This window comes from Erinaceus europaeus, chromosome 1 (genome assembly GCF_950295315.1).
Source record: "Erinaceus europaeus chromosome 1, mEriEur2.1, whole genome shotgun sequence".
Classification (NCBI taxonomy): domain Eukaryota; kingdom Metazoa; phylum Chordata; class Mammalia; order Eulipotyphla; family Erinaceidae; genus Erinaceus; species Erinaceus europaeus.
The window spans coordinates 88,647,629-88,791,807 of record NC_080162.1 but is presented as its reverse complement, the minus strand read 5'-3'; the positions used below and the strand labels follow the sequence as shown (position 1 = coordinate 88,791,807).

The 144,179-nt window shown below is 44.5% G+C and overlaps 2 protein-coding genes and 1 long non-coding RNA gene across 5 annotated transcripts; 1 reads left to right on the top strand and 2 right to left on the bottom strand.

Annotated features, from left to right (window-relative positions):
* Positions 1-42,670: 42,670 nt before the first annotated feature.
* HNF4A (hepatocyte nuclear factor 4 alpha) lies at positions 42,671-108,271 on the bottom strand. 3 transcript variants are annotated; one of them, XM_060190507.1, is made up of 10 exons: positions 108,198-108,271; positions 66,221-66,395; positions 65,004-65,098; positions 58,909-59,015; positions 58,123-58,278; positions 53,566-53,653; positions 51,811-51,966; positions 50,243-50,509; positions 47,144-47,296; positions 42,671-45,872 (listed from the first exon to the last, which is right to left on the bottom strand). In XM_060190507.1, the coding sequence occupies exons 1-10, from the start codon at positions 108,244-108,246 to the stop codon at positions 45,730-45,732; spliced, it is 1,389 nt and encodes a 462-aa protein (XP_060046490.1). In that variant the 5' UTR covers positions 108,247-108,271; the 3' UTR covers positions 42,671-45,729. The 3 variants fall into 3 exon arrangements, with proteins under 3 accessions (XP_060046490.1, XP_016047079.1, XP_007530941.1); XM_016191593.2 differs by lacking the exon at positions 108,198-108,271 and adding an exon at positions 70,698-70,896; XM_007530879.3 differs by lacking the exon at positions 108,198-108,271 and adding an exon at positions 70,698-70,892 and having other exon boundaries at positions 50,273-50,509.
* LOC132538150 (uncharacterized) lies at positions 77,038-95,391 on the top strand. Its single transcript, XR_009549598.1, has 3 exons — positions 77,038-77,217; positions 79,001-79,114; positions 90,541-95,391. It is a non-coding gene; the product is annotated as an uncharacterized LOC132538150 (long non-coding RNA).
* A 12,290-nt stretch (positions 108,272-120,561) lies between the features above and the next one.
* Positions 120,562-131,882, bottom strand: R3HDML (R3H domain containing like). The gene is made up of 6 exons (XM_007530881.2): positions 131,803-131,882; positions 130,733-131,037; positions 126,053-126,171; positions 122,707-122,839; positions 121,652-121,767; positions 120,562-120,787 (listed from the first exon to the last, which is right to left on the bottom strand). Exons 2-6 carry the CDS (start codon positions 130,985-130,987, stop codon positions 120,655-120,657), a joined length of 756 nt encoding a protein of 251 aa, XP_007530943.1. The 5' UTR covers positions 130,988-131,037; positions 131,803-131,882; the 3' UTR covers positions 120,562-120,654.
* Positions 131,883-144,179: the final 12,297 nt, after the last annotated feature.

Sequence of the window (144,179 nt, the reverse complement as noted above, 5' to 3'; positions counted from 1 at the left end):
CCAGAGGGATAAAGAATAGGAAAGCTATCAGGGGGAGGGGATGGGATACAGAGTTCTGGTGGTGGGAATTGTGTGAAGTTGTACCCCTCTTATCCTATGGTTTTTGTCAGTGTTTCCTTTTTATAAATAAATTTTTTTTAAAAAAATGAAAAGAAAAAGCAGGACAGGTAAAAATCTGGTACCAGATTTGAATTCTAGCTCCATTGCTTTCTTGTGAGTAGTCAGTAGCTCTATCTTCCCAAGTCCCAGCTTTGTGACCTCAGGCAAGCTATTCACTGTCTATGGGTCCTGGTTTCTACCCCTGTGGGCAGGTATCCAAGGGTCCTTTGGGGGTCTGTGGAACATTGTCAGTGCAGACACAGGAGATAATAAACAACCAGCTAAATGGCACCAGCACATCTTCAAAGCAGTGAGGGGCTCCTCTCTCACATGTGAGCTGCTCATCCCTTAAAGCCTTCTCTTCGGACAAGAAACCAGAGACACGGGAAATGCTGAGAATTTCTTGGTGAGAGGCTGTAAAAATCCAGTCACATAGAGGGTTCTGAACCCCAATTCCATCAGGACCCTGAGATAGAAGAGGAAAAAAATCAAATGTACTTGAAACTACTAATAGGTATAAGTGTGACTTAGAAAGGAAGAGAAGTCAGGACCATAGGAAAAATGGGTAAATGTATACGTATGGTTATAGAAATAACAGTCAACCCATATCTATGACCTTGGGAGAACCACTGCAGTTTCCAATGGAGGGAGTGGGGACACAGAACTCTGGTGGTGGGAATGGTGTAGAATTATACCCCTGTTACCTTATAATTTTATAAATCAATATTAAATCACTATTAAAAAATCCAGTCACAAGGCTACAGCAGGGGAGGTTCATGTGTAGGACAATCACTAGATACAGGTAGCGGATATTCTGTGCTAGTGTGGCCCTGGGTGCTCAGTGTACTCTGGACTTGTGTGCTCCTCACAGCCTTGGGTGGCAAGAACTGTCACAAGGAGTGTGCAGGTGCAGGGAGGGATTGGGATACACGAACATTAGCAGGTAGCATGCATTGCGAGGAGCCACATGACCTGGCCACCTGGGTCTGGGCTCCTGACCACTTACCTTTACTATTACTGAGGAGGGTGGTTGGTCTCCAGGTAGTACAAAAAATAAAATTTGTTTCTTTAACTTCCTTCTTTGTGCTTCTCTGACTTATTATTATTATCTTATTGCCACCAGTGGTTATCAGTAGGGTTTGGTGCCAGCACTACAAATCCACCACTCCCAGAAGACATTTTTTCCTCTTTTTTTTTTTTCACTCTATTTTATTTGATAGGACAAAGAGAAATTTGATTAAGCAGGGAAGCCAGGCGATGGCGCACCAGGTTAAGCACATATTATAGGTAGCTCAAGGATCCCAGTTCAAGCCCCCAGATCCCCACCTGTAAGGGGGTCTGCTTCACAAATGGTGAAGCAAGTCTGGAGGTCTATCTATCTATCTATCTATCTATCTATCTATCTATCTATCTATCTATCTCCCCCTCCTCTCTCAATTTCTCTCTGTCCTATACAATAAAAATGAGAAACAGCTGCCAGGAGCAGTTGATTTGTAGTGCTGGCACCGAGTCCCAGTGATAACCCAACAACAACCACCACAACAACAATAATAAAATAATTTGATGGAACAGTGGAGAGAGAAGGAGAAAGAGAGACACCTGGAGACCGCTTCACTGCTCGTGAAGTGCCCCTACCGCCTGTATGTAGGGAGTGGGAACTTGAACCCTGAAGATTTTGTTCATGGTAGTGCGTTCACTTGACAAAGTACACCACCACCTGACCCCCCTTTCTTGCTTTTTTTTTTTTTGAGGTTTGTGATTTTGTTTTATGTGTAAATGTTTATTTTTATGTGAACCATACTAGGGCTCTCCACTGGGTGTTTGGCCATCAACTATTAACTATGAGCATTTGTTGGGGGGGGGGGGGAGACTAGAGTCCTAGAAGGAAGTCATTGTGCCAAAGAGGCAAGGCTCTCCCTGTCTTTTTGGTGGGGAGGAGACTGAGTTCCTGAGTTCTTTGGAGATGGGGGCCTAGGGTCCAATCCTCACATGCCCCCACCCCAGGCCACACTGTGTCTTCGGCAGAGTCCTGGTATTCAGTTTCCCTTCCATCAAGGTCCCTGGTACACAGTAGATGTTTAGTAAATGTCAGTGACAGAAGAAGAAGTCACTGTCCTCTGGATCCTGCTCTATTCCTTCCATCAAAATCTTCCTTATTTCCACTGGGGCACTGAGAAGTAATGAATTAACCAAGTCCCCATAAAGTGCTAACAGTTGAAAGCTCTTTTTTAAATATAATTTTTATTTATAAAAAGGAAACACTGACAAAACCATAGGATAAGAGGGGTACAACTCCATACAATTCCCACCACCAGAACTCCGTATCCCATCCCCTCCCCCTGATAGCTTTCCTATTCTTTACCCCTCTGGAAGTATGGACCCAGGGTCATTATGGGATGCAGAAAGTGGAAGGTCTGGCTTCTGTAATTGCTTCCCCATTGAACATGGGCATTGGCAGGTCAATACATACTCCTAGCCTGTTTCTCTCTTTCCCTGGTGGAACAGGGTTCTGAGGAATCGGGGCTCCAGGACACACTGGTGGGGTCATCTGCCCAGGGAAGTCCAGTTGGCATCATGTTAGCATCTGGAACCTAGTGGCTGAAAAAAGAATTAACAGATAGAGCCAAACAAATTGTTGAGTAATCATGAACCTAAAGGCTGGAAAAGTTCATATGAAGAGTTGGGGGTCTCTGTTTTAGAGATAGCTAGTAGGCCTATTTTAGCTATATTCCAAAGGGCCTATGACTATACCAGATTTTTTTTTTAGAAAGGTAAGTGGCATGAGACCGGAGATCCAGTTATACGCATGACTAAAACTATGGCCCCAGGCTGGGAGGAGAGGGGCTCAGTCCTCACCCCAAGAAGAGACTGTTGGGAGTTTTCTGCCTGTGACCCCATTCCTGAACCTAGTTCCTATCACCCCAACCCTGGAAAGGCTGGGCCTTTTAAACCATAAATTCCTGCTATCATTAGTCAGTATTGCTACAACCTGGGCAGTTTGCCAGGGATCCTATAATTATTTTTTATTACTGATGAGTCCCGTAATTATTTTTATCACTTATTTTCTCACAGAAATCTTGCAAACAAGCCTAGTACTACTCTTTCAGTTTGGAGTTGGGGAAACCGACTGAGAGAATTTCCTGACTGCCCAAATCACTACCCAGTCTAGGGTTCAAGTTGGGTCTTTGTGTGAGGCCCAAAGCTGAGAGAAGACTGAAAGGTGGAAACTGGGAGCCATTGGGAAGTAGGGGAAGAGCACATAGCCTTGGCTTTTGCTAAGCTGTGAGGGCAAGTCATTCTACAGCTTCACTTTCTTTCTCTCTCTCCTTTTTTTTTTTTTTTTTTAAATGTGACTCTGGGGAATGAATTTGGGACCTCCCACATGTGTATTTCAACTGAATGCCCAACCTCCCGTACACTCCTCCAAACCCAGGCCCAATTTTCTGTTTTTTTTTTTTTTGCCTGATTAGTTTCCTATTGTTAAGGATCTGCTTAAGGAAAGCAACCCCTGCTCCTGCACTCTGCAGCTAGCCATGAAGACACTGCCAAGAAGTGCCTCCTACCCCAGAACTTCCTCTCTACCTCATTGTAAAGGTCATGGAATACAGATGGAGGCAGATGTGAGCAACAGAAAAACAAAGGCTGGAGTATTTTGCCTCAAGGCCCTGTGCAGCTCCAGAAGCAACTATGAAACCTGGAAGATCTGAAAGACCAAGAAGCTCAGGACCCCCTTCACTGCTATTCACCTCTCTCTCAGAAGGTCTACATGTCGCTATGGCATGTACCTTCCTTTCCTCTCCTTCCTTTCTCTCAATAAATGCTCATCTCCCTGAAACATGACTGTCTCTCTTGTGTGTCTTCCATGTGAAGACCAGTCTAAGAGCCCTGCTATGGAGCACAGAGGGAATCTTCCCTGTTCTCTCTCACTCCCCTGCAACACTATTGCCACCTGGGATTCTTTTCTTCACTAAGTCAGTAAATATTTATTGAGCACCTACTATGTACAGGGCTGTGCTAAATGGTTGATAAGACAGGCAAAGCCCTATTCCCCACGAAGGGCAATCACTAAGATAGTAAACAAGTAGGGGGCCAGGTGGTGGCACACCTGGCTGATCACACATGTTGCAGTGTACAAGGACCCAGGTTTGAGCCCCCTGTTCCCACCTGCAGGCGTAAAGCTTTGCAAGTGGTGAAGCAGGGCTGCAGGTATCTCTCTGTCTCTCTCCTTCTCTATCTCCCCTTTTCCTCTCAATTTCTGTCTGTCTGTATCAAATAAATAAAGATAATGTAAAAATTTGAAAAAGAGATTAGACAAGCAGGATTATTACATTCTGTCTCCAACACTCCATAAAGGACATTTAAAGTGTCCTGAGAAGTAGCCAGGGTAAGCTGCTTTCCAGATAGGCCTTCCCCAGCAGACACTTCTGTAAGAGTTATTAATGTGTTTGAATGTGTCTAGAATCCAGAATTCAAGCAGTGCACCCCGCCTAGTCAAAAGCGTCTCTACCGGCAGACTGGGAGTATGGACCGATCAGTCAACGCCCATGTTCAGCGGGGAAGCAATTACAGAAGCCAGACCTTCCACCTTCTGCAACCCACAACGACCCTGGGTCCATGCTCCCAGAGGGCTAGAGAATGGGAAAGCTATCAGGGGAGAGGGTGGGATATGGAGATTGGGTGGTGGAAATTGTGTGGAGTTGTACCCCTCCTACCCTATGGATTTGTTAATTTATCCTTTCTTAAATAAAAAAAAAAATAATAAAAAGTGTCCCTCCCTACCATCCCTGCCCTCAGCTTTGTAATCCTCTTCCAAAAGGTCCTTATGGTGCCAGTGTCATAGGAGGGTGGGGCAAGGGGTGGGGTGGTATTTGTGGTGAAAATGGAAAGCCTAAGAAACAACAGTCATTCTTGAAAAAAAATTTATTGGAGAAAGAAAGGGAGAGGGAGATATATGGGGTATATTCATTTGTATTTGACTTATATTTGTTTTTTAAATTTTATTTATTAACAAGAAAGATAGGAGGAGAGAAAGAACCAGACATCACTCTGGTACATGTGCTGCTGGGGTTAGAGAGAGAAGGAGAGAGAGAATCAGTCCACAGCACTGCTCAGCTTTGAAATTGAATCTGGGACCTTTGTTGCCTTAGGCATGAAAATCTTTTGCAGAACCATTATACTAACTCCCAGCCCCAAAGCAACAGTCATTTTGAAGGTGTGGAAGTAAAGAAGTCCAGGCAGAGGGAAGGGCAAGATCAAGGGCCCCTTAGGAAGGGCCAGTGCTGAGAGGGAGGGAGGGAGAGGGAGAGAGAGAGGTGGAGGTGTCAGGGTTGCTGGGGTGAGACCGGTAGCTACAAGGAGGAATCTAGATGTTTTCTCATGACATGATTTATATAACTTTCCAGGTGGGGTAAAGTGGACCTGAGTGTCTTCTGGTTTGTGTTTCATAAAAACACAGTGGAGGATGGATGTAGGGGCCTGAATGGAACAGAGAGACATGCAGTAGGGAACTGGTGATGGTGAAGATCAGGGCCAGCATGGAAGAGGGGTGGCAGTTGCGAAAGGGTCCAATTTGGCTGGGCTGAGAGATGGGTGACCCCCCAACCCTCAGCTCTCACTGTTAGTAGTTCCGACTCTGTGGTTATTGGATTAACCTACACCTCTGCAGCCTGGCACAGAGTGGGCCCTTGAGACATGTTTGCTGAAGAGATGACTAAAGGATGAAAAGGTCCTTTGTACACAGAGGCACACCTTTGAGAAATGGCTGCCGCTGGCTCAGCCTGCCCCCTCTGCGCATGGACGAGCTCTCCCACCATCCCTGTGGTGGGCATCCACCCACCTCACCCTCCCTCCTACCACTTGACACCTGCTTCTGACAGTGATTTTAGAACCTCAACTGTAAAATACCTGTATTTTCTTGCCAGAAACCCCTTTCCCAGGGGTTTTTTTACCTAAGACCTCGGGTTAATGATGTAGTAAGATAGATACAATTCTCAACACAGATATTACTATACAAAGAAATTATTGGGGAAAATGAAGCTGCATTATTAAACACCACAATTTCAAACCCTGTATACCTGACAACCTCTCTCTTTAGTGCATGAATAATTACACTAACCCTGGTTCATCTTTTTTAAAATTATTTTATTTTAGATAATTAAACAGAGATACCACAGCATTGTCTCACAATCCAGGAAACTTCCCCTGGTACCCTAGTGCTCACATATGGCATTGAGGCTTGAGCACGGGTCTCCCCCAGGTTTAAGGTGGGCACTCTGCCGACTGGGCCCTCTCCTGGCTATCATTGTTTTTCTTTATCCAGCTGAAAGCCATCTGAGTTCTTAGCTCCTATAGAGCTTCCTGTAGGGAAATCAGTCTCTGAATCCAAAGAGGTCAGCTTTTGGTTGCTTTCATATATATGAGATGTGTCCATAGGAATGGTAACAATCTATTTTCCATATCTTTTAAAAAATTTATGTACATAATTAAAATTTTATTTATTGGGCAGAGAGAGAGAAATTGAGAGAGAAAGGGGAGATAGACATATCTGTAGCACTGTTTTTTTCTTTATTATTTTTTTCTTTTCTTTTTATTTTTTTCGTCCAGGGTTATTGCTGGGCTTGGTGCCTGCACCATGAGTCCACTGCTCCTGGAGGCCATTTTCCCCCCTTTTGTTGCCTTTGTTGTTGTAGCCTCGGTGTGGTTATTATTATTGCCATTGTTGATGTTGTTCGTTGTTGGATAGGACAGAGAGAAATGGAGAGAGGAGGGGAAGACAGAGAGGGGGAGAGAAAGTTAGACACCTGCAGACCTGCTTCACCGCCTGTGAAGCGACTCCCCTGCAGGTGGGGAGCCGGGGGCTTGAACCGGGATTCTTATGCCGGTCTTTGTGCTTAACCCACTGCACCACCGCCCGACCCCCTACATCTGTAGCACTGTTATACTGCTCATGAAGGCCTCCTTCAACTTCCCTACAGGTGAAGTCCAAAGGCTTGAACCCACGTCCTTGCGATCATAGCGACTGGGTGCACCACCACCCAGTTTCCTCCAATTTTTTTTTTAAAGATTTTGTTTATTAGTGCGAAAGATAGGAGGAGAGAGAAAGAACCAGATATCACCCTGGTACATGTGCTTCTGGGGCTTGAACTCAAGACCTCATGCTTGAGACTTCAGTGCTTTATCCACTGAGTCATCTCCCAGACCACGTTCCCTCCAATTTTTAAAAAAAATATAATGTAAAATATATAGTATACATTCCAAAAAATGCAGACAGCTGTCTTTAATGAGACAGCTCATAGAGAGAGCCACTGTGCCATTGGCAGTTGGAGAACTAACCCCAGCCAGCTGCCCTTCCCCTAGCCTTCCTGTGTCCTCTCCCAGTCACAGATTGGATTCCTCACACAGTAGATAAGCTTGTCTGCTGTTGAGCTTTATAGAAATGAGATAAAAGGGGTCTATTAATTTTTATTTGGCTTATATATTTTATTTATTAATGAGAAAGATAGGAGGAGAGAAAGAGAGAGAAAGAACCAGACATCACTTTGGTACATGTGCTGCCGGTGACTGAACTCAGGACCTCATGCTTGAGAATCCAAAGCTTTATCCACTGCACCATCTCCCAGAACACAATTTGGCTTATATTTGGAAAGTCATCCATATCTGTTATAGCTAGAGTTCTTTCATTCTCGCGGATGCATGGTATTTCATTATAAGAATCTGCCATAATTTCAAATAGTTCTGTTTTTCCAGTGTGATGCCAGGAAATGAAGCTAGGACCTTGCACATGAGCAGCACCATCACTGAGCAGCCTCCTTGGCCCAGCTCTTTTATTCTTTCTTTGTGAGGGGAGAGAGAAGAAGGAGGCATCATCAGAGGAGAGAACCACAACACTGCTTTCCGTCATGATTATAGAGCTCCATGGTGTTCTCATGTGGTAACAGGATTTGAATCCAAGGTGTCACCCATAAAAGGTGTATATTCTACTGTGTATAATCTGACTCCTGAAATTGTGATCTAATGGTGAAATGATATGAGCACTAATTCATTTGCAGGAGTGAGGGGTGGCAGTGAGGCGGGGACTGGGTTTGGCCTCAGCTAAGCTTTGTGTCACATAGACAGTGTTTTTGTCTGGTTTTCACTGAATTATTTGCTGTCAGAGGTGGGTGTCTGGCTTTTCTTAGAAGACCTGCCATTGCTGGGCCTCCCATCCCAAGCACTGGTATTGAGACTCAGAATGTTTTTATCTTTCTTGCCGGTCCCTGTTCAGGTGCCAGGTGGCGTGCTAGCTTCGCAGGTGGGAGAGAGACAACCAGGAACTCATGGCTGAGTGGGAACGCAATCCAATGTGTTTTTTAATCAGAAAAGAATCTGCCTTTAAATATCTTCTAAGAAGGAAGTGGTAGGTTGGAAAACAGGAAGTGACTAGGAGAGGGGGTGGAGCAAGAAAGAGCTTGAACAGAACGTAGAAAGCTTCCATCTAACCAGTGGGGATTAAACCAATACCCTGCAGGCAGAGCGTGAAAGTAGCAAGTTTACATCCAACCAGTGGGGATTAAGCCAATACCCTGCAAGCAGGGTGGGTCTCAGGCAAAACAGTGATTATGTAAATAGACCACAACATCAAGCAATGCAGCAGACCTGGTGTAATTAACAATATTGATTTGCGAAATTATAAGATATACAGGGGTAGGTAGCATAATTGTTACGCAAAAAGACTCTCATGCCTGAGGCTCCATAGTCCCAGGTTCAGTCCCAGGCACCACCATAAACCACAGCTGAGCAATATTCTGGTAAAAAAAAAAAGTTCTACAAAGGCATATTAAGTAAAAAACTCAAGACAAATAATATATTCAAACATGATCCATTATGATTTAAAATAGATATGATATGTATACACTGTATGTGCAGATACATATACACAAATATAAGATGACAGAGGGTTATAATTCTACATCATCCTCATCACCAGAGTTCTGTGTTCCTCATTTCCTCCATTGGAAACTGCAGGTGTTGACTAATATATATATATCTATATCCAATTTTTTCTATGATCCTTCCTTCTCTTCCTTTCTAAGTCACATCTATACCTATTATTACTTCTGAGTGTTCTTCCTTTTTCCTCTTTTTTTTCTAAGGGTCCTGATGGAATTGGGGTTCAGAGTCCTCTAGTCAACTTCCCTTAACATTTCTCCTCCTCTGGGACTATGGACCAAAATTCATTTTGGGGGTATAGAAGTAGGGAGTTCTGGCTTTTGTAATTAGCACATACTTTCTTTTTTTCTTTTCAAAGACTTTATTTATTTAGTAATGAGAAACATAGGAGGAGAGAGAAAGAACCAGGCATCACTCTGGTACATGTGCTGCCGGGGATCGTACTCAGGACCTCGTGCTTGGAGAGTCTGATGCTTTATCCACTGTGCCATCTCCTAGATCACATTAGCACATGCTTTCTATTCTCTCTTTCTCTCTCTCTTTAAATATTTTACTTATTTGTTTATTTATTTATGAGAAAGATAGGAGGAAAGAGAGAAGGAACCAGGCACCACTCTGGTACATGTGCTGCTCAGGACTGAACTTGGGACCACATGCTTGAGAGACCGATGCCTTATACACTGCGCGCCACCCCCCAGACCACATGCTTTTTATTCTCATTTCCCCTCAACCACCACCACTCCCTGTTACCCCACTGTCAGATTTACCTCACACACTTGGCCTTGTAAATATTTCAGTCTCTATTCCAGCTTTAATTCAGCAAACATGGTCCACAATACTTTCTTTTGTGATCTGTAAATTAGGGGTAGATTTGGTACCCCAACTTAAAATCTAATTTTAACTCCCCTGAGTTACATTTTGGAGTAGCTTGTTTGAATGATAAAACACTTATAGGTATTACTATTAAAAATCTTTTAAAATAGGTTTCCATTATTTATACTCTCCTCCTCATTATTATTACCATTTCAAAGAACCTTTTAAGGGACAGTGAAATAGTTCACTTGAACAGCGTGTTGCTTTGCCATGTGCACAACCCAGGTTTAAGCCCAGCCCCCACCACACTGTTGTCTCTTTCACTCTCTACCTCTATCTAAAAATGTATTTTAAAACATATTCAAATGTGTTATAGAGACCATGGTTAAACATGGATGCTTTGGATCCAGAAGGCCCCTATTCCAACCCTGCTGTACTGTTTAGAAGCTGTGTGACCTTGGGCAGGAATCTCTCACTGCCACTGCACAAGGGGAGATGCTAATATTAATTACCCCACTGGGTTCCTGTGACATTTACCTGGGCTAATACTTGCCAAGGACTTCTGGTGAGAAAGCCCCTAGCACATGATAGATATTCCACATGTGTGTACTATCTATCATCTTTTAAACTGTGTGGGGCATGGGAGTAGACAGAATAATGGTTAGGCAAAGAGACCTTCATGCCTGAGGCTCTGAAGTCTCAGGTTCAGTCCCCTGCACCTCGATAACCCAGAGATGATCAGTGCTCTGGTAATAATAATAATAATAATAATAATAATAATAAATAAACTGTGTGGGCAAGCTGATCATCTGAACTGTGGGTTGACCAGCCTTCCCAGTTTGTCCATAGTTTGAGGGCCTGCAGTGGGAGGCAGTGTTGTTTGAGGGCACAGGACTTTCACTGCTAACTGGAACTACAAAATAGGGTTAATTGTGGTCTGGGAGGTGGTGCGGTGGATAAAACATTGGACTCTCAAGCATGAGGTCCCAAGTTTAATCCCCAGTAGCACATGAACCAGAGTGATGCCTGGTTCTTTCTCTCTCTCTCCTCCTATCTTTCTCATAAATTAATAAAATCTTAAAAAAGAAAGAAAGAAAAGAAAATAGGGTGAATTGATCACCTGCTTCACAACTCACTGAAACTCTTTGACCTTTTACTTTCCTTAAACCATATATTTTAATTCTGGAAATAAGATTTGAGCTATGTATTATGAAATCCTTGAACCATCTTTTGTTACATAGTTCTTGAAAGCACTCATCTTGCCTGTGTCTTATCCATTTCACAGAATGAGAAACTGAACCTTGATGCTTTTTCTTCCATTACTTCCTCCATATTGCTGTTGAGTCATTGTTTTGTGCTAACCAGGTTTTAGGTAACACACTAAAGCCTTCCCATTAATTTTACCTTCACAATAATCTTATAAGTTGGGTTCTGCTATGATATCCGTGTGTGTGTGTGTGTGTGTGTGTGTGTGTGTGTGTGTGTGTGTAAAATGAAATAAGATACCCTTTTATCTCCTTCTATTCTGCCCACCCAGGACCATCATTCACTCATCATTTATTCATTCAGTAATTATTTTGCTGGTTGTGGTTTCCTTGGAACCTCAAACTCAGGGTTTCTGAGTTCTGGGTAGTCACTGAGTCTCATCCCTTATTTCCTGAAACCTGTTTTAAGACATTTATTCAAGATTTTTTTCATCTTGTCGCCACCCCCTCCCCATCCCAGTTGTGATAACTAAAACTGTCTGCAGACATTGTCAGGGGACTTCTGGCTATAAAACCACCTGGGTTGAGAACCACTAACTTACCTGGAACCAACACAAGTATTTATAAAGGTATGGGTAGGTAAGAGAAACTTCAAGGAATAACAGGGTACTCAAGGACTAGGGACAGTCAGATGCTATTGCCTTCCCAAGACCTAAAAGGGCAAAAGAGAGTATTTCTGCTCCCTGAAATGGCTGAAACTGTGGGTGTGAGGCCAAGACATGGGCTGTGGCCAGGGAGAAGCACAGCCCCCTGCCAAGATGAAGGCAGCACAGGGAGGAAGTGGGTGGCACAGATACCCTCACCGCTCCCTTTGTTTGGTTCCTATTGAATCTTCCTTTTGATGCAATCCAACCAAAGTCTGAAGGGGCACAGTTACCCTCTGGGGCACAAACCAGGGCAGATGAGGGCATGTGGAGGTGGTGGGTAAATGGAAAAAGCAGCACGGAGAAGTGGCACTAGGCCTCAGATCCTGGGCATCTTGAAAGATACACAAGAGGGCAGGTGAGGGCAGTGGTGCACCTGGTGGAGTGCACGTTACTACGGGCAAGGACCGGGCTTCAAGCTCCTTGTAGCCACCTGTCAGAAGGAAGTTTCACAAGTGTTGGATCAGTGCTGTGGTGTCTTCTCCCCGCACCCTCACCACCCATAGTCTATTTCTCTCCATCGCCCACGCTCTATGAACAAGAGGAGGAAAAAAAAATGACCCCCAGGAATGGTGGAGTTGTGTAGGCATCAAGTCCTAGTGATAATCCTAGTGAGAGAAAAAAAAAGAGAAAAAAGAAAAGAAGGAAGGAAGGAAAGAAGGAAGGAAGGAAAAAAGGAAAGCTGGTACTCAGAAACTTTCCAAATGGAAAACAAGCAAGGGTGTTTCATCTAGAGGGAACAGCATGCACAAAAGCATCGAGTTACAAAAGAGCCTGGCTCCCTTCATTGTTTATTTAATTATGCTTGTTTGTTTGATTGATCGACTCAGTTCTGCATGCACGTGGTGAAAATAAAACATCCAAAAGGTACAAAAGGGCATACAATGAAAAGTAGGTCTTCCTCGCCTCCTGACCCCAGCTGCATAGCTCATCTTCCCCAGGCCACCCCTCTAAGTCTCTCACCATCTTGGCAGAACAGTCAGTGCAAATGCCAGCAGATATAGGGCCTGTGCCACTTGCCCTCCTATTCTGACTTAATTTCTCTGGGTCTGTGGAACCCTTGCTGTGTGCAAAGAAGTGAGTCTAGACCTCTGGCCTTGGACAGGAAGCCCAACTCTTCACTAAACACTCATTTTTAGGTGACTTCCAGTTTTTTCCTCCAAAAGAGAAGTGCCTCTCTTCAAGAGAGGGGTGGTTCTTCTGGCTCTCTGCGCTTTGCCCAGTTGTTTGCCTCACTTTTTTTTCTGTGGATAAAGCTGTATTAAAGCAGAACCACTGGCAAAAACAATTTGCAGTAGGGGAGAGAGCTTAATGGCTATGCATTCTCCACACCACCATGAGCCAGAGCTGAGCAGTGCTCTCTTAAAAAGCAAACAAACAAAAACCAAACACATACACAACAACAACAAATTGCCACACAGGGACACATAGCATTTGCAGGTTTGGTTACAGGAGACCACATCTTGTCGGGGTGGGGAGCTGAGTGTCTAAAGATCTTCTCTTGTCCAAGTCAATGAGACCATTGCCCAAGGAATTCCTAAAGTGTGGCGTTGATGGTGGGCTGGGGTGAAAGCCGACTTGTTCTCCCTCAGACCTGCCCAGGGAGGGACCAGGTCCTGCTGATAACCCCCTTCCACGTAGTGTCGGCAGGAAGAGTTAAAACCGGAAGCAGGAGCTTCCTGTAAAGATCAGCAGGCTCCAGGTATAGGGAAACCCACAATCAATTGTGAACTAGCTGTGGCCTGGAATCAGACAACCAAATCTGGGTACCAGATACCCAGCCAGAAACCCAGAGGTCAGAGAAGCAAGGTCTCAAGGAGCAGGTGGTTGGGATGGTGTGGCATTCTTACCTCCTCTGCTCGGTTTTATCTTGTTCTCTAAATCAAAAGATCCAGTTCTTTTCTCACATCTTTGTGGGTAAACATTTTGAACTAAAATGTCTCCCAGGGACAGTTTGTATGGGTACTGACTGCTGACCACCCCCTTCCCCCTATAACTGCTCTACAAGGAAGACCTTGAGATCCCCACTTTTCAAAGCAAGGGAACCCGAGGCTTGGAAAGGAGGGATGAAGGGCAGTGTGTGGTCAAGGACTATAAACATACAGTGGCATTAGTGGGCATTTTGTGTCAGAAGAATTAGAGGATATTGAACATAGAACCAGAGAATCTTAGAATCATGAAGTCCAGGAGTGCTAGACTCACAGGTTACTAGAATAATCCACACGCTCATCGGTTCGCCACACTGCCGGTGGAAGGTCTCTCTCAGACCCATCTCTCATCCATTCAGGCTTTTTCTTCTCTCACCTGGAGTCTGTTTCCAGCTTCTTCCAGGGTCTTTCCTCCCTCTAAACTTGCGGGCAGTAGCTGGAGGCACCTTTACGCACGCTAAACCAACTGTGCCTCTCTTCCCCTTAAAACCCTCCTTCAACTCCCCTTTGCCCTCAGGATAAAGTTCAAACTCCTTGACACAGCATATGAGGTCTTCTGTCACCTGGCCACAGTCTCTTGACACTCTGCCTCTCTCTGGCACCCCTTTCCCCAGCTCTACCCAATTTATAGCTACCTGGTTTTAGTTCACCAGATTTGCCATGCACTCTCTCTGCCTCTCCTTGACCCCTGGGCCTTTGTACTTATACTCCTTCCCCTGGGAACACAGTAAACACCAGGACCTATTCTCCCATCTAGCATCCACTGGGAAGCCATTTCTGCTCACAGCCTTCCCAAGGAAACAGGGTTCGTGCCATTTTTGCCTGTTCCTCTAACACCCCTAACTCCAGTGTTTATGTTTACTCACACGACAGATCCCACCTATCTCTTACATGCTCAATCTTCCCATATTAGAATCACAAAATCCAGAAATCCTGGTTTCACAGCTCATGAAACACAGGTGGGTAAAAACTGGAGTTGCAGGTGGCTGGGCGGTAGTGCAGTGGGTTAAGCACACATGGTACAAAGCTCAAGGACCGGCGTAAGGATCCCCACCTGCAGGGGGGTCACTTCATAAGCCTGAAAGCAGGTCTACAGGTGTCTTTCTTTCTCTTCTCCTCTATGTCTTCCCCTCCTCTCTCGATTTCTCTCTGTCCTATCCAACAACAAAAATAGCTATAACAATAATAACAACAACAACAACCACAACAAGGGCAACAAAATGGGAAAAATAGCCTCCAGGAACAGTGGATTCATAGTGTTGACACCGAGCCCCAGCGATAACCCTGGAGAGAAAAACAAACAAACAAACAAACAAACAAAAACTGGAGTTGCCTTTTCTCTACTCAATCCTTAACTCCCAACCCTATGCCTGGCAGCTGACAAATAAAAATATATGTTGATAAATGAATCATATGTTAGAATCATGGAACTGGTGAAACAGAAAGCTGAAAAAAAATCACAGAATCACAGAATTATAGACTTAATATTGGATTACAAAACCAAGAATCTCAGAAACTTAGGATCTCTAGGTTGGAGGCTTTCTTTCTTCCATTCTTTCTTTCTTTCTTTCTTTCTTTCTTTCTTTCTTTCTTTCTTTCTTTTTATTTCTTTATTGGGGAATTAATGTTTTACATTCAACAGTAAAAACAGTAGTTTGTACATGCATAACATTCCCCAGTTTCCCATATAACTAACCCCCACTAGGCCCTCTGTCATCCTTCTTGGACCTGTATTCTCCCCACCCACCCACCCCCACCCCAGAGTCTTTTACTTTGGTGCAATACGCCAATTGCATTTCAGGTTCTACTTGTTTTGTTTTGTTTTTTTTCCTTCTGATCTGGTTTTTCAACTTCTGCCTGAGAGTGAGATCATCCCATATTCATCCTTCTGTTTCTGACTTATTTCACTTAACATGAATTTTTCAAGGTCCATCCAAGATTGTCTGAAAATGGTGAAGTCACCATTTTTTTCAGCTGAGTAATATTCCATTGGGTATATACCACAACTTGCTCAGCCACTCATCTGTTGTTGGACACCTGGGTTGCTTCCAAGTTTTGGCTATTACAAATTGTGCTTCTAAGAACATATGTGTACACAGATCTTTTTGCATGGATATGTTGTGTTCCTTAGGATATATCCCCAGGAGAGGAATTGCAGGACCATAGGGTAGGTCCATTTCTAGCCTTCTGAGAGTTCTCCAGATTGTTCTCCACAGAGGTTGGACCAATTGACATTCCCACCAGCAGTGTAGGAGGGTTCCTTTGACCCCACACCCTCTCCAGCATTTGTTGCTGTTATTACCTTTTCTGATGTATGACATTCTCACAGGAGTGAAGTGGTATCTCATTGTTGTCTTTATCTGCATTTCTCTGACAATCAGAGACTTGGAGCATTTTTTCATGTGTTTCTTGGACTTTTGGATCTCTTCTGTGGTGAATATTCTGTCCAAGTCCTCCCCCCATTTTTGGATGGGTTTATTTGTTGTCTTGTTGAGTTTGGCAAGCTCTTTATATATGTTGGTTATTAAACTCTTGTCTGATGTATGGCATATAAAGATCTTCTCCCATTGTGTGAGGGGTCTCTTGGTTTGGGTAGTGGTTTCTTTTGCTGTGAAGAAGCTTTTTAATTTGATGTAGTCCCATAGGTTTATACTTGCCTTAGTCTTCTTTGTAATTGGATTCGTTTCACTGAAGATGTCTTTAAAATTTATGCGGAAAAGAGTTCTGCCAATATTTTCCTCTAAGTATCTGATAGTTTGTGGTCTAACATCCAAGTCCTTGATCCACTTGGAATTTACTTTTGTATTTGGTGAAATACAGTGGTTCACTTTCATTCTTCTGCATGTTTCAACCCATTGTTTCCAATACCATTTGTTGAAGAGACTCTGCTTTCCCCATTTGGGCACCTTTGTCAAAGATTAGATGTCCATAGGTGTGGGGGCTCACTTCTGGGCTCTCAATTCTATTCCACTGCTCAGTGTGTCTATTCATGTTCCAGTACTAAGCAGTTTTGATGACAATGGCCCTATAATACTACAGTTTGAGATCTGGGAGTGTGATGCCTCCGGTTCTGTTCTTTTTTCTCAAGATTGTTTTGGCAATTCTAGGTCTTTTCTGGTTCCAGATAAACATTTGTAGCATTTTTTCTATTCTCCTAAAAAATGTGCTTGGGATCTTAAGGGGGATAGCATTAAATTTGTATATGGCTCTGGTTAGTATATGCATTTTGAAGATGTTAATTCTTCCAACCCATGAACATGGAATATCTTTCCACTTCTTTGTGTCTTTTTCAGTATTTTCTTGAGTAGTGACTCAGAATTTTCAGTATATAAGTCTTTCACTTCTTTGGTTAGGTTTATTCCCAGATATGTGATGGTTTTTGTTGCTATAGTAAAAGGAATTGATTTCTGGATTTCAACTTCTTCTAACTTAGTGCTTGCATAGAGAGGAATGCCACTGACTTTTGAATGTTAATTTTGTAGCCTGACACCTTACTGTATTTCCTGTTGATTTCCAAAAGCTTCTTGCTAGATTCCTTAGGTTTTTCTGTGTATACTATCATGTCATCTGCAAATAGGGAGAGTTTGACTTCTTCTCTTCCAATCTGTATCCCTTTAGTTCCTTGCTCCTGCCTGATTGCTATGGTAAGAACTTCCAACACTATGTTGAATAGTAATGGTGATAGTGGGCAGCCCTGTCTAGTACCTGATCTGAGTGGAAATGCTTCCAGTTTTCCACCATTGAGTATGATGTTGGCTGTAGGTTTTCTATATATAGACTCCACTATCTTCAGGAATTTTCCATCTAGTCCCATTTTTTTGTAGTGTTTTGATCATAAAGGGATGTTGTATTTTGTCAAAGGCTTTCTCTGCATCTATTGATATGACCATGTGGTTTTTGGTCTTGCTTTTGTTGATGTGGTGGATCACATTGATTGATTTACATATATTAAACTAACCTTGCATGTCTGGGACAAACCCCACTTGGTCATGATGAACAATCTTTTTAATATAACTGCTGTATCCAGTTGGCTAGAATTTTGTTCAGTATTTTAGCATCTATGTTCATCAGAGATATTGGTCTGTAGTTTTCTTTTTTGGTTGTGTCCCTGTCTGCTTTTGGTATCAGAGTGATGGTGGCTTCATAGAAGCTGGCAGGGAGTACTCCAGTGTCTTCAATCCTCTGGAAGACTTTTAAAAGTAGAGGTATTAGTTCTTCTTTGAAGGTTTTGTAGAATTCATTTGTAAAACCATCTGGTCCAGGACTTTTATTTTTGTGGAGATTTTTGATAACTGTTTCAATTTCACTAGCTGTGATGGGCCTGTTCATGTTATCCACTTCCTCTTTACTTAGTTTTGGAAGTTGGTAGGTATCTAGGAAATCGTCCATTTCTTCCATGTTCTCTAGCTTGGTGGCATATAGTTGTTCATAGAAGCCTCGCATGATATGTTGAATTTCTGCGGTGTCTATTGTGATATCTTCCTCAGGTATGAGAGTCTATTTGCATAACCATTATGCTATCTACCTTCTACTCTTATATTATGTTATTCAATAACTTTTTTAAATGAATCATATATATATCACTGACTTATTTAGTAACCTAGAGGACCTGCTCTGTAACAGATAGATACCATGCTGGGTAACTGTATTTTAGTTTTGGCTGCATGACAAATTATTCCAATTTAAAACAACAGACATTGATACTTCAAAGTTTTTGTGTGATAGTATTTCAGTAGTATTTTACCTAAAGGTGTCAGTCAAAGCATTAGGGTCGTGATTACCTGAAAGCTTGAATATGGCATCTTGACTTCCAAAATGGGTATCCTATGACTGTCAATAGGCAAAAGGTCTCAGTGCCTCCCTGTGGGACCATCACCACAAGGCAGTAGGAGTATATTTACAACTTAACTGATGGCTTATTCAGGGCAAGTGACAAAATTGTAAGATGGAAACCACATTTCTTATGACTCAACCCTAAAAGTCATGCTCTTTCATTTTCACAATGCCTTAGTTGAAGATAGTCCTATTATTCTGGGAGAAGACTTCATGATACCAGGAAGTAAAGTTCATGGGGGACTATTGTGAAAGCTAGCTACCACTGGGAAAGTCCTTGCTCTTAGAGTTAATAATCTAATGGGGGAAATAATCTAATGCGGAAAGGTAAAGGAAGACAATAAACTGATACACAAATAAACAAATGCTTGCAGGTAGTTGTAAGTGCAGTGGAGAAAATCCAGTTGCTAAGGGATAGCTCACATGGTAGAGTGCACATTTTACTATGTGTGAGAACCCAGGTTTAAACCCCTGATCACCAGAGAGGAACACCATGCAAAGGGGAAGTTTCATGAGTGGTGGGTCTGTATTGTGGCATTTCTCCTCTCTCTGCCTCTTATCCTCTGTCTGTGCCTGGCAACTGTTAAGCAAAAATATATGTTGATAAATTACTTTGTTGGTATGCTTCTAGTTCTGCTTCTGGGACCCCTTCTGTTACGTTGCTTGACCTTGTGGCCTATTTACATGGTCATTCTGTTACATTGGTTTGGTCTTGCTCCCCCTGCCTCCGAGAGATTTTGGTTTAGTCCTCACTGGTTTACGCTTCTTCCTTCTCCCTGCCCCCTAATGTATACGTACTTCCTTGGTTCCTGACTCTTCCGCAGGAGAAGAGAGATGGAGGAGAGAATTGGGTTGTAATAAGAAGAGTTTGTTGTACCGGTCCCTGCTCGTCAATAAAGAAACACTGCTTCTCCGCTCAGCCATGAGTCCCTGGTTGTCTATGTCTCCCGCCCATGAAGCCAGCCCGGCAAAACCAACATTATTTGTATGTTAGAATTATGGAATTGGTGAAACAGAAGCTTAAAAAAAGTCACAGGATCATAGACTTGGAATTAAGATAAAAAGAAAAATAAAGTCCTCTGGGAGTGGTGAAATTTCACAAGTGTGAAGCCCTGTCAGAGAAAGGAAAGGAGGAAGGATAGAAGTAAGGAAGGAAAGGAGGAAAGAAGGAAAGAAGGGAGGGAGGGAGAAAGAGATGGAGAGAGAGTGTCCAGGCAGTGGTGCACCTGGTTGATGAGTACAAACCAGGAGCAAGGATCCCAGTTCAAACACCCAGTCCCCACCTGCAGGGGGAAGCTTCATGAACAGTGAAGCAGTGCTGCAATTCTCTCTCCTTATTCTCCCCTTTTCCTCTAAAACTCTCTCTGTCTTATCTGTTGGTATGCTTCTGGATTCTGCTTGTGAAGCCTTCTGATTTTATCATCACATTGGGTTCGCTTGTGTTGCTTGCTATGTGTTCTGTTTGCACGTCCACTGTTGGCTGGGCACCCCCCTGCCTCCGGGATATTGGTTTGGTTCCCCCCCCCCCACATTTGGTTTAGTCATCACTGGTTCCTGCTTCTTCCTTCTCCCTGCCCCTATCCTAAGTATTTCTTTTGTTCCTGACTCTTCCGCCAGAGGAGAGAGATGCGGGACAGAATTGGGTTGTGATTAGATTAGATTAGTTTGTTGAACCGCATCCTTGCTCGTAAATAAAGATTAAACTGCGTTCTCAGCTCAACCATGAGTTTCTGGTGGTCTCTGTCTCCCGCCTGTGAAGCCAGCCCGGCAAAAACGACACGTATCAATAAAAAATTTTAAAAGAATGAAAGATTAAGCAAGATAGAGTAGGTATCAAAAAACTAAATTAAATTGGCTAGGAAATTTCTCTCCAAGGAATGTTTAAGCAGAACCCTGAATGGTTAGAAGGAAGCACTTGCAAGAACAGCTAAAGAGTGAATATTCCAGACAAAGGGAACACCAAGATAAAGACTGAGAGAGAACAGTTTTGTCTTGTGGAGAAGCAGGGGCTGGAATGGAGTGCCCAAGGCACAGAATGGTAGAACACCTGGGTGAAATGGTTAGGCGTCATGTTGAGTACAGTGTTGGGGTTCTGGTAAGGGTTTGCATTTTGTATGAGGAGTAAGGGAAGTTCATTGGAAGGTTTTGAGAGGGAGAAGTAGAATCTGATGGGGATGAGCAATACACCCATCTTCTCAGCAAGAACATGTCTCTGCCGCACCTTTAAACTTGACTGATCTAGAGCTTGTTGGTCTTAGTGAGACCCAGATAAAAAGCACGATATATTCAGGACTCAGCAATCCGGCTTACCAATTTTTTTTTCCTTTTAGCCCACTCTAAGTCTCTTGATCTCTCTTCCCAGACTGCTTCTTTTATATTTAGGAAGTCCATGCAATTAGAAAGAGCATTGAATTTTGAATCTTGGATTCTAGACTCTTTCATGTCACTAATTTACCTACGACTTTTGGCCTAGGCTTCCTTATTTGTAAAATGAGGTAGGAGACAATCTGCTCAATCCAGGGCCCAGTGGCTAACAGTGGGATTTCTCTGGATGTATACCATTGTTCTATGGAAAACCTGAAGGTTGTATAGGGCCCAGGGTGGGGTGGGTATAGTTATACTAGTGTTGCTGATTGGGGTGTTGTAAATAGGGGTGGTCAGTACCTTGAATAGAAATCTTCCTGGAGAAACCCTCTTCTGCCTAAATTTTGAATAGCAAGGCAGTTTACTGCCTCCTCAGGTTCTGAGGGATAGCAGACAAAGGGCCTGGCCTTTGAGGGAGATAATAAGTTAGTGTCTGTATTCACATGAGACTTGGGTGTTAGAAAGACATAGAGCCTGCTCCCAGAAAGGAATCTACCACCATCATTCATTTTCCCTGTGCCCTCTGTGTCTTCACTTTCTCATCTATGAACTGGGTAGAATTGAATCTAAAATGCTTCCATTGTGTAAAAGGCACTGGCATTTTGTGTAAAATGCTGTAAGAATTCAGTTTGCTCAGTCAAGGACCACATGAGTAAAGGCATAGAAAACACAGTGATCATAATGCTTCATTTTTTTATTTGTTGGTTTTTTAAATTTCTTCCAGGTTTATCACTGGGGCTTGGTGGTTATAAATCCACCACTTCTAGCAGCCATTTCTTTTCTTTCTTTTTTAAAATTTTATTTTCTATTGTATTTGATAGGACAGAGAGAGAAATTGAGAGGGAAGGAGAAGGTAGATAGGGAAAGAGAAAGAGAGACACTTGCAGACATGCTTCACTGCTGCTGAACTATCCTCCCTATTCAAGGAACTAGCCTTGAACCTTAGTCCTTGCATAGGTAATATGTGCACTGAGCCACCGGGCCCCCATAGGCTTTTAATTATTATTTATTTTTAAATATTTATTTATTTATTTATTTATTCCTTTTTGTTGCCCTTGTTGTTTTCTCGTTGTTGTAGTTATTATTGTTGTGGTCGTTGTTGGATAGGACAGAGAGGAATGGAGAGAGGAGGGGAAGACAGAGAGGGGGAGAAAAAGAGAGACACCTTCAAACTTGCTTCACCACATGTGAAGCGACTCCCCTGCAGGTGGGGAGCATGGGGGTTGAACTGGGATCCTTGCGTGGGTCCTTGCGTTTCACACCATGTGCGCTTAACCTGCTGTGCTATCACTGGACTCCCCCCATATGCCTTCTTATCACTTAGAAGTTTGTATTTATCGAAGATCTCTGAAACTTATTTAGATATTTATTTGAAAATCATACTTGCCCATAACAATAAAGGAAAGTTTAAGTGAAACTGGAACTCTTCAAACTTCTTTCTTAAAAATTTTTTTATTTATAAAAATTGAAACATTGACAAAACCATAGGATAAGAGGGGTACAAATCCACACAATTCCCACCACCAGAACTCTGTATACCTTCCCCTCCCCTGATAGCTTTCCTGTTCTTTAACCCTCTGGGAGTATGGTCCCAAGGTCATTGTGGGTTGCAGAAGGTGGAAGGTCTGGCTTCTGTAATTGTTTTCCTGCTGAACATGGGCGTTGACAGGTCGATCCATACTCCCAGCATGTCTCCTTCTTTCCCTAGTGGGGAAAGGCTCTAGGGAAGCAGAGCTCCAGGACACATTGGTGGGGCTGTCTGTCCAGGGAAGTCTGGTCAGTATCATGCTAGCATCTGGAACCTGGTGGTTGAAAAGAGAATTAACAAGAATAGACAATTATGCAAATCTACTATCACCTATATATTCTAGGGGTAGCAAGAGGAGAAAGGGAAGTAGAGCAGAGATACACACATAGAGAGTCCACTCTGTGTCAGATTTCTTCCCCAAAATGATTCACAAAAATAGGCACACAGACCAGTGGAACAGAATTGAAAGCCCAGAACTAAACCCCCACACCTATGGACATCAAATCTTTGATAAAGGGGCCCAAAGTAGTAAATGGAAGAAGGAGGCTCTCTTCAATAAATGGTGCTGGGAAAACTGGGTTGAAACATGCAGAAGAATGAAACTGAACCACCTTATCTCACCAGAAACAAAAATCAACTCCAAATGGACTAAAGACCTGGATGTTAGACCAGAAACAATCAAATACTTAGAGGAAAACATTGGTAAAACACTTTCCCACCTAAACCTCAAGGACATCTTTGATGAAACAAACCCAATTGCAAGGAAGACTAAAGCAGAAACAAACCAATGGGACTACATCAAATTGAAAAGCTTCTGCACAGCCAAAGAAACTATCACACAAACAGAGAGACCTCTCACAGAATGGGAGAAGATCTTCACATGCCATACATCAGAAAAGAGACTAATCATCAAAATATACAAAGATCTCAGCAAACTTAGCACCAAAAAAGCAAATGACCCCATCCAAAAATGGGCAGAGGATATGAATAGAACATTCACTCCAGAGGAGACCCAAAAGGCTAACAAACATATGAAAAACTGCTCCAGGTCTCTGGTTGTCAGAGAAATGCAAATAAAGACAACACTGAGATACCACCTCACTCCTGTGAGAATGACATACATCAAAAAGGACAGCAGCAACAAATGTTGGAGAGGCTGTGGGGACAGAGGAAGCCTTTTGCACTGCTGGTAGGAATGTAAATTGGTCCAGCCTCTGTGGAGAGCTGTCTGGAGAACTCTCACAAGGCTAGACATAGACCTTCCATATGACCTGGTAATTCCTCTCCTGGGGATATACCCCAAGGACTCCATAACACCCAACCAAAAAGATGTGTGTACTCCTATATTCATAGCAGCACAATTCATAATAGCTAAAACCTGGAAAGCAACCCAGGTGCCCAACAACAGATGAGTGGCTGAGAAAGCTGTTGTATATATACACAATGGAATACTATGCAGCTACTAAGAACAATGAACTCAACTTCTCTGACCCATCTTGGTCAGAGCTAGAAGGAATTATGTTAAATGAGCTAAGTCAGAAAGATAAAGATGAGTATGGGATGATCCCACTCATCAACAGAAGTTGAGAAAGAAGATCAGAAATGGAAACTAAAAGCAGGATCTGACTAAATTGAAAGTAGGGCACCAAAGGAAAAACCCTGTGGTGAGGGGGAGGATGGACATGCAGCTTCCTGGGCCAGCGGGTGGGTGGGCTGGGACACAATCGGTGGGAATGGTGTTTATGTACACACCTATTAAATTATAGTAATATAAATCACTATTTAATTAATATAAGAGGGGGAAAATTGATTGTATGTCTAACAAAGGGACTTTTCAAAGTTAACCCAATTATCGAATAATGTGATGTTAACAATAACTATCCATTGTTTTCTTGAACCCTAAGACAGCAAGAACCTCACATCTCCACTATAAAGCCTAAACTTCCCCCAGTCCTGGGACCCTAGGGTAGGGCCCACTTTCCCATATGCTTCTCCCAATTCTTATCAAATAATATTGCATCCGCTGATCGCAACCTAATCAACACAACGAGTGCCACCCCAGCATGCTTCACTTCAGACTGTGTCCAGAGACTTCAGGTGTGGAATGACAACCTTTCAGCTTCATCACTCGGGTGAGACCTTTCCTTTCATAGTATTCTCTAACTCCATCCCAGGTGGTTCACTTCCTAACAACGTCCCAAAACCTAGATATAGACCAGGTTCCAGGAGACAGAGCATATGTCCACACGCATCCAGGGCAAATATATACCTGAAAGCAGCAGTACACTAGAGTGTGCAGTGAGTACCCCCCAACACTTTATCTCCACTATTCCATCCTTTGGGTCCATGATTCTTCAACAATTTGTTTGGGTTTGTATGTTAACTCTCTTTTCAGCCACCAGGTTCCAGATGCCATCAGGATGCCGGCCAGGCTTCCCTGGACTGAAGACCCCACCAATGTGACCTGGAGCTCTGCTTCCCCAGATATCCACCCTACTAGGGAAAGAGAGAGGCAGACTGCGAGTATGGATCGACCAGTCAACGTCCACGTTCAGCGGGGAAGCTATTACAGAAGCCAGACCTTCCACCTTCTGCAACCCACAATGACCCTGGGTCCATGCTCCCAGAGGGATAGAGAATGGGAAAGCTAGTGGGGAGGGGATGGATATAGAGATTGGCTAGCAGGAATTGTGTGGAGTTGTAGCCCCCCATCCTATGATTTTGTCAATGTCTCCTTTCTTAAATAAAAAATAAAAAATAATAAAAAGAAAAGAGAGTTAACATACAAAGCCAAACAAATTGTTGACCAATCATGAACCTAAAGGCTAGAAGAGTGCAGATGAAGAGTTGGGGGGGTCCTCCATTTTGTAGATAGCTAGTAGGCATATTTTAGTTATATTCCAAAGGGACTGTGGCTTCTTTACAATATCAGCTTTCTTAAAACACTTCACTATAAATTTTTGTAGTTCCCTTTCTCCTTCCTTCCTTTCTCTCTCTCTGTCTTCCTTTCTTTTTCTCTTTCCTTTTCTCTTCCTTTTCACATAATTTCACCCACTATGCTATTTTAAAGTTTTGATCCTGGAGGGTCAGGCAGTGGAGAACCAGGTTAAACACACAACATATTAAATGCAAGGACCTGCACAAGGATCCTTGTTTGAGACCTCCAGCTCCCCATCTACAGGAGTGTTGCTTCACAAGTGGTGAAGCAGGTCTGCAGGTATCTATCTTTCTCTCCCCTCTCTATTTCCTCCCCTTCAATTTCCCTCTGTCCTATCCAATAAAATAGAAAAAAGTCGCCTCCAGGAGTACTGGATTTGTAGTGAAGGCACTAAGCTCCAGCTATATCCCTAGAGGCAAAAAAAAAAAAAAAAAGGTTTGATCATTCTGCATTTCATAGAATAATGTCCCAGGATAGCCTCCAGGATCTTCTACTAACTCATTTGCTCCAATTCTTCAGGTTTGACACTAGTAGAAAGTATTAATAGAAAGTTTTCAGGAAGGAGTTGGGCAGTAGTGCTGAAGGTTAAGCTCAGGTGGCACAAACGCAAGGACAGGTGTAAGGATTCTAGTTCAAGCCCCCAGCACCCCACCTGCAGGGGAGTTGCTTCACAAGCAGTGAAGCAGGTCTGAAGGTGTCTGTCTTTCTCTCCCCCTGTCTTCCTTTCCTCTCTCCATTTCTCTCTGTTCTATACAACAACAATGACAATAATAATAACCACAGCAATAAAACAACAAGGGAAGCAAAAGGGAATAAATAAATAAATAAATAAATAAATATTTTTTAAAAAGAAAGTTTTCAGGAAACCAAAATGCCTGTCCCTTCTTCAAATGCCATCTGTGATGACATGCAGTGAGGAGGGGGAGTGTTGTTGCTTAGTGGGATCACTGGAAATAGCTAGAAGTAACCAGGATATAACCAACAGTAATTGTAGGACTTTGAATTAAAAAACACATCCTAACCATAGAGATATCTTAATGTGAAAAAGGGTGTGCTGAAGGATTAAAAAAAATCATAAGCAGAGTCAAGATGGCAGCTCGAAGCAACAACCAGACAGATTCAACACACACACACACACACACACACACACACACACACACACACACACACACACACAATCTGCTTTAAATCCTGGGAATTCCAAGTGGGAACAGGATTTCCAAGTCAGTAGGAGGTAACTATAGATGAGGGGGAAAAGGAACCATGGTGGAATATTGTAACTCATCTAAAAATCTGCAAAAGGAAGCAATGGACAGAAATAAAGACAAAGAAAGGATCCTGAAGGCTTCAGGAGAAAAACAATAATTCACATACATAGGAAATGGACAGAAATAAAGAAAGGATCCTGAAGGCTTCAGGACAGAAATAAAGATAAAGAAAGGATCCTGAAGGCTTCAGGAGAAAAACAATAATTCACATACATAGGAAAACCCATAAGACTATCAACAGACTTCTCCATACAAACATAAAAGCCAGGAGAAAATGGCAAGATATCTATCAAGCACTCAATGAAAAATGCTTTCAATTAAGAATAGTATATCCTACTAGACTTTCATTCAGACTAGATGGAGGAATAAACAACCTTCTCAGACAAGCAACAGTTAAAAGGGTCAACTATCACTAAGTCCACCCTGTAAAAGGTTCTAAATGGCCTCCTATAAACATTACAATATCACAAAAAACTGCCATATGTAAGAACACACACAAAAAAATTAATAATGGCACTTAAATACAGTAAATCCATAATACCAATAAGTGTCAACAGCCTAAATTCACCCATTAAAAGGCAGAGGATGAAGATTGACCAGAAAACACAACCCAACCATATGCGGTCTGCAGGAATTGCACCTAACTCAACAAGACAAACACAAACTCAAAGTGAAAGGATGGAAAACTATCATACAATCTAATGGGCCACAAAAAGGGCAGGAAAATAAAGTAATAAAAGTTAAGCATGGAAATTACATAGTGCTCAGGGGATTGATCAACCAAGAGAACTTAACCATTATTAATATATACACACCCATTGAGGGCTCATCTAAATATGCCAAACCCTCACTGAAAGAGCTACTAAAATACACCAATAGTATCACAGTAATAGTAGGAGACTTCAACACCCCTCTGTCACACTTATATCAGATAGGCAGAGAATCAATAAAGAAACAAAAGAATTAGTTGAAGAGATAGATAGATAGATAGACTAGATCTTCTAGACATTTTCAGAGTTATACACCTCAAGAAACTGGAACACACATTCTTTTCAAATTATCAAGAATAGATCATATGTTAGGCCACAAAGAAAGTATAAACAAATTCAAAAGCACTGAAATTATCCTAAGTATCTTCTCAGACTATAGTAGGATTAAAATAACACAACAAAAAACAGAAAATTAGTAAAAGTCCCAAAATATGGAATATCAACAACACACTGCTTAATAACTACTGTTGCAAAGAGGAACTCAAGGAAGAAATTTAAATGTTCCTAGAATCAAATGAAAATGAAGACATGAGCCATCAAAATATTTGAGACACAGCTAAAGCAGTACTTAGAGGGAAATTTATAGCCCTACAAGCACATGTTAGGGAACAAGAAAAAGCTTAAGTAAAAAGCCTGTCTACATACCTTCAAGACTTAGAAGAAGAGTAACAAAGGACTCCTAAAGCAACCAGGACTTAAATAATTAAAACTAGGGAAGAAATAAATAACATTGAAAATAAGAGAACCATACAAAAGATCAATGAAGCTAAATGTTGGTTCTTCAAACAAACAATAAACAAAAAAATAAATAAATTTGACAAACTCTTAGCCAAACTGACTTTAAAAAGGGGGTGGAGAAGACTCATGTAAATAGAATTGTAATTGATAGGGGAGATATGACAATAAACACCACAGAAATCCAAAATATCATATAAAGCTTCTATGAACAACTATATGCCACCAAGATAGAGAACCTAGAAGAAATGAAAGAATTTCTAGAAACATGTAACCTTCCAAAACTGAACCAGGGTGGTCCGGGAGGTGGCGCAGTGGATAAGGCTTTGGACTCTCAAGCATAAGGCTCCAAGTTTGATCCCCGGCAGCACATACCAGAGTGATGTCTGCTTCTTTCTCTCTCTCCTATCATTTCTCATGAATAAATAAATAATTAAAAAAAAACTGAACCAGGAAGAACTACAAAACATAAATGGACCAATCACAGACAGAAAAAAAATTGAATCAGTCACTAAGAACCTTCTCAACAACAAAAGTCCAGGCTTTACAAATGAATTCTACAAAACCTTCAATTAATAGTTAATACCTCTACTCTTAAAGCTCTTCCAAAAGATCAAAGACACAGGAATACTCCCCTCCATCTTCTATGAAGCCACCACTACCCTGACACCAAAAGCAGATAGGGACACAACAACAACAGAAAAATAAAATGTGAAAATAAATAAAACCACGGACCAATAACTCTGTTAAACATAGATGCTAAAATACTGAAGAACAAAATCCTAGCCAACTGGATACAGCAGTATACTAAGAAGATTGTTCATTACAACTAAGTGGGATTTATCCCAGGAAACCAAAGCTGGTTCAATATACATAAATCAATCCATGTGATTCACCACATCAGTAAAAGCAAAACCACAAGCCACATGATTATCTCAATATACATGATGTAGAGAAAGCCTTTGAGGAAATCCAACATCCCTTCATGATCAAAACTGTACAAAAAATAGGAATAGATGGAAAATTCCTTAAGACAGTGAAGTTCATATATAGCAAACCTACATCGTACTCAATGGAGAGAAATTGAAAGTGATCCCACTCAGATCAGGTACTAGACAGGCTGCCCACTACCACAATTACTCTTCAACATAGTATTGGAAGTTCTTGCCATAGAAATCAGGCAAGAGAAAGGAAGCAAAGCAATACAGAATAGAAGGGAAGAAGTCAAACTCTCACTATTTGCAGATGATTTCATAGTAAACATAGAAAAACCTAAAGAATCCAGTAGAAAGCTTCTGGAAATTATTAAGCAACATAGTAAGGTGTCAGGCTACAAAATTAACATACAAAAATCAGTGATATTCCTTTACCCAAATACAGAAGAAGAAGAAATGCAGAAATCTTTCCTATTCATTATAACAACAAAATCAATAAAATATCTAGGAATAAGCTTAACTACAGAACTGAAAGACTTGCATACTAAAAACTGAGTCACTATTCAAGGAAATAGAAAATGATACAAAGAAGTGGAAAGATATCCCATGCTCATTGATTGGAAGAATAAACATCATAAAAATGAATATTCTACCCAGAGCCATACACAAAATTAATGCAATCCCCATCAAGGTCCTAACAAATTTCTTTAAGACATAGAACAAAAATTACAGTAATTTATCTGGAAACAGAAAACAGCTGGAATTACCAAAGCAATCTTGAGAAAAACAGAAATGGAGGCATCATACTCTCAGATCTCAAACTATATAATAAGCATCATAATCAAAACTGCCTGGTCCTGGAACAAAAATAGATACACAGGCCAGTGGAACAAAATTGAAAGGCCAGAAATATCCCCCCATACACACTTATGGACATCTAATTTTTGATAAGGGGCTCCAAACTACTAAATAGAAAAAGGAGGGTCTCTTCAATACATGGTTCTGGGAAAACTGGGTTGAAACATGTAGAAGAATGAAACTGAACCACTTTATCTCACTAGAAAGAAAAGTTAACTCCAAATGGATCTGGATGTTAGACCAGAAACTATCAAATGTTAGAAGGAAATGTTGGTGGAACTCTTGACCATCTAAATCTCAAAGGCATCTCTGATGATACAGACCCAACTGCAAAGAATACTAAAACAAAAATAAACCAATAGGACTACATCAAATTGAAAAGCTTCCACCCAGCAAAAGAAACTATAACCCCCTAAAAGAGACCCCTCACAAAATGGGAGAAGATCTTTACATGCCATATATCAGAAAAGAGGCTAATAACTGAAATATATAAAGAGCTCACCAAAGTTAGCCACAAAAAAGCAAATGACTCAATTCATAAGTGGGGAGAGGACATGAACAGAATATTCAGTACAGAAAAGATAAAACAGATATGAAAAATTGCTCCAAGTCATTGCTTGTCAGAGAAATACAAATAAAAACAATGAGATACCACCTCACTCCTGTGAGAATGTAATACCTCAGAAATGACAGCAATTGGGAGTCAGGCGGTAGTGCAGCAGATTAAGTGAGCATGGCGCAAAGGGCAAGGACCAGTGTAAGGATCCCAGTTCAAGCCCCTGGATCCCCACCTGCATGAGAGTTGCTTCACAGGTGGTGAAGCAGGTCTGCAGGTGTCTATCTTTCGCTCCTCATCTCTGTCTTCCCCTCCTCTCTCCATTTCTCTCTGTCCTATTCAACAATGATAACAATAATAACTACAACAATAAAACAACAAGGGCAACAAAAGGGAATAAATAAATAAAATAAATATTTTTTAAAAAAGAAATGACAGAGACAACAAATGCTAGAGAGGTTGTGGGGATGGACCTCTGGGAGGTGTGGTTTACGGAGTAGCCACGAACAGACCTCTGCTGTCCCTGAAACAACTATTGAACACAACAAGAGATCCAACTGGACACATAAGCTACAGCTGAAAAAATCCACAGCCTCAGGAGGGTGTCTGTGCATGAGGTTGGGGAAATGGGGACAATGGAACCCTCCTCATTGCTGGTGGGAATGTAAATTGGTCCAACCTCTGTGGAGAGAAGTTTGGAGAACCCTCACAAGGATAGAGATGGACCTTCCTAAAGGCTGGAATAGTTCAGATGATGAGTTGGGGGGGGGTATGTTTTGTAGATAGTAAGTAAGCCTATTTTAGTAATATTCCAAAGGGCCCATGACTATACTAGTTTTTTTCTCTTTTTTTTCCCCCTGAGCCTGACATCTGATATGCAGGTGGATCCAAGTTATTGTCTGGGGAGATGATGTCATGGCTGCAAAAAGGACCAGAACACTGGGTCAGAGGAAAGTAGCTCCCAAATATGGGAAAGGTATATAAATACTGTTGACTGTAAACCCCATTGATTTGATCTGGGGCCCATATTCAGCTTAGGAGCCTACGTTACCTCTGCATCCTTGTAGATCTGAGCTCACATTCTGTGCTCAAGAGTAGGAACGTTCCAAGCTGCCCCAATTTCAGGACCCATCTTCCTCAGGTGGAACATAGAGTATGTTGTCCAGCCTCCCTTTCGAGGGTGCAACATTCTCTGCCCTTGTTGATCACATTGAGGGCAAAGTCCTATGGGGGCCCACAAAGGGGTCTATTGTGTTGTTCCTGATAGAAGTGACAAGTAGCAATGGAGATAGGGATCTTTTTTATGTCTAGGTCCAACATGTCTGTTTGGGAATCTCAGGAGTCCCCAACTAGGGCCCCAACTGAGGGGTTGGCTTGTTAGTGACTAAAGAGTCATCCTTAAAGTATGCCAGTCTCTTGCCCTTACTCAGCTTTTGCAGTCCTTACTTTGATAAGGTTAGCTTTGGAGTGACCGAGGGAAGTATAGTAGGAAGTAGGTGAGGAGGGTGTCTAAGTAAACAATATTTGTTCATGATTAGTCAACAATTTTTTTCGGCTTTATATGTTAACTCTTTTTTCAGCCACCAGGTTCCAGATGCTAACATGATGCCAACTGGACTTCCCTGGACAGATGACCCCACCAATATGTCCTGGAGCCCCACTTCCCCAGAGCTCTGCCCCACTAGGGAAAGAGAGAGACAGGCTGGGAGTATAGATCGACCTGTCAACACCCATGTCCAGCAGGGAAGCAATTACAGAAGCCAGACCTTCTGCCTTCTATACCCCACAATGACCCTGGGTCCCTACTCCCAGAGGGATAAAGAATAGGAAAGCTATCAGGGGAGGGGAGGGGATATGGAGTTCTGGTGGTGGGAATTGTGTGGAGTTGTTCCCCTCTTACCCTATGGTTTTTGTCAGTGTTTTCTTTTTATAAGTAAAAATTTAAAAAATTTAAAAAAAGAAATGGACCTTCCTTAAGAGTCAGTAACTCCTCTCTTAGGGATGTATCCTAAGGAGTCAAATACATCCATTCAAAAAGCTATGTTTACATCTATGTTCATAGCAGCACAATAAATAACAGCCAAACCCTGGAAGCAATCCAGGTGCCCAACAACAGAGGAGTGAATGAGAACATTGTGGTATATACACAATGAAATACTACTCAGCTATTAAGAACAATGAATGTACCTTCTTTGACATATCTTGGATGGAGCTAGAAGGAATTATGTTAAGTGAGACAAGCCAGAAAGAGAAAAAGGAATGGGATAATTCCACTCACAAACAGAAATTGAGAAAGAAGAATGGAAGGGGAAATGCAAAGCAGAATTTGACTGAGTTTGGAGTATTGCACCAAAGTAAAAAACTCTGGGGGTGGGTAGAAGGTAGATTTTCAGCTCCACTGTAGGGTGGTGGGTGCAGGGACACAGACCTTTGGTGATGGGAATGATATTAATATATACTCCCATTAAATTATAGTCTTATAGATCACTATTTAGCCAATGTGAGAGGAGAGGGAAAATAGACTCAATGTCTCAAGACTTTTTTTTTTTAATTTTTTTTGTTTTGTTTTTTAATTTTCCCCCCCCCCCTCCAGGGTTATTGCTGGGCTGGGTGCCTGCACCATGAATCCACCGCTCCTGGAGGCCATTTTTTTTTTCCCCTTTTGTTGCCCTTGTTGCAGCTTCGTTGTGGTTATTATTATTGCCCTTGTTGACGCAATTCGTTGTTGGATAGGACAGAGAGAAATGGAGAGAGGAGGGGAAGACAGAGAAGGGGAGAAAGATAGACACCTGCAGACCTGCTTCACCACCTGTGAAGCGACTCCCCTGCAGGTGGGGAGCCGGGAGCTCGAACCGGGATCCTTACGCCGGTCCCTGCGCTTTGCGCCACATGCGCTTAACCCACTGCGCCACCGCCCAACCCCCTGTCTCAAGACTTTGAATGCATAGACCTCAGTTCTGAGTATATATTCCTTCAATTTAAGCACTTAAGGTTTCAAATAAGTAAACTGATTGAATTTCAACACTGGACATAAATTGTCAATGCATTTATTTATTTTTTATTTTTTTTAAAAATTGTATTTATTAAAATAAATACCCTTTTGTTGCCCTTGTTGTTTTTTCATTATTGTTATAATTATTATTGTTGTTGCTACTGATATTGTCATTGTTAGATAGGACAGAGAGAAATGGAGAGAAGATGGGAAGACAGAGAGGGGGAGAGTAAGATAGACACCTGCAGACCTGCATCACTGCCTGTGAAGCGACTCCCCTGTAGGTGGGGAGCCGGGGGCTCGAACCGGGATCCTCACTCCGGTCCTTGCGCTTAACCCGCTGCACTACCGCCCAACTCTCTGTCAATGCATTTTTAATAATAACTTTAAAAAATATTAAATAGCATTAAATGACACAGATCAGGGTAAGGTCTTATATAGTACATTAAATCCCAACCATGTGACTTTCAAAATAAACAAAGTTCCTGATTAACTTGGTTATAATAATAACTATTCATTGCCTTCTTAAACTCTAAGACAGCAAGGAACCTTCCCTATAAAAACCCATATTTCTCTATAAAACTCATATTTTTCCCAGTCCTGGAACCTCTTGGGCTTTGCTCATTTTTCTCATGCTTCTTTTGATCTGTACTGTTTAGTACTACATCTGCTGATCTCAACTAAATCAGTTCAACCAGTGCCACCTTGACATGTTTCACTTTGGACTATTTCCAGAGACACCAGACCTAGGATGCCAAGCTTCCCACTTCAATACTCTGGTGAGACCTTTCCTAGCTCATAGGACTTCTTAGTTCCATTTCGGGTGGCACACCTCCTAACAAAATTACAGAATCTACATATGGACCAGGGCCCATGAGATAGGGCACATGTGCACATGCATCCATAAGTTAGGGAAAAATCTATACCTTAAAGTAAAAGTGCTCAGTAGTTTGCAGTGACTCAGTAAGTGCAGCAAGTAAGTAGAAAGACCTTAAAAAGACACCTTAAAGTACTGAATCAAATAGTTTCTACTTAGACCTAGATACCCTCCTCACCTGCTTCCTATTTCACTTCCTTGCTCAACTCTAAGGCTAACCCTGTCAGATAACGTAAGGACTACAAAAGCTGGATAAGGACAAGAGACCGGCATACTTTAATGAAGGCCTACCAGGCCACCTCATCATCCAGGACCCTAGTCAGGAAATCCTCAGATTCCCATAAAGATATGATGGGCCTAGATTTCTAACAGATCCCTCTCTCCACTATCACTGGCTATCTCCATCAGAAACAAAATCCTCTATAGGACTTTACCCTCAATGTAGAACAATAGTACAAACTGCCCCACTCTCTGAAGGGAGGCTGGGTCAACATACTCTGCCACTCAAGGAAGACTGGTCCTGAAATGAGTGCAGCCTAGAATGTTCCTTGCTATTATCATGGAATGTGAGTTCAAACTGACAGGGATGCAGAGGTTACATAGACTCTTGTGCTAAATATGAATAGAGGTGGGCCCTAGGTCAGATTGATGGGGTTTACAGTTAGTGGCATTTATATACTGTTGCCATATTTGGGAGCTAGTCTCTGTCCTGATCCAGCTTTCTAGTCCTATTCCCAACTCTAACATCATATTCCCAGATAATACTTTCAGCCCACCTGCATGTTAGGCTCAGGCAAAATTAGTAAAGTCATGGAACATGCCTAAAATAGACTTCCTAGTTTCTTCCAACATGTAGACCCCAAATCTCATCTGCTACACTTTTACCTTTAGGTTCCTTATTATTAAACAATTTTCCTGCTTTATATCATAATGCTTTTCAGCCACCAAGTTGCAGATTCTACCATGAAGCCAATCTGAATTCCCTGAGCAGACAATCTCACCAATATGTCCTGGAACCCTACCTCCCCAGAGCCCTACCCCACTAGGGAAAGATAAAAACAGGCTGGGAGTATGGATTGACTTGTCAATGACCATGTCCTATGGAGAAGCAATCACAGAAACCAGACCTTCCACCTTCTGCACCTCATAAAGATCTTTGGTCCATACTCCTAGAGGGATAAAGAATAGGGAAGCTTCCAGTGGAGGGGATGCAATGCAGAACTCTGGTGGTAGGAATTGTATGGAATTGTACCCCTCATATCCCATAATCTTATTATTTTGTTGATCATTGCTAAATCACTAATAAACAATTTATTATACATAAAAAACATAATGAATGCTGCCTCTTGAGTCTTATCTGAGGTAGAAGTTCTATCTGTGAGAGACTGTGATCACGGGCCCACAGCGCACAGTTCAGCAGTGGCCACTCCTTGGCATTGCTCAACTGTCCCCTGACTCCCTGGGCCCGTGGCCATTGCCCTCGCAAGGCCTGTGCAGGTTTTATGGCGAATATCTCTGCTCCTGCCAGACGTGATCTCAAAGCCATAAAGGCATTTTACAGTTTCACCCACCACCCCCCCTCAGATAAGCCTGGGGAGCCCTTCCCAAGGCCAGGGAGCAATTTCAGAGACTCGGGGTGGGGGGAGGGAATGGGCGTTGCAAAAGTTGAGGAAATGGAACAAATTTTATTACCCTAACTTCTCTAAATCTGCACGTTCTCATATCCTCATCTTGAACCTGCAATGAAACCTCAATACCTGGATCACAATTGATTCATCCATCCATCCATCCATCCATCCATCCATCCATCCATCCATCCATCCATTCAATAAGCAGAGCTTAGAAAACAAGGCATTGCCACTGTTCTGGTCTTTGTGGATCCAGGTTAGTGACTTCCTGTTGTCTCTAAAACAGAGAGTTCACTGAACCTGCCTTACAGCCTCACTGTGAGATGAGTGAGATCACAGTGAGATGAGTGAGATCACATCATGTGAGATGAGTGTGTCACATGCTGTGCATGTAGTAGGCCCCAAAGGAGGACATTGCTTCAACCCTTCTTCCTCACCATCTGTATTTGTCTTAATTGTTCTTTGTTCCTTTTCCTCTTTCCAGCCTTGAAAGTATGGTGTCCTAGTGTGAATCCCTTGTCTAAACTTCTCTGCTGACTACCCACCCTCTATCAATGAGCTCAGTATCTATTTGGCTTATTTTCCCTTTCATTTTCTCTTCTTAAATAATTTCCACACACCCCTTTTAATGTGCAGTGCATCAGGTTTTGCCAAATGTATATGGTCATGTACCCACCACCTCAGACAGAAAATATTTCCATTACTCCAAAACTTGACACACACACCCCCAAGTTTAGTCCTAACTTTTTGATACTTCAGTAATAGACCCTAGAGTTTTGTCTCCTCCAGAGCATCACATACACGAAGTCAAACACATATTGGAATGTCAGAAAAGTCATGACACATTTTTGCATAGAAAACTAACTCATGCCTTTTCCAGTCACCCTATAGTATATATCTTTTAGGGCCTGACTTCTTTCACTCAGTGATGTATTTAAGATCCCTGCTATTTATACTACTAATTTTTTTTTCTCAGTGAGTAGAATTCCTTTTTGGCTTTTACATCACAGTTATGCATATGACTTGGATTTTTTTTTTCTTTTTCTTTTTTTCCTTTATTGGGGGATTAATGTTTTACAGTCGACAGTAAATACAATAGTTTGTATATACATAACATTTCTCAGTTTTACACATAACAATACAACCCCCACTAGGTCCTCTGTCATCCTAGATTTTTTTTTTCATCATCCCAACTTTTCCTTCAGCTCTAGACTTGTATCTTTGATGATCTTTTGATTGTTTAAATAGCATCTTAAGGGAATCAGGCAGCAGTGCAGTGGGTTAAGCACACGTGGCGCAAAGCGCAAGGACCGGCGTAAGGATCCCGGTTTGAGCCCCCCGACTCCCCATCTGTGGGGAAGTCGTTTCACAGGTGTTGAAGCAGGTCTGCAGGTGTCACTCTTTCTCTCCCCCTCTCTGTCTTCCCCTCCTGTCTCCATTTCTCTCTGTCCTATTTAACAACAATGGCATCAATAACAATAACATCTACAACAACAATAAAAATAATAAGGGCAACAGAAGGGAAAATAAATATTTAAAATATAGCATCTTAACAAAGCACCCACAACAGTGAAACCCTGCTTTCTAATCCAGTCCCACATTATCTGCAGTCTTTCTCATTTTGAGTCACCAGCACTACCACACCACTAATTAGGACCTTCAGTCACACAGCTCTCTGTCTCCTTTCCTTCACATGTGTGGATCCTTAGCAAGTCCCTGCTGCCTCTCCTCACTGCCACCTGCATCCAATTTTGTTTTGCCTCCAGGACTATTTCTGGGTTTTGTTGCCTGTACTACAAATCCACTGCTCCTGGTGGCCATCTTTTTTCTGTTGTTTCTGTTATTGTTGCTGTTGCTGCTGCTGTTGTTGGATAGGACAGAGAGAAATTGAGAGAGGAGGGGAAGACAGAGAGGGGGAGAGAGAGATGGATACCTGCAGACCTGTTTCCTGGCTTGTGAGGTGACCCCACTGCAGGTGGGGAGCTGAGGGCTTGATCCTTGTGCTGATTCTTGCACTATGTGTGCTTATTCCAGTGCACTACTGCCTCCCCCCACCCCACAACTAATTTCTATGTTGAATGACAAACTCCCCCAAGCTAGGTGCTTTAAAATGACCTATTTGTTATATTGTGAGTCTGACTGGAGTTCTCATGGGGTAGGGGGTTGGGGGGCAGAACTGAGCTCTCTGTCAAGGGTCCTTCCCTGCTCTTGTCAACAAGTTGGCTGAACTGTATTTTTGCCTTAAGGCTCTACACTGGGATCCACTGCCAATGTCTCTCAGCTTCTATCGATAGTTCCTTTGCCACATAGAACCCGGCCTCCTTTAAGAGCTCATATGACCAGAATGGGCCCACTAAGAACAATCTCTCTACCACAAAGCAACTAGCTGGTTTGGGACTTTCACTACATTTACAAAGTACCTTCCCAGGCAGCACCCAGTTTCTGTCTGACTGAATGATTGAGAGAAAGAAGGTATAGACCAGGGGAAAGGAGTCTTGCAGTTATCATAATATTCTGCTTAGCACACCACTCGAGACCAACCCTCCCTGTATCTCTAGACCTTCTCTCTCTGGCCTAAGCCTGAAACTTGGCATTAGCTAGCCCCAGGTCTCTCTGATTTCACTTTTGTTCCATGTGGCCCCTTCTCTTCACAGTAGATCCTGAATCAGGTCATATCACTTCCCTATTCAGAAACTTCTAAGAACTTCCCATTGCATGTAAAATGAAATTCAAGGTATTTTCTTATCACTTAGAAGGTCCTCCCAAATAACCTATCTTCTCCCACCCTATTCCTGCCACCTTGACATCTTCATACATCGTCTAATAATGATCAGCTCTTCCCACCTCAGCATCTTTGCACTTGCCTCTCTCTCCTTGCATTCCACAGCCCTCCACCACCCCCCACACCATTGCCTGACACCTTCTCATCCTCCATACCTCAGTCAGATAGATCTGAACTTGCCCCCCACTCCAATGTTATTATCACCCTAGCTCTTTCAGATTGTTCTCTGTTGTTATTTCCCCTTCACATATGTACCATTACAATGCCTTGTTTTATCTGTAAAGCCCTCAACACTTTGACAATTTGACATATCTGGCTATTTAAAGTTGCTTTTGTTTATGTATTTACTCTTTGTCCACTCCCTCTGGAAGGTGAACTTTATGTAGTTGGGGACTTTGTCTTGCCTTCTTGTGTGTCCTAGTTCTAGGAGATTGCCCGGCGCAGAGGAGGCTCTCACCAAATATTTGTTGAGAGAGTAAATGAATGAATCTGTTTTGGGTCAATTCCTTTCTACTGTCACCTTCTCAGTTTAGACCTCCCTATCTTTCACGTGGTGCTTCCCATAGGCTCTTCCTGGTCTAATTTCTTATAGTTAAATAACTATAAGTCTGTCCTACTCAAAATTGCCAGAACAATCTTTCTAAAATAATAGATACAGGGCTAGAAAGACAGATAATTGAGTAAGGGGAATGCCTCACCATGTGCAAATCCCAAGTTTGTACCTTGGCACCACCTAGGAGGTGCTAGAGCACTGGGGGAGACTCCAGTGCTGTGGTATCTCTTCCTTTCTGTGTCTCTGTCTGAATTAAAAAGTAGCCCTGAGTGGTGTTCTCTCTCTCTCTCTCTCTCTCTCCTCTCCACTTCCCAGATGGGTAATTTTAGAAGAATAATTCTAGCAACTTCTAGGAGGACAGGTCATAGGAAGTATGAGTATAAGCAACTGTACATATGATACCCTGGCTCTGCAAGTTCCTTTCTCATTCTCAGTCTCCTCTTTTTATAAAGTAGAACAAGAATAGCCAAGTCAGAGGGTTGCTGTAGCAACTGTATCCATCACGTTTCCCAAAGAGTGACCTTTAATGTCATTGGCATTAAAAATGTGTTATTTTCCCTCTTCTAAAGACATTTATTTAATGAGAGCAAATCAAGCATCATTCTGGCATATGTGGTGCCAGAGATCAAACTCAAGACTCCACTCATGCCGGTCCTGTGCTTTCCCACTGAGTCATTCCCCAGCCACTAAGATTTGGTTCTTAGCTCCACCATCATCAAAGAGCTGCAATGAATCCTGTGATTTAGGCCTCTTAGATTATGTCTTGGAATGTACACATGGCACACTGATTTGAGAAATATAGATCAAAGGTGATCTACATTCTATAAAAGAGGAAATAGGCTAATTCCACCAGTATGGGGTGGCACGTCATTCACACTGCCTGGGATGTCCTTTGAGTCCTCAAGATGTCTGTCACTAGGGGCCTCTTCTTCACTCTATGAGCAACAAGGCTCCACGTGGGGAAAATGGGATTCAAAAGCTTCTATTCAATAGCATCATGACTGATAAAGCCCATTTTATAAGGGGGTAAGATTTTCAATTCTCAGCGTGAAGAAAACCCAAGTTCAAGCCTGGATCGATGGCCCCCTAGCTGTGTGCCTGGGGCAAGGGCTCTCATCCCTCTGAACCTCAGTCTTATCAGTTCTAAAATGGGGATAATAGGATTTTCTGTTTGTCCCCCTACACTGCTGTTTTGCAACTGAAATGGAAACTCAACTGGGATCACTAGCCGCCCACGCTGAGGTTGGAGATTAACTGGGGCAAAGGGCTGATGAGGTGGAGGAGCCAAGGCCAGAGGAATTTATGGCAGCCCAGGATTTATGGTTTTGATATGGATTTATTAAGCAGACTCTAAGACTGCGAGAGCCTCTCCTGGTCCCCACCCCCTGTATCCATGCTGGCAGCAGTGTGGGCAAGGCCTCTGTTGCGACATTATGGAAGACATTTCCTTGTCCTCATGGGTGTCGGGAAGGGACAGAGAAAGGCAGGGATGGTTGTGGGGATCAGCTAGTTGATAAATGTTTTTGAGGCTAGAGGACTTTCTGGTCATAGCTTGAGAGCTAGCTATGAATGAAGAGTTCATATTCACTCAGTCTCTGGTGGTAGACATATACACACTGACTTTTCCAGTGACTATCATATCATTCAGTTGAACCTGATAATACTCTAAAGGGAAGTACAATTCCCAGTATCCATCATGAAGCTCAAAGAGGTGGAGTGACATGACCCAGTTTATATTGATCAGTGAGTTGTGTGATGATTCCCAGATCAGATGTCTCCTCCTCCACTCCCTTTTGGAAGAGCTGAAAGGAACGTTATCCTGGAGTGGCCCCATACCTAGGCTTTCCAAAGTCCGGCCACCAAGTTCCTAATTGCCCCTCACCAATGGCTCTCTTATTGTTGTTAATAAGACACTGAACTGAATGTTAATAATGAACTCTCCTGGGGAAAAGCCTTGATGAGTACTGTTGGTCAGTTCTTGTTGGTGTAAATGCTTCCACCATCACTAACAAGATGATATGGAGGACACAGTGTTGGGAAGTTCTCACAGGGCAGCTCCAGAAGACTTGAATGAAAGTAAGCCTGTGGTCTGTGATGGCCAAGACTACCCACTTCCTTTACCAGGGAAAGGACCGATGTGGATACAAAACCTCAGGTGTAACCCTTGCTTTTATTTATTTATTTATTTATTTATTTATTTATTTATTTATTTATTTAGGTCTCTAGGGTTATTGCTGGGGTTCAGTACTTACTGGCACTACAAATCCACTGCTCCTAGTGGCCATTTTTTCCCATTTTATTGGATGGGACAGAGAGAAATTGAGAGAGGAGGGGGATATAGAGAAGGAGAGCAAAAGATAGATCCTACAGACTTACTCTGCCACTTGTGAAGCGTTCCCCCTGCAGGTGGGGAGCCGGGGGCTCAAATGGGGTCCTTGCTCTTATTACTATGTATGCTTAACTGGGTGCTAAAACACCTGCCCTCCTGCTTTTATTTATTTAATAAAAACAACACTTGCTTTCACCATGTTTTCCTACACTTTCTCACCCTCTATTGTTGGCAAGTTGACTCAGGTCTATGCAAGTGACCCAAAACAAGGTTCCATCTTGAACCCCAATGATAGATGGATGACAAGATCTTTGGACCCTCTTGCCATTCTTGCAGATCTTTCCAACACCCCTTCCTCATTGCCTTATTTCTGTAAGAAAGGAAGATAAGCATTTACTCTCTCTACATACTGAGTATTTGGAACCAAAAGACCAAAGTTAGATTCTCTCTTTCCTCTCTAGGAAAATCATTTACCATGAATCTGTTTCCTTACCTGTAAAGTGTGTGTACATGTGTGAGAATAATAAATCACATAAAACTTGCTTACCTCTTGATATGAAGATTAAAAACACAATTAATATGAATCATTCTTGCATACTGTAAAGGATTGTTTTCATTACGTTTTTTGTTTGTTTGTTGTTTTTGGTAGAGCTGGGGCCTTGCACATGCACTCACCCTGAGGACAACTTTATTTATTCAGATAGTAAGACTGACAGAGAAGGAGAAGGAGAGATGCAGAAGCAAGGCACCACAGCACCAGAGCTTTTCATGGTGACATGACAGGTTGATGTGGCACCAGGGTTTGAATCATGGCCATGGATATGGCAAGGTACAACAATTCCTGGTAAGCTATCTTTCTGGCTCTTCAAAATGATTTCCAACACTAGAAAGAGTAAACACGCTGGGTCAGGGAGATAACACCAGAAGTTGTGCACCGGACTGAATGTCTGGAGGTCCCAATTTCAGTCCCTGGCACCACCATAAGCCAGAGCTGAGCAGTGCTCTAGTCCTTATTTAAAAAAAAATATTCATACAACCATCCAAAAATTTAGAAAATATACGTGCCATTTATTTTGTTTCATAAACTTCTGATAAAATGCACAAGAGTAAGAAATGTTTTTTTGTTTTGTTTTCTCCTTTGCCCTATTGAGTAGCAGTGACAGGGGTTTAGGGCTCAACATAGGCTAGAATGACGTTCACAACCAGATGAAGGTGCTGATCCGCCTGGTGTCCTACAACGGGTTTCTGAAAATGCTTGATGTGAATTTCACAATTCATCCCACTCAGGGCAAATCACAGAGCAATTTGGCAAAAGCAGTTGACTTTGTCACAAGTAATGTAGGATCATGTTTCTAACCCTCTCCTCACTTCATTCTCAGAAGAGTCATGTGGGTTCTGGAAGTTTTTGAGAGCTGCTTACAGATATGTTTGTCTCAGTGGAAGAATTATGTGGCCCAGGGTCACCCTCCATTTTTATTTATTATGTATGTATGTATTCATTTATGTTTTGGTCCATCATATTTTCTATCTTAGAATCACAATTCAGTGGGGGTAAAATCCCAATGTAGTATCCTAGCTTAGCGTCAGAAAGCAAACCCCTTGTTTTGTATTTCTTGCAATAAAAATATTAATATGGCTTGAATTTATCTTACAGGAGAGATTGGATGGGGACAGAGGATTTACCACCTACCCCCACTAAATTGGGGTACCATTAAAAGTCACTCTATTGCATGGACAATTCTTATTTCAAATTTGTCCCCATGACAGAGGGCTAAGCAGCTTTGGGTTTGGGGGGTCTTAGAGGAGCAGCAAGTAGGAGTGACTGAGACCAAGATGATCAGGAAGATTCCAGTTCTCTTCCCTTGCCCTCAAAAAGTGTGAACACCTGTCTGGGATTTCTAGGAAATCCAGATGAGGGGTGACTGAGGGAGACATGAGAGTGCATGTCTTTCCTGGGAAGGGGGACTTGACTTGGTGGCGCGCACAAGTTCAGTCCAGACAACACTGGAGAGGCAGAGTTTTCTCTTCGACACACTGCCCTTAGACCTTCCATTGCTTTTTTTCAAAAAAAAAAAAAAAAAAAAAAGGTAAATTACTTGTGGTGTGATTCATGGCACTGGAGTACTATCTCTATCCACGCAGGTTGGTAGCTTGTCTGAAGGCTTGTCTGAAGGCTCACTCTCTTACCTAAACACAGTTTCTGTCCCAGGACATATCCTTATCATTCCTATTCTTTAGTGGCATTTCTCCAGAATTTTCCTCAAAGGTTCCAAGATTCTAACTAGTTGGGTGAGGTCCTCAATGCTGCATCCTAGGATTGGATGTTTTGAGACTGTGCCTTGAATGGTGGTCCCCAGAAGAGCTTTCTTACCCTCCCCCTAATTACCCCACAAAACATCCCGTTCCCAGAATAACAAGTCATATTGGCCTCTCTCCTCAGTACCAGACCTCCCTGACACCCTTATTTCAGACTTGAGGAGAAAAAAGAGAAAAAGGGTCCAAGAGTTTTAACTGCTGACTTTTCAGCAAACACGACTCTGGACACTAACTGGACATTAGACACTAACTAGTCAGTCTTAGTTTCAGCTATGGCCAGGGCTCTCAGACTAAAAGAGGCTTTGCTTTCTGCTACCAGTAGAGCAGGTGGTCAGTCTCTCAAGTCATCCACAGTGAGAACAAAAAGGGCCCTTGCAGAGATGTTCTGCACCATGACAAAGAGCTCCGGCTCTGATCCAGACAGACCTGGGATCAAGTCATGGCCCAACTACTTAGAATCAGTGTGAGTTCCAGAAAAGTCATTTAACCGCTCAATTTCATCTTCTGGAATGATCCCTGGGCAGCAAGGAAGGTGGGAGGTGATGATGCATGTCAAGTGCCTTAAGACGGTGCAAGGACTAAGGAAGAGCTTAGGCCCTGGGAGATCATGCCTTCTTAATCTCACCCTGATCTGAAGATCCACTCATCCTTCTCCATTCCCAGCCTTCAGGCCTCTCATTTTGATGGAGCCCTCAGCTCCCACCTGCTTCCCTCCCTGTCCCTCCCAGCCTTCTTGCACAGGATAGAGTGGCAGTACTTATCTTCTGCAAACCCAGCTCTCTGCACGTGATTCTGTAACTAAATGGTTTAGGAGCCCAAGTCCAAGGCCTGGGTGTCATTAATGACCTCTACACTGTCCAACATACTCTACTCCATATAGCCTGGTATTTTACTCTCTCTCCCTCATACTCTCCCCCACTCCTTATCTGCTCTGCTAGCCAGAATCTGACCCTTCAAAGGGTCTCATGCTGAATCTGCCCCTTTCCAATGCCTTCTCCAACAACTCCAGCCTCCATCCAAGTTCTTGTGGCTGTTGTCCACCTAAGCTTGTTTTATTCATTGAGAACTTATAGGGATCGTTGACCTGATCCAAAAGATCCACCCAAGTCCTTGAAGAAGTAAAGACTGTGGATCAGAGGAGGAATGTTGAAATTTACTTCTCAACAGTCTACTGCATGGGTCCTCCCCCTGTCAGTGTTTTTAAAATGTTCCCAGAAAGATGAGGGAACTGTTTCTAAGTCTTCCTCGGCCTCTGAAGCAAAGCTTTGGTGTCACTAGACTGGCTGAGGAAGGTGGCAGGGGCAGGTGGAGAGCAGTGTTGGGGGTTGGGGCATCTGAACAGGGTGGCAGAGGAAGGATAAGGTGCTGTGATCTGAACCAGGGTTAAAAGCTTCCTGTCTGGACACATGGAAATAGCAAAGGAGAAGTACCAGTCTGAGTGAGAAGGAAGTTAGGTTCAAGCAAGGTCCCATGTCATCTCCAAACAGCAGTCCTATGGGGGTGAAGAAGCTGGGAATAGATGTGGATGAAGGGGAAGACAGTGGCTTCAGCAAGAAATAAGTTCTCCAAGACAGTAGAGAATGTTTCAGCTGGGGTCTTTGTGAGTCCAAGTCTGGCCATTCAGAGAAGGGGTGAACGGTGCCCATGCCATGTGGGCCTCAGCCCAAGTTCTAGAGCCCTTCACACTTGGCACTCTGCCATGTTGTCACAGCTTCCTTCACTGGGATCCATGCCAGGAGCTCTCTGAGGGGGGTGGGGGACCTGTGGAGCCTCCGACCCCCAGCAGCTTGCTAGATGACTTCCTGCTTGGTGATGGTTGGCTGAGGGATGGCAGAAGGGGGCTTGACAATTGTGGTGATGGCTCCTGGCAGAAGCTTATAGGGTTCAGACCCGGAGCCACCTGGTGGTGAGGGCTGTGGTGTCTCAGGGGTGGCTGGAGGGATAGAGAAACAGACAAAGGTGGCTCAGAATTTCAACCTTTTGGGAAATGAACAAGAAAATCTTGGAAAAGTACATCCCCATACATCTCTTGAAATACGGTTTTCTTTTCTAAAAAATGAGAGAATTAAACTAGATCATCTTAATGCTTCTAAGTCCCAAATCATAACATCTAGGTACTGTAAATTCTGGAAGGTTGTGACCAGGCCAGGTTCTATCATCAGAGAGAGCTATCTGCCCAGCTCTTACAGTTTCTGCCTCCTCTACCATTTTATATGGAGACATCTCCTAAACTAGCACCCAAGTCTGACTGTCCTCAAAGATAATGGGGCATGTGGCAAGAACTTCCTTTCTTGAAGAGAAAGAGCATTAATTGATAACTGGTTCAGAGATACCACTTTTTTTTATAACTAGGAAGATGGGTAATAGAAATGGACTAATTCCATCCCCTACTCTCTCACAGATTCAGAAAGTAAATTTGACCATGACCCAGTTGGAGAACTTTTCCAAGAGCAATCTCAATGAGATGCAATCTTATTTCAGTGAAACACATCAACCCAAATGATAATCTTTTTCTCTGAAGAACCTTGCCTTGTGAAAAACTCTCTTGTGAAATTTCACCTCAGAGAACAATCTAACCCCATGAACATCTCCACTCAGTACTCAGTGAATAGAAATTCCTCATAGTAAGTTAAATAGTAAGAAAAAAAAAAGTAAGTTAAATAGTCTTAGTCCAGCAAGCAATTTTACCTAATGGAATTCTCATCTCAGTGGACATGCTCATGTGATAGACAACCTCAACCAGTGGATGTCTCACTCTAAGGAAAGCTTTCTTCAGTAGAGGCTATCAATCATTTCATTAACACCTGCCATTATAAACATAATTAATAAATGGACAATTTCAGCCTCCATTCCCTACCATAAAACACAGAGTACTAAGGGGGCTGGGTGGTGGTGCACCACGTTGAGGGCACACATTATAGTGTGCAAGAACCCAGGTTCAAGCTCCTGGTCTCCAACTGCAGGGGGAAAACTTCATGTGTGTTGAAGTGGTGCTACAGGTGTCTCTTTTTCTTTTCCTCTCTATCTTCCCCCTCTCCTCTTGATTTCTCTCTGTCTCTATCCAAATTAAATTAAATCAAATAAGGGGAAAACACACAGAGTACTATTATATCCTAACCCCCAACCTATAGACTCCAAACTTTTCCTGGTTCCTCCCTTAAGCCCCAACCTCAACCCTCCCTGGGTAGAACCCAAGTTGCCCACCTGTCTGTCCCCTGGGCCGGGGCCACTCACACATCTGTCCATTGCTGAGGTGAGTGGGCATTGTGTTGGCAACAATGACATTGGTGCCCATGTGCTCCTGCATCAGGTGAGGGTGCAGGGGGTGATGGGCATGAGGTGCTTCAGTGGAGGACCCTGTGGGTACAGAGGGGACTCAGTGAGGATGGAGAGTATTGATGAGGGTCGTAGGCCATGAGGAACCATTTTCCTCACATGTGGTCATTTAACCCTCCCACCAAATATTGACAGTGCCTCTCGGGCTCCTATTTCTGGGTTAGTAAATGGGGTTGTCATTCCTGTGCATAGTAATCATGGGGGTGATAAAAACCAAACACTGAAAATGAAGAAAAGAAAGGTGATTTGAAATAAGAAGCATGCAAGGGAAATAAGCATGCAAGGAAGCTGTGGTATTTAAATATCAAATGAAGCAGTCAGGGAGATGATCCAGTCAGTGAGAAGAGCAAAGGACTTGAATATGTTAAGCTTTAGATTCCATTCTTAGTATCATATGTTGGTATTCTTCATATTGGTTTGGTCCCCTTCCCCCTACCTCTGAGAGAAATGGTTTGGTCCTTGCTAGTTTCGTGCCCCTCTTTCTCCCCGCCCCATATGCTAAGGACGTCCAGAGTCCCAGCAGCAGCGGCAGAAGGAGAGCAGCGGAAGGAAAAACATGGGGAAGCACGTGGTGTGGTGATTTGCCCATTCATGAATAAAGATTAAACTGCAGCTTCTCAGCCCAGCCGTGTGTCCCCGAGTCTGTCTCTGTCTACCACTGTGACGCTAGCCCGGCCAGCTGGAGCCCCCCGAAACATTAGCAACAATCATAAGTGCCAGAACAGGTCTTTCTCGCCCCCTCCTCTCTCTCTCTCTCTCCCCTCCTCAATAAATAAATCTTGAAAATACATATTGTATAACATTGCTTGCTTATTAAGACAATAAATCGAATTATGACTCTCAATAACACTGCAAGTCCATCAACCATTTGTTGGTCACTTATCTTTCAGCTTCATCACCCCCTACACACACACACACACACACACACACACACACACACACACACACATCTCTATTACAAACTAACCTACTGAACATCAATGTGATCTTTGTACTTCCTGCCTTTGTGCTTTTTGTTCATGTGTTGCTTCCTTTAGACATGTCTTCCCCACTCTCCTATGTGCACAAGTTCACAGCGCAGTACAGATTATTTCCTTGTTTGGGAAGCTTCTCCTGAGTCTCTCTACTCTAACCAGAAGTAAACTACTTCTGCTTTAGTATTTCTATACTAATTTATCTATAATGCTTCTTTGGGAACAATCAGTTCTATTGGCGAACATTACAACTATAGATATAATTTTTTTCTCCCTTCCTGTGTCTGGCAAATATATAGAACACAGTAATTACTATAAAAAAAAGTGCCAGGGAATTGTAATACTATGTGGGGTGTGGTGTTGACAATAAGTTATGGCCACTGATGGAATTTCAGGACTTGCAAGAGTCCTCTAAAGTATATCTATTTTAAAGATTATTGGCACAAATTGAGCACCTATTGTGCACCATATGTTTTCATTGCAGCACTTTTCATGTTTAACTTAATCTGAATAGCAAACCTGTAGAGTATGCAGCATTATTATCCCATTCTACTGAATCAATTATAGTGCCCTGAGAGATAAGTTTATCCAAGTTCACCTGGCAACAAAGCACAGGCTCCTTCCTACGTCTGATTTCAGTGGCATCTGATTCATAAGATCCCTACAGTCACTGGGTCACCATGAGAATGTTCTGAGTTATCATATGACTATGACTCTCTCAGCTGGGGGTGATTTGGGTCCATCAGGGGACATTTGACATTATCTGAAGACATTCACATCACTAGGCATGTGGTTAAATGATGCACAGGGTATGTCTCACAACAAAGAGTTGTCCAGTTCTAAATATCTATAGTGCTGAGGCTGAGGAAACTTGCTCATGGCCACACCAGTAACTGCATTATCTCCAAGATTTTGACCTTGCACCTTATCCTTTTAATTCATTTATTTTAGTACCATCACTGCAACTCTATTAAAGCTGTCAATTTATTGATTCTTTGCTTCCCCCCCCTTCTCTCTCTGTACGATTAAGGTTTCATGATCCATCATTATAACTGTTTCCTTATAATCATCTTCAAAACTCCCCTTCCAAGTAAGGTATTTTTCAAAGAGTTGTCTACACTTACTATCCCCACTTCTCCTTTTTCATTTTCTCACTTACTATCTAACACCTCCCTCCCAGTTAGGTCTCCTTTCCCGTAGTCCTCTGACACGACTCTCAGCACAGTCACCATGATCCTTCATGCTGACCACCCAATGGACACCTCCTTGCCCACCCTATAGAATTTAACACCTTTTGGCCCTCTTTAATACATACTCTAGTATTTTCTGGTTATTTCAGAACCTGAAGATATCTTCTTTATTATAAAGTTGATTTTTGCCTCTTCTCAGGTACACACACACACACACACACACACACACACACACACACACACCATGTACATGAACAAGCATACACACATCGGAGGACAGACATCTTGCTTTCTGCTGAGAATCAATGGAATATGCTCCCATGTTTCTTTTTTTTTTTTTGCCTCCAGGGTTATTGCTGAGGTTCAGTGCCTGCACCATGAATCCACTGTTCCTGGAGGCCACCCCCCCCCCTTGTCGCCCTTGTTATTATAGCCTTGTTGTGGCCATTATTGTCATTGTTGATGTCATTCATTGTTGGATAGGACAGAGAGAAATGGAGAGAGGAGGGGAAGACAGAGACAGGAAGAGAAAGATAGACACCTGCAGACCTGCTTCACTGACTGTGAAGTGACTCCCCTGCAGATGGGGAGCCGGGGGCTCAAACCAGGATCCTTTTGCTAGTCCTTGCGCTTTGTGCCACGTGCGCTTAACACGCTGCGCTACCGCCTGACCCCCGCTCCCATGTTTCTTAATGAGGAAACTGGGGCTCTGGCAGGTGAGGGAATTTGCTCCAAGCCACAATGAGAAAGTGAGGGTGGCAAGAGGGGAACCCCAGTCTATGTGAGGCCCTGGCCTGGCCCACCTCTCAGCCCCTCCTGGGCCTGGCACGGACCTCCCAGCAGCATCTCCTGAAGTAGGTTGTCGATTTTGGCCATGCCAAAGAGCTTGATGAACTGGATTTGCTCGATCATCTGCCAGGTGATGCTCTGCAGGGTGGGCAGCAGCAGCAGCAGCTCGCCGAAGCGGCCACGAGAGTCATACTGACGGTCATTGATGTAGTCCTCCAGGCTCACCTGCACCTGGGAACGCAGCCGCTTGATCTTGCCTGGGTCGCTCAGCCCCTTGGCATCTGCAGTGGAGAAAGGGCCCAGATGTTCCCTGACTCACAGGGTCCCAATGGGAGGATCTAGTGACCCAAGGCCTGATAGGGGGCCTCAGCTGTGCTGGGATGAGGAGGATGTGAGGTGCTCAGGAAGCAAAGAATGCCAGCACCAGCTGTAGATCCTGGACATAGGCAGGAAAAGGCTTCTGTCCTGTTTCCTAAGGCTCAGAACCGAAAGAGGGAGCTGGGAAGCAGTAGGCATGATTCTAGGAGCCTGCCCAAGAGGGTTTTAGTATCTCCTAATATGCCAAGGAAAGAGATAATAAAATAGCAGTAAACTATATTAGAGAGGTGTGGGAAGGTCTGGAGAAACTGTATAATAGTTATGCAAAAAGACTTTCATGCTTGAGGCTCCAAGGTGCCAGGTTCAATCTCCAGCACCACTATAAGCCAGAGCTATCCTCTGGTAAAAACAAAATTAATAATAATAATAATAAATAAGTAAACTAGGGCTGAAGAGATAGTATATGGTTATGCAAAAAGATTTTTATGTCAGAAGCAACACCATAAGCCAGAGCTATGCAGTGCTCTGGTTAAGAAAAAATAAATAGGGGGAAGGGTAGATAGCGTTTGGTTATGCAAAGAGACGCTTATGTCTGAGGCTCCAAATTCCCAGGCTCAATCCCTTACACCACCATAAGCCAGAGCTGAGTAGTACTCTGGTAAAAGCAAAGTAAAACAAACAAACAAACAAAGTAAAATAATTAAAAAGTGAGAAAACCCACATATAGGGGAAAATGCAATATAAAGTGGAGAAACAGAAGCACAGTATTTTATTTAGAGCTAAAGAAGTAATCACCAGAAGAAGCAAGTAGTTAAGAGATTCAGAGAAGGCGTCCCCCCCCCCCCGCCCCCCTCCCACCCCATACAAGTATGCTTCAGGCATGAAAAATGGGGTGGGCAACATTATTTGCATTTCTGGATGTACAAGTATTTTGATGCTTTTTCTTTTTTCTTTCTTTCTTTCTTTTTTTTTTTTTAGAGGAAAAGATGAAAGCAAAGAGAAGGAAGATAGGAGGGAGATGAGAAGAGAGAAGGAGGAAGGGAGGGAATGGGAAAGGTCCTGCATGTTTGGAGCCAGCTGCTCTGAGCAGTCCTGACTCTGAGGGTCCTTGCCTGTTCAACGGGTCTAAGCCCAACAGCTACTCCCCGCTGTTGTACTAAAGAGGTGCAGTTACCATCTCAGGGTCTGTAATCCAACAGGAGAGATTTGTCACAGGGTCTGGAGCACTGGGAGTGGGGCATAGTGGGGTGAGGCACAATAGTACCTGGGTCAAAGAAGATGATGGCTTTGAGGCAGGCGTACTCGTTGTCGTCGATCTGCAGCTCCTGGAAGGGCAGCACCAGCTCGTCCAGGATGCGCATGGACACACGGCTCATCTCAGCCAGCTCCGGGCAGTGCCGGGGCACGATGTAGTCGTTGCCTGGAAGGGAAGCATGGAGAGGGCATGGGCAGGCCGCCCTGGGCTCACCTTCTCCCCTAGGTGTGGGGAGACCTGGCTTTTTTAAAAATTTTAATATTTATTTATTTATTTCCTTTTTGTTGTCCTTGTTTTTATTGTTGTTGTAGTTATTATTATTGTTGATGTCATTGTTGTTGGATAGGACAGAGAGAAATGGAGAGAGGAGGGGAAGGCAGAGAGGGGGAGAGAAAGATAGACACCTGCAGACCAGTCGTTTCACCGCCTGTGAAGCGACTCCCCTGCAGGTGGGGAGCTGGGGCTAGAACCGGGATCCTTACGCCGGTACTTGTGCTTTGCGCCACATGCGCTTAACCTGCTGTGCTACCGCGGGACTCCCGACCCGGCTCTTAGCTGGCTCCTGGGGAAGAGAACCGTGCTGGGTCTGACTTGTCTATTTTATGGATGAGACTAAAGTACCATTTTCTAAAAATCATTATGCTAGTCACTAAGTCTGGTTTTCTCATCACTCAAGTCCCATTCTCTACCACCACCTTCAAGATGACACTGAAGCGTGACTTGGGAGGCACCAAAGCATCAAAGTTCAGGGCCCACATTCTGCCTTGGTTGGATCCTGCTTGACTACTGACTAGCCAGATCTATTTGGAAAAGTTCCTTTCTAATTCTCAGCTCTTTCATCTGTAAAGTGGGGGGTCAGTGATAAGACATAGCTCATAAGGAGCTCATAATTCCGTATTCATAGAATTAATGTTTGTAATAGGCCAAGGTCTGGCCCATGTGGTGTTTTATATTTAAAATAAACGAGGGCTGGGGAAAGAACATAATGGTTGTGCAAAAAACTTTCATGCCTAACACTCTGAGGTCCCAGGTTCAATCCCTTGGCACCACCATAAGCCAGAACTAAGCAGTGTTCTGGTGAAAAAAAAAATCAAATCAAAGAGATGGACATAAGGTCAGGGAGGTGGGTCAGTAGTAGAATGCCTTCCTCAAGTGTCCAAGACTTTGGGTTTGATTCCAGTACTACATGGGAGCAACAAAGAGAACTCTACAACAAATGGTGGAGCTTTGCCTTACTTTGTGTTCTCTCTCTCCTTCTCCCTCTCCCTCTCCCTCCCCCATCCCTCTTTCCCTCTCCCTCTCTCTCATTCAAAGAGAGAAATGCTGGGCAAGAGGCACAACTCAGTGGCAATGTACATGCATGAGACTCTGGGTTCTATCTCTTGTACCACATGAAAATAAATGAGTAAACAAACACAGGAAATGAACATACCAGGGAGGCATAAGAGACACAGGCTGGGGTCATGCCATTCCCAGCTACCTCCTGGTCCTACTCCACAAAGTACTGAGAATGAGCAGGACATCCCACCAAGGAATAGCCTTGTATGCTCTAAGTTTGCTTCTGATAAACTTCACTTTCTTGTGTCTATACTTGCCGGCAAGTGAATAGGGTGTCCAGTTGCTATCACCCTTGTAGGGATATCCTGGGTCTATCTCCTTCACCCCCCGCCACCCCCCCCACCATCATGGAGAGTGTAGGCCAGTTGTGCTGCTCACTGGGCCTGCCCTCCTCAGAACCTTGGCTGGGGCAGGCAGAACCCTCACCTAGAAGCAGCACGTCCTTGAACACCATTGATCTCTTGGTGGTTCCAAGCAGCAGGTGTTCACCAGCATGGGCTCTGAGCAGGGCCACCTGGAGGAGAGATGGGAGGGTGTCAGGGGTCTGTGCCCCTGGGGAGGAGTCTGCACCTCTGGAAAGGCTGCCCCATAACACCTCAATGATGCTGAGCAAGTCAGCTTTCTGCTCCTGAGGAAGATTGGTCAGAAACTCAGGAGGGGATGGAACATGTGCTTAGAGCTGGGGGACCAACCAATGTGGTCCTTAAACTACTGTGTTCTCCTTGCCAGGCTGCTGAATCTCTGGGCCTCATTTATGTGCCCGAAGAAACTACAAGCCATATTCTGCCTTTTCTTTTCTTTATATATATATATATATATATATATATATATATATATATATATATATATATATATATATATTCCACCACCACTCCGGGTTCTCAATGGAGCTCAGTGCCTGCACTATGAACCCACTACTCCCGGTGGGCATTTTCCCATTTTCCCCTTCTTTTCTCTTCTTTTTCTTTCTTTCTTTCTTTCTTTCTTTCTTTCTTTCTTTCTTTCTTTCTCTTTCTTTCTTATTGATAGGATAGAGAGAAATTGAGAGGGGAGGGGAAGATAGAAGAAGAAAGACACCTGAAGACCTGTTTCACTGCTTGTACAGCGAGCCCCCCTGCCAGGGGCTCAAACCAGGATCCTTTCATGGGTCCTTGAGCTTTGTACTATGTGCACTTTACCAGGTGTGCTACAGCTCAGCCCCCTATATTTTATTTATTTATCTGTTTTGTCACCAGGATTATTGCTGGGACTGGGTGCCCACATGACTTTGCTGTTCTTAGTGGCATATATATATATATATTATTGGCTAGACCATAAGATAAGAGGAGTACAATTCCACATAATTCCCACCACCAGAGTTCTATATTTCATCTCCTCTGTTGAATGCTTTCCCATTCTTTATCCCTCTGGGAGTATGGGCCCAGGGTCATTATGGGGTGCAGAAGGTGGAAGGTCTGGCTTCTGTAATCGCTTCTCTGCTGAACATGGGCATTGGCAGTTCAATACATTTCCCCCAGCCTGCCTCTCTCTTTCCCTAGTGGGGCAGGGCTCTGGAGAGTTGGGGTTCCAGGACACATTAGTGGGTGGCCATTTTTTTTATATCTATAGAGGATGGAAGACAGAGAAATAGGGAGAGAGAAGATGTACATGCACAGCTCTCCTTCACCCCGTGTGAAGCTTCTTCCCTGCAGGTGTGAACTGGGCCTTTAGGCATAGTAAATATGTACTCTACTAGATACACCACCACTAGACCCCAGTTAACCGCTTTATGTTTGCATGAAAATCAAAGCATGGGTTAGGCAAAACAAGACAAAATAGAAAACCAAAAAGTAACAGATTGGGAGTCTCAAAGATTTTATCTGCAAGGTTGGTTTAGGAAGTTTAGAGGTTCTTTAGTAGCCAAATTAGGAGATAAATGTGTCTGCTGACTAATTCACCTGACTGTTCTTCCAGTCATCAAATATGAAACATCTACTAAATGTCAGCTACTCTTTAGACAATGGGAACACATTTATAAAAGAAGAGAGATAAGATCCTTAATCTTACAGAGTTTACATTATATTGGGAGGTGAGAGGTAGAACAGATAATAGAGTAGAAAACAAATAGATTAATGGAGCAGAGAGTGATAGTCCTAATAAGGAAGGAAAGAAGGTTGGAAGGAAAGGAGAGAGGGAGGAAAGGAGGAAGGAGAAAAAAAAGGGAAGAAGAGAAAGGAAGACAGAGGAGAAAGAAAGAGGAGGAGGAGAAGAATGAAGGGAAGAAAAAAGGAGAGAGGAAGAAAGGGGAGAAGAAAGGTAGGGGAGGGTTACAATAGGCCAAGAATGACTGTATCAGATGGGGAGGTCAGAGAGTGTCCTAAGACATGGAAGAGCACATGTGTACATATTTGGGGGAAGTGTGTGTGAATGAGTGGATACAGGTTTGAATTTTCTAGCTCTAGTCCCTTCTGTCTTTACCCTTTCTGTTCCTCCCCCATGGTTAAACTTTGTATGAATGACAAGCACAGAGAGATGGGAAGGAGACTTAGAGGTGAAAGCCTCCTGTCTTGACAGGACAAAGGAGGTCAAGGATGCTGATTATCAAGCACTCCCAACACCTGGTGTTCTTGTCACTTACCAGGTGGCTGTCACACTGAAAGGCAGAAGACTTGAATTCATACCCAGCTCTGACTGACTGCTTTGCTTTGTGACCCTGGACAAGTCACTTTACCTCTCTGGGTCTCTACACCCTCATTCACTTACACTTCCTGGATTTCATGTGGATTGACATCCAAAATAAACCAAGAAGCCAACAAATGTGGGAGGTGGTTTCTAGGGGGGAAATGTTGAGGTATTTGGAGTAGGCATTGCATTGCTCTCAATTCTCCTGTGTATGCCCTACCTGTCTTGGGCAACTTGGACTTCTCATATACCTTAAGTGGAGCACTGAGCATTCTCCTTGTCTGGACTCAGCCCCCTACTATGGTGTCCCGGGGGTGGGGAGGGTGGGGAGGTGGGCTGCTGGTGGTAGGGGGTGTTAATGATTGTCTATTGTTTTTTTCCACCCATCACTGCTTTCTGAGAATTCTCTGAGCCCCAGCCAGGGAGGTTTGGGTGGGAAATTGAGGTTAGCAATTGCTCAGCTTGGGGGTATCTTGTTGCCCTGCTGAGCCCCTGGGCAGGAATGGCGGGATTAAACATTAATGCAGACTCTCCAGCAGAGGGGACCAGGGCCAGGGCACAAGGAACAGGGCAGCTCGGCCACGATCACTGTTCTGTCATCCTCCCCATGGAGGGTGGGGGGACACCATGTGAGAGGACACCTGGTCCAGGGCCCTGTTCACAGCATGTCCTGCCATGGGAGTCTTCATGTTCTGGGAGAGTCTGGTTGTCAGAGAAGTTTGGGCGATCCCTGGATGGGTTCCACAATTTAGCAGCAGCCAAGATTTCAGTAGACTGATGGATATTGTCATTCTGTTGTGCAAATGTGCACAGCAGAGAAGCAAAGGCAGCAGGAGCTGAGCAGGTGGCCAGTCTAACTCCCTTTTCCCAGGCAGGAAACTACCTCCTAGGCCAGGGACAGCCATTTGTAGTATATCAGAAACTCATTTGTTCTCAGATCCTCCCAGCACAAACCCAATCCCTTCTTTGACTGTTAGAACATTTCTGATTTTCCAATGAATGTACCCAAGGAAACAAAATGCTGAGTTAGATCATCTTGATGAGATGCAAGGAAGAACTTGACCTTCTGGGAGGCCAGGCCAGTATAGCCAGGCACTGTGTAAATGTTCTGCTTCATGAAATCCATTTCAAATGGCAGTGCCTTCAATTGAATCCTCCCAACAACCTTTGGAAGCAGATATAATTCCCATTTGACAGATAAGAAAATGGAGGGTTGGAGAGTATGTTGTTCAAGGTCACAGAGAACCACTGGCCTTTGAGAGCCACGGTGCTAACCCACATCTCCTGGCCCCTGGCACCATGCACCAGGCAACAACTCCTTCCTTTGGGAGCCTCCTGGTACAGATATGCAGGGGCTAGGGGCCTGGACTTCAGAGCTTGCCTGCTTGGTGTTGATTCCAGCTGTGCTGAATACAAGTTGTGCAACCTTGAACAAATCCCTTAAGCTTTCTGTGCTTCCTATGCTCACTCCTTTCCTTCCCAGGGTTGTGGAAAGGATCAACCCTTGTAGAGTGATTTCTACAGAACTAAGCCTGTTCGGCCTGAATGAAACTCAAACAAGGGTGGTCCAGGAGGTGGCACAGTGGATAAAGCGCTGGACTCTCCAACGTGAGGCCCTGAGTTCGATCCCTGGCAGCACATGTACCAGAGTGATGTCTTGTTCTTTCTCTCTTTCCTCCTATCTTTCTCATGAATAAATAAATTTAAAAAATCAAACAAGGGACTTGGCAGTGACATACCCAGTTGAGCACATCTATTACATCATGCAAGGATATGGGTTCAAGTTCCTAGTCCCCACCTGCAGGGGGGAGGCTTCATGAGTGGTGAAGCAGTGCTGCAGGTGTCCCTCATTCTCTCTTTTTAAAACTTAAAAAAATATATATATATTTACTTTCCCTTTTGTTGCCCTTGTTGGTTTTTTTATTGTTGTTATTGTTGTTGTTATTGATGTCATTGTTAGATAGGACAGAGAGAAATGGAGAGAGGAGGGGAAGACAGAGAGGGGGAGAGAAAGAGAGACACCTGTAGACCTGCTTCACTGCTTGTGAAGCGACTCCCCTGCAGGTGCGGAGCCGAGTGCTCAAACCGGAATCCTTACGCCTTAAAGCCATGTGCACTTAACTCGCTGCGCCGCCCATCTCCCATTCTCTCCTTTTCTATCTCTCCCTCCCCTCTCAATTTCTCTCTGGCTCTAGCCAATAAATAAATAAATAAATAAATAAATAAATAAATAAATAAATAAATAAATAAATAATTTTTTAAAACAAATCAAAACAGCTTGAGGCTCTATTCTAGCTGCACCCACCACACTGGCGCCCCCACCTGGTCATCCAGAGGCAGCTCACAGAAAGCCGGGATGTACTTGGCCCACTCCACCAGTACCAGAAGCTGCTCCTTCATGGACTCACACACATCCGCGATGCTGGCGATCTTCTTCGCCCGGATGTCTCCGTTGATCCCAGACACGGGAGAGGTGATCTGGGGGAAGACAAAGCAAAGAGCCTGGGAATGGCTGTCCTCCCACTGCACATAGTTTCCTCTCCAGGAAAAAGGGTCTGGCCTGTGGGTGCCTTCTCACCTCCAAGGGAAGTTCAAGGGGAAATGGAGATAAGAGAGCAGACTCATACAGATAGCGGGGTCTCCCTTTGGGACTTCACCTGCTGCTTCCTCCCCCCGCCCCCCACACACACCCTCTGTGCCTCCGCTGGCAGCTCAGAATCCCAAAGGACCCCTTGGTTCCAAAGAAGAAACAGGAAATTAAAACCACCATCCCTGTCTGATAAATAGAGAGGGCCCACAGAGATGCTAGGACTGGCCCAAGGTCACAAAGCAAGGGGTTGACTGCGTCCCAGTTTGCAGCTCTGTCCACTGTCCACCTCTCTGTTCTCTTGGGGCCAAGCTGGCCTCAGACCCCAAGTGAGAACAGAGACTCTGCTTGGACAAGGCAAGACTGGGCTCTGAGCTCCTGCTGTGTGACTCCACCAGCTCTAGGATACCTGACTCAGTTTCCCTTCTTGGATAGCTGAGGGCCCTTTGACCTCTGGCACCAGGTTGTGGTAGGGGAGAGATGAAGGAGGAATGCCCATTGGCTGGTAGGTGACCTCGTACCTGCTGGGACAGGACCTCTGCCTGCAGTAGGGCGTTGATAGAGGGCAGGCTGCTGTCCTCGTAGCTGGACCTGCGGGTGCTGATCCGGTCCCGCTCGTTCTGGACCGCTGTGGGAAGGCAGAGATTAGAGGGCAGAGACAGATAGAGATAGATAGATAGATAGATAGAGCAAATGTGTTGGGGTTGTGTGTGACTGTAGGGGGCTGGCTTGTCCCAGGACTGCTGAGAAGTGAGTGGGGAGCACAGGGAGGGCCCTGAACCCAGCAAGAGCTGCCTGACTGCCCCGGAGTGAAGGAGATACTGTCAAGGGTGGGAGTCAGAAGGTGAACACCCTGGGGGCTGGCAGAGCCCACATCTGCCCCTGGGAATGAGGATTCACAGGTTCTAGCCCAGCTTGTGGAAAAGCATGCCACGGGCCCCCTGCCCCCCACCACCCGCACTTGGGCTTGGTGATCTGGGGGGCCCCATTGTCACTGGGAAGACAGTGGTGACTCGGCAGGGTCTTGAACCTTGAGAAGGGACTCTGACTAGATGGTTGCCCCTCAGACTCTGTACTGGAACAGTGGTTCCTTTCTTTCCAGATAAAAATGTGTAAAAGCAGCTAAAGGATCTGAGTGACACAAAGGAAGCCCTGGACATGGGACTGCAGGTCTGTCTGGATGTGGGATATGGAAGCAGCCCCTGCCCTGCTGTCTCCAGCCTGGCCTTCTGGGCCTGAATCCCCTCTGGCCTCAAAGTCAAACTGCCCAGACCCTATCTTGGAGTCCCAGAGGCCTCATTGGGGCATTGCTGGGACTCCTGCTGCAGCTGGAGACAGAGGTCCTGTTTGGAAATGACGTGCAGTGGGAGTCATACTCCCCGGGCCTCAGGTTCCCCACCACTAAGCCTTTCCCCCCAGACCTTGCTCTACTGCAGCCTTTCCATCACAGTAGGCAGGAATGCTTTATTTTTCCAGACCTTCAGCCCCAAAGTCCTAGATTCCTGAAAAGAAAAAGAAATCTCCTCTTCCTAGACCCACTACCCTGGACAAGCCAGTTCCCTACACCACTGCCCTGCTCTATCTAGTCCAGCCCCACCCACCAGCACCCATCCCAGGGTGGCTGCCTTGGATGCTGCACCCACTAGGGCTCTGACAGGAGGCGGGCCCAGCAACAGGCTGCATCAGCAGCTGCGGAGAGAGCTGCTCAAGGTTAGGCCGGCCTTATCAGTGCCCGGCGTGAGCTCAGTCACGGAATGATGTTTTCCAAATGTTTGCTCAGTATTAGCAGGGTCGGGACCTAATGTAACTCCTATTGAATATTAACTGGCCTGGGCGGAGGCGGGGAGGAGGATGAGCCTGTCTTCCTAGAGAAACCCTGGGTTGGGGCCTGTTGGGGGCTGGGCCTCTAGGAAGACCCCAGCAGAAAGCCCCTGACCCACCACCAGCTTGCACCCCTTCCCCTCAGGCCCCCAGTTCAACTTCCTGGGCTGGGCTTCTGACACAGTAGCAGACACTTGTCTGGGGTCGGCTAGCTGAGGCCTGGGTTGGTGTCCTCTGCCCTGTCCTTGGATGATAGGACAGACTTCCTCACCGGGCCACAGCAACCACCAACTTTCCAGAGTCTGTACCTCTGGGGAACCCACTTCTAGCCACCCTAGAATTTTCTTTGGTCAAGACTTAGAGTGAGTGGTCTGGGAGGTGGTGCAGTGATAAAGCTTTGGACTCTCAAACATGAGGTCCTGAGTTTGATCCCCAGCAGCACATGTGCCAGAGTGATGTCTGGTTCTTTCTCTCTCCTCCTTTATCATAAATAAATAAAATCTTTAAAAAAAAAAAAAAGACTTAAGAGTGCTATGAGATCCTTCTCTGTGGTCAAGAGGAAATTTTGGAAATCTAGGCAAGAGAAATGCCTTCCAAATCAATCTCTCCCAGCTTTAGTCTCGGGGCTTGGGGTCTGCTCAGCTCTGGGGGAGCCTGAGCTCTTGCCTCTGATCTCTGATCCAGTCACATCACCTCTCTGTTCTCAATTTCCACATCATAAAGAGGAAGATGGCAGAGTTGACGGCCCTGGGTAAGGCCCAACTGGCCTATAGGTTCTGTGTTTGCAGCTCCATGTATTCTAGTTCTCAGGAATTACTTCGGAGTTTTAAGCCCTGAGCTTTCTATTTCTTTCCTCCTTTCTCTCTCTTTCTTTTTTTTTTTTTTCTTAATTAACTCAGAGAGAGAGAGTGAGAGTTTACACAGCACTAAAGCTTCCTTCAGTTTGGTAGGGGCCAGCCTTGAACCTGAGTTGCACATATGGCAAAGTAGCGTACTATCTAAATGAGTTTTTTCACCACTCTCCCCCACCCTCACCCCCCATCCTTCCTAAGGCCATCAAGGAAGAGAAACAAAGATCTTTCTCAATTCTCCTAACCACTGAAGTTTCCACTGAAATCTCTCTTAGCTTTAGGAGTGTCCTAGAAGGTACTAGAAGACAGGGGCAACACTGGTTTCTTTTCCCAGACTTTGACTGGGAAAACAACAGCAACTAAACTCAAAGCAACCAAGTGATGGTGTGCTCGCCTTCTGGTTAACACAGGCATGTAAACAGACTCTGTTTACTGGCTCCCAGTCATTCACCAGCAGTCCACGTTTCCTCCTATCTCAATACCACATTCCCTGAGCTAAGAACCAATGGCTATTTTCAAGGCTAAGCTAAGGGAGGATGTTCTCATTTTCCTTCTAGAAACTAGGATACTGGTCCCTGTATTTGTCAGAATCAGAGGGTAAAAGTCAAATAGTCTATAGAGAATGAGGGGGTTTGTGGGGTATATAATTCTACCCCAAGTAGGAAATTACTTGTTCTAAGACCTGCCATTTTGGATGAGGCTGGTGTCCTGACCTCTCCTATCAACGCCCCCCTGCACCCACTGGGGTCCTGAATGGAAGTGGGCCCAACAAAAGGGAGCAACCCCACACAACAGACTCACAGCCATCACCTTCCTTGCTTTCCTCAGTGGGAAAACTAGATCCCCAGAAGGGCAAAAATGTCCATAGAGTGATACATGTACAGATGACACTGGTGTATAACAGGAGTGATCACATGCAGAACCAGGCTATTTACAGCCTAGAAAAGCTGTCCACACTCTCCCACCAGCCTACACTTCAACGTGAAATGTTCTGTTGTTTTCTAATTTCCACCAGGTTTATCTCTGGGGTTTGGTGCCTGTATCAATCCATAGCTCCTGGTGGCTATTTCCTTACCCTCATCCCTCTATCCTTTTGTCCCCCTTTTTTTAACTTGATAGGACAGAGAGAAGCTGGAAGGCAAGGAGAAGACAGAAAGGGAAAGAGAAAGAGAGATATCTGCTGCACTGTTTTACTACTTGTAAAGCTCCCCCCCAGGTCCTTGTACATTGTAATGTTTATTTTGTATATATATATATATATATTTTTAAATTTATTTATTTATTCCCATTTGTTGCCCTTATTGCTTTATTGTTGTTGTCATTGTTGGATAGGACAGAGAGAAATGGAGAGGGGAGGGGAAGACAGAGAGGAGGAGAGAAAGACGACACTTGCAGACCTACTTCACTGCTTGTGAAGCGACTCCCCTGCCGGTGGGGAGCCAGGGGCTTGAACTGGGATCCTTCCGCCGGTCCTTGTGCTTTGTGCCACGTGTGCTTAACCCGCTGCCTGACTCCTGGCAATGTGTATTTTGTAATAATTTTGTTTATTATTGGATAGAGTCAGAGAGAAATTGAGAGGGCAGGAGGAGATAGGGAGGGAGGGAGAGAGAGAGAGAGAGAGAGACCTGCAGACTTGCTTTACGACTAGGGAAGCTTTGCCCCCTGCAAGTAGAGACCAGGGGCTTGAACCTGGGCTCTTGCACACTGTAGTGTGTGTGTGTGTGTGTGTGTGTGTGTGTGTGTGTGTGTGTGTGTGTGTGTCTGTGTGTGTGTGACTAACCAGGTGTGTCACTGCCTGGCCCCTGGCAATGTGTATTTAACCAGATGTACCACTGTCCAGCCCAAATCCAAGAGATTCATTTTCAGGTCACTAAGAGTATCACTGACTATAGACACTCAGCCCTTAGGCTGTGGCTTGCCATCCTTTCCTTGCTGTCACCTCTACAAATACACACCCACTCCACTCACAGCATTTCTCATTCTACAAGGTAGCTCTCAGCATGTAGGTGAGAGGAAGGGAAAAGCGCTCACTGAAAATTGGATTGGGAGGAGAGGGGCACATTTGCACTTTGAAAAGGCCCCTCACCACACATACACTTTGAAGCCACTGAGATTTGGAGGCTAGAGTTATGGTCTTGAGAGCAGGAGGGGCCCTGGTGATCACCCATACTGTGTGTAAGGTCAACAGCCAGTTTCTCACAGGGCTCATGATCTCAAAGTAAGGCCTTGTGTGGAGTGAAAATCGGGATATTTCCCAAGGGGGGCAGAGAAGACAGACTTGGAGACACAGCAGGGGACAGGGAGGCTTCCAAAGTCAAGCTCTTCTCATTCCTGGCTAAGAAAAGCTACTAGGGGTGGGGGGTGGCACACTTGGTTGAGTGCACATGTTACAATGTGCAAGGACTTGGTTCAAGCCCCTAGTCCCCATCTGCAGGGGGAAAGCTTCACAAGTGGTGAAGCAGTGCTGCAGGTGTCTCTCGTCTCTCACCCTCTCTATCCCTCCCTTCCCTCTCAATTTCTGACTGTCTTTATCCAATAAATAAAGATAATAAAAATTTTTTTTAAAGAAACATTATAAAAAAGAAAGAAAGAAAGAAAGAAAAGCTACTGAGGGAAAGCAGCTAAAAGATGCTGGCTTCCTGAACTTGGACTGAAGTAACTATAAATATCCCTGAGCTCTGGGGTGGCATAAACTGAAGACTGGGGCTCTTGGGTTAAGCCTCAGGTCTGGTAGTTTTCGGCGAGTTGCTGAACCATTCTGGAGCTCAGTTTCTCATCCATGGGGGGGGGGGGGTCAGTCAGATATTGAAAAGTACCAGCCATACAAGATGTTCATGAGAATAACAGGAAGTCCCCAGTTAAGAGAGAAGAGAGGGAGGGAGGGAGGAGAAGAGAGAGAGGGGGAGGGAGGGAGAGAGGAAGAGAGAGAGAGAGACAGAGAGAGAGAGACAGAGAGAAAAAGAAAGAGAGAATAGTGCCAGCCATACAGGGTTTTCATGAAAATGAAAGGGGGTCTTGGGGGCAGGCAGTGGCACACTGGGTTAAGCTCACATAGTATGAAAAGCAAGGAAACCATTTTGAGTACCCCAGTTCCCCACATATAGGGATGTCGCTTAAAGCGTTGAAGCAAGTCTGCAGGTGTCTCTCTTTCTCTCTCCCTCTCTCTATCTCCCCCTCCTCTCTCAATTTCTCTCTGTCCTATCCAGTAAAATAGAAAAAATGGCTGCCAGGAGCAGTGGATTCATAGTGCTGGCATGGCACCAAGCCCCAGAGATAACCCTGGAGGCAAAAAAAAAAAAAAAAAAAAAAAAAAATCAGGGGCGGGGGTGACCGTAATCATGGAACAGCCCAGTTCAGTGACTAGGATCTTCTGGAAGCAGGAGGCCTATGGAGAGCTCAATAAGTCTCATGTTTCCCTCCTCCTTTACCCAGGAGGTGTGTGTTCTCTTTCTCTCAGTCCCCAGAATATGAAAATGTTGATTCACTCAATACCCAAGAATACAGACTAAGAAACAGGAGCTCTTGTCCCAGAGACAGGAAGCACAGAAATGGAGCCTCTTTGCCCCACCCTCACATTCATGTTTGCTGGGTGTGGGTGGCAGGCCTGTGGGTGTTGGTGATGTCATTCATTCTCTGCACTTTCCCCACTTTTCCTAATAAGTTGTCAACTGAAAGCACAGGACTCGGCTGTCTTGGGGTGGCAGAAAAGCAGGTGGAGGCGGTGATTGCTGGGAACCCTAGCTGTGACAGTGGGAGTTTATCTCATCGTCTCTTTCTCAAGACCCAGCCCAGCCCCTCCCTATGGTCATATTTCCAGGCCCTCCCTCCTCTTAGCCTGGGGCCTGTCACCCAGTCATAAAGTGGTGGTTAGGGTTGTAAATGTCTGTCGGGGAGCTGTGGGTATGGGTGGGGCAGTGGGGTGATGGGAGGCAGCAGAGGCTCACCTTCCTTCTTCATGCCAGCCCGGAAGCACTTCTTCAGCCTGCAGTAGCGGCACTGGTTCCTCTTGTCTTTGTCCACCACACACTGCCGGCTGAATCTGAGGAAGACTTTGGATGGTTGGATGGAGGAGGGGCAGTTCTCTACCATCTAGGAGTCAACTAGGACCCTGGCCATCTGGCTGACCCCAGGCTCCTTGCTCTGATCTTTCATTCCATAGGTTCATGTACAGAGACCCCTATAAACCTTCCAAGCATCCAGTTCTGTCTTGCCAAATATGAGAAACCGAGGCCTGGAGAGGCAGCATGTGACCCTGAGTCCCTTATCCTAATGGTTGAGCTGAATTGGGAACCCTCATCATCCCCTGAGTACCAGACCCTGGTATTCCCACCACAGCTTATAAAAGTCCAGAGCCATGACAGGTTCCTGGTTACAACTCAGAGTCAACATCTGGCCCACAAAGGCGATATCTTATCTGGAATGAACCTGAAGTGAAGTGAAGGCTGGTCTCTGAGCATCAGTCAGGTTCTGTCACAAGTTCGAGTGGAAGAACCTTGAGAAAAATCACTCGTTGTCTTCAAACCACAGCTTCCTCATCTATAAAATGGGGATAATAACAGCAACCACCCAACAGAGGTGCCAGCAGGTGGAGATGAGATGACACACTGACGGGGCTTGGCACGGCCTCTGACAGGGCAGAGACTCAGAACTGACAGCTACTAGTGTTTTATTATTGTTGCTGTTTAAAATGGGCCTTGTTTTTGAAGGGAGAACCTGAAAGGTGGAAAGAAACACCTTAGGATATGTGGAAAGCCCTAAGGCCAACTTCCCTTTGCACCCCCCCCCCCAATAAATACCATGTTGGGCATGGGCCCCATCCTCTCAAGGTTCAGAGGAAACTTGATTCTACAGCTTCATGAGTCATTTTTGCTAAATGGGAATATAAAAATAGGCTTCTTGGGACAGTTAAATGTATACAAACATTTAAGAGGTGACTAGCATGTAGTAAGTTCTCAGTAAAAGGCAGTCCGTAGTTTAGGATTAATATGTGAGGTTCCCAGGATAGATGTTTCTGTTTGGATCTGCAAAGCTGAAGACATCAGAGGAGGTCTGAAGGTCACTGAGACCCAGTGAGGTAGAAGATGGGCCCTGGGGCATCAGCCTGAGTGTGCTTGCTTCCCACTTGGGGAAGTCAAGGCCCTACCCTAGCAGGCCTCCTCACCTGCAAGAGTACATGTGGTTCTTCCTCACACTCCTCCGGAAGAAGCCCTTGCAGCCATCACAGCTGGAGGCACCGTAGTGTTTCCCTGTGGCCCGGTCCCCGCAGATGGCACACAGGGCACTGACACCCAGGCTGCTGGGCGTGTTGAGGTTGGCGCCTTCTGATGGAGATGTGTCTGCACAGGAAGGAAAGAAGATGAGGACTTTGGAGGGACATAAATTTCCTGCCTGTTGGCCTGGTAGTCTGGATTCAGAAACCAATATGAGGGCTGGGGAGATGGCACAGCAGTTTATACAAGAGAGGCTTGCATGTCTAAAACTCAGAGGTCCCAGGTTCGGTCCCTGGCACCACCATAAGCCAGAGCTGATGGCCAAAAAAGGGAAATTGGGGCTAGGCTACGGACAACTGGTTGAGCAGACATGTTACCATGGCCAGGGACCTGGGTTCAATCTCCCTGCAGGTACAGGTATCTCTCTGTATCTCTCCCTTTCCATCTCTCCCTCCTCTCTCAACTTCTTTCTGCCCTATCAAGCAAAAATTTATTTAAATAAAAGGAAACCAGCCTGAATGCTGTGGAGCCAATCCCATTCCTTCGTGTCCTCCCACAAAGCCCTTAAACAAGTTGTTTGGTTTTTTTTAATTTGGTTTGGGTTTTTTTTTGTTTGTTTTTGAGCCCTCATTTCACATTATAAGTTGGGGCTGGTTGTGGCATTTAGTCCAGAGTTACTTGTGAGGGTATTCTTCTGCTGTGGTAGAGATTGCCAACCCGTTTCCTCTACACCGTAGTGCAAACCTGGCCACCTGCCAGGTATATACAAGCTTTATGGACTCTGGATTCATTGGGCAGAGGGAGATCTGGTGAGACCAGTCTTTGGCCAGTGTCTTCCCCAAACCATGTCCTTGTCCCTCATTTCCCCCAGAGTGACCAGACCTGCGTGGGTCTCAGCATGGTGTCTAGGGATCCTGCCAACTCTCCCAAGGATCAGAAAGATGTACACCCAAGATGGTCACTCCTTTGCTGTTCTTGGAGGGTCATGGCAAGGATCTAGGCACCAACAACTCTTATCTCATGGCAGGTGGCACAGGAGATGTTGGTTTGAATGCCAGAAACCCTGAGTCTGACCTTGAGTTCTCAGAAACCATCTTGGTCAGGACTGGAGAGGGACTCAGTACTGGAGTTAAGAGCACGAACTCTGGAGCCTTCCTGCCAGTTTAAACCCTAGCCTGCCTTCCTCTTAGCCCTGTGACTGTGGCTATTTCAGTTCACCTCTCCACAACCTCCTTTCCTCACTTGTAAAATGGGGGAAGCATAGTGATCTCCTAGGGTTTCAATGAATCAGTCTATAGGAAGAGCTTGATACTACAAAAACATTGGATCGGTGTTTGTAGTACATATTGAAGTTTCCCTGCAGAGAAAACTCTCAGAGCACAGCCAGGAAGGTGGCTCGGTGGTAGAGCATAGGACGTGCATATGTGAGATCACTTGTTCTATCCCTGCCATAACATAAGCTAGAGTGATGTTCTCAACCTCTCTCTCTCTCTCTCTATCTATCTCAGGGGCCAGGTGGTGGTGACCTGGTTGAATGCACATGTAACAGTGTGCAAGGACCCAGGTTCAAGCCCCCAGTCCCCACCTGCAGGGGCAAAGTTTCACAAGTGGTGATGCAGTGTTGCAGGTGTCTCTCTGTCTCTCTCCCTCTCTACCACCCCTTTCTCTCTTGATTTCTGGCTGTCTCCATCCAATAAATAAATAAATATAATCTAAAAACAAACAACAACAACAACAAAAAACCTTAGTAAGTTTGAAAAAAACAAAAAGGAAATAGATAGTAGCCTAGGAACAGGTGTGTTAGGTAGAGTATCTAGTCTAATCTCATGGCATTGCATACGCCAGAATGATGCTCTCATTCTCCCTTTCTTTCTCATTAACAGATTAAAAAAAAGTGGGGAGTCGGGCATTAGCGTAGCATGTTAAGCACACATGGCGTGAAGCGCAAGGACTGGCTGGCGTAAGGATCCCGGTTCGAGCCCCTGGTTCCCCACCTGTAGGGGGGCTTGCTTCACAGGTGGTGAAGCAGGTCTACAAGTGTCTGTCTTTCTCTCCCCCTCTCTGTCTTCCCCTCCTCTCTCCATTTCTCTGTCCTATCCAACAACGACGACATCAATAGCAACAACAATAATAACCACCACAACAACAAAAAACAAGGGTACAAAAGGGAAAATAAATATTTTTTTTTAAAAAAGTTAAAAAGAAAACCACTGAGAAAAATAAACAAAATAAAATCTCTCAAGAGGGACAGGAAAACTCTGGAGCCTTGCAGCCCTGCCCCGGTGGACACCAGCATGCTCATTTCTGCTGTTGCCTGGACTATTGAGGTTGCCCAGGGCCGAGGCCCCTCAACTTGGTGAATTATTCCTGGAGATGGGGATAATTGTTAAGCTATGTTGGTGCCCTTTCTCCCTCAGCCTCCCACCCCAACCCCCTGGGGGAGAGCTGGATGTTCCAGCAGAAGCTGGGGGAAGGGGCTTCCACATCTGGGCAGTATGGGCTGGGTGCTGCCAAGCTTGTCACCTCACTTCTGAGGGCCACTAACTGCCCCTGTTCTCCAGGTGAGAACACTAAGACCCAGCACAGTCAGTGCCCGGCCATTATGGAGGAGCTGCCTGTGGCTGATGCTGCCGCTTCTGACCTAAAAGGGAGGATCAAGCAGGGAACCAGTCCTCAGAGCTGTCAGCCACCAGTCCAGGATGTAAGCAGAACTCAACTCTAATTCTCAGATGACTTCTCACTCCAGCAGAAAATATAACTCTTGCTTACAGAGGTTGGGCCTTCTTGAGATGCCCCACAAGGGGCCAAGACCCAGGGCTAAGCCCTCAGGTTACAAAGGAAGAAACTATTTATTTAACCCTCAGTTACAAAGGAAGAAACTGAGGGCCAGAGAGGAAGTGGGCTCTGAGGAGGGGAAGGCCAGCTACAGGGAACAGCCCTGGCACTGTCCCCATGGACTCACGCGACACCCCGCCTAGCACAGCGGCACCTTGTTTACTGTCTCCGGCATGCTTTCCCCTTTGGTTTCCTCCTGTGACAGCCTCACTCTACTAGCAGCTGGCCATCAAGCCCATTTTGTAAAGAATATCGGTGGGTGAGTGTGTGTTGGGGGTAGATGCAGGCAAGCTCTAGGCAGACTGACAGTGGCCAGTGGCCAGTGCTGCCCCTTTCTGCCTGATCACAAGCTTTCTTAGTGCCAACAGAAACTGTGGGGCCATGGAAGGCAGGCTGGCCTCCTCTCCTTTTCTAATGCTGGCCTGGCAACAGTTAGGGCTGTTCCTGGCTTTTGGGTTTCCTTTTCTGCTCACTTTCTAGAGAGGACAACTGTACACTCTTCGAACCCCTTCAAATGTCCTCTTAGTGGATTTGGAGTAGATGCACAAACTTGGGAGAGACACGGACAAGATCTGCTCAGAGAGGAGCACAGATGTAGCAAATGCAAACTCCAACCATCAAATGGCAACATCAAAAGCCAGTACATCACATCTGTATAACACTATACCTCAGGGCACCAGCCCCCAGTACAGGGACCTGTGTGCACACACACAAATGAGTACAAATGAAGGTGATGCCACGGAAGGCCCACATAGGGCACATATTCAGAAAGACAAGCCACACGACCCCATTCACAGCCAGAGTACACACGTACAAATATCCACAGACACAGGCACAGGCACTCACCACCACAGGAAAAATACAGCCGTCCTCCCCCCAGACAATGACAAACAGATATAAGTAGAGTTACAAAACACACATACACACACACACACACACACACACACACACACATAAAGGGACACAAATATGAAAGTGGATTCCTGTAAGTGGACACCTTCCCACACTGGACACCATCCCCATGCTCCCATGGGGACCAAGAGGGAGCCATGAACACACACACTGCTAACTCCCCCACCCCAAGAACCCCACTTTTATTTGCAGTGGGGTGTTCATCACTAGGAAAAGGCCAAGGACAAACTGAAATGCTACTGCACAGCCAACTGCTACCTCCAGGGGCTGGACATACCTTTCTATCTCTCTGCAGTTATGCCCAGAGGGCTCGAGAAGGGGCCGTGTTGGGTTTGATTGTTGGAGTCGGACACCAAAAGACGTCCCCATCAGGCCTCCTTTCCCACCTGTGATGAGCTGGGCAGGACCAGCTTTGAGATGAATGGGATCAGAAGGGCCTGGTGGGAATATGTAGGATCTACTTTTGCTGAAACTTGGCCCCTGTGGGCCTCCCAGCACCTAGAAAGTGGCTCATCAAGGTTCTCAATGCACTGGCTTCACCTGGCATGCCTGTGCTGGTCTCGATAACCAATTACGATTTTCTGCCCTTCCCTGAAGCATCCAAAGTTGAGTGGCTTTGACCACCCCCTCCCACACCTGGGCACACCTGCCCACCAACTGGCACAACCTGCCCCCACCTACCATTGCCCATTGTCAACACCTGCACATTCTCAAATTCCAGGGTGGTGTAGGCTGGGTCCAGTGCGGCACTGTAGTCGGCCATGTCCATGTCGACGAGTGTTTTGGAGAGGCGCATCCTCCCCTCTCCACGCCTCGGCCACTCACCCTGCCCTGGATTCCCACCCCAAGGCTGTGGGCTGAGCCCCCGCCCTGCCCTCCCAGATGCCCCCTCTGCCTGCCTGCCTGCCTGCTGTTTGAGGCCTCCTCTGGGAGGATCTGCCCAAGTCTTGGCCTAGCCTCTGGGAAGGGGTGGAGGCTCTGCTGGGGAGGAGTGGAGGTTAATGGTTAATCTGCTCCCCCACTGGAGGATGGGCTGGGCGGGCTGTGGGGATGTGGCCGTTTGCTGGTTTCTGACTGACACCCTGGGTGCTCTTACAACTGTCGAGGCCCCGAGCCTCCAGCATTGAGTTATACACAGGCACATCATCCCCAGGCACTCATTTGACTCTTGACTTAACCGTCCTCCTAGTCGCCTGCACCCTGAGACCAGCTTTCTAGCTGATAAGCTCAGACACCACCGACCCACCACCAGGATGCCCAATTCAATAGCTTCCCAAATCATTGACTTCTACCCTCAATGCTTTTGCTGAGATAAAGCCGCTCGTGAATTAGAAACCTAAATCCAGGGGCCCCAGACAGGCTCCTCCTTCTGGGAGCTCCCTTCCATTCTCCCACCTCCCCGGAGCAGAATGAACTGGAGGTTGAGGTTTGCTTAGGGTTTGGTGGGAGGAGGTGGTGGGTGGGCTGATCCACCTCTGCTTCCTCTCTCCTGTTCCCCACAGCCCCCAAGTCCACTGCTGGTCCCCACAGTGCGCAGGACAGATGCCATCTCTCAGTTCATTGGGATCATTCCCTTCTTCTCACTCCCTGCCCCTCCCCTGGGATAGGCGGAAACCAGGTTTGCAACCCCACAGACCCAGGTTTACATTCAGGCGCCTACCACCTACTAGTCGTGACTCTGGGTAAATGATTCTCCTCTCTGAGCCTCAGTTTGTTCCCCTGTAAAATGCGCAGTCAACCTCAAAAGGGCTGGGGGGAGGGGGTTGAGTATTGCATTGATCAGCATTAGAGAGACTCCAAGTGGAGTCTGGGGAGCAGCTATCCCTTCTCTTTCCCCCCCAGAACCCCACTTCCTTCCCATCCACCCATCTTTCTTGTTTCCACTGATTCTCTTTCTTCGCTGTGGGCTTCATGAGTCTGCCTCCTGGATTCATGCTGGTTTAATGCTTTGATGTCTTAAAATGTTTAATGATTTTCTGGACTAGGGTGGTCTACATTTTCCTTTCAGACTGGGCCTGAAAACACTGTCTATTTCCTGCCTGCCTTTAGCCCACAGCTCACACCCTCACCCTTCTGTGTTCCCTCTCTCTGGAGCTACAGGATCATAGCAAAGAACATTAGGCAGAAGTTAAAAAGACTTGGAAATTTGGAGCATGAGTGGGTGAACTGGCAAGTGAGTAGGTGAATGAATGAGTGAGTGGATAGGTGGGTGAATTAATGAGTGAGTTAGAGAATGAAGGAGTGAGTAATTGGGTAGGTGAATTAACAAGCAGGTGAACTGATGTGCAGTGTGTGGTGTGTATCATATTTGTCCAATTATTAGAGGCCCGTTCTCTAACAAATAAGCTCTGAATATTCTCTGCCCACCCCTTCCTCCTGGAGCTGAGATAAGCAGGCTAGGGGCTGTGAGAGGTACAACTATTTTGGAAAGGAAGAGTCTGGGTTTGTCATTAGGATATCAGGGTTTAAGAAGGAAGAGTCTGGGTTTGTCATTAGGATATCAGGGTTTAAGAACTATCTCCGTGGTCTGGGAGGTGGCTTAGTGGATAAGGAACTATCTCCATCACTGTCCAGGTAACATTGTTTAAATCAATTAAATTTAGACTTGGGGTCTATTTCCCCAGCTGTCAAGTAGGGAAAACACTAATATAAGGGTGTGTTGGTCAAGACAGGATCGGAAGGATAGAAGAAAAGAGAGCTCCTCCCAGCTTGAAGAAATCATGTGAAGTGAGGTAAGTCAGAAACAGAAGGATGAATATGGGATGATCTCACTCATAGGCAGATTAGAAAAACAAGATCAGAAGGGGAAACATTAAACAAAACTTGGACTGGAGTGGGTATATTACACCAAAGTAAAAGACTCTAGGATGGGTGGGTGGGTGGGGGTGGGGGGAGAGTTCAGATCCTGGAACATGATGGCAGAGGACCTAGTGGGGGTTGTATTGTTATGTGGAAAACTGGGAAATGTTACACATGTACAAACTATTATATTTACTGTTGATTGTAAAACATTAATGCCCTAATAAAGAAATTTTTAAAAAAATTTTTTAAATATTTATTTTATTTATTTATTCCCTTTTGTTGCCCTTGTTGTTTTATTGTTGTAGTTATTATTGTTGTTGTCATTGTTGGATAGGACAGAGAGAAATGGAGAGAGGAGGGGAAGACAGAGAGGAGGAGAGAAAAACAGACACCTGCAGACCTGCTTCACCGCCTGTGAAGCGACTCCCCTGCAGGCGGGGAGCCGGGGTTCGAACCGGGATCCTTATGCCGGTCCTTGTGCTTTGCGCCACCTGCGCTTAACCCGCTGCGCTACAGCCCGACTCCCCCTAATAAAGAAATTTTTAAAAAAGAAGAAAGAAAAGAGAGCTTCTCCCAAAATGACCAACGTGCACACTCAGAATTGCTAAGTCCTGAAGGAGAAGACTTCAACTACTGCAGGTTTCTCCTGCATGTGCCCCAGTGAGCTCCCATCCTGCTCCAGTGGCCGTAGGAGAGATGGATGAGCATAAGCACTGAGGAGAGACAGTTCTCTTTATACAGCCCGTGTCCTGCCACTTGCCCAGCATCCCTGGCAGCACATAGAATCCTCCCACCCTCACAATCCAGCACCACATGTCCCATACCTGCAGACTCTCACCATCCCGGGGTGGGGGGGGCAGTCTTAAACATTTCCAAAAGTGGAAATGTGATTATTGGAGCATCAGAGTTCAGCCATTAAAAAAAAGAAGAAGAAGAACCTTTAAAACTCCATAAATGGGGAGTCGGGCTGTAGCGCAGCGGGTTAAGCGCAGGTGGCGTAAAGCACAAAGATCGGCATAAGGCTCCCGGTTCGAACCCCGGCTCCCCACCTGCAGGGGAGTCGCTTCACAGGCGGTGAAGCAGGTCTGCAGGTGTCTGTCTTTCTCTCCTCCTCTCTGTCTTCCCCTCCTCTCTCCATTTCTCTCTGTCCTATCCAACAACGACGACAACAACAATAATAACTACAACAATAAAACAACAAGGGCAACAAAAGGGAATAAATAAATAAAAATAAAATATGAAAAAAAAAAAAAACTCCATAAATGCTCTCTTAGATTGAATTAGATGAGGTCTATGAGGGCTGGGGAGACGGTATGATGGTTCTGCAGAAGACTCTCATGCCTGAGGCTCTAAGGTCCCAGACTCAATCTCCAGCACCACCATCAGCCAGAGTTGATCAGTGCTCTGCTGTCTCTCTTGGTATCTTTCTCTCTATATCTCTCACAGTAAAATAAAATATGATGGGGGCTGGGCTGTAGCGCAGAGAGTTAAGCACACATGGCGTAAAGTGCAAGGACTGTTCCAAAGATGCTGGTTCGAGCCCTGGGCTCCCCACCTGCGGGGGGGGGGGGGTCTGCTTCACAAGTGGTGAAGCAGGTTTGCAGGTGTCTATCTTTCTCTCCCTCTCTCTGTCTTCCCCTCCTCTCTCCATTTCTCTCTGTCCTATCCAACAACAACAATAATGGGAAACAGATGGCCGGGAGGAGCAGTGGATTTGTAGTGTAGGCAACAAGCACCAGTGATAACCCTGGAGGCAAAAATAAATAAATAAATAAATAAATGAATAAGTAAATAAATATGATAAAAAATAGATGAGTTCTATTTAGTCAAGTGATGTCACACATGACCTGCTACATTCAAGAAGGCCCAGACAGACAGCTGCACACGACAAAAACTAAGAACGCATACCATGACATACATACATTATCAAAGCGCACACCCCCCTGGCTCACCACGTAGGAAGGACATTTCTCTGCCCATCCATGTGTGACCAATCACAGCCTGCCCCAGAAGTAAATCTCTCTTCTCCTCAACTGAAATGTGAACCTCACTCACAAACACTCTCAGACACTTTTTTTCTTTTTTTTTAATATTTATTTTATTTATTTATTCCCTTTTGTGCCCTTGTTGTTTTATTGTTGTAATTATTATTGTTGTTGTCGTTGTTGGATAGGACAGAGAGAAACGGAGAGAGGAGGGGAAGACAGAGAGGAGGAGAGAAAGATAGACACCTGCAGACCTGCTTCACTGCCTGTGAAGCGACTCCCCTGCAGGTGGGGAGCCGGGGTTCGAACCGGGATCCTTATGCCGGTCCATGTGCTTTGCGCGACACTTTCTTTTATAGACACTCCTCAGTATGAACAACTCGCTGTCTGTGAGCCTTACTGGCTCTGCTCCTAGGCAGTTTAGGATTTTGCAGCATTGGTTTCTCTGTCTATAAAATGGGCCTTCCTGGGAGTTTGTTATGAAACTAAAACATTCAGGACCAGGTGGTGACATACCCAGTTAATAGCATGTTACCATGTGCAAGGATCTAGGTTCAAGTCCCCAGTCTCCACTTGCAGGAGGAATCTTCAAAAGTGGTGAAGCAGGTCTCTTGTTCTCCCTTTCCACCCCTCCCCCATTGTTCATAATTTCTCTCTGTCCTATTAAGTGAAAAGAAAAAGGAAACAGTGGTCTCCAGGAGGAGAGGTTTTGTAGTGCAGGTAACATGTCCCAAAGATAACACTGGTGGAAATTAAAAAAAAAAAAAGTAAGGGGTGGGGCAGGGAGACAGAGGGAGGAAGAGACTGTTTCTTCGCCCTTCTCCCATCTCCTTGGAGGATATGCCACAAGCTCCTAAATCAGACAGACTTGGGGCCAGGAGTTGAGTGCACACATTACAATGAGCAAGGATCCAGGTTCAAGCCCCTGGTCTCCACCTGCAGGGGGAAAGCTTCATGAGTGGTGAAGCAGTGCTGCAGTTCTATATTTCTCTATGTCCCCCTTAATTTATCTCTCTATCCAGAATATATAACTAAAGAATGTCACAAAGACCGGTGTCAAAATCTGGACCGTTCAAACTCTTGGATCTCAGATTCCTCTGCCTCTCTCTCTCTCTCTCTCTCTCTCTCTCTCCCTCCATCTCTCTCTCCCTCTCTCTCCCTCTATCTCTCTCTCTCTCTTTATCCCTCCCTCCCTCTACCTTAGTTATGGCCCCAGACATGTGGGATGACATATTCTTCACATCAAGGGTGTGGGCATGGCAGGACCCATCAAAGATCTGCCTTGCATCAGCCCTGATTATTGCCATTGATGCTTAGCTCTTTCACCCGCTGACCACAATCTGTCAGAATCAGAACCCCTGCTTAGGACAGCTCCTAAGAACAGCACATCCGGCCCTGAGAGGACCCTGGTCGTTTTGTATCTCTGACACACTCTGGGCTGTCAGACCCCAGTGCCAAGTGTGGCTGGCCACTCTCAGGGAGTAACAGAGGGTGTGAAAGCTCACCCAGAGGCCCCAGTCCTTCACAATGGAGGTGGAAGGAGGGAGGCCTCTCTAAAAGGAAAGTATTGCTGTAGTTGTACTGACAGCACACCTGGGGCTGCTGAGGACCAGGAGGGCTTGCTGAGCCCCTGCTATGGGCAGGTTCTTGGTTGGACAAGGGAGGACCACATCCTTTTTCTTTCCAATTCTAATAATGGCTTGTGTTTCTGGAGAGAGTGTGTGTCAGGCTGGGGGCGGTGGAATGACTTGCCAAAGGCCACCCAGTCTGCGGAGATGGGGCTGGAATCTGAATCTGAATCTGAGTCTGACTCCAGAACTGCAGCACAGTGCCTCCATCCTGGAATCTGGGAAGGGTCCTCGGGGTCCTGGGTGCCCTGGGCCGCTCACCTGTGAAGTGGTGGAGCCTGAGCCTGGCACCTGCAAGTTCATGGGCATCCTCTCCACACTGCCTGCCCCCGAGGCTGCTTTGTGCTCCCCACTCTCCCCTCCACTCTTTCTCCTGACTCTCTGCCCCCAGCTGCTGCCTGGGGAGTGGTGCAGGGAAGTAGAGACTTATCAAGACAAAGAACAAAAGTCGTGGGGGAAAGAAGCCAAAAGCCATCTCCACTCTTGGGTAGGGCCCTTCAGTTTTGCCCCTTTGAAATTTCAAATTCCAGTTTGTGGACAAAGTCCTAACTTTCTCACAATATAGGTCCCCAACCACTGACCAAACTCCAGTCCAGGCAGCTGGCGGGCCCCAGAGCTGGTGTAGCCTTGCCTCTGCCTGTGGAGGTTTAGGGGCAAGGGGTCTGGGCTGGGGGGGGGGGCTGGCTGCTCCAGCTCACTCCACTGGGACCTTTGCTTCCATCTGAGAGAACACCATCTTTCTGGCGCTGGGATCTGGTGCTTGCTGGTACCAAGAGCAGATGACAGGTAGGCCCCACTTTCCCCTCTGGCCATTCTTTCTGCCCCTCAAACTCTGGGAACACTGTGCACACTACTCTCTCCCCTGGGGGCACAGGCCACTCAGGCATAGCCCAGCCAGGAGGACCTCAAAGAACTTCCAGGCTGGAACTTTAAAGGGCGGTTCAGCCAGTTGCCCCCATTTGCTGGATGGAGATATTGAGGCTACCCAGGCCAGTGGCTGCTGACTTCAGGTGAACCATACATCTAAAGACATCGGTTGAGGGCCCTTCACTGAGCCCCAGAGGTGGAGGGAAGGTGCTCAAGGACATACAGTGGAAGGAAGTAAGCTTCACCATTACAAAGCTGCTCATGACCCCTTTGCAGTGAGTGTTGCCTACAGAGCCTGGATGATAGTGTCTGTTCACAAGGGGACTGAGGTTTTGCCTTGGAAGCACTTCCAAGGGGAAACCTAGTGAGCTTGAGGCTGAAGGCCGGAGGGGCTTAGCCGGAAACAGTCTCTGTGTAGTTAACTGATAACTGAGCCCCATTCTTGGGCCCCTGGAAGCCTCCTTCCTCCCTCTCCTCAGCATGATTAAGACGATCTTACCTGCCTGCTAATCATTGCTGAGCCTGTTGATTTTGCCTTAAAAAATTAACTGGGCATGAGTTTGTGGTTTGGCTCACCCCTAACCCTGAAAAGGCCAGGGCGAGCAGGAGTCGTCCGGGGTTATGCAAGAGGCTGCTGGCCTCTCGTGCACACAGCCAGCCGCCTCCGGCCTCCTCGCCTCTGCTGCAAAGGGGAGAGCTTTTGCTCAAGAGTCAACAGTCCCCAGGTCCCAGCTCTGGGTCCTGAGCAAATTTGCTCTGTTGCCAAAGAGAGATAAAGGCAACTGGGGGTGGGGGTGGTGGAGGACACTGAGAGGGGTGAGGGGGCGGTATGGTGGCCGTTCCAGAGGAAGATGCCAAGCATCAGTTTTGAGCTAGGATTCTAGAATCTTGCAGTGTCCGAGCTCGGCAGCCTTTAGGAGAAGTGGGGTTGGGACCGGCTCCTGAGGAGAGCACACACAGGCCTCAGTATGTTTGTTTACTTTTATAGCCACCAGAGATATCCCGGAGGCTTGGTGTTTTCTTAACAAATCTGCCATTCCTCGTTGTCATCTTTTTCTTTCTTTCATTTGATAGGAGAGAAATTGAGAAGGAAGGGGAAGACAGAGAAAAAGAGAGAGAGAGACAGAGAGAGAGAGACCTACAGTACTCTTTTGCTGCTTGTGAAGTTTCCCCCTGCGAGTGAGGACTGGGATCTTGAACCCTGGTCCTTGTGCCACCACCTGGCCCTCTCAGTGCATTCTTACTCCAGATTTCATCTGGAATGTGGTGATGAGTGCTGAGAACTGGGACTGTGCAGGGCCACCTCTGGCCCAGTCACAAAGAACATGGAGGAGGTGGAAGTTGGGATAGTCATCCCAAGCTGTGTTGGATTTTCAGCTAGGTTGGGGAACACAGAGACTCTCTGAGACTCAGTGATATGCTTCGGCCATCACTCAATACCAGGACATTGAAAATATTTTCCCTGGCTTCCCCCTCCCTCCCAAGGCTTTCTGGAAGCAGGTTGCCTTAGGGGGATGAGATCCTTTGGCTTGTGGGGGAGGGTTCAGGAGCAGCCACTAACTGATAAACCTGTCTCATCTGTGCCCAGCCTCTGCAGACCAGGCTACAAAGTTGCAGAGATCTGAGCCTCAGCTCCCTCTCAACCTCTCTGATCCTCAATCTCCTTGCCTATAAATTGGGTTCAACTCTGTCTAACTCACAGGACTATTGGGAGAATGAAATGAAGTGAAACATGCACAGTGATAACCATGACCAGTGATTATGAAGCTGTTTGCAGGGGAGACTCATGAATTCTCACAACCACTCTATGAAAAAGGTGTTTTTTTTTTAATTACATTTTTGCTATCAGGGTTATCAATGGGACATGGATCCTGCATGACTCCACCATTCTTGGCAGGCATTCTTCTGATAGAAGAAAGACAGAGAAATAGAGAGAGGGAAAGAGGGCTAAAGAAATAGCTCACTCAGGTTCAAACCAGATCCCTACCATATTGAAGGAAGTTTTGGTTCTGCAATCTCATCCATTCTCTCTATGCCTCTACCTATCTGTGTCTATCTAAAGGAGAGAGAGAGAGAGACCCAAGTCGCAGAGAGATTGAACTATATGACCAAATTCTCACAGCTGAGAAACTATTGAAATTTCAACCTAAGTGCCCATACCCCTAATCCCAAGGCCACTGTGCCCTTCCAGAGCTGACACACAGTCTGTGCTCAGTGAGCACTGACGTGGGTGCACATAGAATCAACTCCATCCTGAGGCACATGCTGACTTTGGGCACGGACTGCAAGGGCTACAGAAGGCAAGAAGGGAGACAGGCCTTGTGGCTGGAGTGGCCAGGGCGGATTCCTAGAGGAGGTGGCATTCTGGGCAGAGGGAACATCCAGAAGAACAGAACATGGTGGGTGATAATGGTCCAGAAGAGAGCAGGGCATATGGGGAGACACTGCCTACAAGGCTTGGAGGTGGAGAGTGGTCAAGAAGGAAGTGGGAGGACTTGGGTCTGTCTGGGGCTGGGTATGTGTGTGGAGGGGGAGGGGGGATGTGGGGGTGGTGTCTCCCCACAGGCTGCCTCTTGCTAGGTGGCTTGTGATTTCTGGACTGAAACTATGAGTCTCTCCCCCCCAACCCTCCCCACCCCCAAGATCCTGTGTATCTGCAGAAGTGACCTGGGCTGTTGGATGGGGGCTTGCCCAGTCCCAGTGAGGCTGGCAGATCCAGGGAGCACCTAGCTGACTCAGGCCCTGCCCTCAGGGCTAGCCAGGGTTGCCACATACAATTAATTGGTTGCTCTCTGCACAACTGAGGGGTAAGGGGTTAGAAATCCAGCCTTTGTTCCACCTATCAAGTATTCATGGAGAATTTCCTGCTGGGGGGAGGGGGCACCTTGTACTTATTTTCACAAAGGTCCCCCTCCCCAACCCACATGAGCCATGCCCTGGCTGTTTTCAGCCACTGTGTGACCTTGGGCAAGGTCATCTTCCACCCTAGTCTAGGTTTCCCATTCAGAAAGTTGTCTAATACATTTTTTTCTTTTTTGCCCCAGTGATGAGTCAAAATCTTTTGGGAACATTTAGAAAACACTAATGCCTTTGGGCTTGGAAGATATCTCACCCCATAGAGTCCATGTCTTGCCCTGGCACCATATGGGAGTCATCGCATAGAGGAAACTCTTAGTGCTATGATGTCTCTCCCTCTATTTCTCTGTCTCTGTCTCTTTTTCTCTATCTGAAAGAGAGAGAATGAAAAATTTGTTTAGGGAACAGTAAGACTGAGCAGGCTTGAACCCCATGGATTAAAATATAGTGATGCCCAGGCCACATCACAGACCAATGATCTGATGTTGGGGTGAGGGTAGTAGAGGTGTTAGACATCAGTCTGCTTTACAGTTTCCAGGTGGTTCTGACATACTATCAATATTGAAACCCGGGCAAGAGGTATAGAGGTTTATGCAACAGACTTTCATGCCTGAGGCTCTGAGGTCCCAGGTTCAAACCCTGGTACCACCTAAAGCCAGAGCTGAGCAGTGCTCTAGCTGAAAAAAAGGGGGAGGAGGAACAAACAAGATCTGAGACCCACTGTAGGAAGAGGGCTTGGCATTTTGGTGTGCCTCCAGGTCCTATTGCTACCTAGTTGCAACCTCAGGAGGCTGTTTCCTGTTTGGAAAATGAGAGCTTCCTCCCTGAGTCAGAATACCAAGCCTATGAGATGGCATCAGATAGTGGCTGGTACTGTGGCCAGCCCGCAGGAACCCCTGATTTTTGGTACCAATGCCTAGTATTTGCTCTTGGTGAACTGTGACTGGTTTCAAATAAAAGGGCCTTTGTGGACTGGGATTCAGAGACCTGAATCCTGAGGGAGGAGGTGGGGAGGTGGGGAACAGGAGGAAGTATGGTTGGAACAGGCCCCTAGGGGTAGAGATGGAAGGGACCCTATTTGGGGGGGTGGGTTGAGGTGGTGATGTCAGTGAAGAAGATCTGAAACTCAAGTCAGAGGGAACAATGACATTTTTGTTTATTTATTCCCAGAGCACTGCTCAGCTGTGGCTTATGTAGGTGCTGGAGGTCAAACCTATGACCTTTGGTGCCTCAAGCATTGAAGCCATTTTGTATGACCATGTGCTGTCTCCCTAGCCCGACATTTATTTGAACCAGTATCTTCTGCTCAGGCTGCCTGAGACTCCCTCTGGACCCTCCTAATCTCAGTTCATAGGCTCTCCAACTGAACTAGTCATTCTCCTACAAAGGGGAGTAGGCAGATGGTCTTTGGGTCATCGTGGAGCACCCTGAAAGAGCTCACACTCTCCTCTTCCCTGTGGAGGGGATCCAGATCTTGCTTTGAGCAGAATGGAACCTTCCCTTCAGAGCCTTCATCTTCCTGGGTTGGGGTGCTATAGTCTCTCTCTCCTTCTCTACAGAGAGAGAAAGGAAAGGAAGGTACAGTGAAGAAGAGAGGGATACCACAGCACTGAAGCTTCCTCCAATGGCTCCAACATGAGTTGTTCACATGACAGAGCAGGCGCACTATCCAGGTGAACTACCCTGTCGGCCCAACCTTACCTACTTTTTTCAAGGCAACATCTTAGTGCCTTGAAGAAATGTTGAATGAGGGGGCCAGGAGGTGGCACACCTGGTTAAACGCACACATTACAATGTGTAGGGACCTGGGTTCAAGCCCCTGGTCTCCCTCCACCTTTAGGGGGAAAGCTTCATGAGTGGTGAAGCCAGGCTGCAGTTTCTCTCTGTCTCTTTCTCTCTCTCTCTCTCTCTCTCTCTCTCTCTCTCTTCCCCCACCCTTCTCAAGCTCTCTCTCATTTAATAATAAATAACTAAATAAAAATTTAAAAAAGAAGAAGAAGAAAGAAATGTTGAATGACCGAATGGATGAATGGATAAGCTCCTTCATTCAGTCATCCATTCACTCATTTACTAATCCAGCCCCTGCTAGTACATGTCAGCTGGGTCCAGGGAATACAGCTGTAAACAGGACACATTCCAGTGAAGGAGGCTGACGAGTAACCAGTAACCAGTCTGAGATTAAACTGTGATCCCATGGGGAGAGGTGGGAGGGCAGTGGGAGCAGAAAAGAACCCTGACCCCAACCAATCCAGGAGGACTGCCTGGAGGAAGATGATGAAGATGGCTCTGGTATGAGGAATGGAGAGGGGGGTGTGACAGCGTCTTTGGGCTAGAGGCCTGGCAAGTACAAAGGTCAGAGACAAGGAGCAGGAAACTAGATTCTAAAAGTTGCAAGTGACAGGCAGTGTAGACAGGCAGTTAGGGCAGGGAGGAGCTTCATGTGTCCTGAGCACAGGTACCACAACCTGTTAGAACAGTAACAGCACCCTTTACATAGATGAGGGAAATAAAGCTTAGAGAAAGGAAACACCTGGCTAAGGTGAGGAGAATAGAGCTTAGAATTCAGGACTGATGGCCCAGAAGGTGACATCATGGTGAGCAGAGGACTGGTGAGCAAGAAGTCTCAATGCTCAGGTGATGCTTTCTCTCAAATAATTAAAAATAATTAGAAAAAAAAAACCCCTCAGTCGTGGGAGTCGGCAGTAGCGCAACGGGTTAAGCACATGTGGTACAAAGCGCAAGGACCGGCATAAGGATCCCGGTTTGAGCCCCCAGCTCCTCACCTGCAGGGGAGTCGCTTCACAGGCGGTGAAGCAGGTCTGCAGGTGTCTATCTTTCTCTCCCCCTCTCTGTCTTCCCCTCCTTTCTCCATTTCTCTCTGTCCTATCCAACAACGATGACATCAATAACAATAACTACAACAATAGAAAACAACAAGGGCAACAAAAATGGAAAAATAAATATTTTTTTAAAACTCAGTAAGTTAAAAAAAAATAACAAAAAACAACTCAGTCCTGCCTGGCTCCAAAGCCTCTGGCTTAAAGATCATCACCCCAACTAGAGGATGAAGAAACTGAGGCTCACAAGGATGGTGGGGCTCTTCTCTGTCTGACCTTGATTGCTTACACTTGAACAGCATTAGAGCTTTGCTTTACCTCAGCCCTCAGAGAGGCGCTAGGAGTCCCACCACTGTCTCCTGTCCCAATTGGTGTGAGTCCCTGGAAGCCCTTTGCTGAGCCTTTTTGCTGATTCCTTGTGTGGGTCCTGGGTGGGTGTGCAGTTTCCATGAAGACCAGGTTTTACCAGCCTGAAATCTCATTGTGACCAGAATCAAGAGATTAATTAATCTTGGGGGCCAGGTGGTAGTGCACCTGGTGAAGCACACACATTACCGTGTGCAAGGACCTAGGTTCAAGCCCCCTGATCCCCACCTGCAGGGGGAAAGTTTCATGAGTGGCGAAGCAGGGCTGCAGGTGTCTCTCTGTATCTTTCCCTCTACACCTTCCCCCTTAATTTCTCTGTCTCTATCTAATAATAAATAAATATTTTTTTAAAAAAGTTCTTTAAAAAAGAGATGAATTAATCTCTTAAACAAGGAGGTGTCACAGTGGAAAAGTGTGAGACTCGAAAAGTATGGGGTTCAATATTCAAGCCTAGGCATCGCATGTGCCAGAGTGATGCTCTAGTCCTCTCCTTCTTTCTCCCCAGTTCCCTCATAAATATAAATAAATCATATTCTTTTATTTCTATGAAAGAGAGAGAAATACAGATAGAAAGACCAGAGCACTGCTCAGCTCTGGCTTATGGTGGTGCTGGGACTGAACCTGGAACTTTTATATAACCACTATGCTATCTCTCCAGCTTCATGTGGTGGGGGAAGGATTCTAACCTGGGTCACACACATTTCAAAGCAGCACAGGATCCAAGTGAGCTATTTCACTGGTCCTCTCCCTGTCTCTTTCTATTTGAAAACAAACGAAGAGCAGGCAGCAAAATCCCAGATTGTAGTTTTAGCAAATCAACACAGGATGTCCAATTCAAAATGTGAATCTCAGATGATCCATGAATAACTTTGACTACAACTATGACACATTAGATGTTTTTGTTGCCCTTGTTTATCTCAAAGTCAAATGTGACTGCGCTCCCAGGGTGTCTGGCACCCCTCCCTCTTAGAGCTTCCATTTTGGTGGAAAGATGGTGCTTGGAGACAGTCAGCAAGTAAATAACTAAGAGAATTCCAGGAAGCGGTTAGGTGCAGTGAAGACAAGGAAACAGCAGGTGTGGTGGTGCCATGGGGTGGCAGGGGCTTCGTTTGTAAAGTGACCTCTGAGCTAGTGTCCTTTGCCTGCCCAGCAGATTAAAAATCTCTAAACTCCTGGAGATGGTACCTGGGGAAAAAGCATTTGAAGCTTTTAAAGGGTACGGTGGTAGAGCGGGTTAAACTTGAGAAATGGGCTTTGTGGGCGCAGCTAAGTGAAAGACTGTAGAGTTTCACTTGACGGATTCCATAATTTTGCAATTTGGACCCGGGCCTTCATAAACCTTCCCGAACTCTCAGCCCCACCCCTTGGTCAGCCAATGTCCTCTGCCGGGCGAGGAGCCAGAGGAAGGGGCCAAAGGGGCTGTGCAGAGACGCGTGGCCACCCAGATCTGATCTGGAAATCCTGACACCTTCCTCAGACTCCACCATCAGCTGGCCAAGCTATGCATCAAGCACTATCAAGTGAGTGCGGAACCGGAGGGCTTCCGGGAAGAGGCGGCTCCAGAAAAAAATGCAACACTACGCTTTATGCTCCTCGGGCTCCTCCTTATGGCCTATGAAGGAACTGATGCTCAGAAATGTTTTAATGACAGCACAGAATTCACCAATCAGAGCAGCGATCGTATTACAATTCCACCAATCATCGACCCACACGGACTGCGTAGCCTAAACCCAGCGTCACTGTCAATCACAACCTGTGGGTTTTCATTTCAGACCAGCCAGCATGTCGCTGCACCAATCAGTACGCGAGATTCTAGTCCTCCCCAAAGCCAGAGCAGCACCCCCCCCAGAGTGTCCAATCCGTGCTTTTGAAGAATGTCACTGGCTTTGTGTATGGATTCAGTTTGCTTTATAGCTATTAACACATATGCTAATATATATAATTGATTTATTATTTTATTTAACAGGGCAGAGAGAAATTGAGAAGGGAGGGGGAGATATGAAGGGAGAAAGACAGACACCTGCAGACCTGTTTCACTGCTCATGAATCTCCCCTCGTGCAGGACTGGGGACTTGAACGTGGGTTCAAGGTTACTTGAACGTGGGTTACTTGAACGTGGGTTCAAGGGACTTGAACGTGGATCCTTGTGCATCGTAATGTGTGTGCTCAAGCAGGTGCGCCATCGCACAACACCCTCCTCCAGCTTTTTTTTTTTTTTTTAAAAGAATTTATTTATTCATGAGAGAGATAGGAGAAGAGAAAGAACCAGACATCACTCTGGTATATGTGCTGCCTATGGTCGAACTCAGGACCTCATGGTTGAGAATCCAATGCTTTATCCACTGCGCCACATCCTAGACCACTCTCCAGCTCTTAATATTTAATATTCGTAAGATCATTAATTATTTTCCCTGCTCCATCTCCCATTATAAAAATTAAAGCATGGATGAAGGAGCATGTGTAAAGTATGGCTTTGGGGGCTAGACACACCCGAATTAAGATTATTGATTAGCTTTGTGAAGGACTCCTCTCTTCCCCCTCCCATCCCTACCCCAGTAGAAATATGAACAGGGAGATAGCATAATGGTTATGCAAATAACTTTTATGTCTGAGATCCTGAGATTCACAGTTTAATACCAGCTGCACCAAAAGCCAGAGTTGAGCTGTGCTCTGGTTAGAAAGAAGGAAGAAAGGAAGGAAAGAAGGAAGGAAGGGGGGAAGAAGTGAGAGAAGGGGGGAGGGAGGGAAGGAGAGAGAGGGAGTCACACACAGGAAGTGGTGCAGTGGATAAAGCATTGAATTCTCAAGCCTGAAGTTCCTAATTTGATCCTTGGCACCCCATGTGCCATAGTGATGCTCTGGTTCTCTCTCTCCTCTCTAATTAATAAATAAATCTAAAAAAATAAGAGGGGGTAAGTTTTAAGGAAAGAAGTTGTGGTGGTATTAGTATACTTAATATTGATTGTTATAACCCACCACCCCACTCCCCACAGATTCAAGCCAGAATCCTAGGAGTCTCAATCTTTGTGTCTTTCTATCTCTCCCAACTTATCAGAAAACCCACTTCTTACCATCTCTAACAATATCTAGAAGTTTCTTCCTCTTTCACCCCTTTATAATCAACCTTGTCTACATCACAAGGTCTGCAGAAGTTTGTTCTCTCCTCTGACTCCAACCTCCCCACTACCAACTATTTTTTAAAATTTAAATCAATCATATATATATTACAATTTTTTAATTGCCACCAGGATCATCTCTGGAGCTCAGTGTGGCACATGAATCTGCTTTTACTCTTGGTGGCTATTCACCCCCCCTTTTTTTCTTTCTATTTTTTAAAACTTTTTAAAAATTATATTTATTTATTTTCCCTTTTGTTGCCCTTGTTTTTATTGTTGCTGTTGTTATTGGATAGAACAGGGAGAAATGGAGAGAGGAGGGGAAGACAGAGAGGGGGAGAGAAAGACAGACACCTGCAGACCTGCTTCACCACCTGTAAAGCGACTCCCCTGCAGGTGGGGAGCTGGGGTCTTGAACTGGGATCCTAACCGTCCTTGTGCTTTGTGCCACGTGTGCTTAACCCGCTGCACTACCGCCCGACTCCCTTTTCTTTCTATTTTTATTTGATAGGAATGAGAGGAATTGAGAGAGGAGGGGAGATAGAGAGACAAAGACATGTGCCTCACCACTTGTGAAGCACCTCCCTGCAGGTGGGGGGCACAGGCTTGAATCCGGGTCCTTGGTCATGGCAATATGTGTGCCTAACTGGCTCCCACTATCCACTCTTTCAAAAATAATTTATTCATTTATTAGATAGAGATGGAGAGAAATTAAGATGGGAAGGGGAAATAGATACCAGAAACATTGCTTCACTACTCATGAAGCTTCTCCTCTACCTGTGGGGACTGAAGTTTGAACCTAGGTCCTTGCACAAGATAGTATATGTGTTCAATGTAATGTGCCACCACTTGGCCTCCTGCCACCCAGTCTTCACCCAGGATGATCTTGTTCACACAGATTGGATCCAGTCTTTCCTTACACTTTTAAAAATTATCTTCATTAGATACAGCCAGAAAGTGATAGGGAGGAGGGTGATAGAGAGGAAGACTGACAGAGAGACACCTGCAGCCCTGATCTACCACTTGTGAAGATTCCCCCCTGCAGGTGGGGACCAGGGGCTCAAACCTGGGTCCTTGCACACTGTAGCGTATGCACTTCAGCAGGTGTGCCATGCCCTGGCTCCCTTCCCTTACACTTTTATGCCTTCCTGTACATTTGTAATAAACCTCATAGAAATTGAAAGCCTAATGAACTGTGAGACCTGAGTGGCCTTGTGTCTGTACCCTCACACTGACAACCACTCACCCTGACCCTCAGTAGCTGCAGTTAAACCAGCTATGTGAGACTGGGGTCTGCGGGGTGGGGGGTGGAGTGAGGTGGTGGTCCTTTCCTGTCTCAGGACCTTTGTATATTCTTTTCTGTCTGGCAAATGATTCCTTCTGGCAAAAATAATAATAATTCTTCTGAGTTCTTATCTTTTTCCCCTTTCTTGTCTACTTTTAATTTTATTATTATTATTATATTTATTTTCCATTTTTGTTACCATAGTTATTATTGTTGTTGTTGATGTCGTCATTGTTAGATAGGACAGAGAGAAATGGAGAGAGGAGGGGAAGACAGAGAGGGGAAGAGAAAGATAGACACCTGCAGACCTGCTTCACCGCCTGTAAAGCTACTCCCCTGCAGGTGGGGAGCCAGGGGCTGGAACTGGGACCCCTACACTGGTCCTTGTGTTTTGCTCCACGTGTGCTTAACCCGCTGCGTTACCGCCTGACTCCCTTATTATTATTATTATTTTTTTTTTTTTATGAGAGCACCACTCAACTCTGGCACTTGGTGGTGCTGGAGATCAACCCTGAGACATGCAAGTTCTGTGTGCTACTGTTGTGATACTCCCAGATTCTGTTTCCTCCACACTCACTAAGGAGTGATCCTTGTCTCCTGTCCTCATCAGGAATCACCCCACATCTTGGACAATTTAAAATGAAACGCATAGTAGGTGCTCATAGATGACTTTTGGCTAGATGGCTCAGGAGGATTCTGAGGAGAAAGTGATAGAATGTGCATGAAGTGCTTGATATAGGGGCTGTGCTCAGGGCAAAGGACTGTGTGTTGACTGTAGGAACTTTAGAAAGTGTAAAGGGGATCAAAAACCATATGTGCTCTGAAAGGTTTACACTCTTTTTTATATTTATTTATTCCCTTTTGTCACCCTTGTTGTTTTATTGTAGTTATTATTGTTATTGATATCGTCATTGCTGGATAGGACAGAGAGAAATGGGGAGAAGAGGGGAGGACAGAAGGGGAGAGAAAGATAGACACCTGCAGACCTGCTTCACTGCCTTGTGAAGTGACTCCCCTGCAGGTGGGGAGCTGGGGGCTTGAACCAGGATCCTTATGCCAGTCCTTGCACTTTGTGCCATGTGTGCTTTTACCCTCTGCGCTACCACCGGACTCCCAAGGTTTACACTCTTAACTGCTAACAAGATTTTTAAAAATTATTTTATTTCTTTATATTTTATGAAAGAGAAAGAGAGAGAGAGGAAGGGAGGGAGGGAGACTCCAGAGCACATCACAGATGTGGCTTATGGTGGTGCTGGATACTGAAGGTGAGAGATCAGAGCCTTAGGCATGAAAGGTCTTTGTCATAACCATTATGAGAATGGTTCTGAAATGGTCTCTCCAGCCTAATTTTTTTTTTTGAAGATTACTTTATCTACTATGTATCACAAGATGCAGGTGAGAAAAACTAGGCTGGGTGGTAGTGTACCCGGTTAAGTGCTCATATCACCATATACAAGGATCCTGGCTATGAAAGAAGGGCAAACGCTAGAAGAAGAAGAAGGATCCAGGTTTGAGCCACTGGTCCTCACCTGCAGAGAGAAAGCTTTACAAGTGGTGAAGCAGGGCTGCAAGTATCTCTCTGTCTCTCTCCCTTTCTATCTCTCCAGCCCCTCTCAATTTCTCTGTTTCTACGCAATAAATAAATAAATAAATAAATAAATAACGACAGGAATAAGGATCCTGGTTTGAGCCCCCCCCCCCCCCCCCGGCTTCCCACCTACAGGGGAGTCACTTCACAGGCAGTGAAGCAGGTCTGCATGTGTCGATCTTTCTCTCCCCCTCTCTGTCTTCCCCTCCTCTCTCCATTTCTCTCTGTCCTATCTAACAATGATGACATCAATAGCAACAGCGACATCAATAGCAACAATAATAACTACATTTTTTATGTATTATTTTTGTCATCGAAACAGAACTTCACTTTGACTAAATATGCTCTTTCCAAAGCCTCACTCATTGTCCTATGACCATATGATTTCTGTCATATGAAAAAAAAATAGGTATACTCTTATTTAATTCACTTATTTATGGTCTCACTTATACATAGACTTACTTCTAGTGGAGACACATTACTATATATAGAACTGATGGGAAAATAAGCAGGATGACATAAAGCATTATATTTCATCCTAGAAAAAGTATTGCCTTTAAAATGGGTTCTTTAAAATATATTCATAGGGGGTCGGGTAGTAGCGCAGCGGGTTAAGTGCACATGACACGAAGCGCAAGGACCGGCGTTAGGATCCCGGTTCAAGTCCCCAGCTCCTCATCTGCAGGGGAGTCGTTTCACAGGCAGTGAAGCAGGTCTGTAGTAGGTGTCTTTCTCTCCCGCTCTGTCTTCCATTTCTCTCTGTACTATCCAACAACGACGACATCAATAAAAAAAAAAGGGCAACAAAAATGAAAATAAATATATATTAAAATATATTAATTAATTTATTTATTTTTGAAACCAATGGTTGGTGTTTTGTTTTTTTAATAAAGCACTGCTCAGCTCTGGTTTATGGTAGTGTGGGGATTGAACCTGGGACTATGGAGCCTCAGGAATGAGTCTCTTTGCATAACCATTATGCTAGCCACACCCAATATATTCATTTATTAATGAAAGAGATTTACTGAAAAAATTAAGAGAGAGATACTGGAGTACTACTCAACTCTGACTTACGGTGGTACTACGGTTGAAGTTGGGGTCTCAGAGTTTCGGGCGTGAAAATCTTGCATAAATAACCATTATGCTGTTTCCCCTACACTAATGGACTTTTTTTTTTTTTTTTTTTTCCTGCAGGGTTATCGCTGGGGCTTGGTGCCCGCACTACTAATCCACTGCTCCCGGATGACATTTTGTTGCCGTTGTTGGTATTGCCGTTGTTGGATAGGACAAAGAGAAATCGAGAGGGAAGGAAAGATAGAAAGGGGGAGAGAGTGGTCCGGGAGGTGGCACAGTGGCTAAGGCACTGACTCTCAAGCATGAGGTCCTGAGTCCAGTCCCCAGCAGCACATGTACCAGAGTGATGTCTGGTTTTTTTTCTCTCTCTCTCTCCTTTCTCATTAATAAATAAATAAAATCTTTAAAAAAAAAAAAAGAAAGAAAGAAAGAAAAAGAAAAGACAAAGAAAGGGGGAGAGAAAGACATCTGCAGACCTGCTTTCACCACTTGTGAAGTGGCCCTCCCCCTGCAGGAGGGGAGTTGAGGGCTCAAACCATCAATTTGTGCCTCCTGGGCTTAACTCGCTGCACTACCGCCCATTTACCCCTCCCAATTCACTCTTGATTTGTTCTTTTTGTTAAAAAAAAAAAGTTACTACATATGTGTTAATCTTTTGGTCTCTCCAAAAGCAGGTTGAAACTGTCAGATGTCTGGAGCCCAAGAATACAGATTCTAGATCTTGAAAATGTTGGGTTGGAATTCTGGTTCCTTGATGAGTAACTACCTCTGAGACCTTCAATGAATTGCTTAACTGCTCTACAGCTGTCTTCTCATTTGCAAACTAAGGATCCTGCTGATGTGTATGTCACTGAGTTGCTGTGGGGATTATTGCGGTTAATATATAGCAAGGCCTAGAGCTTAGTGAGTACTAAACAGGTGTCAGCTGTCGGATAAATGATGTGTTCGTGGGAATGTAACTCAACAGGTAGCATACATGTTTCACATGAGTGAGGCCCTGGGTTTGATTCCTGGTATATGAGCCAATAGCTCTGGCTAGTCTCTCTCTCTCCCTCCACCCCCCACCTCTCTCTCTCTTTCTCTATCCCTCCCTCCTCCTTTCCCTCCCTCTATTCATAAAATAAATATTTTTTTAAATTTGGGGGGAAAAAAGTGCATTAGGCAGCCAGTGGCTCCTGAGAGAACGTGGTGTTTTCCTTTCACATGGAAAGAGGCTGTTGACACTGCACATGAAGTTGTTTGTGGACGCTGTAAAGTGGTGGATGTTCGTCTCCCATGAGCCTTTGTAATGCTGGTATAGTTGATGTTGTTGCTCACAGGTTTCCTTTGCTCCCTAGCCTCCTTATTTCCTGAACGGTTTGGTGACCCATGGTATATCTTTATTTATTTTTTCTATTTTCCTGTTGATTGTGTTTTTCTCCTTCCTCCCTTTCTACCCTCCCTGTGTTTCTATCCGTTTCGCTGAGCACATATAAACCTCATCTACAAATACCTCAACCTGGTCTGTGAAGGATGTACAAAGTTTAAGCACATCTTGAGAACCTTGAGAAGAATCTAGCAATGAAGAGTAGTAGCATCTTCCAGGTGCAAGTGTCCTAAATGAAATATCATCAAAGCCAGATTTATCATAGGGAAACTGAATATTCACATGCAAGAGAATTGAGTGGGGCTCACTGTTTACATCATATACCAAAAATTAAAACAAAAATGAATGGAAATTCACATCAAAAGAGCTGAAACTATAAAACCTTTAGAAGACAAAAAAAAAAATATTCAGGACAGGGCCAGGTTCTGGCACACCTGATTAAGCACTCATATTACAGTGTACAATGACCCAGGTTCAAGCCTCTGGTCCCCACCTGCAAGGGGAAAGCTTCACAAGTGGTTAAGCTGGGTTTCAGGTATATCTCTGTCTCTCTTCCTCTCTATCTCCTCTGCCCTCTTAATTTCTCTCTGTCTCTATCCAGTAATAAATAAACAAATAAGTAAAATATTCAGGACATTGCTATGACAGCAATTTTTTTTTTTTGAGGTGACACCAAAAACAGAGACAAGGGGAAATAGATAAATAGGACTATATTGAAAGTTAAAAAAAAAAAAAACATTTCTGTGCCAAAGGATGCTATGAAAAGAGTGGGAAGACAACCCTAGGAGTGGAAGAAAATCACATATCTGATAAGGACTTAATATCCAGAATATAGGAAGAGCTCCTATAATTTAGCAACAAGAAAATATACAACCCAGTTTTGTATATATGAAAAAATGGCTACAAACTTAAGAGATATTTTTGCAAAGAGGCACAGTGATCAAAGACATGAGAAGATGTTCAATATCACTAATCATTAGAGAAATGCAAATCAAAAACAACAATGAGATAACCATTCTGTACCCATTATGATGGTTATTATTTTTGAAAAATCATATTAAGGTGTGGTGGAGAAAATGTAGGAAACTAGAACCCTTCTGCCCTGTTGGTGAAAATGTGAAATAATATGACCATATATGAAACAGTGTAACAGATTCAATCCCCAGTACCACCATATGTCAGAACTAAGCAGTGACCTAGTGTCTCTCTCTCTCTCATTAAATTATCCAGCTAATTAAATAATTAAATAAAAGTCACAGTTTAAAAGATGCTAAATAGGTGTCTGAAGTTTACACTGTCAGATCTCTTACCTGTTCCCCGTTTTATGCTGACATTTTCACTTAACTAAACATCACAGTAGGAAAAAAAATTACAAAAATGCACAGTAGCAAAATAAGAAAAACAAATGACTTCATAAGCCACTTTGGACCCCCTTTCAAAGAGATCTTAAGATACTTAGAAGAAACTTATGTGCAAAGCAAAACATAGGTCTACTTCATCTTCACTTTATATGTGAAGAGACTATGGCTCAGAGAGGGAGTCTTGCTGACCACAGTACTGGTTCTCATTTGAAGATCCATTTGAAGGGGGGGGTGTCTTTATCACTTCCAATATTCCTTTTCCTCAAGCCTCCCTGAATCTTTCAGGATTTTCTCATTTACAGTCTATACCCACCTCCCACCCCAAGGAGGTGTGAACATTATGTCCTCCAAAAACAATGTTGGGACCTTTTCTATAAAAGGACCTACAAGGGTGGGGGTAGACAGCATAATGGTTATGCAAAGAGATTTTCAGGCCTGATGCTCTGAAGTCCCACTTTCAGTCCCCCACATTGCCATAAGCCAGAGCTGATCAGTGTTGTGGTAATAAAAAAAAAATTAAATTAAATCAAAAATAAATAAATAAATAAAAGGACCTATGTCTTTTCTCTAAATGCAAGTCATATTATTGCAAAATAATAATAATAATAATAAACTATGGCAAGCCTTGAAAAGAGAAAAAAAAAAATCTTTCCCCAACTTCATTCCCCAAGTCACTAGATTTGGAATAAATTCTGGCTTCTTAGAGACAAAAGAATGGGTATGTAATTAAGGTTCAAATCGCCTATTGTCTTAGGAGAATGTCTGACAAAGAAAACACAGTGACTATCAAATGGAAGCTGGGAGGTGAAATACTCCTAATGGAGAATTCTAGAAAACAAATTCTTCACTCTGGAACTTGGGTCCTCCTTACAGACAGACAGGCAACAAAGGTGGAGATAAAAAAGAATTATGGGGTGGAGAACACACCTAAGCAGGGACACAAACCCAGGAATCTTGGATACAATTGGTTTGTTCAGAATGGGAAATGAAGGCAGGCTGAGTTAGCAGTGAACTAGCTGAGAATCTGGGGGCCTTGGGACCCAGTGGTGGAACACTTGGTTGAATGCACATATTACAGTGCACAAGGGTCCAAGTTCAAGTCCTCCCTGAAGGGAGGAAACTTTATGAGTGGTGAAGCAGTGCCTCTCTCCCCCCCTCTCAATTTCTCTCTATCCTATCAAAAAAAAAGAAAAAAGAAAAGAAAAGAAAAAAAGGAATTAGAGAGTGTGTGTGTGAGAATCTGGGGGCCTACAGCAGCATTGTCCAACAGAAACACACCGTGAGTCACAAATGTTATTTAAAATGATCTAGTAGTCAAATGAGACTAAAAACAGTCAATCTATGAAGTAGGACATTGCTCTCACTAGTAACAAACTCCTTGATTTTAAGAATCAGAGATCCCAAAATCAAGTGCCCTCAGTGCCGAGAGAGAGAACAGAAACATAGATGGGGGACAAGCAAATTTCACACTTTCTTGTAAGAAAAACAGTACAGCTCACAAAATGATTTATGTCTGCTACCATAATTTCCATACAGGGCTATACTAAGGAATATTGGGGATTGTGGCAAATTAGAAAGAGCACACCCACTCTAATCAGGCTTCTGTGGCTTTTGCTTCACAGGCATAAGGGGATCAATGTGGCCTGGGTTCTTGATGTTTTTGAAAAAGCTAGAAATGGATTTTTTTTTAACAGTTAGAAGTCAATTCATTTTTTTTAAATATATTTATTTTTTATTGGGTAGAGACAAAGAGAAATTGAGAAGAAAGGGGGAGATAGAGAGAGAAAGAGACACCTGCCACCCTACTTCATCACTCATGAAGCTTCCCCCCTGCAGGTGGGGACCAGCGAGCTGAACATGGGTCCTTGCACATTGTAAAGTATGTGCTTAACCAGGTGCACCACTGCCTGGCCCCAGTGTTAGTTTGTTGTTGTTGTTTTTAATTAATTTTATTTTATTGGCTCTAGGAATCAACCCCAGGACTTCATACATATGAAACATATGCTCTCCCACAGAGCTATATCCCCAGTCATGTGAATTCAACTTTTATTGAACCAACGACTGGGTGGGCTGGATCTTAACCTCTGGTCTCCTTGAAATCCTTGGTCATATTTTACAGAGGAGGAAATTGAGGTTCAGACTGGTTAAATATTTCTCCAACCAACAGCAAAGACAAAGAGTTGGCTCTCTGTGTTCCCATGCCAGATAATTTCTGCTACTTGTTCTAATAAACCACATTGATTATTTGCTATCCTAATTGAAAGTATAAGAGAGGGAGAGAGAGAGAACTTTCCACGTGTCCAGTTCTCTGGTGACTCTATTATGACATTATAAGTCACTATTATGATGCCATGTTTAGAGAGAGGAAGCCAAGGCTTCAACAGGTAGAACAAATTGTCCACAGTCACACTGCGGGCTTGAAGCTGGTGCTGTGTTTGTTTACAAGACTCTAGATGATTCCTCTGTGCACACTCCCTTGTACTTCTAGGTGCTAAAGAACCTCAGAAACCAACAAATTTGGGGTTACATGTGGGGCTACCCAGGAGGCTCAGGGGCAGCAAGGTGTAAAGTGTCCTATCCCTCCATGATTGCTTTACTCTGAACTGGTGACTCCATTGTGTTATTCCTGTGATGTGTGGCTTCTAGGTTAAGACTTTATCTAAAGAAAGAATGCCATTCAATTTTTCTTTTTCTTTTCAGTTTGATATGCCCATGATCCCCTGGTTTACAGATAAGGAAACTGAGGCCTAGAGATATTAAGTGCCTGAGGTTCCTTTGCAAATTAGGGCCAGAGTCTGCCTCTTGCTCCCAGTGCTGAGATTAGGACTGGAACCCCCACATGAAGGCCAGACCCCGCTGGGAAGCTGCCCACTGAGTTTACCAGGCCCCTCCTGACCCTCTGGGCTCTGCCTAGGAATGGGCCAAGGGCTCTCTGTGTTTTGCCACCTCTCCCGCCTTTCCCCAAGTCTGTTTGGATAACTTATTGACCCACTCCTTCACAAGCGCTCCCTAAGGTGTGGCCACCTTGGCTGCTTGTCCCAGGGGATCCTGGGGCCTTGGCAGTGTGGCAGCTCAGGCTTGGCCGGCTACATGGCAGACAGTTGTCAAATAGCGGCTGTCTCGGCAGAGGGAGGCCTGTTTACCCAGGGCAGGGCCCAGGCAAGGATGCAACTTCGTCTCACACCACTGGCCAAAATGGTCACTTAGCACACTGGCTCCACTGTCCTCACCTTGATTGTCTCATCATTGAGCCAATGTATTGGCCCCCATGCATTGATGGGGTTCCTACTGTGCACCCAGTGCTGTTGTCCACACGGAGGACGTAGCAGGGAAAAGGCAGCCAGATCCCCTAATCTGCTGCAACTCATACTACAGTGGAGAAGACAGAGCTGTGGAGGCACAATTCCAGAGCTGGGGGAGAAGGCCACTGGAGTGGGGTGAGGAGGAAAGGGAGGTAGCCTTAGATCTGGGTGTCCCAGGAGACCCCTGAGTGGAAAACATTCGAGCTAAGATTCAAACAGTGAGAAGAAATCAAGTACTGGACAGAGATGGGGAAGAGGTGTTTCTGGCAGAGGGAACAGCATGTGTCAAGATCCTGGGACAGGAATGTACCTGGTGTGGATGAAGGATAGTAAGAAGGCAGAGGACAGGAGAGAACAATAGAAGGGCAAGCAAGAACTGGAAGAGGGACTAGGTCTTTTTTTTTTTTTTCTGGTGTGACACAAAGCTAGTAGGAGGTGTTCAGCTGGGAATATGTATTTGATATGACAGAGAATTTGAGAATGGAAGGAGAGTTAGAGAAGAAGCTAGATACCTGCAGCACTGCTTTACCCTTCATGAAGCTTCCTCTTCCAGGTGGAGACTAGTGACTTGAACCCAGGTCCTTGTACCTGGTGATGTATATGCTCAGTGGACTGTGCCACCACCTAGCCCCCTGGTATTTTAATATTTTTTAAAGATCTATTTATGTATTAGCATGAGAGAAAGAGGACCAAAGCATCACTCTGGTACATGTAGTGCCAGGAATTAAACTCATGACCTGGGGCACTTAGGGCCACTGCTCTAATCATTGTGCAGCCTCCTGAGATGCTATTTTATTCTTGAAACATTGATTTATTGAGAGAAAGGGAGAGAGATAGTCAGAGCATCATCTGTTATGTGTGATGCTGGGGACCAAACTCTGGATCTTCTGTTTGCAAGCCCCACACTTTATCCACCACCCAATTAAAAAAAACAAACAAACAAAAAAAAAAACTATACCACTGTTCAGCTTTGGCTATTGGTGTTCTCTGGGATTGAACCTGGGACCTCTTGCATGGAAACCATCTGCAGAATTGCTCTACTATCTCCCCAGCCCTCATTTTCCTTTTCAGTTAAAAAATATATAGTCAAGTGGGGGCCAAGAAATAGCTCACCCAGAAGGGCATTGCCTTGCTGTATGTGTGATTTAGTTTCGAGCCCCAAGCCCACATCAAAGTGCCACAGCACTGGGGGAAGCTCCAGTGTTTTGTTGTCTCTCCCTCTCTGTCTATCTGAATGTAAAGGCTGACCAGGGGCTATAAAATTGTGCATGCACAATGTCTTGCCACTGCAATAAATAAATAGATAAAATAATACATAAAATAATTAATATAGTAGTTAATGGAAGGATTTTTAAAAACTAATCAAATGACTGAGCACAGACTAGCAAATATTATAGTTCCAGTACCACCTATGCTGGCATGACATTCTGGTTCTCTTTCTCTCATGAAAATAAATCTTGAAAAAAAAATAATCAAAACTACGGGGTGGGGAAAAATAATCAAAACTGTATATGAGAGGTCAGTGAAATAGCTCACATGATAGGGCACAGCCTTGCTATATCTGGGGGCTTCCCAGGTTCAAGCCCCCAGCACATTGCATTTGAATGCTACCACAGAAGAAGCTTCAGTGCCACGGTGTTTCTCTCTCTCTCTCTCTCTTTAAAAAAATTGTATTTATTGATTTCATTTTGATAAAATGGAGGGACATTGAGAAGGGAAGGGGAGGTAGAAAAGGGAAGAGAGAGAGAGACACCTGCAGCACTGCTTTCGCTGCTTGCCAAGCTCCATCCCTGGCAACCCTGCCTCTACTCACAAAGGTGGGGACCTGGGTTCTTGTGCATGACAATGCATGTGCTAAACTGGGGCACCACCACCCAACCCCCTCTCTTTCTATTTACCTCTCTCTCTCTGCAAAAAAGCAACCTGAAGTTTAAACCTGGGGAAGTTCTCCACCTGCAGGGGGAAGGCTTTGCAAGTGATAAAACAATGCTGCAGGTGTCTCTCATTCTCTCTCCCTCTATATCTTCCTCTTTCCTCCTGATTTCTCTGTCTCTATCACATAAGTAGACAGTGGTGTACCTGCCAGGTTGAGCGCATACATTACCATGTGCAAGGACCCAGGTTTAACCCCCCACTCCCCACATGCAGGATAGACACTTCATGAGCAGTGCAGCAGGCCTGCAGGTATTTTGATCTTTCTCTCCTTCTGTTTAACCAGCAATAGTTCCCTATCTCCTCTTTTTTTTTTTTTTTGTCTCTGATTCCCATCTCCCACAGGCAACTCTTTGACACTACTTTAGGTGAGGTTCTCCTCCATGGTGTTTTTTTTTTTTTTCTTTCTACATTTTCAAACATCGTGGCTGTTCTGGAAACTCTTGATTTTTTCCGTTTAGATGCAATGTGTTATGTTTCCAGTTAGGAGATAAGCTGTTCATCTTATTATGGATTCATCTGCAAGGCCAAATCACTGTTAATCACAGCTGTTGTATGATTTACATTGGGTTGTTCTAGTTCTCCCCCGCCAAGAGAATTGGATCAGTCTAGTTAGTTTCTGCCCATGAACAAAGAGCTTCCTAAACACTATCTCAGTTCTTCACATTTACACTATATGGTATAGGTGTTCCTCAGCATGATAATACACTAATGCTTTATATCCAGTGGGACTGCCTACAGCTTGCTGAAGACACGTGCACCTACCCCTTGTTCTGCACAGCTTTCCTGGCAGGTAAGAAATGGCATTAGCAACTCCATATGCAGAGGAGGGCTTGAAGCTCAGAGCAATAGAGAAAATCCTGCTTAGTGAGGTGTAATGGTTAAAATAAAACCTATCTTGTGGTCCGGGAGGTGATAAAGCTTTGGACTTTCAAGCATAAGGTCCTGAGTTCAATCCCCAGCAGCACATGTGCCAGAGTGATGTCTGGTTCTTTCTCCTCCTATCTTTCTCATAAATGAAAAAATATATCTTTTAAAAAATAAAGTAAATACTGTTGAATGTAAAACATTAATTCCCCAATAAAGAAATAAATTTTAAAAAATAATAAAAATAAAGTAAAATAAAATAAAACCTATCCTTTCAAGCCCCTGGGCAACATCTGTAGGGGAGAATGCTTTGAGAGTGGTGAAGCAGTGCCTCTCAGTTTCCTTCTGCCATATCAAATAAAAATAAATAAATAAATAAATAAATAAAAAATAGGGACAGGTGGTGGCCCTCCTGGTAGAGCACACACTTTACTACTCACAAAGACTGAGGTTCAAGCCCCCAACCCCCACCTATGGGGAGAAGTTTCACAAATGGTGAAGCAGTGCTGCAAATATCTATCTCTCTTTTTCTCTATCTCCCCTTCCCCTCTCAATTCCTCTCTGTCTTTATCCAATAAATAAAGTAAAATAAAATCAAATAAGGGTGAGGGTACATAGCATAATGGTTATGCAAAGAGACTTTTGTGCCTGAGGCTCCAAAGTCCCAGGTTCAGTCCCCTGCACCACCATTAGCCAGAGCTGAACATTGCTCTGGGAAAAAAAAAAAAAAAAAAAAAAACTTAGTGGTCCGGGAGGTGGCGCAGTGGATAAGGCATTGGATTCTCAACCATGAGGTCATGAGTTCGATCCCTGGCAGCACATATACCAGAGTGATGTCTTGTTCTTTCTCCCCTCCTCTCTCATGAATAAGTGAATAAATTCTTAAAAAAAAAACTTAATAAAATAAAATCTATCTTCCAGTGGGCTGGGAAATTTCACAGTGGGAAAAGCACTGGACTTATCATAAGGTCTTACTTCCATGGTCTCAAGTTCAACCCCCAGCACTGCATGAACCAGCCTAATATTCAAGTTCTCTCTCTCTTTAAAAATAAATAAATAGGGTCTGGAAGATGGCTCACATGGTGGAGTGTCTTTTCTTTGAATACAATCTATTATTTAAAAAAAATATACTGTTGCTTAAGTTACCCAGAAAGGAGCACAGATCACAGATTGATGGAAGTTCACAAAGATGACCATATTAAAAAGAAAGAAAGAAAGAAAGAGAGAGAGAAAGGAAGGAAGAAAAAAATAGTATAGAAAACATCTCAGTGTCTCTTATGTAGTAGGAGAGGCAAAGCTGAGGTTCCAGCCCAGCCATGGGACTCTAGAGACTGTGTTTTGCCAACTACCCCCTCTTGCCACTGGTCATAAAGTGTGTGATGGAAGGTGTGTCTCTTACTGAGGGTCATGATCAAAAGGGTTTAGAAACCACTGGACAGAATGTCCCCAGTGGTTCTTTCCAGACCTAGAAACAGCTTTTTTTTTTTTTTTTTCTCCAGAATCCCACAGGATACAGGTAATAATTTTAGGCAGCATAAGGGCAAATACTTTCATTATATTCAGAAAATTCATAAAGAGAATATTATATATTAAAATGCTAATACAAAACATCTTTTTAAAGAATGAAGGTATACCTTCAGATTGAGGTGGTGTCACACAGGGTTAAGTGCACAGATTACTATATGCAAGGACCCAATTTCAAACCCTCTGCTCCCCACCTGCAGAGAAGATGCTTCACAAGCAATGAAGCAGGTCTGCAGGTGTCTCTCTTTCTCCCTCTCTATCTTCCCTCCCCTCTCAATTTCTCTCTTTCTTATCTAGTAAAGTAGAAAAAAAAAAAAAGCCACTGGAACAGTGGATTCTTAGTGCCGGCACTAAGCCCCAATACTAACCCTGGTGGAAAGATAAGAAACTACAACTGATAGAGCACTCATTGCACACCCAGGGACCCAGGCTTAAGCCCCCTGTCCCAACTTGCAGGGGGGAAGCTGCAAGAGCGGTGCAGCAGTGCTGTAGGTGTCTCTTTGTCTCTCTCCCTCTCTATCTCCACTCTTTTCCTATCAAATTAAATCAGTTTATTTTATTAATTACTCATTTAAAAAAATATTTATTTTGGGAGTCGGGCTGTAGCGCAGTGGGTTAAGCGCAGGTGGCGCAAAGCACAAGGACCGGAATGAGGATCCCGGGTTGAGACACCCCCCCCCCCCCCCCCCGCTCCCCACCTGCAGGGGCGTCGCTTCACAAGCGGTGAAGCAGATCTGCAGGTGTCTGTCTTTCTCTCCTCTCTGTCTTCCCCTCCTCTCTCCATTTCTCTCTGTCCTATCCAACAACGACGACATCAACTACAACAACAATAAAAAGACAACAAGGGCAACAAAAGGGAAGATAAATAAAGAAAAATTACCAAAAAAAAATATTTATTTTATTTTTGAGAGAGACGCAAAGAGAGAAATACCGGAGCACTGCTCAACTCTGGCACATGATGGTGTGGGGGATTGAACCTGAGACTTAGGAGCCTCAGGCATGAAAGTCTGTTTGCATAACCATTATGCTATCTCCCCCGATCAATTACTTATTTATTTTATTTCATTACCAGAGCACTACTGAATTCTGGCTTATGGTAGTACAGCAGAGTGAATCTGGGACTTCAGAGCCTCAGGCATGACAGTCTCTTTGCATAACCATTATGCTATCTACCCCAATCCTCAAATTAAATCAATTTATTAAAAGCAAGAGTAATAGGGGGCGGGTGGTGGTGCACCTGTTTGAGTACACATTACAATGTGCAAGGACACAGGTTCGAACCCCGAGTCCCCACCTGCAGGGAGAAAGCTTCACAAGTGGTAAAGCAGGGATGCAGGTGTCTCTCTGTCTCCTACCCTTCTCTATCTCCCCCTTCACCCTTGATTTCTGACTGTCTCTATCCAATAAATAAATAAAGATAATAATTTTTTTTAAAGTAAGAGTAAAAAAATAAATATAAATCTGGGTCAAAATGTAATCCACTGTGTCTGCAAATAAGATTTTACTCGAGCCCAACTGTTTCCATTAATTTATTTGTTGTTGTCTGTGACTGCTTTCATGTTACCGCAGAGCAGAACAGGACCACGGATACTATCTGATCTGCAAAGGTTTTAAAGATTTGCTATGTTTTTGTTAAGAGAAAAAAAATGTGCCTAATTTTGTCTGATCTCAGAAGTTAAGTAGGATCAGACCTGCTTTAGTACTTGGATAGAAAAGAGCAAAGAGGGAGTCGGCAGTAGCGCAGCGGGGTTGAGCACACGTGGCGCAAAGCACAAGGACCCGCGTAGGAATCCGGGTTCCAGCCAAGCGGCTCCCCACCTGCAGGGGAGTCGCTTCGCGGGCGGTAGAACTGGTCTACAGGTGTGTCTGTCTTTCTCTCCCCTTCTCTGTCTTCCTCTCCACTCTCCATTTCTCTCTGTCCTATGTAACAACGACTACATCAATAACAATACAACAATAACAACAATAATAACTACAACAACAATAAAAAGACAATAAGGGCAACAAAAAAAGGAAAATAAATAAAAATTTAAAAAAAGAGAACAAAGAAATCACAACGCTAGTTCCTGTAGTGTCAGGGATCCAATGGCATTGAAGGAAGGTGTTCACATATGCAAATACTATCCTCTTCCCCACTGAGCCACCTCCCTGGCTATTGAAAGAGTAAAATAATTACTTTCTGACTTCCTGTAGAAAAGGATTGCCAGCTCTTGTATTAGAGGCACAGTAAGATCTAAATTCAACCTTAATTGGTTTATCTTATTTTATACTATTTCTATGTCTACAAAACATTAGCAATTAAATTTCCCCCAACATTTTATTTGAGAAATTCCAAACCTATGGAAGGATAAAATGAATAAATAAATAAATAATGTAGTGAGTTCAGGTATACCAACTGGTAGCATTTCTGTCACATTTACTTTATCACTATCTGTGTATTTCTTTACACACTTTTAAAAGTGAAAGACATCAAATGTTATATATATGTCCATATTTGAGTACACTCTTGTATGTGTGTGGCTTGTGGCAAACTGAAGTGGTCCACTGAGTACTAACAAGGTCATGCTCTCCCTTCCACAGTTCAGAAACTCTTGGAAAATGGCTGCCATAGTAGGAACTCCATATTCCAAAGTCCTCTGCATTTGGTCAAGGTTATGTGACTAATTCTAATCAGTGGAATGTGAGAAGTGACCAATGTTGCCCTGCGTTAGGGCTACTTCTGGGGTTCCTGAATGACTATGTGATGAGAAAAGTAAACTTATTTTGTGGTCCAGGAGGTGGCGCAGTGGATAAAGTGTTGGACTCTTAAGCGTGAGGTCTGGAGTTCAATCCCTGGTAGCACATGTACCAGAGTCATATCTGGTTCGTGTTCTTTCTCAATCTCTCTCTCTCTCTCTCCATATATATCATTCTTCACGAGTAAATAAATAAAATCTAAAAAAAAAAAAAGCTTCCCCAGAGACACACCCTACTAGGGAAAGAGAGAGGCAGACTGGGGGTATGGACCGACCAGTCAACGCCCATGTTCAGCGGGGAAGCAACTACAGAAGCCAGACCTTCTACCTTCTGCAACCCTCAACGACCCTGGGTCCATGCTCCCAGAGGGATAGAGAATGGGAAAGCTACCATGGGAGGGAGTGGGTTATGGGGATCGGGTGGTGGGAATTGTGTGGAGTTGTACCCCTCCTACCTTATGCTTTTGTTCACTAATCCTTTCTTAAATAAAAAATTTAAAAATAAATAAATAAATAAATAAATAAAAAATAAAAAGTAAATGTATTTCTTAAATTGACACAGAGAGGCAGAGATAATGAAACAGGCCACAGCATTGAAGCTTCCTTCAATGTCATGGGGGTTGGACTCAAATCTGGGTCTTGCACATGGCAAAGCAGCACATTAAGTGAACTCTTGGGGCCAGGCAGTGGTGCACCTGGTTAAACACACACATTACAGTGCGCAAGGACCCAGGTTCAAGCCCCTGCTCCCCACCTGTAGGAGGAAAGCTTCATGAGTGGTGAAGCAGGGCTGCGTATGCCTCTCTGTCTTTCTCCCTCTCTAGCTCCTCCACCCCTCTCAATTTCTCTCTCTAGCCAAAAATAAATATAAATATTAAAAAAAATTAAATGAACTCTTTCGTTGAACTCTTCAAGTATACTAGCTGACATTTGCAGTAGTTCTGTGCCATCAGCTACCATTGCATGCCCCATGAATAGGTGTGTATTGCAGTTTGAAACATTGGTCTGGTCTGCTGGCTTTCTAAGCACTTTTGAACTGTAGAGTTTCATTCAAAAGTCAAAATGGAGCTTCTCTTGCGGGTCCAGGAAGTTAAGAACAGTTAAGAGCCTGGCCCCACACTGACTCCCTCAGTGGCCTCAGAGAGAACCTAGAGTGTGATGACCACTGAGCACTGAGTCAAGCATTCACCTTCAGGTCTCCACAGAGACATCCTGGAGAAGGACTCAAGTCAGGTCACAAAGTGCTCTGGCAAAGGCCTTCCCCAGATCTGTGACCAGAGCAGATCTTTGCCCACACCTCATGTTTTACCAAATAGGCCCCAAATTTAAGAATCAATTTAAGAATTAGTCCCCCCACCCCAATAAATGACAGGCCCTAGAGGAAGGAGATCTGAAACCTGGGATGAGCAGTGCTCTACAGTCTTGCTCATAAAAACAAATGGGTAAAGCTTGAGAAAATAAAGGTGCACATACACACACACATACACAGAGAGAGAGAGAGAGAGAAACAGACTTCTTTTCTTACTATAACTTCACTGGCAAGTGAGAGGTCTGAGCATCAGAAAGCAGTGGAAGACACGGTTCCTGCACTTCAGCATTTCATCATTTATTAGGCACAAGGCAAATCATGAAACAACAGCAAACAGGTCCTGGAACAGGATGGCAGAGGACCTAGTGGGAGTTGTCCTGTTATGTGGGAAACTGGGAAATGTTATGCATGGACAAACTATTGTATTTAGTATTGACTGTAAAACATTAATCCCCCAATAAAGAAATTGAAAAACAAACAAACAAACAAACAAAAAAAGTCCCAAGATACTTTCAATGAACGAAGAAATGGTTTAGAGTTAAATAAAAATTCAGTGGTGCAGTTTATGACCCCGGGCTAGGTCTTTGCTGTACTGTTTATCTTCCCCTCACTCTTCTCCCCTCCTCCTCTCCCCTTTCCCCTCCCTTCTCCTCCCCTTCTCTCCTCTCCTGGGAACTCCCACCAAACCTTCAGGTTTTCACTTAGACATCAGTCCACTTCTCCGGGGACAAGCTGTCACAGACCCCTCCCCTTCCTCCTAAGCCGCATAGGATCCAATCCTTTCATATCATGGCACCCTGCTGGTTTGTCTGTCTATCCTGAGATTAAATATTATCCAAAACCTGAAGTCTTCTGCATCTCCAGAATGTGTGGTGGAATGACTTATGACTGGAATTGAGTTGGGGTGGAACGGAAAGATGATGTGGAGAGAGAGAAAGAGAGAGAAATAGGGATGGTAAACTATTTTAAAAGATTTGTTAATTTTGAGAGAAAGAAGACAGTACTACTCAGCTCTAGATGGTGCTAGGCTCCTCTGATTCTCAGAAATATATACAGTTATCTGATAGATGACTGTTAACCAATGGCCAAACTGCCCCTATATTCTTATTCAAGTCTTGTCCTGAGCCCATGTAGCTAACCCAGTGCAGTCTAGTCTAGCCCAGCTCCTCCACTCATCACTCATCTCCCCATGCAGACATACATACATCATTTTATCTAGTCACTCACCCATAACCTCATTCATTCATTCATTCCATTCTGCCTATTCACCAACCCAGCACATCCCTTCATCCAGCCAACTATCTAGTCATCCAATTATTATTTCATCCATCCATCTTCCCATTCAATTTTTTTTCACTAGATGAAATTCGAGTCAGTTCTACATAGGCCCATATCCTGTGGTGTATACAAGAGAGAATCAAACAAATGCAGATTGTTGTGCTTGCTTGCTTAATACTGAGCTAGATCCTAGCACCCTCGGCTGGAGCCTGGCCCCCAATGCACTGGAAGAAGCTCGGATGTATTGCTAACTTTCCCTCTCTCCCTCCCCTCTGTCTGTCTTTCTCTATCTAAAAAAGTTGGCCTGGAGCAGTGAAACATCAGGGATGGTAAAAACAAAACAAGACAAAACCAAAAAAATTCTGAGGCTTAGTTTTATCTTCTCTCCTTGGAGGTAACAAAATGACTTATGAGACAACTGCTGTGATAATAAAATGAATTGACAGCATCCAGTCAGGCAACCAAAGTTTGCAGGATACTTTCTATGTGAAAAGCGCTGCACAGGAGCTGACATGCAGGGGTGCAAGGACATCCCACAAAGCAGAGAGACCTGGGAGACAGTGAGAAACTGTCTGGCTATATTATCTTATCCTTTGGGAGGTTTAGGATGACTTCTGTTTACCCCAGTTTAGGGTTTGTGGCCTGTAACTGCCTAATCTTTAAGAGAAACAATGAGTCCCAATAAATGCACAATTGTGTTTTAACCTTGGGCTAAGGTCCACCCAGCCCTCCAGCCACACCACCTCCCATGGGGTCAGTCCTGTTCATCAATCTGTTTTACAAAGGAAGAAATAGATTCAGAGACGTGACTGACCCAAGATGTAAAGGTTGGATCCTCCGACTGGGTCCCCAGATTGATTTTGATTTTGGGGTGTCTACTTTTCCAACTCAGTCACTGAATTCTGTCTGACAGTGGATCAAAGCAAAGAAGCAACGCTGAAGTAGCCGGACTGTACTATTTGAGTCCCTACAGGGCGTGTGTGGTGCAAACGTGTGATCTCCTTTCACCCTCCAAGATCTCAGACACCATGTCTCCTCTTCAGGGGGAAAGTAACCAAGGCACCAGAAGGTTGAATGCTTTGCCTAAAGTTAAAGAACTAAAACTCAATCTACTGAACCCTAGAGGTTAAAATCTGTCCAGACGTGCAGTTTAAAATTGATTTATAAAACACACCTCATTTTTGAAAAATCCAAGACCAGCTAAAAAATAAATGAATAAAGAAGTAAAACATCTTCTTGAATCTCCCTCCATAGAAACAAAACAAGTCTCTTTATGCTCTTCTACTAATTTTCTATGCAAATACCTACTTGTGTACATATATTCACACATATCCGCTTTGTTATCAGATGTGCAATATGCTCAGCTTGCTTCTTTCAGTTAGTGTAACTAGGAGGCCTTTCTATGGACACACAACTCTGCACTTTTGTTTTTTCTGCTTCAGCAATGGAGCAGTTCCATCGTAAAGATGCTTTATCTATACATCTCCTGCTGCCCAAGCTTTAGGTTCTGCTTTCAGTTTTGAAGGCCCCTCATGCAGTAGAAGCTGAACTCTTCCATTAAGAGCACCATTCTAGCAATGCCTAGAAGTTTCACAGGTCTAGCATGCGATCATCTCCATTTTTCAATTCTGTGTGTAGCTTTAGATAAATAATCTAGAGCTGACAGCCGGCATGTTGTCTTACTGGGTTCCATCCCACCCAGACCAACACCCCACCTCCATGACCTAGGTCTCCAGGGATACCAGTCTGTCCCCCAGACAAAGTGGGGCAAATGCTTCTAGCCCCACCCTTTTAAAAAGCCCCTAGAGGGCATCCCCAGGAATTCATCTCTCCAGGCAGGCTAAGTAAAACAACCCACTCACTCACTGGAGCGCCTGTGGCCCCTCCCAGGACTTGCCAAACCAAATGGGCCATAGCTTTGCTTAGGACTTAGCACAGCAAACCATACAGCACCCCATGGACTTCCTGCCATCCACAGGAGCCCCAAGAGGGTATTTAGGGCCCTCAAAAATACACAGGGGCCTCCCCAAATTGGACACAATCCTTCCTATCCCTACCCAGTGTACTCCCAGTCCCCCCCCCCCAACCTTTAGCCCCACTCACCATAAGAACTCTCCACCGGAGCCCCGAGGGGTACGTTCACACTGACCATGGCCAAACCTAGCCCGTGGGAGACCCGGGGACATGGAGGAGCTGGGCCCCACACACAAGCAGCCAGAGCAGGTCCACCAGGAAGGCAGGGAGCGCAGCCAGCTGCCACCGCCCGGTTATCTTATTGATTCTTCTAATCACCCAAGGTGGGTGGATACGTTAAAGAGTAACCAGTCACTTAGGGAACCTGTGGCTGGGGACTGTCATTGTTGCCTTGGCAACAGCGATCTGCCCTGATCAGAGGTCCACTCAGGCCCCCATCCTGCACTCTCAAGTTAGGGGCACAGGGAACCACATATAGATGACACGTGTCCCATGCCCCCAACCAACCTTTAGTAAAAAGAAAATCTAGACCGTAGGAGATGGTAAGGTAAGAGTCCAACTGCATGCAGTTGGGTTTTATGGCTCCAAACACTGGGTGTGGTGTGAGCGGGAGGGAAGGGTCAAGAGAAATGGAGGGAAGAGGGTTGCATTTCCTGAGTACCTGCTGGATGCTGCGAGTTGGATACAACTACTGCCTTCTTAAATTAAGTCTTGTTATGAGGTCATAGAGGTGCAGAGAGCAGTCACTTGCTTGGTGTCTTGCAGCTGGTATATGGAGGAACCAGAATTTTAACACATGGTCTTGCCCTTTATCTGATGTATTGGGCGCTTACTGTGTATCAGGACCTGTGCAAGACTCTAGGGATGTAGAAATGAGCAAAATGGATGTCATCCCTATGCCCATGGAGCTTGTGAGTTGATGGAGGAGATGGGTATTAATCAGATAATTAGTCAAAGATGTTATTGCAGAGGGCCAGGAAATGACTCACACAGTAGGGTGCATGCCTTACCATGTGCACAGCAGCATGTGGGGGCATCAGAGAAATGCACCACAGATGGTGGAGCAGTACTGTGGTGATTCTCCCCTCGCTCTCTCTTACTCTCTCAGCCTTCTCTTCCACTTTCTCTCCTTCTATCCCTGTCTCCATCACTGTATCTAAAGTGAAAAGAAAGAAAAATACGGCCCAGGAAATGTTACAGTGGATAAAGCATTGGACTTTCAAACATAAGGTCCTGAGTTTGAGCCCTAGCATTGCATGTACCAGAGTGATGTTCTGGTTCTCTCTTTCAAATAAATAAATAAATAAATCTTAAGACAAGAAAGACAAGGGAGACAGTGTAACAGTTATGCAAAAGACTTTCATACTTGAGACTCCAAGGTTTCAGATTCAGTCTTCAATACCATCATACTCCAGAGTTAAGCCACGCTTTGGTCTCTGTCTCTCTGCATCTTTCTCTGTCATTAAAATAAAATATTTCTAAGAGAAAAAAGAAGGAAAGAAAAACAAAAGCGTGCCTAAGAGCAAAGAATCTCATATGCACAAAGCTGTGGTACCATGAAGACATTACTGTAAGCAGGTGATTCTCAACGGATGAATAAACACAGGTCTGACTCCACTGGCCCTTTAAAGGTCAACTCTACTCTGCTGCCCACCTCCACTATCTGTTGGTCTCCTCCCACAGGCTTTTAAAAGTCAAAGTGATTAAGATACAGTTTTTTTTTTTAAAGATTTTATTAATGAGAAAGATAGGAGGAGAGAGAAAGAACCAGAGATTACTCTGATAAATGTGCTGCCAGGACTGAACTCGGGACCTCATGCTTGAGAGTCCAATTCCTTATCCACTGTGCCACCTCCTGGATCACAAGACAGAGTTTATATATAACAAACAGCAGTCTTGCAGCCTGGAAGGTGGTACAGTGGATAAAGCATTGTATCCTCAAGCGTGAGGTCCTGAGTTCAATGCTCTGGTTCCCTCTCTCCTCCTCTCTATTACATAGATAAATAAATCTTTCTAGATGACTTTTTAAAATTTTTATTTATTGGATAAATACAAAAAGATGTTGAGAGGGGAGAGAGAGGTAAAGGGGAGGGATGAGAGAAAGATGTCAGCAACATTTCTTCACCATTCATGAAGCTTTCCCCCTGCAGGTAGGGATGGGGGCTTGAACTCAGGTCCTTGTTCATATGGTAATATGTGTGCTCAATCAGGTGCACCACCACTTGGCCCCAATAAATCTTTTTTTTTTAATTTATAAAATGGAAATATTGACAAGACCATAGGATAAGAGGGGTACAACTGTACACAATTCCTACCACCAGAACTCCAAATCCCATCTCCTCCCCTGATAGATTCCCTATTCTTCATCCTTCTAGGAGTATGGACCCAAGGCTATAATAGGGTGCAGAAGGTGGGAGGTCTGGCTTCTGTAATTGCTTCTCCACTGAATATGAGCATTGTATCTATACTGATCCATACTCCCAGCCTATCTCTCTTTCCCTAGTGGGGCAGGGCTCTGGAGATATGGGGGCAGGACACATTGGTGGGGTCGTCTGCCCAGGGAAGTCAGGTTGGCATCATGGTAGCATTTGGAACCAGGTGGCTGAAAAAGAATTAAGGTATAAAGTAGAACAAATTATTGACTAATCAGGAACCTAAAGGCAAGAACATTGCAGATGATATCTGAGGTTTCATTTTGGAAAAAGCTAGTAGGTCTAAATAAAAAATTTAAGTACCCTCTTAAAGTGCAGTTTTATGAGATTTTGACAAATGTATATACCCCTATAACCATCACCTTGGTCAAAGTAGAAAACATGTCTATCACCTTCCAAATTTTCTTTTATTTCTTGTAGTGAATTTCCTAGGCACTTCTTTCTCCAGGAAACTACTGATCTGCTCTCTGACATTTTTCTAGTTCATATTTGCTAATAAATACGAACATTTACACTTTTGTGTCTGGCTCCTGCTCATATGCTTATGAGATTTTTCTAAGGTCATGTCCGTTTTTCCTTACTGAGTGGTGTTCCAGTGAATGGTAATGGAAAGTAGGACTGTCTCTAGTTTGCCATTATTAGGAATTAAGCAGCTATGAATATTCATGAACACATTATCATGTAAACACATCTTAAATTCTCATCGTTCTATCTTTAGGAATGGATTTTTATTTGCCATGAGTGTTAATTGCTGGAGTTCAGTTACCTGCATGACAATTTTACCACTCCTGGTGACCAATTTTTTTTCATTTGTTTAGTATAATCTCACTCATTACCATATTTTTAATGGAGATATACATATACTTCCCATACTTCTCAATTGTATTTCTCTCTCTCTCTTTCTCTCTCTCTCTCTCTCTCTCTCTCTCTCTCTCTCTCCCTCTTTTAACCAGAGCACTGCTCAGCTCTGGCTGATGGTGAGGGGGATTGAACCTGGGATTTTGGAGGTTCAGGAGTGAAAGTCTCTTTGTATCACCATTATGCTATTTACCCCTGGCCCTCAATTGTGTTTCTCCAACCTAAATTTTTTCCTCTGGAGTTAAGACTTTTAAATCTGTTTCTTAACTTTCCCTATTTTTATGTTCCACTGACATATAGAAATATTATGATCTTTTCTTTCTCTCCTTTTTATCTTTATTTATTTATTGCATAGAGACAGCCAGAAATTGAGAGAGAAGGGGGAGATAGGAAGGGAGAGAGACAGAGAGACACCTGCTTCACTACTCAAAAAGGTTTCCCCTTGCAGATGGGGATCAGGGGCTTGAACCCAGGTCTTTGTGCACTGTAACATGTGCTTTCTTTCAACCAGGTGTGCCACCACCAGGTCCCTTGAAATATTATGATCTTAACTACAGTCCTGACCTCTTTTTCAATCAGCACTTTGTCCCAAATATTTAGCATCTTGATAAAATGGCACTCTCACCTATTCCAGTCTCTCCATGCCCACCTGACCATTACAAAATCTTCTTGAATTCCACTCCTCAAACTTCTCAGAAATGTACCCATTGCTGTTTCCAGTACCACCATCTTTGTTGAAGACACTCATTTCTCATCTGGATTATTGAAATAAACTTCTTCCTCCACTGCAGAGTCTATTCTGGTCTTTGTCAAATCTACTTCCCATAAATATTTCCAGGCTTATCATTTTCACAGATGCAAATATGGCATACCTTCCCACTGTTAGCATCTTGTGTATTTCCCTATTGTCTTCCAGCAAATCCCCAAGATTAGTCAGGATGTATCCCCTACCTCCTTCCCCAGGGTCATCTAATCCTTCCCCCCAGCACCCAGCAGGTTATTTTTAGTCCCTACTAATGCTTGATCCTGACTTTCCACACCACTATTACCACTGTCTTGGGACGCATCAAGAAGTGTTTCCTTCCAGGAAGACTCATGTGACTACTCATTCTAGTTTTGATCATGCTCTAAGGTAATTCTTTGCTCTTCTCTCAGGAAATGCTCTAACATTTACTTTCATTATAATAGTGTACAGACAGACTCAACCTAAAATGATTCATTGTAGGATTTATCAGCTTTAGGATTTTAGAAACAATAGCAGTCCAGGAGATGGCATGAGTTTGAGCCTCAGTGGTGCATGTGGCAGAGAGGCACTCTGATTCTTCCCCCCCCCCCATAAATAAATAATTTAGGACCGTCATAAGGATCCCGGTTCAAGCCCCCGGCTCCCCACCTGCAGGGGAGTTGCTTCACAGACAGTGAAGCAGGTCTGCAGGTGTCTGTCTTTCTCTCCTCTCTCCATTTCTCTCTGTCCTATCTAACAATGACAACATCAATAACAACAATAATTGCAACAACAATAAAAAACAACAAGGGCAACAAAAGGGAAAATAAAAAATAAATAAATAAATTTACGAAAGAAGACACAAAAGTAGGAGATGTGGCTCCCAGTTAGCCCCTAGGTGATATCACGAGTGTAGACAATTCAATTATTCAATTATTTTTCTGTTAAAATTCAATTATTCAATTATTTTTCTGTTAAAATATTATTGTGTTGGATGATTTTACCCAACAATATAAGTATTTTGAACTTGTTTAAATTAGGCTATGCTAATTTTGATAAGTTAAATATACTAGGTGCATTTTTTACATAGCATTTTTCAATTTATGTGATGTAACAATTTATCATCCATTTACAATAAATACCAAGAAAGATCTGCCTTAAGATTTATTGTAAATGGACCATAAATTGTTTGAGAAACAAGCCTGAAATCACCATCCTTTTTGGATATGTGAGGCAGTAGTCAGAACTCAGCTGGTCTGGTTCTGTGACAAGGGCACACCCCAAACTTCTTGACTCTAAGAAGAAGCAGGGTCACAATGACCTGAGACAAGGTAGTCATCAACCATGAAGGATGCACAAAGAACAGACTGTTCATGAAAACTGCCTCTTGGGCGGAGGGTAGATAGCATAATGGTTATACAAACAGACTCTCATGCCTGAGGCTCCAAAGTCCCAGGTTCAATCCCCCCACACCACCATAAGCCAGAGCTGAACAGTGCTCTAGTAAAAAAAAAATTAAAAAAAAAAAAGAAAACTGCCTCTCAGGCCCATAGTGCCCATGGTGCCCACTCCAATTCATGAAGATTAAGAATGAACTAAGCAGTTGATAAACACCACTGGGTGTCAGTCTCCTCATTCCCATACTAGAAATACAAGAAGGCAACGTGGAGCAGTTGAAGTCACACAGGGCTTTGGGTTCAATTCCCAGTTTCCAGAAGAACAGGTTAACAGGGAAGATAGAAAAAAAAAAAATTAATGAAGGAGTTAGAGAGATAACACAATGGTTATCAAAAAGAAAGAAGAGACTCCTAAAGGTCCAAAACCCAGGTTCAATCCTAACACCAACATAAACCAGATCTGAGCAGTACTCTGGTAAAAGAAATTAATGACCTTGCTTGGTCTTTAACATCAGATAACATCCGAGTAGGAGACATGTTGTCTCACTCTAACTTGTATCATTCCTAAGAATATTACTGTGGGGAGTCGGGCTGTAGCGCAGGGGGCTAAGCGCAGGTGGCGCAAAGCACAAGGACCCAGTTCGAACCCCGGCTCCCCACCTTCAGGGGAGTCGCTTCACAGGTGGTGAAGCAGGTCTGCAGGTGTCTATCTTTCTCTCCTCCTCTCTGTCTTCCCCTCCTCTCTCCATTTCTCTCTGTCCTATCCAACAACGACAACAACTATAATAACTACAACAATAAAACAACAAGGGCAACAAAAGGGAATAAATAAATAAAATAAAATAAAATAAAATATATTACTGTGGCCTCTCCTCATGTACAGGGACTGTATAAATAGTGTATAACCTCCCCATATCAGGACCTAGTCTTTGATCAGTTCTCTCAGAGCAATATAAGGACTGTTCTGGGTTCAAGTCCCTCCTGAGGTTGAATCCTCAGCTTTATTTTTTAGTTATTTTATTTTATTTTTCAATAAGAAAGATGAGAGAGAGAGAGATAGAGGGAGAGAGAAAGGTAAAGAGAGAGGGAGAGGGAGAGGGAGAGAGACACCAAACCAGACATTGCTTTGGTACATGTGTTGCGAGAGATCAAACTCAGGACCTCATGCTTGAGAGTCCAACACTTTATCCACAGTGTCACCTTCCTGGGCCACAGTTATTTTTCTTTTTTTAATCTTTATTTGTTTACTAGATAGAGATAGCCAGAAACTGAGATGAATAAAGAGATAGAGAGGAAGAGATATAGAGAGACACCTGTAGCCCTGCTTCACCACTCGTGAAGTTTTCCCTCTGCAGGTGAGGACCAGGGGCTTGAACCTGGGTTCTTCAACACTGTAGCATGTGTGCTTGACAAGGTGAGCCACTACCCAGCCCCCTCAGCTTTATTCTTTAATAAGTTCACATAAAATCAAACATATTTATTTATTTATTTATTTTTACCAATGCACTGCTAAACTCTGGCTTATGGTGGTGCTGGGGATTGATTCTGGGACCTTAGAGCCTCAGGACCGAAAGTCTCTTTGCATAACCATTATGCTGTCTCCCCAGCCCTTTTATTTATTTATTTTTACATATTTATTTAATTTATTAATTCTCTTTTGTTGCCCTTGATGTTATTTATTTTTTATTATCTTTGTTTACTGGATAGAGACAGTCAGAAATCAAGAGGGAAGGGGGAGTTAGAGGAAGAGAGAAAGAAACACCTGCAACACTGCTTCAAGAGTCTCAAAGCAGGAGTCGGGCCGTAGCACAGCGGGTTAAGCGCAGGTGACGCAAAGGGCAAGGACCTGCATAAGGATCCCGGTTGAAGCCCCTGGCTCCCCACTTGCAGGGGAGTCACTTCAGAAGTGGTGGAGCAGGTCTGCAGGCATCTATCTTTCTCTCCCCCTCTCTGTCTTCCCCTCTTCTCTCCATTTCTCTTTGTCCTCTCCAGCAATGACAGCATCAATAACAACAACAATAAAACAACAAGGGCAACAAAAGGGAATAAATAAATAAATAATTTTTTTAAAGTCTCAAAGCTTTCCCCTTGCCACCACCCATACAAATTTTTCTTTATTTCATTTTTTTTTTCAGTAAGCATCATCTTCTGTTTAGTACATGACTGCACCCACAAGATTATAAAAGAGCCAGGAGTGCAGAAACACTATAGATGGCCAAGGGCAAAGGCTTAGTAGACAGTAAATATTTTAGGCTTTAGATACAGTGTTTCTTTTACAACTGCTCATGTCTACTGGGAAAGCATAACGTAGTAGTGGGCACTATATTAACAAATGAGCATGGCTATGTTCTAATAAAACTTATTTATAAAAGTCAGTGATGGGAGAAAAGAAAACACAAGTAGAACCTGAAATGGAATTGGCGTATTTCACCAAAGGCTAGAAATGGACCTACCATATGACCCTGCAATTCCCCTCCTGGGGATATATCCTAAGGAACCCAACACATCCATCCAAAAAGATCTGTGTACACATATGTTCTTGGCAGCACAATTTGTAATAGCCAAAACCTGGAAGCAACCCAGGTGTCCAACAACAGATGAGTGGCTGAGCAAGTTGTGGTATATATACACAATGGAATACTACTCAGCTGTAAAAAATGGTGACTTCACCGTTTTCAGCCGATCTTGGATGGACCTTGAAAAATTCATGTTGAGTGAAATAAGTCAGAAACAGAAGGATGACTATGGGATGATCTCACTCTCAGGCCGAAGTTGAAAAACAAGATTAGAAAAGAAAACACAAGTCGAACCTGAAATGGAATTGGAGTATTACACCAAAGTAAAAGACTCGGGGGTGGATGGGTGGGGAGAATACAGGTCCATGAAAGATGATAAATGACATAGTGGGGGTTGTATTGTTAAATGGGAATCTGGGGAATGTTATGCATGTACAAGCTATTGTATTTACTGTTGAATGTAAAACATTAATTCCCCAATAAAAAAAAAAAGTCAGTGATGGGTCGTGGTTTGCCCAGTCCTAATCTATATTAATAATCACCGTGATCAGAGCTAATACTTGTATCTTACCTACCATGTCCGACACAGCTCCGAGTCTTTTTATGCATTCATTCACTAAACAGTCTCATCAGACAGGTACCATTAGTGTCCTACCTACAGATGGACCCCAGAGAGATCACAGAATCTTACTCAAGCACCCCCAACCACTGAACTAAATTAGTATCTGGGTAGTCTGACTCAGTCTATGCTCTTAATTATCTTGTCAGTGAATGTACTCACAAACAAGCACTACCTGAGTTTGGGGCCCTGAGAGATAGCATAATGGTTATGCAAAAAGCATTCATGCCTGAGGCTCCAGAGGTCCCAAGGTCAAATCCTGATACCTATACCGCCATAAACCAGAGCTGAGCAGTGCTCTGGTAAAAAGAAAAAAGAAGGGAGTCGGGCGGTAGCGCAGTGGGTTAAGTGCACGTGTCGCAAAGTGCTAGAACCGGTATAAGGATCCCTGTTCTAGCCCCCAGCTCCCCACCTACAGGGGAGTCACTTCACAGGCGGTGAAGCAGGTCTGCAGGTGTCTCTCTTTCTCTCCCCATCTCTGTTTTCCTCTCCTCTCTCCATTTCTCTCTGTCCTATCCTATAATGACGACAGCAACAATAACAATAATTACAGCAACAATAAAAAAAAAGGGCAACAAAAGGGAAAATAAATAAAATATTAAAAAAGAAAAAAGTAGGGGGTGGGCAGTGTCACACACCGTTAAGCACACATATTACTAAGCAGAAGGACCCAGGTTCGAAGCCCCCACCCCCGTACCTACAGGAGGTCTATTTCACAAGTAGTGAAGCAGGTCTGCAGGTGTCTAAAAAAAAAAAGAAGAAGAAAAACAGTCTTTGAGAAGTGTGTAATACTCTAGGGACTTGAAAGTTTTAAACAAACTTGTTACAGTAAAAATTTCCCATCAGTTGCATGGGGCAGCTTAACAAATCAGGATATTAAATGAAAGCCTACTCATCCCCAGGTCTGTGGTAATCAGGCCTGACCAGCAGGAGAATGCCCAGCTTATTTGTTTCTCCTTATTCACAGATTCCACTCAAAGGTAGTTTCAGGACATCCTCCAGAACTCTCATCTTCCAGAGGCACTTTTGCTTAATTGTCTTTTCCTTTATCCAATATCTGGGGTTTTGTTTGTTTGTTTATTTTTCCCCTTTCTTAGGTAAGAGGTAGAAGAATAAGTGAAGACGTAGATTTCTAAATTGTAGAGAGGAGATTAAAGTCCAGCTGCTATTTTTAAATTTTTTTCCCCTTTTTGTTGCCCTTGTTTTTATTGTTGTAGTTATTATTGTTGTCGTCATTGTTAGATACGACAGAGAGAAATGGAGAGAGGAGGGGAAGACAGAGAGGGGGAGAGAAAGACAGACACCTGCAGACCTGCTTCACCTCCTGTGAAGCGACTCCCCTGCACGTGGGGAGCCGGGTGCTCGAACCGGGATCCTTATGCCAGTCCCTGCGCTTCGCACCTCCTGCGCTCAACCCACTGCGCTACCACCTGACTCCCTAAGTCCAGCTGCTTTGACCTCAGTTTTTATGTCTGTAAAATGGGAGACTTACATAATAATTCATGAAGATTAAGAATGAACTAAGCAGTTCATAAACACCACTCTGTGTCAGTCTCCTCACCCCCGTACTAGAAATACAAGAAGGCAATGTGGGGCAGTTTAAGTCACACAGGGGTTTGGGTTCAGATGACGTTGAATTTAACACTTATCTCAGCTCTTTACTTGGTATATGACTGCATGCATGACATTTGAGAAGTAGTTGACAGGAGGGTCATGTACCATTTAACTTTCTGCATATTTTTGGCAACTAGCATAAGAATGGCAAGTATTTTGCTTTTCCAATATAAGGCAAAAAAAAAAAACATACTTTTTTTTACATTTTTTTTTTTTAAACCAGAACACTACTTAGTTCTGGCTAAGAGTGGTGGGGGGAGGGAGAGGATTAAATTTGGGACTTTGGAGCCTCAGGCATGAGAGTCTCTTTTCATAACCAGTATGTCATCTACCTCCACACTTTTTATAAAAGAAAGGATGTTTTATTTTATTTTATTTGTCAATTTCCACCAAAATCTGGTTCACGGTGGTGCCTGAGATTGAACCTGGGACCTCAGCACCATAGGCATGAAAGAGTTTTGCATAACCTCTATGCTACTCCTTTAAAATGTCCATTAAAAAATTATTTATTTATTTTCCCTTTTGTTGCTCTTGTTGTCTTTTTATTGTTGTTGTAGTTATTATTGTTGTTGTTATTGATGCCATTGTTGTTGGAGAGGACAGAGAGAAATGGAGAGAGGAGGGGAAGACAGAGAGGGGGAGAGAAAGACACCTGGAGGCCTGCTTCACCGCCTGTGAAGCAACTCCCCTGCAGGTGGGGAGCTGGGGACTCGAACTGGGATCCTTATGCCTGTCCTTGCACTTAAAATGTCCTTCTTTACTCACCATTCACCAAAAAAACAGAAGGAAAATAGTCTGAGAATAATGAGGTCATACAGTATTTTTATTTCTCACTATTTCATCCATTTTCACCATTTGGAAATGAACACTCCGGTTCAAGTCTCATTTTTCTTATCTATAAAATGAAGTGAAAATATAAACTTGAGCAAACATCCACTGACTTAACCATTGTACTTATCACAAAGTAGGGGCTGAGGGACTGGTCTGCTAGGCCAGGGAGGCCTTACCTGGTCTTCCTCTTGACATGGTTTTCTCCTCACTCCACCCACCCTCCACCCTTCCATGTCCCTTCTCTCTTCTTTGACTTCCCCAGGAGTCAAGAGATGAAGGAACTAGAAAGAGCCATAAGATCAGGTCACAACGGACTTTATTGGGGGTGAAAGAGGATGTATGATAGGCACAGGTTGTGGTCTCAAAGAAAAGAAAACTCATTTGGTCCGGGGTGTGCCTGGGGGCGGGGGGGGGGGGGGGGGAGGAAGGAGGCCTGCTTTCCATTTCAGTCTTTGAATGTGGTTTCCTCCAGCCCGACCTGGAATCAGGGAGTGGGCCCAGCTGGAGGGCAAGGTCTGAGGGAGCGATTTTACTATCTTCAGAGACAAAAGTGCTTTTGTGTGTCATGAGATCTGGGTGGGGTGGGATGGGGTGGGGAGAAGGGAAATGGTTTATGAGAAAACAGAAGGACAGAGAAGAAAGGCGGGAGGAGACAGGAGAGAGGAGAGGAAGAAAGGAGAGGAGAGGAGAGAAAAGCTGGAGAGGAGGGTGAAGAAAAGGTGGTAGAGAGAGGGAAGGGAGAAAGAAAGGAAGAGAGAGCAAGAGAGAGAGGGAAGGAGGGAGAGAGAGAGCAGATATGCAGATGAAAGAGAGAGAGAGAGAGAGAGAGCGCAGATATATAGATGAAAGAGAAGCCAAGGCAGACACAGAAAAAGATAGTGCCAGAAAGAGTGTGCTACCTCAGGCCAACTTTGCCTCTGCCTCTCAGTTTCTTCAGAGTTGCCTGAAGGACATGTCAGAGCCTGAGCTCCAACTTGGGAGCCACCTCAGACAAATTTTATGACTCTCTGAGAGTCACGCTCCATTTGTAAGCCTCTATAAGAGGGGTCTGTGGATCCTGTAGTAGCTGCTGTTAACAAGCAATGAAGGTGGAGTATTCACAAGGTAATTTCAATAACTTCCTCAAATTTCAGGCTAAAAAATGTTCTTGACTCAGGGAGGGAGGCTACAGAGTCTCAAAAGGCAGCCCAGGAACAAATGATGGCGGTGTTTTTCGGAGTGAAGATGACGGTGTGATACATCATTGGATGGACAAAGACTAAGGGACTTGAGGCTTGAGCTTCACTAAGCAGTTGCACTCATCTCCCCACCCAGCCCAGGCTGAGAGGAGTGGCTAAAAGCTGCAGGCCTTTTACCAGAGGAAAGAGGAAACCAAGCAAGATGGAAGACTAAGAGGGTCTGCCAAACACTTACAGAAAGGACTCTAGAGGGGAAATTCTGACTGGTGGGGTGAGTTCAATTCCTGTCCTAAAATAATTATTATTCCTTGACTTCACCTTTGGAAAGGGGCATACCCCCTCCCTCCACTGTCGGCAAAAAAAAAAAAAAAAAAAAAAAGTGGGATCAGGTCCAGCCCACCAAAGCCCAGGGAGAATTCATATCCACAGGAGCCGGTTGGATTTAAGCCCAGAGAAGCACATGTTGCTACTGCAGCTGCCTTGGTAACTGGGGGGGCAAGCAGAGCATGGCTTCCCCATCTTGTATGGTGCTTCACCAATCCAATTGCCCCTGGAAGAAACAGATCCAGAGATATAGATTCAGAGAATGAAGTGAGGGGATTGGCTGCACATGGGAGTCCCCATCTCAGCACTGCCTCTGATCCACTTGAGTTCATCACAGTGGCAAGCCTTGGCTTCTTCCCCTGAAAAACTGAGAGACTTCCCTCAGCCTGGATGCTGCCAGTATCAACTAACAGAGCTCTCTATGCATGTATCCAGCACCACACCCAGACAAGAAATGGTTCTGGGAGGTAAGGTGGTGGTACACCAGGTTGAGTGCACACGTCACCATGCACAAAAACCCAGATTCAAGCTCTTAGTTCCCACCTGCAAAAAAAAGTTTCACAAGCAGTGAAGCAGGTATATTGCCTTAGGCAATATAAAAAATATAAAAATATAAAGATATTTTTTAAATAAAATAAAATTATAAAATTGCATGGTACTGAGGTTCCTTAGAATGGAAGAAGGCAGGGTAGGGGTAGATAGCTTAATGGTGATGCAAAGAGACTCTCATGCTTGTGGCTCAAAGGTCCTAGGTTCAATCTCCTGCACCACCATAAGCCAAAGCTGTACAGTGCTCATGTTAAAAAAAAAAAAAAGTAGAAAGAAAGAAGAAGAATGGAGGAAGGCAAGGAATAATCATTTTATTTATTTATTTATTTATTTTGAGAGAGATGTCAGAGCACTGCTAAGTGCTGGCTAATGATGGTGGTGCTGGAGATTGAACCTGGGACCTCAGCTTTAGGCATGAGAGTCTTTTGCAGAACCACCATGCTGTCTCTCCAGCTTCTAGGTATGGTCATTTTAATTTGGCCCACTCCTGGGAAGTTCCCTCTCCCACCCAGAGCCACCTGTGTCCCAGGGTTGTGCTTACTTAATGGCGTAGTTGCAGACCAGGTAGACAGCTTGATGCCAAGTGCTGCCCCAGACACTGATGCTGCGGCAGGTGTGGATGGCACAGCCCAATCGACTGGAAGCTGCCCACACCATCTGCAGAGAGACAAAGACAGGGGAGGCTATTTGCAGGACGCAGATGGACCCAGGTTCCCTGGGGCTGGGAAGTTCCTGGGCCTAGTTCATGGTGTGTGCATTACAAGAGGGCTTCCTAGAAAAAGGAGTCCTTCTGTTCCAAGGTGAAGGAGCTGGGGACATTAATTCTATTAATTAAAAGAAAATTCAAATCAACTTTTGCATCCTCCTAGTGATTAGGCAGTTTTAGCTATTCATTTATTAAGAAGAAGAAGAAAGAAGGAGCCGGGCAGTGGTACAGCAGGTTAAGCACATGTGGCACAAAGCAAAAGGACTGGCTTAAGGATCCTGGTTCGAGCCCCGGCTCCTCACCTGCAGGGGAGTTGCTTCACAAGAGGTGAAGCAGGTCTGCAGGTGTCTATCTTTCTCTCCCTCTTTCTGTCTTCCCCTGCTCTCTCCATTTCTCTCTGTCCTATCCAACAACAATGACATCAATAACAACAACAATAATAACTATAACAACAAAACAACAAGGGCAACAAAAGGGAATAAATAATTTTTTTTTTAAAGAAGAAGAAAGAGACACACAGAGAGAACCACAGCATCACTCAGGCCTACATGATGTCAGTGATCAAACTCAGGATGACTTGCTTAAGAGTCAGACATGCTGCCTGAGCTGCTGTTTTATTTCATGTTATTGGTGGAACCAGACCCTCACTGCTCCAGATGACTTTTATTTTTCATTCATATAGAGAGAGACACACAAAGAGGAAACAGACAGAGGGAGGAGAGACACCATAGCATTGAAGTGTCCCCTGCCACCCACAGTATCTTCCCTGTGGTGCTGGGGTTGGAGCACTGCTCAGTGAGCTATTTCTCTGACCCTGGAAGCAGATTGACTATAATGGTTCTCAAACTTTTTTTTTTCCCCACTCACTGGCCCCAATATGGGCAAAGTACCTGAGTGTAGTGGGAGCAGACGGGGCCACTACAGCGCCAGGGGCAGTGTGGAGTGCAATCCTTAGGGGAAGGGAATGAGTAATGCCATCTCTCCTCAGACCAAGACTTCACAAGGTCCACCACCGAGCGGTACCTAGGGAAACAGGAAAGATGGAAGACACTGGAAGGGACTCCCAGGTGAGTCCCCTCAGCTTCTTCATCGCTGAGCTCAGCATGATGACAACAGAACCTGCCTCACAGGTATGTTCTAAAGAAGAGATTGCAAACCTGGTTGAGTACAAACATTACCATGAGAAAGGACTCATGTTCAAACCCCCAGTCGCCACCTGCAGGGAGGGGAAGTTTCACAGGCAGTGAAGTAGTGTTGCAGGCATCTCTCTTTCTCACTTCCTCTCTGTCTCTCCTTTCCCTCTCAATTTCTGTCTCTATCCAATAGGATAAGGAGGAGGAAGGAGAGGGGGAAAGAAGGAAGGAAGAGGAGGGGGAAGGGAGGAAGGGGAGGGAGAGGTGGAAAGGAAAGAAGGGGAGGGAGGGGGAAAGGGAGGAAGGGGAGGGAGAGGTGGAAAGGGAGGAAGAGAAGGGAGAGGGAGAAAAGGAGGAAGGGGAGGGAGAGGGGGAAAGGAAAGAAGGGGAGGGAGGGGGAAAGGGAGGAAGGGAAGGGAGAGGGGGAAAGGGGGGAAGGGAAGGGAGGGGGGAAAGGGAGGGGGGAAAGGGGGGAAGGGAAGGGAGGGGGGGAAAGGGGGGAAGGAAAGGGGGAAGGGGAAAGGGAGGAGGGAGAGGGGGAGGGGAAAGGGAGGAAGGGAAGGGAGAGAGGGAAAGGGAGGAAGGAGAGGGGGAGGGAGAAAGGAAGGGAAGATGATAAGTCATGTAAAGTGCTTGCTTGTGCCTGACACTTAGTGAGTCCTCAATCACAGTCCTTGTCAGGCACTGCCGGTGACCTCCTCAGACATGGAAAAACTTTTGCCTTTTAGGATGAGGACCAGGACCATCTTGGAGGCCCCAGTAATGGGTACTGAATGAGGAGAAGGCAAAGATAGTATCTCAGCTTAACAAACTCTCTGCAGTCTGCAAAGTCCTCTGGTAGATGCCCAGAACGTTTTTCCTCACACATATTTGATATAATCATCACAACATAAAAGGGAAAACACATGGGTAAATTGAAACACATGATTGACAGTGGCCTAGCTTCTCCCTGATGCCATTTTTTTCTCCCCCAGTATGAGCCTTTCAAGTAATGTCTTGAAAGTAAGTTTAGTGGAGGAAGAGAGGAGAATTGTGTCTGAGGAAAAGACCAAATCTCTCTTGTCTGTTCTGAAGGGCTTGCAGAGACCACTCCTGGCTTCCCACAACATGGTGCTGTCCCAGACCTGCCAGTGATAGGGAGCAATGCAGGCAGAGCCCAGAGTCTCCATGAAGCCTGACTAAGGGCTTGGCTTTGGTGCTGAGTGTTGTCCTTTCCACCTATGTGAGGTTACAGCAGAATGGTGTAGGAAGAAGAGGAGTTCTTTCTTTCTTTCTTTCTTTCTTTCTTTCTTTCTTTCTTTCTTTCTTTCTTCCTTCCTTCCTTTCTTTCTTTTTTTCATTTCCTTTTTCCTTCCTTTCTATTTTTTAAAGCCCATTTATTTTTTGTTAAATATTTTATTTATGGGGAGTTGGGCAGTAGCGCAATGGATTAAGTGCACATAGCACAAAGCGCAAGGACCTGTGTAAGAATCCTGGTTCGAGCCCCCAGCTCCCCACCTACAGGGCAGTCACTTCACAGGTGGTGAAGCAAGTCTGTAGGTGTCTATCTTTCCTATCTAACAATGACATCAGTAACAACAACAATAATAACTACAACAACTATAAAAACAACAATGGAAACAAAAGGGAAAATAAATAAATAAACAATTTTTAAAAATATATTTATTTTATTTATTTATTCCCTTTTGTTGCCCTTGTTGTTTTGTTGTTGTAGTTATTATTATTGTTATCGTTGTTGGATAGGACAGAAAGAAATGGAGAGAGGAGGGGAAGACAGAAAGGAGGAGAGAAAGATAGACACCTGCAGACCTGCTTCACCGCCTGTGAAGCGAATCCCCTGCAGGTGGGGAGCCGGGGTTCGAACCGGGATCCTTATGCCGGTCCTTGTGCTTTGCGCCACCTGCGCTTAACCCACTGCGCTACAGCCCGACTCCCATAAACAATTTTTTTTTTAAAAAAAGAAAAAATTACTTGCCAAAGTCATATAGGACAAACTCAGGTCCCAGGATTCTGTGTCAAAACTCATGATGCGGGGGGGAGCACTTCAGTGGACAGATGCATACCTTACATGGGTTAGGCCCTGGGTTTGATCTTTAAAATCATGGAGCCGGGACCAGGCGGTGGTGCACCTGGTTAAGCGCACACACTACAGTGCGCAAGACCCAGGTTTAAGGCCCTGGTCCCCACCTGCAGGGGGAAAGCTTCATGAGTGAAGCAGGGCTGCAGGTGTCTCTCTGTCTCTCTCCATCTCTATCTCTCTTTCCCCTCAATTTCTCTCTGTCTCTATCCAATAAAAAATAAATAAAGTTTTTAAAAAAATTAAAAACATATAAAAAAATCATGCAGCCATACTCTGGAATGCCCCCCCCCATTCCTATCTATCTCTGTCTCTCTTTCCTCCTCCACTCCCTCTCATTTATTTTATTTTTAAAGAGAGAGAGAAACACGATATCACCAAAGCTTCCATTAATGCTGTGGGGGCTGGGCTCAAATCTGGGTCATGTACATGAATGACAAAGCAACACACTTCCCAAGTGAGCTATTTCTCTAGCTCTCAAGATATTTATTTAAATAAAAAAATCATAAGGATAGAAAGTCAAGACAGTGGCTGAGGAGGTGGCTCAATGAGGAAAGACCATACTTTGCAAAACTGAGGTCCCAGGTTCCATTCTTGGTACCAAATCTGACCAGAGCATCACCTAATCTCTCTCACAAAAATAAATAGTAAATTAAAAACAACAATAATTAAAAAAAAAAAGAAAGAAAGTTAGATTGGAAGAACTTGCTCACCAAACTCAGATCTCTGGGAACTTTGGGCATGGTACACCTAGCCAACAACCCCCTACACCCTAACTCTGCTCCTCTAGACCCTCCATCCCTTTATACAGCCTCATGCATCTCAGAATCACTCCTTTCCCTCTGAAACAACCTGCGCACTATGTGTGCACTCAGTTACCACCTGTCTCCCTCACTAGAATGCTCTACCTTGTTCACCACTGCATCCTTGTGCCAGGTGCAGCACCTAATGCAAAGTAAGTGTTCCATATACATTTATTTGCATTTGTTGAATGACTGAATGAAGGCAGGACAGAGGGTTACTCACCGGCCAGAGTGGATGGAGAGGTTCTGGCCCACATATCTCATCAGTTGAGAGGGTCCATGGGCCCAGGTACACTGGGTGGCCCAGGCCTCTGCAGACCTGGCCAGTCGCTCATCCCAGATCTAAGGAAAGAGAGGCAACAGAGTCCTCAGGAAGACCAGCCACCATATCGCAACAGTGTCCAGAGAGGTGTGTTTATTTAGGAGTCATTTATCCCTGGGAACCTTGTGGCAAACCCATGTATTGGGTTAGAAAGCTGAGGCTCAGAGAAAGTCAACACTAAGTCCCACCATAGAGCAGGTCCTTGTCCTCTGCCCTTTCGCTCCCTCACTCAGTCTCACCCTCTCTGCTTTCAGCTGGGATCCAGAATATCTTTGATGAGTGACTAAGCCAGGGTGATCGGAACAGAACTCACTTTTTGTTTTTACTTGTTGTCTTTTTATGATTTTTCATATTTTTAAGATTTGATTATTTATTTATGTGAAAGAGAGAGAGGAGAACCAGAACATCACTCCGGCACATGGGATACAGGGATCCAACTCAGGACCTCGTGCTTCAGAGTCCAACATTTTATCCACTGTGCCACCTCCTGATCTGTCATTACATTTTTTATCTGTTTTATTTATTTTCCCTTTTGTTGCCCTTGTTGTTTTTTTATTGTTGTTGTTATTGATGTCATCGTTGTTAGGACAGAGAGAAATGGAGAGAGGAGAGGAAGACAGAGAGGGGGACAGAAAGACAGACATCAGCAGACCTGCTTCACCGCCTGTGAAGTGACTCCCCTACAGGTGGGGAACTGGGGGCTTCAACCAGGATCCTTAAGCCGGTCCTTGTGCTTCACACCTCGTGCACTTAACCTGCTTAACTGCCCGACTTAACTTAACGCGGCCCGACTCCCTTTTTTGTTATGTTTTTATTGTACTGTGAGAAATTTAGGGGAAAAGAGAACTAAGGAGAAAGAGAGAAACACTTGGAGTACTGCTTCACCAATACTTTCCCCCTGCAGGTGAGAACTGAGGGCTTGAGATGTTAAACTCCCCCTTATGAGTAGGGTGTGGGGGTAAATAGCAAAATAGTTATGCAAAGACACTCTTGTGCCGAAGGTTCTGAGGTCCCTGGTTCAATCCCCCATCCACTACACCACCACAAGGCAGAGCTGAGTGAAGGCATGTTAAAATGCAATGACTTGGAGGCCGGGCGGTAGCACACCTGGTTGAGCACACACATTACAGTATGCAAGGTCCCAGGTTCAAGCCCTTAAGCAAGTCTGCAGGTATCTATCTTCTCCTCTCCTTTCAATTTCTCTCTGTCCTATCCAATAAATAGAAAAAAAAAAAAAAAAAAAAGGCTGCCAGGACCAGTGTATTCATAGAGCTGGCACCGAGTCCCAGCAATAACCCTGGGGGATATGTGTGTGTGTGTGTGTGTGTGTGTGTGTGTGTGTGTGTATAAACACCTTACAAACCTGCTAAGTATGAGGATGTGCACTGGGAGCCAGAACTTCCTTAGGGCTGTGGAAAAGAAAGGTCTTCTGGAACATGGGCTTTTTAGCTGGTTATCTGTCCTGTGTATAGAAGCCAGCTAGTGACAACAAAATGGGGGAGGGTTGGTGGGTACCATAAGAGAGAGACTCAAGTGACCTGGGAGGTGGTATAGTGGATGAAGCACTAAATTCTCAGTCATGAGATCCTGAGTTTGATCTGTGGCATCATCTGTGGCATGCATCAGAGTGATGCTCTGGCTCTCTCTCTTGTCTCCATAATTAACTAATTAATTAACTAGCAAAGCTTAAAAAAAAGAAGTTGGACATCTCCCTAGAATTGTACAACTTGAAAAGCAGAGGACTTGGACCAGGCAGTGGCACATCTTTTTGAGCGTACACATTACAATGCACAAGGACCCTGGTTTAAGGCCCTGGTCCCCATCTGCAGGGGGAAAACTTCACAAGCAATGACGTAGTGATAAAGGTCTCTCTCTCTCTCTCTCTCTCTCTCTCTCGCCTTCAGGGTTACTGCTGGGACTCTTTTTGCCCTTTTATTGCCCTTCTTGTTTTATCATTGGTGTGGTTATTATTATTGATGTCATCATTGTTGGACAGGACAGAGAGAAATGGAGAGGAGGGGAAGACAGAGAAGAGAGAGAAAAATGGACACCTGCAAACCTGCTTCACTGCTTTTGAGGTGAGCCCCCTACAGGTGGGGAGCTGAAGCTCAAACTGGGATCCTCACACTGGTCCTTGCGTTTTGCGCCATGTGTGTTTAACCCGCTGCACTACCGCCCAACCCCCGGTATTTCTCTTTCTATCTCTCTCTAGCTCCTCCTTCCATCTCAGTTTCTCCCTGTCCTATCAAATAAATAAAATTTTAAAAAAGTCAGAGGGCTTTTCATGGTACAAAGGGAAGGGAGGCATACACCAATATCCACCCCAAAATCACTGGCCCTCATCAGCATCCCTGCTGAGATATTTGACTCTCTGTTCCATACCACACTCAATAATTAAACGCCCATTTGGGACAGATGCCTTGCACACACAACTGGTGCTCAATAAATGTGTCATTTGTTTGGAAAATAGAGGGCCTTCCATGTGCTAGTCACCATGTTAATAAATGAATGAGTCAGTCAACAAACAAACAAATGACTCCCCCCACCTCACAGTCAGCCATTCTGGCTCCTGTCCCTGCTCCTCTCCTTCTCACTACTGGACACTATAGTCTGTATGTGGTTTGCTTGTTTTTTTAGCAAGCCCACTGAACTGTAAACCACATGGGCTTAGAAACCTGGTCCCCAAAGTTTAGAGCACCTGGTTCTGATGAGGAGCCATCTAGCACATATGGAAAAAGCTGAAGAATTTTTGAGTGACATATTTGTCTTCGAGGGGGTGGACTGACAATAGGTTGCAAATCTACTTATCTCCCAGACCAGCCTGAGATAATAGGCCCGGGGAGGGGCAGTGGTACAGAGGAGTTGTGGCCTCTATTCCCAGAGTGACAGCTTGCCTGCTCAGGGCTGGAGTGAGAGCCACAGCCCTGCTTCTTTGGGGAAAAACATGGCAGGCAGTTCTGAAGGTTGATCAGCTGCTGACTTTTCTGGTTAAGGTCCTGTCACAGGTTTGTAGTTCTGGGTGTGAAGGTCAGACCCCTGGAGAAAAAGCAAGTTGTCTTGGGGAATTCCAGCCTGCCACACCCTTCAAATCCCCAGTGAGGAGTCAAAATAGATGAAGCAGTATGTGATCAACCACTTGGCTTTTTTTTTTTTTTTTTTTTTGCCTCCAGGGTTATTGCTAGGGTTCAGTGCCTGCACTACAAATCCAATGCTCCTGGAGGCTATTTTCCACATTTTTGTTGACCTTGCGCCTGTTGTAGTTGTTGTTGTTATTGTTGTCATAGCTGTTGTTGTTGGATAGGACAGAGAGAAATGGAGAGAGCAGGGGAAGACAGAGAGGGGGAGAGAAAGATAGACACCTGCAGACCTGCTTCACCGCCTGTGAAGCGACTCCCCTGCAGGTGGGAAGCCAGGGACTAGAACAGAGATCCTTAAGCTGTTCCTTGCGTTTCACTCCATGTGTGCTTAACCCTCTGCTCTTAACCCACTGCACTACTGCCCAGCCCCCTCAAGGCTTTTAGGGCCCTGGATGCAGGATTTGCATGCTTGAAGCCCAGGGTTGAACCTCTAGTGCAGCATATGCCAGATCTGTGTTCTCTCTTTCTCTCAAATGAATAAAATTTTAAAAGACAACAACAAAAACAAACCTTTAGCATCATCTTGACCAATGTTATAGTACCAACTTATTGTCCTCTACTTCTCAAGCAAATTACCAAATCAACTACTTGTTTAGCTACATGGAGATAACAACTTCCTCTCTGAAGTAGAAGGAGCCTCAGACCTAATTCTACTGTCTGAATAGACAGATGCCCCCTAGATAGCAGGCCCCTCCCCTGACTCTGGGGGTGGGGTGGGGGTGGGAGGCTGCAGCATTGCCTTGGTTTTCTTTTTCTTTTTTCTTTTCTTCTTCTTCCCTCCTTGCCCCCTCCTATTCTTATTTTTCTCGTTTATTTTTCTGATACAGTACAGAGACAGAGGCAGAAAGTGAGAGAGAAGGCCTTGTGGTAGCATACCCCATTGAGCACACACGTTATGGTACGCAAGGACCTGGGTTCAAACTCCCATCCCCACCTGCCAGAGGGAAACTTTCTGGTGTCTCTCCTCTTCTTTCCCTCTCAGTTTCTCTCTGTAATATTAAATAAAAGAAAGGGGGAAAAAGGTGGAAATGCAGGCACTGAGCCCCAGCAATAACCCTGGTAGCAATAAATAAATAAATATAAATGCGGTGGGAGTAGATAAAATAATGGTTATGTAAAGAGACTCTCATGCCTGAGGCTCCAAAGTCCCAATTTCAATCCCCCACACCACCATAAACCAGAATTAAGCAGTGCTCTGGGTAAAATAAATAAATAAATATAAAAATAAATTTAAACAAAGGGGGGAAATAGAGAGACCACAACTCCAAACTTTCCTTCAGTATAGTTGAACAGGGCTCAAACTCAGGCCATGTGCATGGCAAAGCAGCACACTATTCAAGTGAACAATTTTGTCAGCCTTACCTTAGTTTCCTTATCTGTAAAATGGGTGTATTAATTTCTGCCTTTCCATAGGGCCCAGACAGGGCAGGGCCCAGGCACTCACCATGTACTCCATGTTGGCAGCTGGAGGGCTCACGCTGGCCCGGATGTGGTTGTGATAATCCAGCAAAGCAGTCATGTCTTGGGTAGAGAGGTGGCCCTTCCTCCGGTACCTAGGGACCCCCAGGCCACTGGGGCGCTGCACAACCGTGTCCTCAACCCGGGCCAAAAGGGTGGCATTGAGCATCATGGCATCCATTGTCTGGCTTGCCCAGAAGAGCAGGCCTGCCAGCCCCACAGTGCTGGGTAGCAGGGGCATAGTTGTCTAGAGAGTTCACGTGTCTGTCTTAAGAAATCAGAGCCAGCTGCCTGAAGGGGGCAGACATAAAGGTACAAATCCTGAGTGACCTCCCACTTTGCCATCCCCAAAAGATGCTAACCCTTGACTGAGCCAAGACTTCGTAACTCAGTTCCGAGTCAGGAAGCCAACACCTCATCCTTCCCATCCCAGGGGGCTGAGTGGACTGAACCATGGAAAGAAATGCCCAGACACAGGCTAACTGGGGCCAGAAGTGGGACGGAGCTACCATTTCAAAACTGGGGCTACACCACTCCTCCCCACCCCAGAAGACAGACACCAGTCCACTACAGCCTGAACACCTCTTTAACAGTCTGGCTCCACATGGACTCCATTGCTGTTTTTTTTGGGGGGATGGGTGGGTAAGGAGGGGGAGCTGGAGGGGCAGGACAGGGATGCAAAAGATAGGGACCAACCTCCCCCAAAGCACAGTGCAGGGCTCCCTCATTCCTGTGTTGTTGAAATTTCAGGACTGAGAGTGAGACACGGAGACAGCCAGATGTCAGAGAATGAAGGAGGCCGAAAGCAAGAAAAATAAAAGAAAGACTAAAAAGTGACAGAGAAAAAGAGGTAGAAAGAAGAAAGGAATGAAAAGTAGGAAAAGAGGAAAGAAAGAGATACAGAGTGATAGGGGAAAGAACGTGAAGACATAGAAGTAGAGGTGTAGAGAAAGAAGGAACGAAAGAGCAAGAGAAGAGGAGGAAGAGAAGGGACAGAGAAAGGAGACTAAAGAGAGAGGTTTGAGGGAGGCCTGCGCAGGTTCACAGGGCGCCTACCCAGGATGGGCAGCCCAGGCTGATGGCAGGAGGCGGCCAGAGGAGGAAAGACCTCTGCGGACACCCTGGTCTGCCTGGCAGCGCGGGACTTTAATGGTCCCCTGGGAGCTGCTGGCTTCTGACGTCCAGGCTCTTAGCCCCCTCCCCTTCCACCCTGGCCAGACTGGGGCAGCAGGCCCCGCCCACCCCGCTGAGGGCTTGGCTCCGCCCCCGCGCATCTCTGCTGTCCCTCAGCCTCCTGGAGTGAGTAGGGGCAGTTGCCCAGTTGTTGGTGGGGACAGGATGTGGCCAAGGCATAGAGTCCAGGTGGAAACACCTCTGCTGCTGCCGCCCCGCCACAGGAGACCCCAGTTCCATGGGGTTCTCTGCACCTTCCAGACCCTGACATAGTTGTCATGAGTCTGAGAATATTGTCTGATGACTTTCCCAGAAAAAACCCCCCCCCACCTACCCCGTTTCTAAGAGTAGGTGGTTTATGTGCCCTCATCCAGTGAGCACCTACTGTGTGCCAGACCCAGCAGACAAAACCTCAGAATCTCTATGCATTCTGATCAGTCCCCACTTCATTCATTCATTTATGTATGTATTTATGCATTTACTTATTTACTTATAGATGAAGAATTTTGAGACTGAGAGGAGATAGGGTAAACCCAAGTCACCTGACCCTGTCAGCAACAGAACCATGATGATGTATGTATGTGTTTGTTTCCAAAAACTCTTCCCATTAGTCTCTCAGTTGTTGTACTGCTGGATTTAGAGTTAAGTTTTTCTCCTCTCTAATGACTTATATTCTCCACAAGTAACAAGAGATACCTCTGTGGGATGGGGAGCTGATTTACAAGAAATATGTTACATTAAGCATAAAAACAATTGAGAGGTGAGAATGTTTTGTAGACATCTACAAATCAGATCCATGTGCTAGCAACTGTACTATAAATCATTAACCTCCCCATAAAAAATAAAATAAAGCAAAAATAATTGATGTCTTTGTAATCTTCCCCTCTGCTTCCAGCAACCTCTGAGAATCCCCCAAGCAGAACCCAGTTCTGGGGTGCTTCATTGAACCCCAGTTCAGGTGGTGATGTAGGGCTAGAGGCTGGGACAGGATTACCCACACCCAGTCTGTTGCACCCCCCCCCCCCCAGACATAAGGAATCCTGGGCCCCAGGCAATGCCCAGCCACAGGGCCCAGACAGCTCTGGCTGCCAGAGCACAGGCCTTCTCATCCTCTCACTGGAGCAGCTTCCAGCCCAGATAGCTGCCTGCTGAAGGGGGGGTTGGGTGGAGTGGGGGACATTGGGCAGCCAGAAGAGGCACTGAAGGGTAGGGGCTGCCAGCAGTGGCCTCTGCAGGGCTTTTCCACCTCACCAGAAGGTCAAACCCCTCCCTCCTCCCATTCTAGGCTGCTGGGTGTCCTGGAGCCAATCCCTATCTTACTCTGTGCTTCAGCTTGGAGAAGCTGGCCTGAGCATTATCTTGGGATCCACCACCTACTAGGGGCAGCTCTGTAGGCCTGGGGAGGGAGATGCAATCAGCCTTGCCAGTTAAGGAAGCCAAGAGTGTCCACAATCATCAGAATGGTTAACAGGAACCTCCTGCAGGAACTAGCACTTGTTCCAGCTCAGAGTGTCACATCTACATACAGTTCAACTGGTCTGCACAGCTGCCTCAGAGATAGTGACACCACCTGTTGTGGAGACACAGGGATCCTTGATGACCCAGCTGAGAACAGGGAGCTGGTTTGTGCAGTGACCAGGGTTCTGCTGGTGAACATTGTTGCACATACACAGAATACACATGAATCTACATCACACACATATTCACAAGTGTACAACTAGCTGGACTTGTATGTGTGTACCCCTGATGGAAATATAAAACAGAAAGAACAAACACAACAGTAGGAGTTCTCATACATCACAGAGACAGCTTGCTCTCCATCCTCTCAGATCTGCCCCAACAAGTACCCACAGGTGACTTTGTACAATATAGAGACCTATCCTTTGAACATTCAGTCAGTCTGAAGATGAGGGATTGAAATCTCAGAGTTTAAAGCAATTCACTCAAGTTCACCCAGCTCTTCCCAGTGGAAACTAGGTTCCAATGTCAGGTTTCTCTGATTGTTACCCATGAAGTTGCTTCAGAAAAGGCAACAGAGCCTGCAAAAGCCAGAAGATATTTACAGATCCCACAGGCCATTCTCTTTGTTAAGGAATGAGACTTCGAGAGGTTAAGTGACATGTCCAAGGTCACACAGAAACTGACAGGCAGACTCAGGACTGCAAACCTGACCTAGCTTATCCAAATCCAAGCAGGAGGTTAAAAGGAACTGGATAGAGAAGAGTTCATGTGAAAAACTGCAGCAGAGGTCCAGGCTTTCAAACATCTTAGACCACGTGCCTGAGTGGTATGGGAGCTGGAAAAATAGCTCACTTGGATAGTGTGTTGTTTGGCCATGTGTGTGACCCATGGTCAATCCTGACCCCCAAGGCATCTAAAGAATCTCTCTCTCTCTCTTTCTCTCTCTCTCATAAGAAAAAGGTTAATCGGAAAAAAATAAAGAGAATGAAAGATATGGAGGGGAAATTAGTAAAGGTTTAGAAGATGCACATTTCCTCCTTTTTTTTTTTTTTGCCTCCAGGGTTATTTCTGGGGCTCAGTGCCTGCATCATGAATCCATTGCTCCTGGAGGCTATTTTTTCCTTTTTGTTGCCCTGGTTGTTTTATCGTTGTGGTTTTATCGATGTCATTGTTGTTGGATAAGACAGAGAGAAATGGAGAGAGGAGGGGATGATATAGATGGGGAGAGAAAGATAGACACCTGCAGACCTGCTTCACCGCTCATGAGGCTACCTCCATGCAGGTGGAGAACCGGGGGCTCAAACGGGCATCCTTATGTCGGTCCTTGCGCTTTGTGCCATGCCATGTGTACTTAACCCACTGTGCTACCGCCCAACCCCCTCCTCCATTCTTTATGTGTGATTAATAATGGGTAGTGGTGGGTTACAAAATTGTAAGATTACAGGGTATAATTCCACAGTGCATCCACTACCAAAGTTCTGAGTCCCTATATCCCCACCTTCCAAAGATAAAGCCACCAGAGTTCTCACAGAATCTTGGAAACAGTTCACTCATATGTAGAATCTAAAGTAGACGACTGATACATCGTACTTACAAAAAGCAAACACATAAAAAAATGTACATTTTTATATGGACAAGACTAAGCTCTTTCATTTAGGGATGTGTAGTTGGGTGATAAAACTTCAAAGTAATATTTTGAACTGTTTATCAGGCTGTGCTTGGGGGTACATTTGAGGAGCTTCTGTTTCTTACTATGACAGGAGGACACACACACGATTCATTTTATTAAGTTGCACATTTGCTTTATTGTTTTACATTGAAATGGTTTCTTAATAAATAACAGCAATAGCTGGACAGTGACATCAGCTACCTGTTGCTGCTCTAGCTTTGCAGAAGGATTTTGACCTTCTTTTAGCAGCTGAGGTTCAAAGAGGGAGGCCAATTCCCACAGCAAATAAGTCTGGGGAGCCAGGACTCTCCCCACTGTTGGCACCTGCACTCCTGAGCACAGCAGGCTGGGGCTGTGCTGTCAGTGATAGTTTAGGTCAGGACCAAGCAGATCTCATCACAGAGCCAGAGAAATCCACTGTGCAAAAAATAAAGCAAGAAAACCTCAGTTCTCACCCGCCAATGTCTGACTCCTGCACGCTCTGTACCAGCAAAGCAGTCAGTCACTGCCACTTCTTCAGCAGATGACCCACATGGGCTTATTACGGGGAAGCTGGTTGGGTCCATGGAAAGTCCCAGGACCACCAGTTTACTCTTGGAAAAAGTCATGCCGGCTTCTTGAAAAGAATTACTGGGGCTGGGTGGTGGTGCATCCAGTTGAGCACATGTGTTACAATGTACAAGGACCCAGGTTCAAGCCCCCAGTTCTCACCTACAGGGGGAAAGCTTTGGTAGCGGTGAAACAATGCTGCAGATGTCTGTCTCTATATATATCTGTTTTCTTCCCTTTTGACTTATGGCTGTCTCTATCCAAGAATTTTTTTTAAACTATTAAAAAAAATTACAACTCATTCTGTGATCAGGTGTACAGAACACAAATTTTTTTATTGTAGAGATTTGAGATATAAGTCATGCAAACAAATATTAAGGTGCAAGGAAAGCTTGTGGAGATAGAGCTGTTTCCCTCAAGTTTCAGAGTATTTTGACCCAGCCTCCCTTCAAAGAATGGGGCAGTCCCTACCATTGTTGCTACACATTGAGGGCAAGGTTCTATAGAGGCCACAAGAGGGTCCATGATGCTGTTCCTGATGGAGATGGCCAGTGATGGTATAGAGAGGAATCTATTAGAGGCCTAGGCCCATCATTCTATGCAGGAATCCCAGGATTCCCTGACTAGTGCCCCGATGATGGGGTGGCCTGGTAGTGACCAAAAGGGCCATCATTAAAGTGTGCTGGTCTTATCCAGTTTTTGTAGTCCTTTTATCTGACAGGGTTAGCATTAGAGTGATTGAGGGAAGTGAAATAGAAAGTAGGCAATGAGGGTATCTAGGCCCAAATAGTAACAATTTATTTTTATTTCTTTATTGGGGAATTAATGTTTTACATTCTACAGTAAACACAATAGTTTGTATATGCATAACATTTCTCAGTTTTCCATATAACAATACAACCCCCAATAGGTCCTCTGTCATCCTTTTTGGACCTGTACTCTCCCCCCTCCCACCCACTCCAGAATCTTTTACTGTGGTGCAGTACACCAATTATGATGTCTTCTTTAAAAAAATTTTTTTTGTTTTTTATTTATTTGATAGAGATAGCCAGAAATTGATAGAAAAGGGTGATAGAGTAGGAGAGAGACAGAGAAACACTTGCAGCTTTTGGTCTCCTTGGTCTAAGATTATAGGTGATTTAGTATTTTTTAAAAAAATTCATTATTAGAATTCATTATTGTATTGTTATGTGGACAACTGAGAAATGTTATGCATGTACAAACTATTGTGTTTACTGTCAACTGTAAAACATTAACCTCACAATAAAAAAATTTAAAAATGTTTTATTAGAAATGTATTAACAATTTAAGCTGTGATTCAGGAGGTAGCACAGTGGCTAAGGCATTAGACTCTCAAGCATGAGGTACTGAGTTCAGTCCTTGACAGCACATGTACCAGAGTGATGTCTGGTTCTTTCTCTCTCTCTTTCCCATTAGCAAATAAATAAAATCTTAGAAAAAAAAATAAGCCCACTGTTAAAATTCAACCAGGTTACCAATTTGAAACCTTAAGTGCTTAGATTGAAGGAATATATACTCAGAACCAGGGTCTATGCATCAAAGAATTTGAACATTGCATCTATTTTTCCTCTTTCACATTGATTAAATAGTGATTTATAAGACTATAACTTAATAGGAGTGTATATTAACACCATTCCCACCACCAAACGTCTGTGCCCCTACCCCCACCCCCATATAGTGAAAATGAAAATCTACCCTCTTCCTCCCCCCAGAGTTTTTGTACTTTGGTGCAATACTCCAAACTCAGTCAATTTCTGCTTTGCATTACCCTTTCTGTTCTTCTTTCTCAACTTTTAAAAAATATTTTATTTATTTATTCAAGAGAAAGATAGGAGAAAGAACCAGACATCATCCTGGTACGTGTGCTTCTGGGGACTGAACTCTGGACCTTATGCTTGAGAGTCCAATGTTTTATCCACTGCACCACCTCCTAGACCAACTTTCTCAACTTTTGAGAGTTTTTTTTTTTTCAACAAGTTTATAATTTAAATCCCACATAAGAAAAGGCATACCACCAGGAAGATAGCTTAATGGTAGAGCACAAGACTTGAAAGCCTGAGGTCCCAGGTTCTATCCTTGGAATTGTATATTCCAGAGCTGAGTGGTGCTCAGGTCTTTCTTTCTCTCTTTCTCTCTCTCTCTCTCTCTCTCTCCCTCTCTCTTTCTTTCTTTCTTTTTTTTGCCTCCAGGGTTATCAATGGGGCTCAGTGCCAACACTACAAATCCACTGTTTCTGGCAGCCATTTTTTAAAAAATTGGATAGGACAGAGAGAAATTGCGAAGGGAGGGGAAGAGAGAAAGGGGGAGAGAAAAAGATACCTGCAGACCTACTCCACCGCTGTGAAGTGACCCCTGCAACTGGGGAGTGGAGGCTCAAACTGGAATCCTTGCTCGGGTCCTTGTGCTTTGTAGTACTATGTGCACTTAGCCCCGTGTGCCACCAAACAGCCCCCTCTTTTTCCTTCTTTATTTTCTTTTTGCACATGTGATTTCACTGTTCAGGATACTGTTTTATTTAGGGAAACAGAAATAAGGAGACACTATAGCAAGAGCACTTCCTCTGGTGGTATAAACACCTCCTTTGGTGTTCTGGGGCTCAAACCTGGGCCAGACACATGGCAAAGCTATCTCTCTAGTCCTCTGGTCTTGCTTACACTCATAAAAATAAAAATAAATAAATAAATAAATTAGGGAAAAAGGAAAAATATATACCAACAGAAATATTCCATTCTCATCTTCCTAGCATACATTTTCTACCCAATACACATAAATCCTCTCCCTAAGACACCTACTAAAACCCCAGTAGTGTAGGCACACAACCAAAAACCTGACCTCAGTGTCAACACAAATAGCAGATACATTTCAGTGAAGCAGACATGTCTGCACTCACACTCAACCTCCCAATGCTCATCCCATCTCTAAACAAATGGTTTTCCACTGAGTGTATGGAAATACACCCTACATGCAAACATCCAACTACAGACACACACAAACCAAGCCCATTAGCCTAGATGAGTCAATGGACAGATTCAAGAAGTAGACCGATGTAGACAGATGTGGGCAAGGAGCTGGGCCCCAACACTTCCACACCATCAGATCTGATGTAAATTATATCGTTTCTCTGAGCCTCAGTTTCCTCCTTTGTAAAGTGCACCCAAATAAGATCATTCACACAATTAAATAGAACAAAAAGGAAGACTGAACAAAAAAAGTTCTTCCAGGAAAACGGCAGTGTTTTATCGATGTACTGGTTTCTGTAGCTTTGAAAACTCACATCACTGTAAGAAAACCTATGTGTTTACTCAACATACCAAAACTCGAGTCTGGCTTCTGGAGGGTGTTGGCAAGTTGATTCTAAACCTCATACAGAAGGACTGTGGTCTCTGGTGCGCTGTTGAAGGGGGGGAGATTGCAGCCCCTATGGAGAATAGTATGGAGAGTCCTTAAGCAAAGAAAATGGAAATACCTTATGAGTCAGTAGTACCACTCCTAAGCATATACTCAAAGGACATAGAAAACATCAGTTTGAAAGAAAATGTATATTCACAACTACACTATAAAAAATAACCTAAGTATTAAACTGACCTAAATGCCTACTTATAGATAAAGAGTTTAAGAAACTCTGGGATATATTCAATGGAATATTATTCTGCAGTTAAAAAGATGTTATACAACCATTCAGGACAAAAAGAATGGAACTGGAGCTAAGTAAAATAAGAAGTAAAAAAGCAACTACTGGATGGTCTAGTTTATATGCAGAATAGAGATATCTAAAGCAAAAAATTAATTAATTAATTAATTAAAGTAACCCACCCTCTGTAAAAATTATGTGGGGTGGGGAGCAAGACTCTGGTAGAGAGTTCAGTGTGTAAAACTGGACCCCAGAAATGTCATAATTTTGTAAGCCAACATTAAAGCACTAACAAAGTAATTTTTTTAATATTTATTTATTCCCTTTTGTTGCCCTTGTTCTTTTATTGTTGTAGTTATTGTTGTTGTTGTTATTGGATAGGACAGAGAGAAATAGAGAGAGAAAGGGAATAAAGGGAGAGAAAGATAGACACCTGCAGACCTGCTTCACTGCCTATGAAACAACTTCCTTGCAGGCGGGGAGCCGGGGGCTCGAACCGGGATCCTTACACGGGTCCTTGTGCTTTGCGCCACCTATGTTTAACCCACTGCGCTACCGCCTGACTCCCAACAAAGTAATTTTTAAAAGGAAAAAAATGGATAGCAGTGGTCCAATAATTTGCTTTCTTCCTCTGGAAAGATTCAGTTGTTTTCTTAACGAAAAAGAAAGAGAATCCAGGGTATCAGTCTGGTGTATGATGCTGGAGATCACACTCAGGACCTCCTGCTTGAAAATTTGGCACTCTGCCACTAAGACACCTCCCCACTTAATCATTTGCAGTGCACAGGTTTAACTTAAAGTCTCACACAAGCAAGCCCTGCAGTAATCTACCTGCTGAGTATCTTCATGTCAAAGACATATTTGGAGACTCAACCCCATGGGCATGGGAAATAAAAATAAAGAATATCCAATGCTTTATCCACTGTGCCACCTCCCTGACCACATGAAGGTTCATGTTTAAATCACCTAAATTCCATATAAATTTAAGAATGTGAAACTGTTGTTTCATGAGAAATTTTCTATTTGACCATATGAAAAATAAAGCTCAAAGATTAAAACTAAAAAAAAATTGTTGTGTAGAAAAAGGAACACTCTGCTACACTTCTGAAGGAATGCAAATAAATGGGTGTCGCCTCTTTGGAAGATTGTATGGGGAGTGCTTACACAAATAAAAATGAAATTACTTCATGATCCAGCAATACCATACCACTTTTAGGCATTTACCCAGTAGACATTCAAACACTAATTCGAAGGGACATATGCACCCCTGTGTTCATATGCTGCATTATTCACAATAGCCAAAGAGCGGAAGCAGCCTAAATGCCCATCAAGAGGTGGCTGGCTATAGAAGTTATGGGATATATATTCTATGGAATAGTACTTTATAATAAAAAAAAATATGATATTGTGTCCTTTGGGACAAAATGGATGGAACTGGGGGTGATTATGCTTAGTGAAATAAGAGATAAAAAGCAACTATCAGGTGATTTCACTCATGTGGTATCTAGAGATCTGAGACATATGAACTTAAAAGGGGAAAAAATAGAAGCAAGAAAAATGTTTCTAAGACTTGTGAAAAATTATAGTGGTTATATTCGGGAGCTGAGAGGTTGGGCATACAGAACTTTGGTGGTGGTATGGTGTGGAACTGTAATCTTACAAGCTTGTAAATTACTATTAATCACAAATTAAAAAAAATTAAAAATCTACTTGCTGAGCCACCTCCCTGGGTACCCAAGAATTTTCAAGACACCCCATTAGTCATTATATTAATTACACATTATGATTAAACAGAAAACAGAAACACGAGTGGAGGTTGAATGGGTGAAAGGGTAAACTGGGATACGGGTATGGGTGAGTTGAGAGGAGACAGCTAGGGGCTCTTAGTGCTCCTGGCCCGCCAGGCCACCAGGGGTCACGGCCGTGCCTTCAGGGCTGGGGGAGGATTGGGGAATCCTCATTCCGGATGGCCCAGGTGTAACCACGGAATTTGCTGTGTCGCCCGCCGGGCGCAGCTGGAGCGGAAAAGCCTCTGCGTCAGCGCCGGGCAGCCACCGCAGCTGAGCCCCACATTCCTAGGCTGGGCGCAGCCACAAGCTAGCGCCAGATCCTAGGAAGCCCGCAGGGCTGGAGGAAGGGAGCTGGGGGAGCCGCAGGGTCTCCTTGCTCCTCCTTGGCATTACGGTTGAGCTAGACCGCTGGCCTCATAATGGTTATGCAAAGAGACTCTCATGCCTGAGGCTCCAAAGTCCCAGGTTCAATTCTCCACCCCACCATAAGCCAAAACGGTGCAGTGCTTTGGTTAAAAAAAAATTTAAGAAGAGCATCTTTGTTTTAGAGCTGCCTGCTAGGCTACTAAACAGCCACCAAATGAGCCCATAATATTCCCTCTCTCTCTTTCTCTCTCAAGAAATGAGAGATTAGTGACTGGCTCTGTCTGGGATAAATACTCCACTGGTATACTCCTCTGACAGCAAATCCTGAGTCTAGACAGACAGGCAGTCTGTGTAAATTCACTCTCTGTGCTTTAGCAATGTGTTCCATGCCCTTGAAACCCAGTCAGCTGTGAAGACATATTTTGCCTTCTTATGGTGGGTGATGTCCAGGGGGATCTGGGAGAGAAAAATCAGGAAACTGCAAAGGTTTCATAAAGTTTATTGGAATAAGCAAGTTAAGAAATAGTCACCCAGAGAAGGGTAGAGTGGACAGTAAAAAGGAGCCATCTGCCTCAGAGGGAGGCCTGACAGGAAAAAGAGAGCCAACTGCCTTCCTCCTAGGCAGGAAAGATATATATGTCAAAGAAAATTGAGTCTGTGGGAAACTGGGTAAGGGAATGTGTCAGTAAGCACCCTGGCATGGGGGACATATTTCTATTCAGTTGCCTCCATTTGATGGCCAAGTGTGGAGGCCTTGTCTTTTGATATGCAAAATGGCTAGAAGCTGACAGTTAAGTTTTTGCCTAGAAAATGCTTTAAACCAAGGGGTTTTCACTGGCTGTTGCTATCTTGTAAGCCTCTCAATCTTATTTACAATAATTTTATGACACAGCAAGTTGTGATTTGGGGGGGGGGGAGGGATTTTGCACAGTGCTGTGACCAGGCAGATATCCCAGAGCCAGGAGGCTTGGGATATCTGTAAAGTCAGTAGTTAAGAGGGACCCTGGTGGGTCCAGGTGGTGTTGCACCTGGTTAAGTGCATACATTACAGTGCGTAAAGGTGCATGTTCAAGCCCCCGGTCCTGACTGCAGTGGTATGGACTCTGACCTGAGTAAAGCCTATGTGAGCAGATGAACTATGTTAAGCCTCATTTTTCTCACTGTGACTTCTACATTAGGTAGTGAAAGAAAACATCTGATATATTCCCATGGATAACAGTAAACACTTAATCCTTTCACTTCCCCTACTTACCTTTTTCTTCCTAAAATCATTAGTGACTTGAATTGGACATTCTAATAGCAGTTTTCAGAGCTCATTTTCCTTTCCTTGTCAGTATTATTATTATTATTATTTCTGCCAGGACGTTGCTGGGGCTTTGCACCTGCACAATTCCACTGCTTCTAGTGATTTTTCCCCCCAGATAGAAGGCAAGAGGAAATAACAATAATATTAATTCTTCTTCTTCTAGCGTTTGCCCTTCTTCTGTAGCCAGTCAACAGCATCAGGTTGAGCCTGATGTAAAGTAAAGTTTCGAGACCTCCTTTGAATTTGGAGAGGTGGCAGTCGTTGACTATGTGGGTCATAGTCTGTCTGTAGCCGCAGGGGCAGTTCGGGTCTCTCTGGCTCCCCAGTGATGGAACATAGCGGCGCACCAGCCATAGCCTGTTCGATAGCGATTGAGGAGGGCCCAATCATAACGTGCTAGAATATAGGTGTTTTCCATGTGGTTCTTTTTCTTTCTTTCTTTCTTTCTTTCTTTCTTTTTTTCTTTCTTTCCTTCCTTCCTTCCTTCCTTCCTTCCTTCTTTCTTTTTCCCTCCAGGGTTATTGCTGGGGTTCGGTGCCTGCACTACGAATCCACTGCTCCTGGAGGCCATTTTTTCCTATTTTGTTGCTGTTGTTGTTGTTATTGTCATTGTTACTGTAACTGTTGTTGTTGTTGTTGTTGTTGGATAGGACAGAGAGGAATCAAGAGAGAAGGGGAAGACAGAGAGGAGGAGAGAAAGATAGATACCTGCTGACCTGCTTCCCCAGCTGTGAAGCGACCCCCTTGCAGGTGGGGAGCCAAAGGTTCCAACTGGAGTCCTTAAGCTTTGCACCATGTGCATTTAACCCACTGCACTACTGCCCAGCGTCGTAGTCTTTGTTATTATACTGTTTTCTAAAAAAAAAAAAAAAAAAAAAAAAAAAAAAAAAAAGTTCAAAATTGTTGCTTGGGAGACAATGCAGTAATAGAATCCTGGACTTAAAAGCCATGAGGTCTTGAGCTGGACCCTTGGCATCACATATGCCTAAGCAGTACTCTAGTTTTCTGTCTCTCTCATAGAAGAAACAAAATACAGTTTTTAAAATAAAAAAGTGACATAAACACGCAAAAATATGTATATTGAGTGAGTGAGGGATACAGAGAGAAAGGCAGAGATATATAGATAGATAGATGTCCAGAGCACTACTCAACTAGCTTACGGTGCTGTCAGGTATTAAACGTAGGACCTTGGAACTTCAGGCACAAAAGTCTTTTGTATAACCATTATGTGGTTCCCAGCACCCTAAAATGAATTATTTTCAATGCCAGCATTTCACCATCCCCAAGTAAAGAAGCAGAGCAACCTATACTCCTCGAATTCTGGGGTCCCAATGCCCTCCCTCTGTGCTATAGGAAACTGTTCCCCTGACACTGGGTTGTCTTCAGACAGCAGAAGCCTCCTCCTGGGACTTGGTTCTGTCATATAAGAGGACAAGAGTAGAGAAAGTCTGGGGTCTACAGGCCACC

Excerpts from the sequence above, each read along its gene's own strand:
- HNF4A (XM_016191593.2), bottom strand. The coding sequence starts at position 70,812 with ATGCGCCTCTCCAAAACACTCGTCGACATGGACATGGCCGACTACAGT. Across the intron at positions 65,099-66,220 it reads AACCACATGTACTCTTGCAG|ATTCAGCCGGCAGTGTGTGG; the intron begins GTGAGGAGGCCT and ends AGTCTTCCTCAG. Across the intron at positions 51,967-53,565 it reads CAAGGACGTGCTGCTTCTAG|GCAACGACTACATCGTGCCC; the intron begins GTGAGGGTTCTG and ends CTTCCCTTCCAG.
- R3HDML (XM_007530881.2), bottom strand. The coding sequence starts at position 130,987 with ATGCCCCTGCTACCCAGCACTGTGGGGCTGGCAGGCCTGCTCTTCTGG. Across the intron at positions 121,768-122,706 it reads TCTGCTCCCACTACACTCAG|ATGGTGTGGGCAGCTTCCAG; the intron begins GTACTTTGCCCA and ends GTCTCTCTGCAG. Across the intron at positions 120,788-121,651 it reads GTCTGCAACTACGCCATTAA|GGGCAATTGGATTGGTGAAG; the intron begins GTAAGCACAACC and ends TGTTTCTTCCAG.